The 144,179-nt window shown below is 43.5% G+C and overlaps 1 protein-coding gene and 1 long non-coding RNA gene across 3 annotated transcripts; one reads left to right on the top strand and one right to left on the bottom strand.

The window, feature by feature from the left end:
• Positions 1-49,169: 49,169 nt before the first annotated feature.
• Positions 49,170-59,083, bottom strand: LOC125965655 (uncharacterized). Its single transcript, XR_007479844.1, has 3 exons — positions 58,943-59,083; positions 54,758-54,808; positions 49,170-49,405 (listed from the first exon to the last, which is right to left on the bottom strand). It is a non-coding gene; the product is annotated as an uncharacterized LOC125965655 (long non-coding RNA).
• A 118-nt stretch (positions 59,084-59,201) lies between these two features.
• UCK2 (uridine-cytidine kinase 2) lies at positions 59,202-136,174 on the top strand. Of its 2 annotated transcripts, none has more exons than XM_004269699.4 (7): positions 59,202-59,505; positions 111,626-111,785; positions 112,593-112,689; positions 119,375-119,517; positions 125,456-125,553; positions 128,022-128,070; positions 129,434-136,174. In XM_004269699.4, exons 1-7 carry the CDS (start codon positions 59,407-59,409, stop codon positions 129,571-129,573), a joined length of 786 nt encoding a protein of 261 aa, XP_004269747.1. In that variant the 5' UTR covers positions 59,202-59,406; the 3' UTR covers positions 129,574-136,174. The 2 variants fall into 2 exon arrangements, with proteins under 2 accessions (XP_004269747.1, XP_033283873.2); XM_033427982.2 differs by lacking the exon at positions 59,202-59,505 and adding an exon at positions 59,533-59,790.
• Positions 136,175-144,179: the final 8,005 nt, after the last annotated feature.

Raw genomic sequence — 144,179 nt, 5'->3', positions numbered from 1 at the left:
TAAAAATTGAGCTACCATATGGTCTGGTAGACCCTCTGCTGTGCCTATCACCTGAGAAGACCAGAAACCAAAAGACACAGGCTGGCAATCCTACACTGCGGTGATATTTACCACAGCCAAGACTTGGAAGCAACCAAAATGGCCGTCAACAGATGAATGGACAGAGAAGAAGTGGTCCATGTACACAGTGGAACATGAGCCATGGAAAAGCATGAAACAGTGCTGTTTGCACCACCACAGAAGGACCTAGAGATAATCACACACCTTGAAGTGAGAAAGAAACCGAAAGAAAGACATCCTATGATATCACTTATACGTGTTACCTAAAAAATGATACCCATGAACTTACTTCGAAGAAAAGGACACTCATGGATTAAGAAATCAAGATTATGTTTAACCAAACGGAAAGGTGGGAGGAATGGATAAATTAGGATATGGGGGTGTCAGACCTATACTAATACATATGAAACCTAGAATCACCAAAGACCTATGGAATACCAAGAGAGGTCCACTCAACACTCTGTAATAACGTCCATGGGAAAGGAGGCAAAGATGAATAGATAGATACATAGATATAATGAACCAGATTCTGTACACCTAGAACATACACAACATTTTTATCTAATTTGCTCTGAGGAAAAAGAAAAATTACATTTAAAAAACAAACCAGAAGTAAGGAGGTATAAGCTGTTAGGGGTTTGCCTTGGCACACTCCACTCTAATTTACAGCCTACTAACACGATTTCCAGGAAGCCTCTGTTGCCCAAATGCCCTGAGTTGTAAATGGAGAAATTGTGCCGCCTTGTGGCCGTTTCCCGCAAGAGCGGCTTTAAACCACGGCTGATGGTCACTTTATACTCACAGGGACTCAGGGCTGTAAAGGACACCTGCCCTCACAAAAATGTTCTGAGGTAGGGAGTGGCCAAAAAACTTACAAGAGAGCAAAGTTTTCAAGAAGATCCTATGAGAGGTAAGATTTACACACTCTTTACAAATAAAAAGGGAAATGGATACAAGCTCAACATCAGGAATTATTAGACTCATGCCAATCTAATCCATGAAAAGGTTTCAACACACACCACTCGAATGACCATAAGCAAAAAGTCTACAAACAATCAATGCTGAAGAGGTTTTAGAGAACTGTGTACCCTCTAGCTGCTGTTGAGGTGTAAAGGAGTAAGAGCCAATAATGAGAACACAAAGGAACTGTGTTTCAAAGTAAAACTTGAGGTACCATTCAATCCAGCAGGCCCACCGCTGGGCCTTTCACCCGAGCAGACCAGAGTCGAGAAGACACAGGCTGGCAAAGGTGCACTGCAGCCATATGCACAAAAGCCAAGACATGGAAGCAACCAAAATGGCCATCAGCAGATGAGTGGACAAAGAAGAAGTGGTCCATGTGCACAGTGGAATATTAGCCGTGGAAAACAATGAAACACTGCTCTTTGCAGCACCATAGATGATGCTAGAGATAATCACAGAACATGAGGTAAGTCGGAAAGCAAAACACAAATATCTTAGGATATCACTTCTGGGTGGCATCTAACAACTGATACAAATGAACTTATTTCCACAGAGAAAGACACACACTTAGAAAACAACTATGGTTATCTAAAACGAAAGGTGGGAGCAATGGGCAAATTAAGGTTAGGGCTGCCATACGTACACAAATACATATGAAATACATATATATAAGAGACTCACCATATACGAAGGGAGGTCTACTGAACACTCTGTATTAATTTACATGGGAAGAGGATCTGTACATGAATATACATATGTATGTGTGTGTGTGTGTGTATATGTATCTATCTATCTATCTATATATATTTTAGAAATGAACCAGAGTGTGTACACCTAGAACAAATAATATTCTAATCATTACCCTGATTAAAAAAATTAAATTATAACAATGAAGAAGATGTCCTGAGACATAAACTTATGCGTTTTTTTCCCGGCACATTCCATTCTAATTTACAACCTAGGAACACGAGTTCCAGGAAGGCTCTGCTGCCCTAGTAACAAGGTTTGGGAAAGGAGAAACGCTGCCGCCGTGCGGCCGTTTCCCACAGCAGCAGCATTCAACCCAGTGCTAATGGTCACTCAATATTAACAACGATTGCAAACTTGTAAGTGACACACGCCTTCAAAAAAAATCCTGCAGTCGAAAATCGACCAAAAGTTTCAAAAGAGGGCAAGGTTTCAAGAAGACAATTTCAAGAGGTATATTTTACACGCACTGGTTTTTTTTTTTTTCTTTTTAACAGCAACAACAACAACAAAGTCATGGAAAAATGCTCATGATGAGGAAATGTTAAAGATATGCAAATCCAATCTTCAAAAACGTATCAGCTCACACCGGTCAGAATGACCATCAGCAAAAATTCTGCAAACAGTAAATGCTGAAGGGGCTGTGGAGAAAGGCGTACCCTCATCTCTAAGTGGGACTAAACTGGAAAGAGCCACTAATGAAAACAGAATGGAGCTGCCTTTAACAGATACCCATTGAGGCACCATAGGACTCAGCAGGCACACTCCTGGGCCTATGACCTAAGAAGACACAATTAGAAAGACACAGGCAGGCAAAACTGCACTGCAACAGTATGACAATAGGCAAGACAGGGAAGCTACCAAAAAGTCCATCCAAAGATGAATGGAAAAGAAGAACTGGTACATGTACAGATGGAATAGTAGCCAAGGAAAAAAATGAAACAATGCCGTTTGCAGCACCATAGATGAGTCTGGAGGTAATCACAACATGAAGTAAGTCAGAAAGCGAAGGACACATATCCTATGATATCACTTAATGGTGTTACCTGAAAATTGATACCAATGAAGATTTTTCACAGAGCAAGGCAATCAAAGATTCGATCAACAAACATATGGTTAACCAAATGGAAAGGTTTGAGGACTGGATAAATTAGCCTATTGCGGGAAACAGAGACACACCAACACATGTGAAATATATAAGCACCAAAGACCTATGGAATACCAAGAGAAGACTACTCAACATTGTGTCCTAACCCACATGGGAAATGGATGCGAAGGTGAACAGATAATATGCATATATGTAAAAGAACCACATCTTGCACACCCAGAACAAACAAAACATGGTAATCAAATTTGCTGTGATAACAAATAAAAATTAAATTAAGAAAACCAACAAGAAGTAATGAGACATAAACCCATGGGGGCTTTTCCTGGCCCATTCCATTCTAACTTACAGGTTGGAACATTACACCTAGGAAGGCTCTTTTGCCCTAGTAACCAGATTTGGGAATGGAGACATGCCACAGCCTTGTGACTGTCTCCTGCAGAAGCAGCTTTAAACACAGTGTTCAGGGTCTCTTACTATCCACAAGAATTGCACCTCTGTAAATGACACCTGCCCCCAAAACAATCCTGGGTTCGAATATCGACGAAAATATTCAAAAGAGGGCAATCTTTCAAGAAGACGATTTCAAGAGGCACATTTAACTCACATTCTTTCTCTTTTTCTTTATTTCCGTTTAACAGAAAAGGCCGTGGAAAAAGCTCCACATCAGGAATTACTAAAGACATGCAAATGCAATCTACAAAAACGTTTACGGGACAACAGTCAGAATGATCATCAGCAAAACATCTCTAAACAATAAATGCTCAAGGGGTTTCAGACAACTGTATACCCTCTAGCTGCTGCTGGGATGTCAAATGGTAACAGCCAGTAGTGAGAACAGAAAGGAGGTAAAAATTGAGCTACCATATGATCTGGTCGGCCCACTACTGGCTCTATCACCTGAGAAGACCAGAATCAAAAAGACACAGGCTGACAATCCTACACTGCGGCACTATTTACCCGAGCCAAGACTTGGAACAACCAAAATGTCCATCAACCGATGAATGCACGAAAAAGAAGTGGTGCGTGTACACAACGGAGTATTACTCCGATACAATAAATACAGTCAATATAAAAAACAAACATAACTAAGGAGACATAAGCTTTGTGTGTTTATCCGGGCACATTCCACTCTAATTTACAACCGAGGAACACTACTTCCCAGAAGGTACTGTTTCCCTAGTAACTAGAGTAGTCAATGTAGAAATGCTGCCGCCCTGTGGCCGTTTGCCGCAACAGCAGTTTTACAACCCGTGCTAAAGGTCACTTCGTATCCACAAGGACTGCAGGGCTATAAATGAGACCTGCCAACAAAATGTCTTGAGGGAGGTAATGGCAAAATAAATTCAAACTATGCCGCATACTTCAAGAAACTAGCTGAATAGGTAAGCTGTACTCACTCTTTAAGAAACAATAAAAATGCATGGCTATAAGCTCAACATAAGGAATGATTAGACATACGCAAATCCAGCCACAAAATGGTATCAGCTCACACCAGTCAGAATGACCCTCAGCAAAGAAATACAAACAATACATGCTGAAGAGGTTGTGAGCAAATGCACTCTCACCTTTAAGTGGCTCGTAAACTGGTAAGTGCCACTAATGAAAAGAGAACGGGGGACTTCCCTGGTGGCGCAGTGGTTGGGGGTTCGCCTGCCAACGCACGGGACACGGTTCGAGCTCTGGTCCGGGAGGATCCCACATGCCGTGGAGCAACTAAGCCCATGCGCCACAACTACTGAGCCTGCGGTCTGGGGCCCACGAGCCACAACTACTGAAGCCCTCACACCTAGAGCCCATGCTCTGCAACAAGAGAAGCCACCGCGATGAGAAGCCAGAGCACTGCAACAAAGAGTAGCCCCTGTTCACCACAAATAAAGCCCACGCACAGCAACGAAGACCCAATGCAGCCAAAAATAAATAAATAAAATAAATTTATAAAACAAAAATGAAAAGAGAACGGAGCAGCCTTTAAAAGGTAAACACTGAGATACCATATGATCCCGCAGGCCCACTCCTTGGCCTATAACCTAGGAAGACGGAAATGGAATGACACATTCAGGCAAAACTGCACTGCAGCAGTATTACAATCGCCCAGACATGGAAACAACCAAAAAGTCCATCAAGATACGAATGGACAAAGAAGAACTGGCACGTGTACAGATGGAATATGAGCCATGGAAAAAACATGAAACGAAGCAGTTTGAAGAACCGTAGATGACTCTGGAGGTGATCACACAACTTGAAGTAAGTCACAAAGCGAAAGACACATATCCTATGATATCAATTATAGGTGTGACCTAGAAATGGATACCAACGAAGATATTTCCACAGATAACGGGAATCACAGATTTATTAAACAAACTTATGCTTAACCAATTGGAAAGCTGTAAAGATTGGATATATTAGGATATTGGGGTTGACAGAGGTATACAAACACACGTGAAATATATACTCACCAGAGACCTACAGAATTCCGAGAGAAGACTACTCAACACTGTGTCATAACCTACATGGCAAATGGATTCCAAGATGAATACATATATGTCTCGGTGTAAAAAACAAACACATCTTGCACACCTAGAACAAAGCAAACATTACAATCAAATTTGCTGTCATAAAAGATTATATTAAAAAAATGCACAAGAAATAATGGGGCATAAAATTATGGGCGTTCTTCCTGGCTCATGCCATTCTACCTTCCAACCTTGGAACACAGCTTCCAGGAAGGCTCTGTTGACCTAGTAACCAGATTTGAGAGTGGAGAAATCCTGCAGCATTTTGGCCTTCCTCCAACAGCAGTTTTAAACCCAGTGCAAATGGTCAGTTAAAATTCACCTTAACTGCAGGCCTGTAAATCACACCTGTCCTCAAAAAAACATTCTGGGGTCGAAAATCGACCAAAGACTTCAAAAGAGGCAACCTTTCAAGAAGACAATTTCAAGAGGCAGGCATATTTTACACACATTTTGTCTTTTCTTCTCTTTTCTTTTTCTTTAACCAAAGCAAGGGCATGGAAAAAATGCTTAACGTCAGAAATTAATAAAGACACGCAAATCCAATCTATGAAAACGTTCACCTCACAACAGTCAGAATGATCATCAGCAAAACAGTCCACAACCAATACATGCTGAACGGGTTTTAGAGAACTCTGTGTACCCTGTAGCTGCTGGTGGGCGGTAAACTGGTAACAGCCAGTAGTTAGAACAGAAAGAACATGCGTTTCAAGGTAAAAATTGAGCTACCATATGGTCTGGTAGACCCTCTGCTGTGCCTATCACCTGAGAAGACCAGAAACCAAAAGACACAGGCTGGCAATCCTACACTGCGGTGATATTTACCACAGCCAAGACTTGGAAGCAACCAAAATGGCCGTCAACAGATGAATGGACAGAGAAGAAGTGGTCCATGTACACAGTGGAACATGAGCCATGGAAAAGCATGAAACAGTGCTGTTTGCACCACCACAGAAGGACCTAGAGATAATCACACACCTTGAAGTGAGAAAGAAACCGAAAGAAAGACATCCTATGATATCACTTATACGTGTTACCTAAAAAATGATACCCATGAACTTACTTCGAAGAAAAGGACACTCATGGATTAAGAAATCAAGATTATGTTTAACCAAACGGAAAGGTGGGAGGAATGGATAAATTAGGATATGGGGGTGTCAGACCTATACTAATACATATGAAACCTAGAATCACCAAAGACCTATGGAATACCAAGAGAGGTCCACTCAACACTCTGTAATAACGTCCATGGGAAAGGAGGCAAAGATGAAAAGATAGATACATAGATATAATGAACCAGATTCTGTACACCTAGAACATACACAACATTTTTATCTAATTTGCTCTGAGGAAAAAGAAAAATTACATTTAAAAAACAAACCAGAAGTAAGGAGATATAAGCTGTTAGGGGTTTGCCTTGGCACACTCCACTCTAATTTACAGCCTACTAACACGATTTCCAGGAAGCCTCTGTTGCCCAAATGCCCTGAGTTGTAAATGGAGAAATTGTGCCGCCTTGTGGCCGTTTCCCACAAGAGCGGCTTTAAACCACGGCTGATGGTCACTTCATACTCACAAGGACTCAGGGCTGTAAAGGACACCTGCCCTCACAAAAATGTTCTGAGGTAGGGAGTGGCCAAAAAACTTACAAGAGAGCAAAGTTTTCAAGAAGATCCTATGAGAGGTAAGATTTACACACTCTTTACAAATAAAAAGGGAAATGGATACAAGCTCAACATCAGGAATTATTAGACTCATGCCAATCTAATCTATGAAAAGGTTTCAACACACACCACTCGAAAGACCATAAGCAAAAAGTCTACAAACAATCAATGCTGAAGAGGTTTTAGAGAACTGTGTACCCTCTAGCTGCTGTTGAGGTGTAAAGGAGTAAGAGCCAATAATGAGAACACAAGGGAACTGTGTTTCAAAGTAAAACTTGAGGTACCATTCAATCCAGCAGGCCCACCGCTGGGCCTTTCACCCGAGCAGACCAGAGTCGAGAAGACACAGGCTGGCAAAGGTGCACTGCAGCCATATGCACAAAAGCCAAGACATGGAAGCAACCAAAATGGCCATCAGCAGATGAGTGGACAAAGAAGAAGTGGTCCATGTGCACAGTGGAATATTAGCCGTGGAAAACAATGAAACACTGCTCTTTGCAGCACCATAGATGATGCTAGAGATAATCACAGAACATGAGGTAAGTCGGAAAGCAAAAGACAAATATCTTAGGATATCACTTCTGGGTGGCATCTAACAACTGATACAAATGAACTTATTTCCACAGAGAAAGACACACACTTAGAAAACAACTATGGTTATCTAAAACGAAAGGTGGGAGCAATGGGCAAATTAAGGTTAGGGCTGCCATACATACACAAATACATATGAAATACATATATATGAGAGACTCACCATATACGAAGGGAGGTCTACTGAACACTCTGTATTAATTTACATGGGAAGAGGATCTGTACATGAATATATATATGCGTGTGTGTGTGTGTCTATATATATATATATATATATATATATATATTAGAAATGAACCAGAGTGTGTACAGCTAGAACAAATAATATTCTAATCATTACCCTGATTAAAAAATTAAATTATAACAATGAAGAAGATGTCCTGAGAGATAAACTTATGCGTTTTTTTCCTGGCACATTCCATTCTAATTTACAACCTAGGAACACGAGTTCCAGGAAGGCTCTGCTGCCCTAGTAACAAGGTTTGGGAAAGGAGAAACGCTGCCGCCGTGCGGCCGTTTCCCACAGCAGCAGCATTCAACCCAGTGCTAATGGTCACTCAATATTAACAACGATTGCAAACTTGTAAGTGACACAAGCCTTCAAAAAAAATCCTGCAGTCGAAAATCGACCAAAAGTTTCAAAAGAGGGCAGGGTTTCAAGAAGACAATTTCAAGAGGTATATTTTACACGCACTGGTTTTTTTTTTTCTTTTTAACAGCAACGACAACAACAAAGTCATGGGAAAATGCTCATGATGAGGAAATGTTAAAGATATGCAAATCCAATCTTCAAAAACGTATCAGCTCACACCGGTCAGAATGACCATCAGCAAAAATTCTGCAAACAGTAAATGCTGAAGGGGCTGTGGAGAAAGGCGTACCCTCATCTCTAAGTGGGACTAAACTGGAAAGAGCCACTAATGAAAACAGAATGGAGCTGCCTTTAACAGATACCCATTGAGGCACCATAGGACTCAGCAGGCACACTCCTGGGCCTATGACCTAAGAAGACACAATTAGAAAGACACAGGCAGGCAAAACTGCACTGCAACAGTATGACAATAGGCAAGACAGGGAAGCTACCAAAAAGTCCATCCAAAGATGAATGGAAAAGAAGAACTGGTACACGTACAGATGGAATAGTAGCCAAGGAAAAAAATGAAACAATGCCGTTTGCAGCACCATAGATGAGTCTGGAGGTAATCACAACATGAAGTCAGAAAGCGAAGGACACATATCCTATGATATCACTTAATGGTGTTACCTGAAAATTGATACCAATGAAGATTTTTCACAGAGCAAGGCAATCAAAGATTCGATCAACAAACGTATGGTTAACCAAATGAAAAGGTTTGAGGACTGGAGAAATTAGCATATTGCGGGAAACAGAGACACACCAACACATGTGAAATATATAAGCACCAAAGACCTATGGAATACCAAGAGAAGACTACTCAACATTGTGTCCTAACCCACGTGGGAAATGGATCCGAAGGTGAACAGATAATATGCATATAGGTAAAAGAACCACATCTTGCACACCCAGAACAAACGAAACATGGTAATCAAATTTGCTGTGATAACAAATAAAAATTAAATTAAGAAAACCAACAAGAAGTAATGAGACATAAACCCATGGGGGGTTTTCCTGGCCCATTCCATTCTAACTTACAGGTTGGAACATTACACCTAGGAAGGCTCTTTTGCCCTAGTAACCAGATTTGGGAATGGAGACATGCCACAGCCTTGTGACTGTCTCCTGCAAAAGCAGCTTTAAACACAGTGTTCAGGGTCTCTTACTATCCACAAGAATTGCACCTCTGTAAATGACACCTGCCCTCAAAAAAATCCTGGGTTCGAATATCGATGAAAAAATTCAAAAGAGGGCAATCTTTCAAGAAGACGATTTCAAGAGGCACATTTAACTCACATTCTTTCTTTTTTTCTTTATTTCCGTTTAACAGAAAAGGCCGTGGAAAAAGCTCCACATCAGGAATTACTAAAGACATGCAAATGCAATCTACAAAAACGTTTACGGGACAACAGTCAGAATGATCATCAGCAAAACATCTCTAAACAATAAATGCTCAAGGGGTTTCAGACAACTGTATACCCTCTAGCTGCTGCTGGGATGTCAAATGGTAACAGCCAGTAGTGAGAACAGAAAGGAGGTAAAAATTGAGCTACCATATGATCTGGTCGGCCCACTACTGGCTCTATCACCTGAGAAGACCAGAATCAAAAAGACACAGGCTGACAATCCTACACTGCGGCACTATTTACCCGAGCCAAGACTTGGAACAACCAAAATGTCCATCAACCGATGAATGCACAAAAAAGAAGTGGTGCGTGTACACAACGGAGTATTACTCCGATACAATAAATACAGTCAATATAAAGAACAAACATAACTAAGGAGACATAAGCTTTGTGTGTTTATCCGGGCACATTCCACTCTAATTTACAACCGAGGAACACTACTTCCCAGAAGGTACTGTTTCCCTAGTAACTAGAGTAGTCAATGTAGAAATGCTGCCGCCCTGTGGCCGTTTGCCGCAACAGCAGTTTTACAACCTGTGCTAAAGGTCACTTCGTATCCACAAGGACTGCAGGGCTATAAATGAGACCTGCCAACAAAATGTCTTGAGGGAGGTAATGGCAAAATAAATTCAAACTATGCCGCATACTTCAAGAAACTAGCTGAATAGGTAAGCTGTACTCACTCTTTAAGAAACAATAAAAATGCATGGCTATAAGCTCAATATAGGGAATGATTAGACATACGCAAATCCAGCCACAAAATGGTATCAGCTCACACCAGTCAGAATGACCCTCAGCAAAGAAATACAAACAATACATGCTGAAGAGGTTGTGAGCAAATGCACTCTCACCTTTAAGTGGCTCGTAAACTGGTAAGTGCCACTAATGAAAAGAGAACGGGGGACTTCCCTGGTGGCGCAGTGGTTGGGGGTTCGCCTGCCAACGCACGGGACACGGTTCGAGCTCTGGTCCGGGAGGATCCCACATGCCGTGGAGCAACTAAGCCCATGCGCCACAACTACTGAGCCTGCGGTCTGGGGCCCACGAGCCACAACTACTGAAGCCCTCACACCTAGAGCCCATGCTCTGCAACAAGAGAAGCCACCGCGATGAGAAGCCAGAGCACTGCAACAAAGAGTAGCCCCTGTTCACCACAAATAAAGCCCACGCACAGCAACAAAGACCCAATGCAGCCAAAAATAAATAAATAAAATAAATTTATACAAAAAAAAATGAAAAGAGAACGGAGCAGCCTTTAAAAGGTAAACACTGAGATACCATATGATCCCGCAGGCCCACTCCTTGGCCTATAACCTAGGAAGACGGAAATGGAATGACACATTCAGGCAAAACTGCACTGCAGCAGTATTACAATCGCCCAGACATGGAAACAACCAAAAAGTCCATCAAGATACGAATGGACAAAGAAGAACTGGCACGTGTACAGATGGAATATGAGCCATGGAAAAGACATGAAACGAAGCAGTTTGAAGAACCGTAGATGACTCTGGAGGTGATCACACAACTTGAAGTAAGTCACAAAGCGAAAGACACATATCCTATGATATCAATTATAGGTGTGACCTAGAAATGGATACCAACGAAGATATTTCCACAGATAACGGGAATCACAGATTTATTAAACAAACTTATGCTTAACCAATTGGAAAGCTGTAAAGATTGGATATATTAGGATATTGGGGTTGACAGAGGTATACAAACACACGTGAAATATATACTCACCAGAGACCTACAGAATTCCGAGAGAAGACTACTCAACACTGTGTCATAACCTACATGGCAAATGGATTCCAAGATGAATACATATATGTCTCGGTGTAAAAAACAAACACATCTTGCACACCTAGAACAAAGCAAACATTACAATCAAATTTGCTGTCATAAAAGATTATATTAAAAAAATGCACAAGAAATAATGGGGCATAAAATTATGGGCGTTCTTCCTGGCTCATGCCATTCTACCTTCCAACCTTGGAACACAGCTTCCAGGAAGGCTCTGTTGACCTAGTAACCAGATTTGAGAGTGGAGAAATCCTGCAGCATTTTGGCCTTCCTCCAACAGCAGTTTTAAACCCAGTGCAAATGGTCAGTTAAAATTCACCTTAACTGCAGGCCTGTAAATGACACCTGTCCTCAAAAAAACATTCTGGGGTCGAAAATCGACCAAAGACTTCAAAAGAGGCAACCTTTCAAGAAGACAATTTCAAGAGGCAGGCATATTTTACACACATTTTGTCTTTTCTTCTCTTTTCTTTTTCTTTAACCAAAGCAAGGGCATGGAAAAAATGCTTAACGTCAGAAATTAATAAAGACACGCAAATCCAATCTATGAAAACGTTCACCTCACAACAGTCAGAATGATCATCAGCAAAACAGTCCACAACCAATACATGCTGAACGGGTTTTAGAGAACTCTGTGTACCCTGTAGCTGCTGGTGGGCGGTAAACTGCTAACAGCCAGTAGTTAGAACAGAAAGAATATGCGTTTCAAGGTAAAAATTGAGCTACCATATGGTCTGGTAGACCCACTGCTGTGCCTATCACCTGAGAAGACCAGAAACCAAAAGACACAGGCTGGCAATCCTACACTGCGGTGATATTTACCACAGCCAAGACTTGGAAGCAACCAAAATGGCCGTCAACAGATGAATGGACAGAGAAGAAGTGGCCCATGTACACAGTGGAACAGGAGCCATGGAAAAGCATGAAACAGTGCTGTTTGCACCACCATAGAAGGACCTAGAGATAATCACACACCTTGAAGTGAGAAAGAAACCGAAAGAAAGACATCCTATGATATCACTTATACGTGTTACCTAAAAAATGATACCCATGAACTTACTTCGAAGAAAAGGACACTCATGGATTAAGAAATCAAGATTATGTTTAACCAAACGGAAAGGTGGGAGGAATGGATAAATTAGGATATGGGGGTGTCAGACCTATACTAATACATATGAAACCTAGAATCACCAAAGACCTATGGAATACCAAGAGAGGTCCACTCAACACTCTGTAATAACGTCCATGGGAAAGGAGGCAAAGATGAAAAGATAGATACATAGATATAATGAACCAGATTCTGTACACCTAGAACATACACAACATTTTTATCTAATTTGCTCTGAGGAAAAAGAAAAATTACATTTAAAAAACAAACCAGAAGTAAGGAGATATAAGCTGTTAGGGGTTTGCCTTGGCACACTCCACTCTAATTTACAGCCTACTAACACGATTTCCAGGAAGCCTCTGTTGCCCAAATGCCCTGAGTTGTAAATGGAGAAATTGTGCCGCCTTGTGGCCGTTTCCCGCAAGAGCGGCTTTAAACCACGGCTGATGGTCACTTCATACTCACAAGGACTCAGGGCTGTAAAGGACACCTGCCCTCACAAAAATGTTCTGAGGTAGGGAGTGGCCAAAAAACTTACAAGAGAGCAAAGTTTTCAAGAAGATCCTATGAGAGGTAAGATTTACACACTCTTTACAAATAAAAAGGGAAATGGATACAAGCTCAACATCAGGAATTATTAGACTCATGCCAATCTAATCTATGAAAAGGTTTCAACACACACCACTCGAATGACCATAAGCAAAAAGTCTACAAACAATCAATGCTGAAGAGGTTTTAGAGAACTGTGTACCCTCTAGCTGCTGTTGAGGTGTAAAGGAGTAAGAGCCAATAATGAGAACACAAGGGAACTGTGTTTCAAAGTAAAACTTGAGGTACCATTCAATCCAGCAGGCCCACCGCTGGGCCTTTCACCCGAGCAGACCAGAGTCGAGAAGACACAGGCTGGCAAAGGTGCACTGCAGCCATATGCACAAAAGCCAAGACATGGAAGCAACCAAAATGGCCATCAGCAGATGAGTGGACAAAGAAGAAGTGGTCCATGTGCACAGTGGAATATTAGCCGTGGAAAACAATGAAACACTGCTCTTTGCAGCACCATAGATGATGCTAGAGATAATCACAGAACATGAGGTAAGTCGGAAAGCAAAAGACAAATATCTTAGGATATCACTTCTGGGTGGCATCTAACAACTGATACAAATGAACTTATTTCCACAGAGAAAGACACACACTTAGAAAACAACTATGGTTATCTAAAACGAAAGGTGGGAGCAATGGGCAAATTAAGGTTAGGGCTGCCATACGTACACAAATACATATGAAATACATATATATGAGAGACTCACCATATACGAAGGGAGGTCTACTGAACACTCTGTATTAATTTACATGGGAAGAGGATCTGTACATGAATATATATATGCGTGTGTGTGTGTGTCTATATATATATATATATATATATATATATATATTAGAAATGAACCAGAGTGTGTACAGCTAGAACAAATAATATTCTAATCATTACCCTGATTAAAAAATTAAATTATAACAATGAAGAAGATGTCCTGAGAGATAAACTTATGCGTTTTTTTCCTGGCACATTCCATTCTAATTTACAACCTAGGAACACGAGTTCCAGGAAGGCTCTGCTGCCCTAGTAACAAGGTTTGGGAAAGGAGAAACGCTGCCGCCGTGCGGCCGTTTCCCACAGCAGCAGCATTCAACCCAGTGCTAATGGTCACTAAATATTAACAACGATTGCAAACTTGTAAGTGACACAAGCCTTCAAAAAAAATCCTGCAGTCGAAAATCGACCAAAAGTTTCAAAAGAGGGCAGGGTTTCAAGAAGACAATTTCAAGAGGTATATTTTACACGCACTGGTTTTTTTTTTTCTTTTTAACAGCAACGACAACAACAAAGTCATGGGAAAATGCTCATGATGAGGAAATGTTAAAGATATGCAAATCCAATCTTCAAAAACGTATCAGCTCACACCGGTCAGAATGACCATCAGCAAAAATTCTGCAAACAGTAAATGCTGAAGGGGCTGTGGAGAAAGGCGTACCCTCATCTCTAAGTGGGACTAAACTGGAAAGAGCCACTAATGAAAACAGAATGGAGCTGCCTTTAACAGATACCCATTGAGGCACCATAGGACTCAGCAGGCACACTCCTGGGCCTATGACCTAAGAAGACACAATTAGAAAGACACAGGCAGGCAAAACTGCACTGCAACAGTATGACAATAGGCAAGACAGGGAAGCTACCAAAAAGTCCATCCAAAGATGAATGGAAAAGAAGAACTGGTACACGTACAGATGGAATAGTAGCCAAGGAAAAAAATGAAACAATGCCGTTTGCAGCACCATAGATGAGTCTGGAGGTAATCACAACATGAAGTCAGAAAGCGAAGGACACATATCCTATGATATCACTTAATGGTGTTACCTGAAAATTGATACCAATGAAGATTTTTCACAGAGCAAGGCAATCAAAGATTCGATCAACAAACGTATGGTTAACCAAATGGAAAGGTTTGAGGACTGGAGAAATTAGCATATTGCGGGAAACAGAGACACACCAACACATGTGAAATATATAAGCACCAAAGACCTATGGAATACCAAGAGAAGACTACTCAACATTGTGTCCTAACCCACGTGGGAAATGGATCCGAAGGTGAACAGATAATATGCATATAGGTAAAAGAACCACATCTTGCACACCCAGAACAAACGAAACATGGTAATCAAATTTGCTGTGATAACAAATAAAAATTAAATTAAGAAAACCAACAAGAAGTAATGAGACATAAACCCATGGGGGGTTTTCCTGGCCCATTCCATTCTAACTTACAGGTTGGAACATTACACCTAGGAAGGCTCTTTTGCCCTAGTAACCAGATTTGGGAATGGAGACATGCCACAGCCTTGTGACTGTCTCCTGCAAAAGCAGCTTTAAACACAGTGTTCAGGGTCTCTTACTATCCACAAGAATTGCACCTCTGTAAATGACACCTGCCCTCAAAAAAATCCTGGGTTCGAATATCGATGAAAAAATTCAAAAGAGGGCAATCTTTCAAGAAGACGATTTCAAGAGGCACATTTAACTCACATTCTTTCTTTTTTTCTTTATTTCCGTTTAACAGAAAAGGCCGTGGAAAAAGCTCCACATCAGGAATTACTAAAGACATGCAAATGCAATCTACAAAAACGTTTACGGGACAACAGTCAGAATGATCATCAGCAAAACATCTCTAAACAATAAATGCTCAAGGGGTTTCAGACAACTGTATACCCTCTAGCTGCTGCTGGGATGTCAAATGGTAACAGCCAGTAGTGAGAACAGAAAGGAGGTAAAAATTGAGCTACCATATGATCTGGTCGGCCCACTACTGGCTCTATCACCTGAGAAGACCAGAATCAAAAAGACACAGGCTGACAATCCTACACTGCAGCACTATTTACCCGAGCCAAGACTTGGAACAACCAAAATGTCCATCAACCGATGAATGCACAAAAAAGAAGTGGTGCGTGTACACAACGGAGTATTACTCCGATACAATAAATACAGTCAATATAAAGAACAAACATAACTAAGGAGACATAAGCTTTGTGTGTTTATCCGGGCACATTCCACTCTAATTTACAACCGAGGAACACTACTTCCCAGAAGGTACTGTTTCCCTAGTAACTAGAGTAGTCAATGTAGAAATGCTGCCGCCCTGTGGCCGTTTGCCGCAACAGCAGTTTTACAACCTGTGCTAAAGGTCACTTCGTATCCACAAGGACTGCAGGGCTATAAATGAGACCTGCCAACAAAATGTCTTGAGGGAGGTAATGGCAAAATAAATTCAAACTATGCCGCATACTTCAAGAAACTAGCTGAATAGGTAAGCTGTACTCACTCTTTAAGAAACAATAAAAATGCATGGCTATAAGCTCAATATAAGGAATGATTAGACATACGCAAATCCAGCCACAAAATGGTATCAGCTCACACCAGTCAGAATGACCCTCAGCAAAGAAATACAAACAATACATGCTGAAGAGGTTGTGAGCAAATGCACTCTCACCTTTAAGTGGCTCGTAAACTGGTAAGTGCCACTAATGAAAACAGAATGGTGCAGCCTTTAAAAGGTAAACACTGAGATACCATATGACCCCGCAGGCCCACTTCTTGGCCTATAAACTAGGAAGATGGAAATGGAATGACACATTCAGGCAAAACTGCACTGTACCAGTATTACAATCGCCAAGACATGGAAACAACCGAAAAGTCCATCAAGAGATGAATGGACATGAAGAACTGGCACGTGTACAGATGGAATATGAGCCACGGACAAAACATGAAATAATGCCATTTGCAGCACCATAGATGAGTCTAGTGTTAATCACATAACTTGAAGTAAGTCACAAAGTGAAAGACACATATCCTATGATATCAATTATAGGTGTTACCTAGAAATGGATACCAATGAAGATATTTCCACAGATAACGGGAATCACAGACTTATTAAACAAACTTATGCTTAACCAATTGGAAAGTTGTAAAGATTGGATATATTAGGATATTAGGGTTGACAGAGATATACAAACACACGTGAAATATATAATCACCAAAGACCTACAGAATTCCAGGAGAAGACTTCTCAACAGTGTGTCGTAACCTACATGGCAAATAGATCCCAGGATGAATACATGTATGTCTCGGTGTAAAAAACAAACACATCTTGCACACCTAGAACAGAGCAAACATTTCAATCAAATTTGCTGTCATAAAAGATTATATTAAAAAAATGAACAAGAAATAATGGGGCATAAAATTATGGGCGTTCTTCCTGGCTCATGCCATTCTAACTTCCAACCTTGGAACACAGCTTCCAGGAAGGCTCTGTTGACCTAGTAACCAGATTTGAGAGTGGAGAAATCCTGCAGCATTTTGGCCTTCCTCCAACAACAGTTTTAAACCCAGTGCAAACGGTCAGTTAAAATTCACCTTAATTGCAGGCCTGTAAATGACACCTGTCCTCAAAAAAACATTCTGGGGTCGAAAATCGACCAAAAACTTCAAAAGAGGCAACTTTTCAAGAAGACAATTTCAAGAGGCATATTTTACACACATTTTGTCTTTTCTTCTCTTATTTTTCCTTTAACCAAAGCAAGGGCATGGAAAAATGCTTAACATCAGAAGTTAATAAAGACACGCAAATCCAATCTATGAAAACGTTCACCTCACAACAGTCAGAATGATCATCAGCAAAACAGTTCACAAACAATACATGCTGAACGGGTTTTAAGAGAACTCTGTGTACCCTGTAGCTGCTGGTGGGCGGTAAACTGGTAACAGCCAGTAGTTAGAACAGAAAGAACATGCGTTTCAAGGTAAAAATTGAGCTACCATATGGTCTGGTAGACCCACTGCTGTGCCTATCACGTGAGAAGACCAGAAACCAAAAGACACAGGCTGGCAAACCTACACTGCAGTGATATTTACCACAGCCAAGACTTGGAAGCAACCAAAATGGCCATCAGCAGATGAGTGGACAAAGAAGAAGTGGTCCATGTTCACAGTGGAATATTAGCCGTGGAAAACAAGGAAGCACTGCTCTTTGCAGCACCTTAGATGATCCTAGAGATAATCACAGAACATGAGGTAAGTCGGAAAGCAAAACACAAATATCTTAGGATATCACTTCTGGGTGGCATCTAACAACTGATACAAATGAACTTATTTCCACAGAGAAAGACACACACTTAGAAAACAACTATGGTTATCTAAAACGAAAGGTGGGAGCAATGGGCAAATTAAGGTTAGGGCTGCCATACGTACACAAATACATATGAAATACATATATATGAGAGACTCACCATATACGAAGGGAGGTCTACTGAACACTCTGTATTAATTTACATGGGAACAGGATCTGTACATGATTATATATATGTATGTATATATATATGTATGTATATATATGTATGTATATTATATATATAAAATGTACAAATCAACCAGATTGTGTATACCTAGAACAAATAATATTCTAATCATTACCCTGATTAAAAAAATTAAATTATAACAATGAAGAAGATGTACTTAGACATAAACTTATGCGTTTTTTTCCTGGCACATTCCATTCTAATTTACAACCTAGGAACACGAGTTCCAGGAAAGATTTGCTGCCCTAGTAAGAGTTGGGCATGGAGAAACGCTGCCGCCGTGCGGCCGTTTTCCACAACAGCAGCTTTCAAGCCAGTGCTAATTGTTAGTAAATATTAACAACAATTGCAAACCTGTAAGTGACACAAGCCTTCGAAATAAATCCTCGGGTCGAAAATCGACCAGAAGTTTCAAAAGAGGGCAAGGTTTCAAGAAAACAATTTCAAGAGGTATATTTTACACGCACTGGTTTTTTTCTTTTTAACAACAACAACAACAAAAAGGCATGGAAAAATGCTCATCATAAAATCCTTGGAAGATGGCGGAGGAGTAGGACGCAGAGATCACCTTCCTCCCCACAGATACACCAGAAATTCATCTACACGTGGAGCAACTCCTGCAGAGCACCTACTGAACGCTGGCAGAAGACCTCAAACCTCCCTAAAGGCAAGAAACCCCGCACGTACCTGGGTAGGGCAAAAGAAAAAAGAATAAACAGATAAAAGAATAGGGACGGGACCTGCACCAGTGGGAGGGAGCTGTGAAGGAAAAAAGGTTTCCACACACTAGGAAGTCCCTTCCCAGGTGGAGACTGCGGGTGGCGGAGAGGGAAAGCTTCGGAGCCGCGGAGGAGAGCACAGCAACAGGGGTGCGGGGGAAAAAGCGGAGAGATTCCCGCACAGAGCATCGGTGCTGAGCGGCACTCACCAGCCAGAGAGGCTTGTCTGACCGCCCGCCGGGGCGGGCGGGAGCTGGGAGCCGAGGCTCGGGCTTGGGTCGGATCGCAGGGAGAGGACTGGGGTTGGCGGCGGGAACACAGCCTGCAGGGGGTTAGTGCGCCAAGGCTGGCCGGGAGGGAGTCCGGGGAAAAATCTGGACCTGCGGAGACTTTTTCTTTCCTCTTTGTCTCCTGGTGCGCAAGGAGAGGGGATTAAGAACGTTGTTTAAAGGAGCTCCAGAAACGGGTGCGAGCCGCGGCTAACAGCGTGGACCACAGACACCGGCATGAGACGCTAACACTGCTGCTGCCGCCACCAAGAATCCTGTGTGTGAGCACAGGTCACTATCCACACACTCCTTCCGGGGAGCCTTGCAGCCCGCCCCTGCCAGGGTCCCGGGATCCAGGGACAACTCCCCCGGGAAAACGCATGGCGCGCCTCAGGCTGTTGCAACGTCACACTGTCCTCTGCCGCCCAAGGCCCGCCCCGCAATCCGTGCCCCTCCCTCCGTGCTCCTCCCTCCCCCCCGGCCTGACTGAGCCAGAGTCCCCGAATCAGAGGCTCCTTTAACCCTGTCCTGTCTGAGCAAAGAACAGACGCCCTCCGGCGACCTACATGCAGAGGCGGGGCCAAATCCAACGCTGAGCCCCTGGGAGCTGTGAGAACGAAGAAGAGAAAGGGAAATCTCTCCCAGCAGCCTCAGAAGCAGCGGATTAAAGCTGCTCAATCAACTTGAGGTATCCTGCATCTGTGGAATACATGAATACCATCAATCATCCCAAATTAAGGAGCCGTGTGGATGAAAGGCTTTCGGTGCTGCAGCCAGGAGTCAGTGCTGTGCCTCTGAGGTGGGAGAGCCAACTTCAGGACACTGGTCCACAAGAGACCTCCCAGCTCCACATAATATCAAACGGCGAAAATCTCCCAGAGATCTCCATCTCAACACCAGCACCCAGCTTCACTCAACCACCAGCAAGCTACATTGCTGGACATCCTATGCCAAACAACTAGCAAGACAGGAACACAACTCCACCCATTAGCAGAGAGGCTGCCTAAAATCATAATTAGTCCACAGACACCCCAAAACACACCACCAGACGTGGACCTGCTCACCAGAAAGACAAGATCCAGCCTCATCCACCAGAACACAGGCACTAGTCCCCTCCACCAGGAAGCCTACACAACCCACTGAACCAACCTTAGCCATTGGGGACAGACACCAAAAACAATGGGAACTATGAACCTACAGCCTGCAAAAAGGAGACCCCAAACACAGTAAGATAAGCAAAATAAGACAGAAAAACACACAGCAGATGAAGGAGCAAGATAAAAACTCACCAGACCTAACAAATGAAGAGGAAATAGGCAGTCTACCTGAAAAAGAATTCAGAATGATGATAGTAAAGATGATCCAAAATCTTGGAAATACAATAGACAAAATGCAAGAAACATTTAACAAGGACCTAGAAGAACTAAAGATGAAACAAACAATGATGAACAACACAATAAATGAAATTAAAAATACTCTGGATGGGATCAATAGCAGAATAACTGAGGCAGAAGAATGGATAAGTGACCTGGAAGATAAAATAGTGGAAATAACTACTGCAGAGCAGAATAAAGAAAAAAGAATGAAAAGAACTGAGGACAGTCTCAGAGACCTCTGCGACAACATTAAATGTACCAATATTGGAATTATCGGGGTTCCAGAAGAAGAAGAGAAAAAGAAAGGGACTGAGAAAATATTTGAAGAGATTATAGTTGAAAACTTCCCTAATATGGGAAAGGAAATAGTTAATCAAGTCCAGGAAGCACAGAGAGTCCCATACAGGATAAATCTAAGGAAAAATACGCCAAGACACATATTAATCAAACTGTCAAAAATTAAATACAAAGAAAATATATTAAAAGCAGCAACGGAAAAACAACAAATAACACACAAGGGAATCCCCATAAGGTTAACAGCTGATGTTTCAGCAGAAACTCTGCAAGCCAGAAGGGAGTGGCAGGACATATTTAAAATGATGAAGGAGAAAAACCTGCAACCAAGACTACTCTACCCAGCAAGGATCTCATTCAGATTTGATGGAGAAATTAAAACCTTTACAGACAAGCAAAAGCTGAGAGAGTTCAGCACCACCAAACCAGCTCTACAACAACTGCTAAAGGAACTTCTCTAGGCAGGAAACACAAGAGAAGAAAAAGACCTACAATAAAGAACCCAAAACAATTAAGAAAATGGGAATAGGAACATACATATCGATAATTACCTTAAATGTAAATGGACTAAATGCTCCCACCAAAAGACACAGATTGGCTGAATGGATATAAAAACAAGACCCATGTATTTGCTGTCTACCAGAGACCCACTTCAGACCTAAGGACACATACAGACTGAAAGTAAGGGGATGGAAAAAGAGATTTCATGCAAATGGAAACCAAAAGAAAGCTGGAGTAGCAATTCTCATATCAGACAAAATAGACTTTAAAATAAAGACTATTAGAAGAGACAAGGAAGGACACTACATAATGATCAAGGGATCGATCCAAGAAGAAGATATAACATTGGTAAATATTTATGCACCCAACATAGGAGCACCTCAATACATAAGGCAAATACTAACAGCCATAAAAGGGGAAATCGACAGTAACACATTCATAGTAGGGGACTTAAACACCCCACTTTCACCCATGGACAGATCATCCAAAATGAAAATAAATAAGGAAACACAAGCTTTAAATGATACATTAAACAAGATGGACTTAATTGATATTTATAGGACATTCCATCCAAAAACAACAGAATACACATTTTTCTCAAGTGCTCATGGAACATTTTCCAGGATAGACCATATCTTGGGTCACTAATCAAGCCTTGGGAAATTTAAGAAAGTTGAAATTGTATCAAGTATCTTTTCCGACCACAATGCTATGAGACTAGATATCAATTACAGGAAAAGATCTGTAAAAAATACAAACAGATGGAGGTAAATAATACACTACTTAATAACGAAGTGATCACAGAAGAAATCAAAGAGGAAATCAAAAAATACCTAGAAACAGGGCTTCCCTGGTGGCGCAGTGGTTGAGAGTCCGCCTGCCGATGCAGGGGACAGGGGTTCGTGCCCCGGTCCGGGAAGATCCCACATGCCACCGAGCTGCTGGGCCCATGCGCCATGGCCGCTGATGCTGCACGTGCGGAGCCTGTGCTCCGCAATGGGAGAGGCCACAACAGTGAGCGGCCCCGGTGCCGCAAAAAAAAAAAAATCAAAACAAAACAAAACAAACACCTAGAAACAAATAACAATGGAGACACAACGACCCAAAATCTATGGGATGCAGCAAAAGCAGTTCTAAGAGAGAAGTTTATAGCAATACAATCCTACCTTAAGAAACAGGAAATATCTCAAATAAACAACCTAACCTTGCACCTAAAGCAATTAGAGAAAGAAGAACAAAAAAACCCCAAAGGTAGCAGAAGGAAAGAAATCATAATAATCAGATCAGAAATAAATGAAAAAGAAATGAAGGAAACGATAGCAAAGATCAATAAAACTAAAAGCTGGTTCTTTGAGAAGATAAACAAAATTGATAAACCATTAGCCAGACTCATCATGAAAAAAAGGGAGAAGACTCAAATCAATAGAATTAGAAATGAAAAAGGAGAAGTAACAACTGACACTGCAGAAATACAAAAGATCATAAGAGATTACTACAAGCAACTCTATGCCAATAAAATGGACAACCTGGAAGAAATGGACAAATTCTTAGAAATGCACAACCTGCCAAGACTGAATCAGGAAGAAATAGAAAATATGAACAGACCAATCACAAGCACTGAAATTGAAACTGTGATTAAAAATCTTCCAACAAACAAAAGCCCAGGACCAGATGGCTTCACAGGTGAATTCTATCAAATATTTAGAGAAGAGCTAACACCTATTCTTCTCAAACTCTTCCAAAATATAGCAGAGGGAGGAACACTCCCAAACTCATTCTACGAGGCCACCATCACCCTGATACCAAAACCAGACAAGTATGTCACAAAGAAAGAAAACTACAGGCCAATATCACTGATGAACATAGATGCAAAAATCCTCAACAAAATACTAGCAAACAGAATCCAACAGCACATTAAAAGGATCATACACCATGATCAAGTGGGGTTTATTCCAGGAATGCAAGGATTCTTCAATATATGCAAATCAAACAACGTGATACACCATATTAACAAATCGAAGGAGAAAAACCATATGATCACCTCAATAGCTGCAGAGAAAGCTTTCGACAAACTTCAACACCCATTTATGATAAAAACCCTGCAGAAAGTAGGCATAGAGGGAACTTTCCTCAACATAATAAAGGCCATATATGACTAACTCACAGCCAACATTGTCCTCAATGGTGAAAAGCTGAAAGCATTTCCACTAAGATTAGGAACAAGACAAGGTTGCCCATTCTCACCACTCTTATTCAATATAGTTTTGGAAGTTTTAGCCACAGCAATCAGAGAAGAAAAGGAAATAAAAGGAATCCAAATTGGAAAAGAAGAAGTAAAACTGTCACTGTTTGCAGATGACATGATACTATACATAGAGAATCCTAAAGATGCTACCAGAAAACTACTAGAGCTAATCAATGAATTTGGTAAAGTAGCAGGATACAAAATTAATGCACAGAAATCTCTTGCATTCCAAAAACTAATGATGAAGAATCTGAAACTGAAATCAAGAAAACAGTCCCATTTACCATTGCAACAAAAAGAATAAAATATCTAGGAATAAACCTACCTAAGGAGACAAAAGACGTGTATGCAGAAAATAATAAGACACTGATGAAAGAAATTAAACATGATACAAATAGATGGAGAGATATACCATGTTCTTGGATTGGAGGAATCAACATTGTGAAAATGACTCTACTACCCAAAGCAATCTACAGATTCAATGCAATCCATATCAAACTACCAGTGACATTTTTCACAGAACTAGAACAAAAAATTTCACAATTTGTATGGAAACACAAAAGACCCCGAATAGCCAAAGCAATCTTGAGAACAAAAAAAGGAGCTGGAGGAATCAGGCTCCCTGACTTCAGATTATACTAAAAAGCTACAGTAATCAAGAAAGTATGGTATTGGCACAAAAACAGAAAGATAGATCAATGGAACAGGATAGAAAGCCCAGACATAAACCCACGCACATATGGTCAACTTATCTTTGATAAAGGAGGCAGGAATGTACAGTGGAGAAAGGACAGACTCTTCAATAAGTGGTGCTGGGAAAACTGGACAGGTACATGTAAAAGTATGAGATTAGATCATTCCCTCACACCATACACAAAAATAAACTCAAAATGGATTCAAGACCTAAATGTAAGGCCAGAAACTATCAAACTCTTAGAGGAAAACATAGGCAGAACACTCTATGACATAAATCAGAGCAAGATCCTTTTTCACCCACCTCCTAGAGAAATGGAAATAAAAACAAAAATAAACAAATGGGACCTAATGAAACTTCAAAGCTTTTGCACAGCAAAGGAAACCATAAACAAGACAAAAAGACAACCCTCAGAGTGGGAGAAAATATTTGCAAATGAAGCAACTGTCAAAGGATTAATCTCCAAAATTTATAAACAGCTCATGCAGCTTAATAACAAAAAAAAATCCAATCTAAAAATGGGCAGAAGACGTAAATAGACATTTCTCCAAAGAAGATATACAGACTGCCAACAAACACATGAAAGAATGCTCAACATCACTAATCATTAGAGAAATGCAAATCAAAACTACAATGAGATATCATCTCACACCAGTCAGAATGGCCATCATCAAAATACCTAGAAACAATAAATGCTGGAGAGGGTGTGGAGAAAAGGGAACCCTCTTGCACTGTTGGGGGAATGTAAATTGATACAGCCACTATGGAGAACAGTATGGAGGTGCCTTAAAAAACTACAAATAGAACTACCATATGACCCAGCAATCCCACTACTGGGCATATACCCTGAGAAAACCAAAATTCAAAAAGAGTCATGTACCAAAATGTTCACTGCAGCTCTATTTACAACAGCCCAGAGATGGAAACAACCTAAGTGTCCATCATCGGATGAATGGATAAAGAAGATGTGGCACATATATACAATGGAATATTACTCAGCCCTAAAAAGAAACGAAATTGAGCTATTTGTAATGAGGTGGATAGACCCAGAGTCTGTCATACAGAGTGAAGTAAGTCAGAAAGAGAGAGACAAATACCATATGCTAACACATATATATGGAATTTAAGAAAAAAAAACTGTCATGAAGAACCTAGGGGTAAGACAGGAATAAAGACACAGACCTACTGGAGTTGGACTTGAGGATATGGGGAGGCAGAAGGGTAAGGTGTGACAAAGCGAGAGAGGCATGGACATATATACACTACCAAACGTAAGGTAGACAGCTAGTGGGAAGCAGCCGCGTAGCACAGGGAGATCAGCTCGGTGCTTTGTGACCACTTGTAGGGGTGGGATAGAGAGGGTGGGAGGGAGGGCGACACAAGAGGGAAGAGATATGGGAATATATGTGTATGTATAACTGATTCACTTTTTTATAGAGCACAAACTAACACACCAAAAAAAAGCAATTGTACTCCAATAAAGATGTTAAAAATAATAATAATAATATTTTTTAAAAAACCTTACCACTAAAAAGAAGAGAAAAAGAAAAATGCTCATCATGAGGAAACGTTAAAGATATGCAAATCCAATCTTCAAAAACGTATCAGCTCACACCGGTCAGAATGACCATCAGCAAAAATTCTGCAAACAATAAATGCTGAAGGGGCTGTGGAGAAAGGCGTACCCTCATCTCTAAGTGGGACTAAACTGGAAAGAGCCACTAATGAAAACAGAATGGAGCTGCCTTTAACAGATACCCATTGAGGCACCATAGGATTCAGCAGGCACACTCCTGGGCCTATGACCTAAGAAGACACAATTAGAAAGACACAGGCAGGCAAAACTGCCCTGCAACAGTATGACAATAGGCAAGACAGGGAAGCTACCAAAAAGTCCATCCAAAGATGAATGGAAAAGAAGAACTGGTACATGTACAGATGGAACAGTAGCCAAGGAAAAAAATGAAACAATGCCGTTTGCAGCACCATAGATGAGTCTGGAGGTAATCACAACATGAAGTAAGTAGAAAGCGAAGGACACATATCCTATGATATCATTTAATGGTGTTACCTGAAAATTGATACCAATGAAGATTTTTCACAGAGCAAGGCAATCAAAGATTCGATCAACAAACGTATGGTTAACCAAATGGAAAGGTGTGAGGTTTGGATAAATTAGCGTATTGCAGGAAACAGAGATATACCAACACATGTGAAATATATGAGCACCAAAGACCTTTGGAATACCAAGCGAAGACTACTCAACATTGTGTCCTAAACCACATGGGAAATGGATAAGAAGGTGAACAGATAATATGTATATTTGTGTCATAACCTACATGGGAAATGGGTCCTAACATAAAGAGATATATGTATATGTTTAAAAGGACCACATCTTGCACACTTAGAAGAAACAAAACATTGTAATGAAATTTGCTGTGATAACAAATAAAATTTAATTAAGAATACCAACAAGAAATAATGAGACATAAATGTATGGGGTTTTTCCTGGCCCATTCCATTCTAACTTACAAGTTGGAACATTACACCCAGGAAGGTTCTTTTGCCCTAGTAACCAGATTTGGGAATGGAGAAATGCTGCAGCCTTGTGACCATCTCCTGCGAAAGCAGCTTTAAGCACAGTGCTAAGGGTCACTTAATATTCACAAGAATTGCAGCTCTCTAAAGGACACCTGCCCTCAAAAAAATCCTGGATTCGAATATAGTTAAAAAAATTGAAAAGAGGGCAACCCTGCAAAACGAAAATTTCAAGAGGCACATTTAACTCATATTTTTCCTTTTCCTTCTTTTTTTTCAATTCAAAATGAGCCATGGAAAAAGCTCAACCTCAAGAATTACTAAAGACAAGCAAATCCAATCTACAAAAACTTGTACCTGAAAACAGTCAGAATGATCATCAGCAAAATATCTCTAAACAATATATGCTCAAGGGGTTTTAGAGAACTGTGTACCCTCTAGCTGCTGGTGGGATGTCAAATGGTAACAGCCAGTAGTGAGAACAGAAAGGAGGTAAAAATTGAGCTACCATATGATCTGGTCGGCCCACTACTGGCTCTAACACCTGAGAAGACCAGAATCAAAAAGACACAGGCTGACAATCCTCCACTGCAGCACTGTTTACCCTAGCCAAGACTTGGAACAACCAAAATGTCCATCAAGAGATGAATGGACTGAGAAGAACTGGTATGTGTAGAGATGAAATATTAGCCACGGAAAAAAAAATGAAATAATGCAGTTTCCAGAACCATAGATAACTCTGGAGGTAATCACAGAACTTGAAGTAAGTAAGAAAGTGAAAGATATATATCCTATGATATCAATTATAGGTGTTACCTAAAAACTGATACCAATGAAGATATTTCCATAGAGAAAGGCAATCACAGATTTAGTAAACAAACTTATGGTTAACCAATTGGAAAGTTGTGAAGATTGCATACATTAGGATATTGGGGTTAACAGGTATATACAAACACGTGAAATATATAATCACCAAAGACCTACGAAATTCCAACAAAAGACTACTCAACACTGTGTCATAACCTACATGGATAAAGGATCCCAAGATGAATACATATATGTATAGGTGTAAAACAAACACATCTTGCACACCTAGAACAAAGGAAACATTACAATCAAATTTGCTGTGATAAAAAATAAAAATTAGGGCTTCCCTGGTGGCGCAGTGGTTGAGAGTCTGCCTGCCGATGCAGGGGACACGGGTATGAGCCCTGCTCCAGGAAGATCCCACATGCCGCGGAGCGGCTGGGCCCGTGAGCCATGGCCATTGAGCCTGCGCATCCAGAGCCTGTGCTCCGCAACAGGAGAGGCCACAACAGTGAGAGGCCCGCGTACTGCAAACAAACAAACAAATAAATAAATTTTGAAAAATAAAAGTTATATTAAAAAAACGAACAAGAAGTAATGAGGCATAAAATTATACGGGTTCTTCCTGGACTTTTCCATTCTAACTTACAAGCTTGGAACAGAGCTTCCCAGAGCTCTGTGACGTAGTAACCAGATTTGAGAATGAAGAAATCGTGCAGAATTTTGGCCTTCCTCCAACAGCAGTTTTAAACCCAGTGCTAATGATCAGTGAAAATTCACCTTAATTGCAGACCTGTAAATGACACCTGGCCTCAAAAAAATGTTCTGAGATTGGGAATGGCCAAAGAACTCAAAAGAGAGCAAATTTTTCAAGAAGATCCTATGAGAGGTAAGATTTACACACTCTTTACAGAAAATAAAGGAAAATGGATAAAAGCTCAAACTCAGGAATTATTAGACTCATGCAAATCTAATCTATGAAAACGTTTCAACACACATCACTCGAATGACCATAAGCAAAAAGTCTACAAACAATCAATGCTGAAGAGGTTTTAGAGAACTGTGTACCCTCTAGCTGCTGTTGAGGTGTAAAGGAGTAAGAGCCAATAATGAGAACACAAAGGAACTGTGTTTCAAAGTAAAAATTGAGGTACCATTCAATCCAGCAGGCCCACCGCTGGGCCTTTCACCCGAGCAGACCAGAGTCGAGAAGACACAGGCTGGCAAAGGTGCACTGCAGCCATATGCACAAAAGCCAAGACATGGAAGCAACCAAAATGGCCATCAACAGATGAGTGGACAAAGAAGTGGTCCATGTGCACAGTGGAATATTAGCCGTGGAAAACTAGGAAACACTGCTCTTTGCAGCACCATGGATGATCCTAGAGATAATCACAGAACATGAGGTAAGTCGGAAAGCAAAAGACAAATATCTTATGATACCACTTCTAGGCATTATCTAACAACAGACACAAATGAACTTATTTCCTCAGAGAAAGACACTCACGGACTTAGAAAACAGCTATGGGAAAACAGCTAAAGGGAAAATTGGGAGCAATGGACAAATTAAGATTAGGGTTGCCATAGGTATAGCAATACATATTAAATACATATATCAAAGAGACCGACCATATACGAAGGGAGGTCTACTGAACACTCTGTATTCATTTACATGGGAAAAGTATCTGTACATGAATATATATATGTATGTGTGTGTGTGTGTATATATATATATATATAATGTACAAATGAATCAGATTGTGTACACCTAGAACAAATAATATTCTAATCATTACCTTGATTAAAAAATTTAAATTATAACAATAAATAAGATGTACTGAGACATAAAGTTATGGGGTTTTTTACTGGCACATTCCATTCTAATTTACAACCTAGGAACACGACTTCCACGAAAGCTCTGTTATCCTAGTAACTAGATTTGGGAATGGAGAAACGCTGCCGCTGTTTGGCTTTTTCCCACAACAACAGTTTTAAACCCAGTGCTAAACATCACTAAATATTAAAACAATTGCAAGATGGTAAGTAATACACGCCCTCCAAAAAAATCCTGGGGTTGAAAATCGACCAAAAAATTCAGAAGAGGACAACCTTTCAAGAAGATAATTTCAAGAGGTATATTTTCCTCGCACTTTTTTTTTAAACAACAACAGAAAAAAGGGATGAAAAATGCTCATAATTAGGAATTATTAAAGACATGCAAATCCAGTCTACAAAACTGTATCAGCTCACACCTGTCAGGATGACCATCAGCAAAAACTCTTCAAACAAAAAATGCTGAAGGTGCTGTGGAGAAATGCGTACCCTCATCTCTAAGTGGCACTAAACTGGTAATAGCCACTAATGAAAACAGAATAGAGGTGGCTTGAACAGGTACAAATTGAGCTACCATATGATTCAGCAGGCACACTCCTGGGCCTATGACCTAAGAAGACACAATTAGAAAGACACAGGCAGGCAAAACTGCACTGCAACAGTATGACAATAGGCAAGACATGGAAGCTACCAAAAAGTCCATCCAAAGATGAATGGAAAAGAACTGGTACATGTACAGATGGAATATTAGCCAAGGAAAAAATAAAACAATGCTGTATGCAGCACCACAGTTGAGTCTAGATGTAATCATAAGTTGAAATAACTTAGAAAGCAAAGGACACATATCCTATGATTTCACTTACTGGTGTTACCTAAAAATTTATACCAATGAAGATTTTTCACAGAGCAAGGCAATGAAAGATTCAATCAACAAACATATGGTTAACCAAAATGAAAGGTGTGTGGATTGGATAAATTAGGATATTGGGGTAAACAGAGATATACCAACACATGTGAAATATATAAGCACCAAAGACCTATGGAATACCAAGAGAAGACTACTCAACATTGTGTCCTAACCCACATGGGAAATGGATGCGAAGGTGAACAGATAATATGCATATATGTAAAAGAACCACATCTTGCACACCCAGAACAAACAAAACATTGTAATCAAATTTGCTGTGATAACAAATAAAAATCAAATTAAGAAAACCAACAAGAAGTAATGAGACATAAACTCATGGGGGTTTTTCCTGGCACATTCCACTCTAATTTACAACCAAGGAACACTACTTATAGAAAGGTACTGTTTCCCTAGGAACCAGAGTTGGGAATGTAGAAGTGGTGCACCCTGGGGCCATTTGAGGCAACATCAGCTGTAAAACCTGTGCTAAAGGTCACTTCATATTCTCAAGGACTGCAGGGCTATAAATGAGACCTGCCAAGAAAATGTGTTGAGGGACATAATGGCCAAAATAATTCAAAATAAGGCACATACGTCAAGAAACCATTTGAATACGTAAGCTGTACTCACTCTTTAAAAAAAAAAAGAAGAAAAGAAAATGGCTAAAAGCTCAATATAAGGACTTATTAGACATATGCAAATCTAACCATGAAAAGGTATCAGCTCACACCAGTCAGAATGACCATCAGCAAAAAATACAAACAATAAATCCAGAAGAGGTTTTAGAGAACTGTGTACCCTGTAGCTGCTGGTGAGATGTAAAGTGGTAAGAGCTAATAATGAGAACAGATAGGAACTGCGTTTCAAAGTAAAAATTGAGGTACCATTCAATCCAGCAGGCTCACTGCTGGGATTTTCACATACGAAGACCAGAGTCAAGAAGACACAGGCTGGCAAAGCTGCACTGCAGCAATATGCACAAAAGCCAAGACATGGAAGCAACCAAAATGGCCATCAACAGATGAGTGGACAAAGAAGAAGTGGTCCATGTGCACAGTGGAATATTAGCCGTGGAAAACAAGGAAACACTGCTCTTTGCAGCACCATAGATGATCCTAGAGATAATCACAGAACATGAGGTAAGTCGGAAAGCAAAAGACAAATATCTTATGATATCACTTATAGGTGTTATATAACAACTGACACAAATGAACTTATTTCCACAGAGAAGACACTCACAGACTTAGAAAACAAACTGTGGTTATCTAAAATGAAAGGTGGTAGGATGGATAAATTAAGATTAGGGTTACCATAGCTATACCTATACATATTAAATACATATATCAAAAAGAGCGACCATATATGAAGGCAGGGCTACTGAACACTCTGTATTAATTTACATGAGAAGAGGATATGTACATGAATAGATATATATAATGTACAAATGAAGCAGATTTTGTACACTTAGAACAAATGATATTCTAATCATTACCCTGATTAGAAAAGATAAATTAAAAGAACATACAAGAAGTACTGAGACATAAACTTACGGGGGTTCTTCCTGGCACATTCCATTCTAATTTACAGCCTAGAAACACTACTTTGAGGAAAGGTCTACTGCCCTAGTAACAAGATTTGGAAATGGAGAAATGCTGCCACTTTGCGGTCGTTTCCCACAATAGCAGTTTAACCCAGTGCTACTGGTCACTTAATATTAACAATATTTGCAGGCCTGTAAATGACACCTGCACTCAAAAAAATCCTGGGGTTTAAAATCGACCGAAAAATTCAAAAGAGGGAAACCTTTCAGAATTCAGAACAATGATAGTGACAATGATCCAGGGCCTTGGAAAAAGAATGAGGGCAAAGATCGAGATGATGCAAGAAATGTTTAACAAACACCTAGAAGGATTAGAAAAGGAACACCTAGAAGAATTAAAGAACAAGCAAACAGAGATGAACAATACAATAAGTGAAATGAAAAATACACTAGATGGAATCAATAGCAGAATAACTGAGGCAGAAGAATGGATAAGTGACCTGGAGACAGAATGGTGGAATTCACTCCCATGGAACAGAAAAAAGAAAATAGAATGAAAAGAAATGAAGACAGCCTAAGAGACCTCTGGACTACATTAAACACAACAACATTCACATTATAGGGGTCCCAGAAAGAGAAGAGAGAGAAAGGAACAGAGGAAATATTTGAAGAGATTATTTTCGAAAACTTCTGTAACATGGGAAAGGAAATAGCCACCAATGTCCAGGAAGCACAGAGAGACCCAGGCATGATAAGCCCAAGGAGAAACATGCTGAGACACATAATAATCAAATTGACAGGGATTCCCTGGTGGCGCAGTGGTTGAGAGTCCGCCTGCTGATGCAGAGGACGTGGGTTTGTGCCCCGATCCGGGAAGATCCCACATGCCGCGGAGCGGCTGGGCCCGTGAGCCATGGCCGCTGAGCCTGAGCCTGTGCGTCCGGAGCCTGTGCTCCGCAATGGGGGAGGCCACAACAGTGAGGGGCCCGCGTACAGAAAAAAAAAAAAAATCAAATTGACAAAGTTTAAAGGCAATGAAAAATTATTGAAAGCAACAAGGGAAAAACGACAAATAAAAGACAAGGGAACAGCTGATTTCTCAGCAGAAACTCTACAAGCCAGTAGGGAGTGGCATGATATATTTAAAGTGATGAAAGGGAAGAACCTACACCAAGAGTACTCTACCCAGCAAGGATCTCATTCAGATTTGATGGAGAAATCAAAAGCTTTACAGACAAGCAAAAGCTAAGAGAGTTCAGCACCACCAAACCAGCTCTACAACAAATGCTAAAAGAACTTCTCTAAGTGGGAAACATAAGAGTGGAAAAGGACCTACAAAAACAAACCCATAACAATTAAGAAAATGGTAATAGGAACATACATATAGATATTACCTTAAACGTGAATGGATTACATACTCCAAACAAAAGACACAGGCTTGCTGAATGGACACAAAAACAAGACCCATATATATGCTGTCTACAAGAAATCTACTTCAGACGTAGGGACACATACAGACTGAAAGTGAGGGGATGGAAAAAGATATTCCATGCAAATTGAAATCAAAAGAAAGCTGGTGTAGCAATACCCATATCAGATAAAATACTTAAAAATAAAGAATGTTACAATACACAAGGAAGGACACTACATAATGATCAAGGGATCAATCCAAGAAGATCTAACAATTATAAGTATATATGCACCCAACATAGGAGCACCTCAATACATAAGGCAACTGCTAACAGCTATAAAAGAAGAAATAGTCAGTAACACAATAATAGAGGGGGAATTTAACACCTCACTTACACCAATGGACAGATCATCCAAAATGAAAATAAATAAGGAAACAGAAGCTTTAAAAGACACAACAGACCAGATAGAGTTAATTGATATTTATAGGACATTCCATCCAAAAATAGCAGATTACATTACTTCTCATGTGTGCATAGAACATTCTCCAGTTTAGATCACATCTTGGCTCACAAATGAAGCCTCAGTAAATTTAAGAAAATTGAAAACATATCAAGCATCTTTTCTGAAAACAACGCTATGATATTAGAAATTAATTACAGGGAAAAAAGTAAAAAACACAAACACATGGAGGCTAAACAATAGGTTACTAAATAACCAAGAGATCACTGAAGAAATCAAAGAGGAAATCAAAAAATACCTAGAGACAAATGACAATGAAAACATGACGATCCAAAACCTATGGGATGCAGCAAAAGCAGTTCTAAGAGGGAAGTTTATAGCTCTACAAGCCTACCTCAAGAAACAACAAAAATCTCAAATAAACAGTCTAACCTTACACCTAAAGGAACTAGAGAAAAAAGAAGAAAAAAAAACCCCAAAGTTAGGAGAAGGAAAGAAATCATAAAAATCAGAGCAGAAATAAATGAAATAGAAACAAAGAAAACAATAGCAAAGGTCAATAAAACTAAAAGCTACTTCTTTGAGAAGATAAACAAAATTGATAAACCATTAGCCAGACTCATCAAGAAAAAGAGTGAGAGGACTCAAATCAATAAAGTTAAAAATGAAAAAGGAGAAGTTACAACAGACAACACAGAAATACAAATCATCCTAAGAAACTACTACAAGCAACTCTATGCCAATCAAATGGACAACCTGGAAGAAATGGACAAATTCCTAGAAAGGTATAACCTTCCAAGACTGAACCAGGAAGAAATAGAAAATATGAACAGACCAATCACAAGTAATGAAATGGAAACTGTGATTAAAAATATTCCAACAAACAAAAGTCCTGGACCAGATGGCTTCACAGGTGAATTCTATCAAACATTTAGAGAAGAGCTAACACCCATCCTTCTCAAACTCTTCCAAACAAGTGCAGAGGAAGGAACACTCCCAAACTCATTCTGTGAGGCCACCATCACCCTGATACCAAAACCAGACAAAGATACTACAAAAAAAGAAAATTACGGACCATATCACTCATGAATATAGATGCAAAAATCCTCAACAAAATACTAGCAAACAGAATCCGACAACACATTAAAAGGATCATACACCATGATCAAGTGGGATTTACCCCAGGGATGCAAGGATTCTTCAATATACGCAAATCATTCAGTGTGCTACACCAAATTAAAAAATTGAAGAAGAAAAACCAGAAGATCATCTCAATAGATGCAGAAAAAGCTTTTGACAAAATTCAACACCCATTTATGATAAAAACTCTCCAGAAAGTGGACATAGAGGGAACCTACCTCAACATAATAAAGGCCATATACGACAAACCCACAGTCAACATCATTCTCAATGATGAAAAACTGAAAGCATTTCCTCTAAGATTAGGAACAAGACAAGAATGTCCACTCTCACCTCTATTATTCAAGATAGTTTTGGAAGTCCTAGCTGTGGCAATCAGAGAAGAAAAAGAAATACAAACTGGAAAAGAAGAAGTAAAACTGTCACTGTTTGCAGATGACATGATACTATACATAGAGAATCCTAAAGATGCTACCAGAAAACTACTAGAGCTAATCAATGAATTTGGTAAAGTTGCAGGATACAAAATTAATGCACAGAAATCTATTGTATTCCTATATACTAATGATAAAAAATCTGAAAGAGAAATTAAGGAAACACTCCCATTTACCACTGCAACAAAAAGAATAAAATACCTTGGAATAAACCTACCTAGGGAGACAAAAGACCTGTATGCAGAAAACTATACGACACTGATGAAAGAAATTAAAGATGGTACAAACAGATGGAGAGATATACCATGTTCTTGGATTGGAAGAATCAACATTGTGAAAATGACTATACTACCCAAAGCAAGCTACAGATTCAATGTAATCCCTATCAAATTACCAATGGCATTTTTTACAGAACTAGAACAAAAAATCTTAAAATTTGTATGGAGACACAAAAGACCCCAAATAACCAAAGCAGTCTTGGGGGGAAAAAGCAGAGCTGGAGGAATCAGACTCCCTGACTTCAGAGTATACTACAAAGCTACAGTAATCAAGACAATATGGTACTGGCACAAAAACAGAAATATAGATCAATGGAACAAGATAGAAAGCCCAGAGATAAACCCATGCACCTATGGTCAGCTAATCTATGATAAAAGAGGCAAGGATATACAATGGAGAAAAGACAGTCTCTTCAATAAGTGGTGCTGGGAAAACTGGACAGCTACATGTAAAAGAATGAAATTAGAACACTTCCTAACACCATACACAAAAATAAACTCAAAATGGATTCGAGACCTAAATGTAAGATGGGGCACTATAAAACTCTTAGAGGAAAACATAGGAAGAACACTCTTTGACATAAATCACAGCAAGATATTTTTTGATCCACCTCCTAGAGTAATGGAAATAAAAACAAAAATAAACAAATGGGACCTAATGAAACTTAAAAGCTTTTGCACAGCAAAGGAAAAGATAAACAAGATGAAAAGGCAACCCTCAGAATGGGAGAAAATATTTGCAAATGAATCAATGGACAAAGGATTAATCTCCAAAATATATAAACAGCTCATGCAGCTTAGTATTAAAAAAAATAAAAACCCAATCCAAAAATGGGCAGAAGACCTTAATAGACATTTCTCCAAAGAAGACATACAGATGGCCAAGAAGCACATGAAAAGCTGCTCAACATCATTAATTATTAGAGAAATGCAAATCAAAACTACAATGAGGGGCTTCCCTGGTGGCGCAGTGGTTGGGAATCCGCCTGCCAATGCAGGGGACACGGGTTCGAGCCCTGGTCCGGGAAGATCCCACATGCCACGGAGCACCTAAGCCCGTGTGCCATAACTACTGACTCTGTGCTCTAGAGCCCTCAAGCCACAACTACTGAAGCCCGTGCGCCTAGAGCCCAGGCTCCGCAACAAGAGAAGCCATCGCAATGGGAAGGCCGCGCACCACAACAAAGAGTAGCCCCCACTCGCCACAACTAGAGAAAGGCCCGCGCACAGCAACGAAGACCCAATGTAGCCAAAAACAATAAATTAAATAAAATAAATTTATTTTTAAAAAAAAAACTACAATGAGGTATCACCTCACACCAGTTAGAATGGGCATCACCAGAAAATCTACAAACAACAAATGCTGGAGAGGGTGTGGAGAAAAGGGAACCCTCTTGCACTGTTGTTGGGAATGTAAAGTGATACATTCACTATGAAGAACAGTATGGAGGTTCCTTAAAAAACTAAAAATAGAATTACCATATGACCCAGCAATCCCGCATATACCCAGAGAACACTGTAATTCAAAAAGACACATTCACCACAATATTCATTGCAGCACTATTCACAGTAGCCAGGTCATGGAAGTAACCTAAATGCCCATCGACAGACGAATGGATAAAGAAGTTGTGGTACATATATACAATAGAATATTACTCAGCCATAAAAACGAGCAAAATTGGGTCATTTGTAGAGATGTGTATGGATCTAGAGACTGTCATACAGAGTGAAGTAATTCAGAAAGAGAAAAACAAATATCACATATTAACGCATGTGTGTGGAACCTAGAAAAATGGTGCAGATGAACAGGTTTACAGGGCAGAAACAGAGACACAGATGTAGAGAAAAAACGTATGGACACCAAGGGGGGAAAGTGGCTGAGGGGGGTGGGATGAACTGAGAGCCTGGGATTAACATATATACATTAATATGTATAAAAGATAACTAATAAGAAACTGCTGTATAAAAAAATAAATAATATAAAAAAAATTTAAAAAAAGAAAAAGTTCTTCCCTTCCCATAGACGTATTTATATGAATGAATTATTTCTATGCTTATGTCTACAAATACAAAAAAAAAAGGAATAAAACCTACCTTGAGGGCTTCCCCTGTGGCACAGTGGTTGAGAGTCCGCCTGCTGATGCAGGGGTCACGGGTTTGTGCACCGGTCCGGGAAGATCCCACATGCTGCGGAGTGGCTGGGCCCGTGAGCCATGGCCGCTGAGCCTGCGCGTCCGGAGCCTGTGCTCCGCAACGGGAGAGGCCACGACAGTGAGAGGCCTGCGTACCGCAAAAAAAAAAAAAAAAAAACAATAAAAAAACTTACCTTGAAACAAAAAAAGAAAAAAAAACACAGAACCCACCAGTTACACAGAGAAAAACCCTATCAGGGCACTTGCTCCAGTGGTAAACAATTCTGAAGTTGGTCAGTGGTGGGGAATCGTCTCCCATTCAGCCAGCAGCCCCCACACCACAAGCGTCCTCATTGCAAAGCTGGGGCACCGTGCCGAGGCATCTGTGAGTAAACGTGAGCTGAGCCCCAGGCCAGTTGCTGCTGAACTGTTCCCACCCTTCCCAGGTAAAACACCTGAATATATACAAGGACTTGAAAGCCTAGAGGAAGGACCATGGAGCCACACCAGCGACAGCATGCCGGCCGACTTGGTGCCTGCAGGCCAGCCAGGATGGTCCTGGCCCTGGGCGCACTTCTGGAAGCTTTCCATTTCCCTGCCTGAGATACCCCTCCTGTCCCGGCCCCCACTGGTTTTTTCATTCCTCACCTCTGCCCGGGGAGAAATTCCAACAGCAGGTATGGATGACACATAGTCTTCTTTAGCAGGTAGCAGACTGGCAACTCCTGCAGAAAGTCCAGCAGAGCCCCACTCACACCGGGCCACCCACAAAGCCGTTGGCCCTACTCCCTCCCACCAGCCCAGCCCCGAGACTGCTGACGGGGCAGAGAAAATGGCGTCAGGCACAGCTGCAGGGGCTTTTGCTGCCTGGAGCGGTGTTTATATAGACCTCAACCCAGGCACACCTGGGGAGGGCTGGCCGGCCGGGTCAGGCTGCCCAGGTCAGCCAATCCTCGCCCCTCAGGGGCTCACAGTTGCAGAAAATGGGCCTTGCTGCACCGGCCAGGTCCAAGGAACAGGTGTGGGCTCCTGAGAGTCAGGATAGACAAGGGGCTGCAGCTTTGGCTTGTTTTCTAATCATTTTATCTGGCCCATGAGTGGGAGACAACTTCAAGAAAACCCTCTCCTAATGAGAGGAACCCAGGAGTCAGGGAGAGGAGGGGTGGGTGGTGGTTGGAGACAGAGGCCTGGTGCCCTGGGTGCAGTGGAAGTCTCTGGAAGACCAGGTGGAGGGAGGCCACACAGAGTGATGCCCAGGGTCACAGACCTGTCGGAGCTGCTGTTTGTTAGTTCAAGTCCTGCTCTGAGGTGCTCTGGGTCAGCTCTGACCAACAGGTGAGCTGGCGGTGCTCTGCAATGAGGGCTATGTGCACGGTTCCTGTGTGCCCAGCCCTGCCGGGGTACCTGCCCAGGTGAGCTCCGTATCGTGGGAGGGGCCTGCCCATGAGAGCCCCGTGGGCTGCTGGGTACCTGGTAAAGGGTGTCAGGACAGTCAGTGAAGCCACCAAGGATATACATCCAGTATTTCCTAATTCCTACACAAAGCTCGTCATTCTACTATCAACCAGCACCTGGTATTCTGTATTAGACTTAAAAGATGCCTTCTTCTGTATTCCATTAGTCCCAGAGTCACAAGAAACTTTAGCTTTTGACTGGCAGGACTCAACATACAACAGAAAGAATCCTGCTGGGCCGTCCTACCACAAGGGTTCAAAAATTCCCCCACCATCTTTGTGGAAACTTTAGCTAAAGACCTAAAAGATCTACCTCTGGAGAAGTGAACCCTCCTTCAATATGCAGACGACATTCTGATCGCCAGCCCTACTAAGGAGGTCTCTGAACTACCCAGCCAATAAAGGATAGAAGGTGTCCAAGACAAACGCTCAAATATCACAGACTAAGGTGACCTGCCTGGGCTTCATTCTCACAGAAGGTCGGAGAAGCCCATCCCAGGAAAGGGAAGAAGCCATTTGCAGCCTTACCCCTTTCTAAAACTAGAAGACAGCTTAGGGGTTCCTGGGGAGGCCAGGGTTTGCTGCTTCTGGATCCCTAACTACAGTCTACTAGCTGGGCCTCTATATGAAACATTGAGAGGAAAAGATGATGATCCTTTTGAATAGAATCCAGAAGTGGCCTTTCAAGAATGGAAAGAGAAGTTAATTCAGGCCCTGGCCCTGGAACTCCCTAATTTAGCTAAACACTTTGACCTTTACATTCCCAGTAGAAGGTGAATCGCCCTTGGAGTATTAGTGCAAAAACTGGGACCACTTGAACTGGAACAATTCAAGTATGCCGTCCAGGTAGGAGAAGCTACAGTCACCAAGGGCTTGGCCCGCTGCCAGGATACTGGCGGTATCTAAAAACCTGTATATCAGCAGCCCGCAAGGCCAGCTCCCTCCTAAGGGAAAAGGACCCCACGTGGTGATCCTAACCACCAACCATGCCCTGAAGTTGCAGGGTTCGCTCCGTGGGCACACCGACCTCGAGTGAGGAGGCCTTCCAACTCCAACCTCCCGAGAGACAACCGGGGGCAACGGGCCCCCGTGACGACTCGTGTGACCATCACTTGACCTGGAGCTTCTCTCAGAAAACAACAATAGTGTGTCCCAAAAGAGTAGACTACTGCTTGCAGGACTTACTGCACCCAGAGGGGAGCTAATAATCTTGGCGGGGGAACTGTATATCACACTGTCACCATAGAAAAGCCTACAGACACCGTGATGATGGTGGCCAATAAGACCGACTGGACTCCTGTTTACTTCAAAAGGCTGTTGACTCAGTGGCCATCATGGTCCTTGATCACCACTGACCCTGGACTGTCTGGGAGTTGAGCGGGCAGGGCTCTGACACCTGGTGCTGTTTGTACGTTAATTCAGGGGCCTAATTGAAGAAAGCACAGACTACTGGTCAGAGCATCTAGGCTGGCAGAAACGGTCAGCCTAAGGTGGCCGAACAAATGTGGGGCGGGGTGAAACCGGCCCCCACAGCGTCTCTGCACATCTCTTTCCTGGACCCTTAAAGGTCATTAGAATCTATAACACTTCCAATGCTGGCGCTCAGGCGGACGAGCAGTGAGGCAGGAGGCCTAGGGACAATCAACCTCACCTGGAGGCTGCTGGGGAGAAGTTCTGCCCCTCCCCACCGGGTATGAGGACTCCCAACTTAGCACGAAGCATTTACAGAAGAGGGGTCTGCACCCTCAGCGCCCCAAGAATGAGGAACGGGACAAAAGGCAGAGGAGGGTTTTGTCACCGGCAAAGCCCATTAAAAATTCCTGGGAGATAAAAATAGAATCTGGGCAATAAAATAAAGTCTAACCTTTTTTTCCTTTGTGCTTTGTCTAATTTCACTTGCTCCTAGGCTTCCTCAGGCAGAGGCCTCACACCCGGCACTGCAGACCCGATTTCCTAGTGCAAAATGGCTGGGCCGACACCTCAGCTTGCGGGGCCCCGTTCACACTCCGCGACATAGAGCCTGAGCTCCAGCCAACCCGGCCCTCGAGAGCTCCGCCCCCTCCCACCTGCTGACGCTGACGGGATCCCTTCACAGCAGCCCGGCCCACAGCCCGCGGGGGAGCGCTCGCTCTCACCTCTCCATTCTCTGATCAAAATATAAAGTTTCCTTTTCTTCTGAACCAAACTCAATCTCGATCTGTTGGCCCCAATGACACTGGGCAGGGGGACCCTTGTTGGGGCCCACTCTGGAGGATCAGTAACGGAAATTGAGAACATTGTAACTTCAATGAACAGATATGTGAGCCAAACTGTAATTAACATAGAGCAGTGTATAAGGCTCGGGTAAAATGTTTCTAACACTTCCCTTGGATATTTCCATCACTTTATTATAAGCAAGTTCAGTGAAAAGGTTTGTCTTATTTGTCAGGTCAATATTAGCGAAATGAAGTGATTTCTTTCCAAGGATGTACGTCTAATAATCTTGGCTGAAGCTTCAATCTTGTTTTGAATGCTTTTCCATTGAAAATGATACCTCTTTCAGCTCCCCCATTTCTGAGTATAAAATCTTATAACTTATTATTACCAAAGGGGAAACGCGGGAGGAGGGATAAATTAAGAGTTTGGGATTAACACATACACACTGCTATGTATAAAATACATCATCAACAAGGAACTACTGTATAACACAAGGAATTACACTCAATATTTTGTAATAACCTATAAGGGGAAATAATCTGAAAAAGAATAGATATTTTTATCGACATCATCTATCAACGACAGATAAAATGTAACCTAAGGGAAGCCGATGGTGAGCGCTTCTGACCCTGAAGACTTCAATCATCTAAAGTTTGGACTCTGCCTACTTCCCAAGGCCCTTAATGAACAAACATGTACCCGTAGCTTAAAAATTTCCCAGTGTGGGGTTCGGGGAGACACTGATTTGGAAAAATCCCTGGTGTTCTCCTTACATGCAGGGAACTCTTCCTACAGCTAAAACATGCCTGTGACACCCAGAAGATAGTACACCCTTTGATCGGAAAGAGTTTGGAAAAGACACGTCAATTCCTCATATCCTGGTAGTCGGGTTCACCCCTCCAGCCTCTTTCCTAACAAGCTCCCCACTTGGAGAATCAGCACCTGTAACCTCCTGTTTTGTACAGTTTGCAATTTTTCCGAGGATGGACGGGAAGAGGGGGAACCAATGAGAGACAAGCTCTAGGTGTTTGGACAGGCACATGTCACTCTAATTTCCAATCAGGAATAATTAACCAAAGGCTCAGCTTGTTCCCCGGAACCAGAATAGGGCCTGAAGCAATCCTGCTGTTTTGCGGCCAGCTCCCAAAAAAGCGAGTTGAAAAATGGAGCTGAGGGGCACTGCAATTCACAAACCTGCAGAGTTATAAATGATAACTATCGTCCAAAAATATATTGAGGTAAGGCAACGAAAAGGATTTGAAAGCAAGGCAGAGTTGCAGGAAACAGTTTTCAAGAGATACATTGGACTCGCCTTTATAGCACATGAAAAGCGGCAGAACTTCACCAATGATGCAGTTGGCCAAAAAGGGAGTATGTGTTTTTCCTGAATACAATAGTATATATATATATATATATATATATATATATATATATATATATATACTATTTTACAATTATTTTACCATTTCTAAAACCTAAAATAAATGGTAAGCAGGAGGACTGGAATGAGGTGGGAATATTCCTAAATTACCAAATTCAGGTTAGAAAAGTATTTAAATATGTGTTTGTTTCATGTATATATAGAAGCATGTAACAGTTCAAAAATATTTTTTCTAGGTCTTCATCTACCTGAAGGTTTACATATTGGGCATTTCAAGTTGTCCTAAGGGTTACAGATACATAAAAATTGGATAGGATTGAACAGTTATACTTTTTATTTTTTAAAATGATTTCCACATTCTTCATCATATAATTTGTCTTTTCTGATAGAAACTTGTACCTCTGGCCACACTAAATTTTGTTTCTGTGGCTTTTTTTCCATCGTGGGTTTTACTGTGCTGTTGCACACATAACCTAGAAATATGCTAAAATATCACAGATTAAATGCTCTGTATATGATTCCTTCCTAAAGCATAGCAGACTTTGTCAGTGCCCTACCTAACCTCAGGTCTGACTGTTGTACTTACTCCACCAACGTCCAGCTGCCTGAGGTCTTCTGGCATCAGGAGCTTCTGCTTCTCTAGTGAGGTCATTGGAACCTAAATTAGTTTAAATTTTAAAAGCAATTTAGTAGGATGCATCAAAGGCCTTAAAAACGTGCATACCCTTTGATCCAACAAGAGGAAATAATCAGATAGATGGGTCAAGAAGCATATTTAAGGATGTTTTCACATTCTTACCTAATTAAAAAAGCAGAATATCTAAATGTTAAAAAAGAGGACCATTAAACAAATTATAACAAATTTATGCAATGGAATACTGTTCAGTACTTAAAATGATATAAATGTATATTGATGGCGTTGAAAGTTCACAATATATCATGTGACTATATATTGGTTCATTGGTAAATATATGTTAGGACAATCTTTGCTTTTTAGTGCAATCTCTTAACTGTGGGTACTTGGCTAATGAGATCTTGGCTAAAAAGGACCACTTTTTAAAAAGTTACATATATATATGCACACACACATACCACATAGGAAAACATCTAGAATATTGACAATAACTTGTAATTTATTGTCAGTATTCTAGATCTTGCATAGGGTGGTAAATGTTTATTAGCTTATTAATAAATAATAAAGAGGGTCAATGATGAGAATGTGTTACAAAGTAAGGGTTATGATTATTTCAAATTTGTGCAGTTGAAGTCCATTAAAGAAAGGAAAGAAAGGAAAGAGGAAAAAACATCTAGGAGGTTATACTTTAAACTGTTCATGGGAGTTATATCTGACTAGAACTTCAAGGGTGATTGTTTTCTTTTTTACTCATTTACGAGTTTCTAATATGACTATAGTTCTATATTATGTATATAATGGAGAAATAATAAAAGTCAAAACCATTAAATTTAAGATTAAAAATATTCAACAATAACAACAACAGTGAAGCTTTACTCTCTTAAATACATGAAAGACTATTGTGTGTGTTGGCCAATTATGTTCCTTTGTAGCAAATGCATTACACTGATTTGTGGGGCATCCCATGTAGAATACAGACAAAATATTTCTGTAAACAATGGATAAAGTATATTGGATTTGATTCATTTCACCTATGTCAGGCCACTTTTCCACAATACTTGCAGAAAATGCCGGGTTGTTTATCAACTAACACATAAAAGAAAAGAAGCTACTCGGAAATATAAAGCCATTTGGAAAACACTCCCCTGGGTTGTAAGGTGTTATTGATATGGAGGTGCCTGAATGTAGCTACTTTTTTAGGGAAAGGAGAATTTCTAAATGTTACTACTTAAGTTACCTTATCTTAAATAAAGGAGAACTGCAGATGTAATTTATTCATACATTCATAGTTTCAAATAGTGAAGTCATTTTAAAAAACTGAGGTTGCTTTGGGACTTGGTTATATGTCTCTGCTAAATATTCCCTAGTACTTTCCCTAGGATTACATTTTATTGTCTTGGAGTGTTCAAGTACCTGTCTTTCTATATTGTAAGCGCAATAAGAATAGGAATGATATCTGTCTTACTGGCACATTAATAGGAACTTAATATTTTTTAAAAAATGAAAGAATGTATAAGTGAATGAGTGGATAGAGTTGTGAATTTTAAAAAAAATTTATTGGAGTATAGTTGATTTACACTGTTGTGTTAGTTTCTGCTGTACAGCAAAGTGAATCAGTTATACATTACATATACAGTTATACATTACATCCACTCTTTTTTAGATTCTTTTCCCATATAGGTCATTACAGAGTATTGAGTAGAGTTCCCTGTGCTATACAGTAGGTCCTTATTAGTTATCTATTTTATATATAGTAATGTGTATATGTCAATCCCAATCTCTCAGTTTATTCCCCCCCCCTTTTCCCCTTGGTAACCATGTTTGTTTTTTATATCTGTGACTCTATTTCTGTTTTGTAAATAAGTTCATTTGTACCATATTTTCTAGATTCCACATATAAGCGATATCAGATATTTGCCTTTCTCTGTGTGACTTACTTCACTCAGCATAACAATCTCTATGTCCATCCATGTCGCTGCAAAAGGCATTATTTCATTCTTTTTTATGCCTGAGTAATATTCCATTGTATGTATGTACCACATCTTCTTTATCCATTCCTCTGTTGATGGACATTTAGATTGCTTCCATGTTCTGGCTATTGTAAATAGTGCTGCAATGAACATTGGGGTGTATGTATCTTTTTGAATTATGGTTTTCTCCAGATATATGCCCAGGAGTGGGATTGCTGGATCATATGGTAGCTCTATTTTTAGTTTTTCAAGGAACCTCCATTCTGTTCTCCATAGTGGCTGTACCAATTACATTCCCACCAACAGTGTAGCAGGGTTTTCTTTTCTCCCACCCTCTCCAGCATTTATTGTTTGTAGATTTTTTTGACGATGGCCATTAGGGTTGTAATTTACAGCTAGGAAATAAAGGGTTGGGGTTTTAAAAAGCACAATGGAGATGGTTACTTACACACTGATGGAGAAGTGTATGTTACATTAAGATTTGAGATTTTAAGGTAAAATATTTACATCTGTAGTTGACACTAACCAACTGCAGTAAATGAAATGCCAAGATAGAAATATAGCGCTAAAAGTTCCTATGAGGTGTAAGAATGTAGAGAAAAATGGTAGATAAGCTACAATAGCATAATTACATAAATTCAGAGCTGGGAGGGAACTTAAGCCACCTAAAAGTCAATCCTTTCATTTAGTACATGAATAAATTAAATAACTTACAAGGTCACATAGCTCATTATTGATAATACTAGACCGTGGGCAAGGACTCCTGACTTGCTGTTTCCACCAAACCTAAAGAAGGATTGACTATCATCTAAACCAAGGAAAGGGGGGTGGTCAGAGACAATCATCTTGTTCATTGAACATGCTGGTCCAGACTGGTTCTTCAGCCTCAAAGAGCAGCAAAAATGTGGGGTCATTAGGAATGGCATTGTAGAGGAAACAGAAGAGTTCACATTCAGAATACAGTATGCAGTTCTGTGTCCACACTGGAGGAAAGATACATTAAAGCTGGAGAAAGAACCACAGGAGGAAATGAAACTGATCTGAGAGTTGGAAGAATAGTATATAAACACTCTGACATTTCAGCCTGAGCCGTTAAAAGAAAATAATTGTTGGAACTGGACCTGAAACGTTTGAAGTCAGCATAGAGGAAAATGAGACGCTTCCACAAAATAGCCCTGGACACCATTGTCAGATGTTGTCATGAATTAAATGACCCATAAGACTGATCCAGTATGATAATTACTATGGCCTTGTTTACAAAACCCTTTTTCTTGTCATTTCAATTCCCACTTGATCCCTAGAAACGCCACCAATGGAAAGGGGACAATGAATGCCTAGTTGTTTCCCTTGGTGACAGTGGTGCTTCAGGTGTCAACAGGATGACACTTACTTGGAGTCCCTCCTCTGTTGACCTTCATTTCATTCCAAATCCTGGATTATTGTGAATGAGAGACACCTCCTCCCCATCAATCATAACTGTCAACTACTGATGTCTTTTATCCATTTTCTCTTGTTGGCGTAAATAGTAATTTCATGCCTGTGAATATTTTCCTGTGTAAGTATGCCTTGATTTGTAATAGCCATAGTGAAAACTGTTTTTTATGAAACTGTCAGAGCATTCAAAAGGTAAGTGTTTTGTGTATCCAGAAATAAATAAATTATCCCTTAGTTTCCCATCTTTGGTGTGTTCCATTTCTTGCTTCAAGTTAATCAGATGTCACAGTCAACGTCTTTCTTTTCCTAGGGTTTTTTCCTTCTTTTATCTTCCCTTTTGTATTTAACTTTTAATGTTCATCTTTTGCGTATATTTTTTTAAACTCTGATATTTTCATATTTATTTGAAAGCTTAGAGGTTTTAATGGTATTAATGTGTGCATTTTCATTAGATAGCAAAAACTGACCAAATCCTCTGCTAGTGAGCAATTATTGTAAAAAACTTTGCAAAAAATATGAATTTTAAATACTGAATAATAACACTAAACTGCTAATAATGATAATCTCTAAAGGAGGGGATTAAGGAGAACTTTAACATTCTATATAAAACTTTTCTGCGTTGCTTGATTTTTATACACTAAACATCTATAACTTAAGTGAGAAAACAATTATAATAAATTATTAATAACTGAATATTGAACATGAGATATTGAGCTAATAGAAAGCTGAAGTCAATAAATATCTTTCTCAATGTAAATAGGTCTCTTAGGACCTCTTCCAAGCTAGCAAAATACTGTTTAGTTCCTGGTAGGAGATAATTTGCTGTATGGACCCTTGGTTACTATAGACAAGCATTTCTTAGGGTGAGCTCCACAAAATACTAGCTCTGCCCCTTAGTAATAGGCATACAGGAAAAAAAAGGATTCTGTGCTTTGGTAACTTTGGTAAAACACTGGTTTAAACAAACATAAATAAGTTTCTTCACTGCAGTATTTCTCAGGGTGTTTAATATGCTACTGCACAAGTGGGAACAGAGGGTATTACACAGGTTTTTCCAAACTTATTTGTTCCCAATACCTTTGTTCCTCCCAGAACTACTGTTCCAAGGCACATATTTTGGGAAACACTGCTGTAGGGTGTTCAAGAAAGAGTTCATTTCATAGTGATAGGTAATGAAGGACCCTACCCCTTCTTATTTATCACAGGATTTATCCATATATAAAGACACCCTTACTGAATGAAGTAAGTCAGACAGAGAAAGACAAATATCATATGATATGGCTTACATGTAGAATCTAAAAAAATGGTACAAGTGAACTTATTTACAAAACAGAAATAGAGTCACAGATGTAGAAAACTAACTTATGGTTATCAAGGGAGAAAGGGGGTGGGAGGGATAAATTGGGAGATTGGGACTGACATATACAAACTACTATATATAAAATAAACAACTAATAAGAACCTACTGTATAGCACAGGGAACTCTACTCAATACTCTGTAATGACTTATATGGGAAAAGAATCTAAAAAAGAGTAGACATAGGTATATGTATAACTGATTCACTTGGCTGTACAGAAGAAACTAACACAATGTTGTAAATTAACTATACTCCAACAAAAATTATTTAAAAAAAATAAAGTTACCCTGTTTGTTGCATGTCATTTTTGAGCCAGATATAGAATATTGAAGGTATAGATTTTTCCAATATTAAACTAATACATTTTTTTAACTAAACAAAACTTGTTTGTGACGGATTGTCCTTTTTATGTATTGATGGATTTAAAATTGTGGTTTACGTTCAGGATTTTTACATATTACGCTTATAAGAGAGACTAACCTTTAATCTTCCATTCTTGTAACGTGTTGTCAGGTTTCGGTGTTAAAGTTCTGCTGGTCTCATAAAATGAGTTGCTTAGTGTTCCATTGTTTTTCTTCTCTCTGGTAGAGCCTGTGAAATCTTGGTATTAACTCTCCTTTGAATGTTTGGTATAACTCACTAATGAAAGTATCAGAGCCTGGAAATTTACTTGCTGTGTTTTATTTCACTCGATAGTTTTCAGTTTTGCAAGAGAATCTCACTTCTGCAAGAGGAGTCAGGCGCCATTCAGTGTAGTGGCCACAGTCCCACAGCCTTGCCAGCAATAAGCAGTGGACTTAGTTGGGCACAAGGGAAATGCTTCAAGCAGCTCTGCCAGCTTCAAGATGACGTTCAGGTTCAGAGCAAGTGGTGAAGCAGCCAGAAATTTAACAGGGTAATTCTGGAAATGAGACACGCATAGAATAGCTGAGATAAGCTCCTCATACATCCTTGGCTGACTGAGACACTACACATGGTTAGAGAAGATCCAAGAGACCTTGGAGAGACCAGCAAAACGTAAAAGATGAGGGACACTTAAGCACAGGCTGAAACTTTGAATGCATTCCCCAGTCCACACACATATCAGTCAGCAGAGGGTAGGAGCCTAATTGGCTCAAGATGTTTGAGTACAACCTCTGCCCCAAGCATTGACTGACCAGTAAGCTATGCAGTCACAGAGGAAATCACTAGGGAGCCAGTTTAAGCAAACATAACAAATTAACAAACAAAAATAAAACAGCAGAGGCATCAGTGGCTGCACATCAGGGAGATAGATTCTGCAGTTTAAATCTAGGCATGTTATTAAACAAAAAAACCAAAACTCCAACAACTCTCAAAAATATAAAATGAAACTCAGAGTAGCTACAATATATTATCTAAAATGTCCATTTTTTTTAATCAAAAACTACTAGATACGCAAAAAAACCCAGAAAAGTTCTACCCATATAGAGAGAAAAAAGCAGTTAGAAGAAACTATGAGTGGGCCCAGCTTTTAGCTTTAGCAGGGAAACACTCCAAAGCAGCTATTATAAATATGTTCAAATAATTTTAGAAATGCTAACAATGAATCAACACAAATCAAATCTCAATAAGGAAACAGTATAAAAAGGAACAGAATGGAAATTCTAGATTTGAAAAGTATAATAACTCAAATGAAAAATTCACTAGATGGTCCCAGCAGCAGATTTGAGATGACAGAAGAAATAATCAGTGAATCTGAGGATAGACTAATAGAAATTATCCACTCCAAAGAACAGAGAAAAAAGAGGATTGAAGAAAAATAAGCAGGGTCTTAGAAACCTTGGAGTCAAGCATTCCAACTTAAATGTAATGGGAGTCCCAAAATGGGGAGAGAGAAAGGAGTAGAAAAAATATTCCAAGAAATAATGGCTGAAAACGTCCCAAATTTAATGAAAAACTTTAACTTACACATCCAAAAGCTCAATGAAATTTGAATAGGATAAACTAAAAGAAAACCACACCTAGACATATGAGGCAAATTTCTGAAAGCCAGGGACACAGAGAAAAATCTTGAAAGCAGTGAGAGAAAATGACTCATCATATATAGGGGGAAAACAATTAACTAACTAACTTCTAACTTCTCACTAGAAATACTGAAGGCCAGAAAGACAGTGGAATGACTTATTAAAAGGGCTGGGGAAGACGTAGAGAACGGACTTGAGGATACGGGGAGGAGGAAGGGTAAACTGGGACGAAGTGAGAGAGTGGCATAGACATATGTACACTATCAAACGTAAAATAGCTAGCTAGTGGGAAGCAGCCGCATAGCACAGGGAGATCAGCTCGGTGCTTTGTGACCACCTGGAGGGGTGGGATAGGGAGGGAGGGAGGGACACACAAGAGGGTAGAGATATGGGGACATAAGTATATGTATAACTGATTCACTTTGTTATAAAGCAGAAACTAACACACCATTGAAAAGCAATTATACTCCAATAAAGATGTTAAAAAAAAAAAAGGGCTGGGGAAAAAATACCATCCTCTTAACCAAGAATTCTATATCCAGTAAAACCATTCTTTGAAAAAGAAACTGAAATAAAGATATTACCAGACAAGCAAAAACTGAGAGAAGATGTTACTAGCAGACTTATTATATTATACTGTTAGATCTACTACAGATTGTCAGGCTATATAAAGAAGCAAGATCCAACTATATACTGTTCACAAGACACACACTTTAGATTCACAGACACAAAGAAGTTAAAACTAAAAGATGGAAAATGATATACCATGCAAACAGTGATCATAAGAGAGCTGGAGTGGCTTATTAATGTCAGACAAAACAGGCTTTAGGGCATAGAATATTCCTAGAGATAAATAGGGACATTTCATAATGGAAAAGGATATGTATATCCTTTATATATATCTATATATATATGACCACTCATAAATTTACATGTACTTAACAAAAGAGCCCCAACATACATGTAGCAAAAAGGGATATAACTGAAAGGAAAAATAGATAATTCAACAATTTTAGTTAGAGATTTCAACACTTCACTCTCCATATGTGGTGGCCGGGAGAAATGCCTCAAAGAACTCCACCCACAAGGAACAGACCTGACCAAGAGCCTGAGCTACTGTGCTGCATTTGCTCCCTGACTGTGCTTCCCACAGGCTACGGCCAGCCAGTTGGAATACTCCATGTCACTGGAATACTAAGGCAGGTCCATTCCTAGGAGAAATGAGGCTCTTCTTATTGTTAACTTTAACTTGAGGACTCCCAGCAGCTTGGCTGAATCTTTCTTAGTCTGCACAGTAGTCTAGCGTGCTTCTGCCCAATCTTCCTTACCCCTCTCCTTCACTCAGAGCCAGGTCTGTATTGCAGTCTGGGGTCTCTTCCAAGTTTTTCCAGCCCCCTCTTTCCTCTCAGTCATTACCCCTAATCTTCATGTGTTTAATCCCATCTTGGCATCTGCTTTTTAGAGGACCCAGATTAGCACCACTGGTACCAAGAGTGGTCCAAGAAAATAGGTGGTCAGACAGAGATTTGGAATGGCTCACTTACTGCCCAGCAGAGGAAGAAGATGCTGTCCTGGTTGGGGAATGGGACGTGGCACAAGATGGTGCCTCAGTTGCTAAAGGTTTCACTGGTGGTGGCCTGTGAAAATGCCCTGGTGGCGGAGAAAGCCGTGGCAGGAGCAATGTTTCAGGCCTTTCAGAAAATATGGGGGACCAGTGCCTACAAAGACCGGAGTTGGCTGGTTGCTGCTAAGTTGTGACATGCTATTGTTAGCAAGCAGTTAATGGTTAAGTGTGAGAGTCAGAGAACCTCTGGTAGCTTACAAAGAGGTCCTGATTGTAAGGTCGGATCTTAACAGACGGCACCGCGAAACAGAGGAAAGCTTCAAGTGAGCTTTATTAGGGAGCGCTCCCGGGCCAGGTTCACTGGTCCGAGAGAAAGGGGCCAGAGAAGTCGCACCCGGGCGAGGGTTGGGCAAGATTTTATAGGGGAGGAAGGGAAAGGGGTGTGGTGAATCTGGGAGGGCGCAGGGTATTCCTTATTTGGTGGCCTCTTCGGGTATCCTGGGGGACCGTTAGTCCCGCCCCTCGAAAGGCGGTAAGGCTGGGCTGGGTTCGAAGTCCCCAGGTCAGTTTCTGGAACTGGGTGGTCCGGAATGTCTCCAGGGCAGTTTCTGGAACTGGGTGGTCCGGAGAGTTTCGGTCTGATGCAACCTGTGAATCGGATTGTGTTCCCCTACCTCGGTCCAGTTGGCCTTACACTGATCTTTTGCAGTAGAAGTGCAGGCACATTTGAGCAGCAGGCTGAAGACCTAGTTGTTAGAGGCTCAGAGCTCAGTAGCTGTTTACACTGGTCAGCCAAGGCAGGACCGGTAGGAAAATGTCAGGGCCTTGGTGATAAAAACCTAGGATCCTAAAATATGGGTGGGGACATCTGGATGGGTGCCTTTGAGGATATTGCCTTGGCAACCACCATGCCCCCCAGGGCCCTCTGTGCGCGCAGAGATGGCCCATATTCCTTAAAAAGAGATTAACACTTCCATTGTGCTGGCAATAGGTGCTCTCCTCAGAAGCTGTCCTCACCCCCACCACCTCCCCTGGCCACCAGGATGAAAACTGGGGCTATGTCAGGCCTGAGTAAATTATACGCAAAATTCTACTTGTGTGTGTATGTGTGTGTGTTCCTGGGGAATCGCCTCCTTTTTTTAGCTTTCTCAGTCTGTGACTAAAAATATTTCTGAAACACTAGGTTCCATCACTCAAAGCCTTAGGCCTCTTTGCCACCAGAAACAGCTGTAATTTCATTATGAAGCAGATTTGAACTAATTTTCTCTCCTAATGATCTGGGGAGAGGTTGCTTCGGGATACCAAAGTAACTTTTCAGCAACATACCATTTGAACTCTGAGCAAAAACTAACCTGCTAAATCTGCAATCTCATTTAGCCTCCAACACCAATTAGCACCTCAGTCCATCACCCTGAGGAGAGTCAAACCTGCCATCCTTGGCCACCAGTCTAAATACAAGCCAAGCCACCAGACTAAATGTAGCTACTGCTCTGAGGTTGATGCCATTAGCTGTACTGTCCTCTGCTTCTGTTGACAATTACCAGGGCTGGGACTGGGGTGAGGCAAGGAAGGCATCTAGAGCAAACACGTAAAGAAGACTTCTTTTTAAGTTCCACCCTACGCTAGCACTTCCTCCATCCAAGAGTCAGAGCCTCCTTACATTTTGCACCCTAGGGGGTCTCCCTTGTGTCATGCTAATCCCCAGCACTGTACGTCACCAACCAGGAGGCATCCATTATGGTGTAATGGACAGAGCATCAGCCCCAGGGTGGAGGGGGGAGGGGTAGAAGTAGAAGTAGATTAATTACAGAGAAAGTGACCTTGTAGCTAATTGAGGAAGGTGAAGGAAGTCATTGTAGAAAAGTGGGATGGGCAGGGTGGTAATCTGGTGATAGGAAAAGAAGCAAAGGGTCAGATGCAGGTCTGGGATAAGACCTGGGAACAAAATGAAGCTAAATGGCTAAGAACAAGGAGAGTGAACAAAATAGTGATGCTGGGAGCTGGCTGGGCAAGACAACTGAACTCCTTATTTTATTTAAAGTCTTATTTTCGTAGAATCACACTAGAAAATCCTGTTATAAGGTAGGGAGAGAAAATCAGAAAATCCCTATAGAACTAAAATCTATATGTTAATGTTTTCAAAGTCTGGGAAGACTTCTGTGGGCATGTGGGATTTCTGAAGTTGGCTAAAATTTAAGAGCCCTTGTATGACTATTCTTTTTCTGAGGAAGGGGACGAGCACATGGGCAAAAATCAATATACTGAATTTAACAAAATTAACAACTTGCATTTGGGTACTGTTTTGTAGGTTACAAAGTCCTCTGACCATGTCTTTTTAGTTCTCAAGTCTTTTTTCTGTGCCTTTGCCATTTCTGTTCCCAATTCTGAAAAATCTCTTACCCCTCCTAGACTGCAGGTTGAGACTTAATTTCTGAAACTGCTCTGAGATATAATTTACATACCATACAATTCACCAACTTAGTGATTCAATGAGGTTCTTAGGCAAAAGTTGTGCAACCATCATGACAATTAATTTTAGAACATTTCCATTACCCTAAGAAAGATATCCTGGACCCATTGGTCGCCACTCCCTATTTATCCCCCAACTTCTCTAGCTGTAGGCAAGCTCTACCTGTAGTTACCTATTCTGGACGTTATATTTCATTTTTAGTTTAAAGTGTCCTTGGGGATTAGGAGTCCTTACCTTTGGAATTCCTAATCTCTAAATGGTATGACTCTTGCAATAATCAGGGACCTGTGACAGAAATAGGAGGGAAAGAGAAATGATATTTAACAACCACTATATGCATATCGATATAGATTCATTATTTTCACAACCATCCTATGAGCCAGGTACCATTTAACAGCTGAAGAAACCAAGGATTATAGAAAGTAAGTAACTTGCCAAAGGTTACAAAGTTAGTAACAAAGCAAGGATGTAAAGCTTGCTTTTCTGACTAGAGCTCACACTGTCTTTGTTCCACTAAATCAGTAGTTCTCAAACTTCGGTGGGCACTAGAGTCAAGTGGAGGGTTTATGAAAGACAAATTGCTTGGCCCCTCCCACAGACTTTCAGGTTTATTACCTCTGGGGTGGGGCCCATGGACTTGCCTTCAGAGGCTGCTGAAGCTGCTCTTTCTGGGACTGTGCTATATCCTGCTGCTTAACAGTATCTGAGAACAGGATTGATTAAGATCACAGAGCCAGATGCTGAAGTAGCTTTCATATCATCTGGTCATCTTTCCAGAACAGTACTTATGACCTGTCAAAGCAATTGCTGATTGATAAAAGGCAGGAGGTAGTTGGAAAGGCAAAACAGGGAGCTAACATGCTGCAGAAGACATACTGAAGTGTGAGAACATTTTTTTCTGGTTGGGAAATGTGATAAGCAATTAGCGAGTTAGCTATGGTGCATGAAGCACCTAGAGGTAGCATTTGTCAGCTGGATGCAAAATGTAAGGTTGCTTGTCTAGTTCAGAACTATAGCTGCTTTAAGGAGAAAAGGCAGGCAGATAGAGGACTGTCAACAGCAAGGTCTTTTCTCCTTCTTTGGCTACAGCTATAGTTGCACACTCATGCTGACTTCATTCCCAAATGTTAACTAGGCCAGAGCTTGATCAGACTGAAATCTGAATTTATATTAAAAACATTCTCACAGATAGTGAGAAAATGTGTTCCCTTGAATCTGTTCTAGCTCTGGATTTTATTGAAAATGTTTGCTTTTTTTTTTTCTTAGTGGGAGGGGAAAGAGGGCATCTGGAAATCACTTAATCCAGAATCTGCAGTGTAATTGCTAGAGGAGGCTCAAACATGATTTGAACATCCCTAGCTGTGGGATTTGGTGACCAGGCTCCCAAGAGAGGATGACACAGCACAGGGAATAGCACAGACAGCCTGCCTTGCTTTTTAGAGAGCAAAGATGCAAAAGTCCTTGCTCAGGTCACCAGTGCTGAGAATACTCTTAATAATTTAAATGGACAAGGGGAACTTCCTTATGTGTAGGTGAGCCTGCCCTAGAGACAGAATAGAGAAAAAACAGCAAAGTGAAAACAGGGAGTGCAGAGTGCAGCTGGATTAGGCCTTTATATAGATAGCTTTTGTTTTTTTTCAGAGCACTTTTTTTTTAAGTTATTTATGTATTTATTTTTGGCTGTGTTGGGTCTTCGTTGTTGCGCGTGGGCTTTCCCTAGTGGTGAGCAGGGGCTACTCTTTGTTGTGGCGTGCAGTGGCTTCTCTTGTTGCAGAGCACGGGCTCTAGGCACACGGGCTTAAAGTGGTTGTGGCACGCGGGCTCAGTAGTTGTGGCTTGCAGGCTCTAGACCTCAGGCTCTGTAGCTGTGGCGCACAGGCTTAGCTGCTCCGCGGCATGTGGGATCTTCCCGGACCAGGGATGGAACCTGTGTTCCCTGCATTGGCAGGCAGATTCTTAACCACTGTGCCACCAGGAAAGTCCCCAGAGCACTTTTATGTATATTAACTCATGTCAAATATTATTATTATTAAACAGGGTGCAGATAAGTGTAATGAGTAGCTCAGTTAATGAGTTAGCTTAACTAGTTAATAGATGCACGTACTAGGATTAGAGGTAGACAGTTACTTGGAATGCCAGGAAAACAAAATATTTAGAAATAATAGTAACCACATAAATGCAATCTAGGGAAAACCACATTTCCTTCCAAAGTGGTGGAAGTGAAGTTTACTTGTTGGTATTTTCTTACCTCTTTCATATTTGTTCATTCATTCATCCATCCATTCATTCAACAAACATGTATTGAGCGCTTCCTATTTCCAATTATTTTGCTCTGTGGGCCTTGGGAATGTAGAAATGAGATATGGTGTCCATTCATTCAACAAATATTTATGAAGGTCCTACTGTGTCTCAGAAATTGTTTTAGGTGCTAGGGATATAGTAGTTAAAAACAGACAAACAGGGGCTTCCCTGGTGGCACAGTGGTTAAGAATCCACCTGCCAATGCAGGGGACATGGGTTCGAGCCCTGGTTGGGGAAGATCCCACATGCCGCAGAGCAACTAAGCCCGTGCACCACAACTACAGAGCCTGCGCTCTAGAGCCCGCGAACCACAACTAATGAAGCCCTCGTGCCTAGAGCCCGTGCTCTGCAGCAAGAGAAGACACCACAGTGAGAAGCCCGCGCACCGAAGCGAAGAGTGGGCCCCGCTCAGCAACAAAGACCCGACACAGCCAAAAATAAATTAATTAATTAAATAAATTAAAAAAGAAAAGATTAAAAAAAAACTAGACAGACAAAGCAAGAAATGTATAAACCAGTTTGTTGTAACAAAGGGAAACAAGCTATAATAAAAATAATAAAAATGTGATAGAGGATAGGTAGACAACTAGTGTGATGAAACAAGTATAGTACAATGTTAACAGCAGAATCTAGGTGGTGGCTATATCAGTGTTTACTGTAAAATCTTTCAACTGTATGTCTGAAAATTCTTATGATAAAATATTGTAGAAGAAAGTTATAGGAATGATAAAAAAAAGGCAGAGATTTGGGGAAAGTTCATGGAGGACATGGCAGTGTTTTATCCTCTTCTTCCTCTCAGCTACCTAATATCCCCTTAGCTATGAGTCCATCAACTTCCAAATTCCAATAGGCCTTGTCTTGGGCTGTGAAGAGCTCTGCAAAAGTCCTTGAAGATCTTATCTTTTTAGTGGAGAAAAACTTGGAGGAGGAGAAGCAGACACATGAATCAGCTAAAACTCACCCACCCCACAGGCATTTGATAAGGCACCCTTCTAGCTAACCTCCCCCAAATGCCTGCCTCTGGGTACCAGGTAGCTGCGTTCCCCAGCTTAGTTTCCTGTCTGAGCTTCTGTGGAGTTTGGTTTTGGATGGTTACCTGAAATATATAAAAAGTGAAGCGAACATTTGTTTTTTCTAATACTCAATTTTCTTTAGTAATTTTTTTTCAAAATAATTCTGAATTTTAGGTAACACTAAGTTTTGAAAGAGAATGCTATAGACTTAACTTCTCCTTTAGACTGTAGGACCCCCATCAGCTCATATATACCAGTCCCAGGTTCACAGGGGCAGCGGCTGTGACTAGTCTAGTCCTCCCTCTCTCCCCTGTGCCCAAACGAAGCTTCCCTTTCCAGTTTCAGCCCTTTAGGGGCTTTTCCTCATAGATCATTTATATAGGGTCTTGTACCTGTGCAGGGTACCACGTTAAGTACTTTAAATACAATAGTTCATTTAATATAATAATCTTAGCATGTAACTGCCATTATTATTCCCATTTAACAGATGAGAACATTGAGCAAGGGAGATTAAGTAACTTGCTCAGGGAACTGCAAGTCAATGCAGAAATCTGGCTCCAGAGGTGGCGCTGTTCTGAGTCATCAGCAGCGACTGCCTTTGTAACCAAGTGCCTAATTCCCCATCTCTGAGAAACCAGTTCACTTAAAGGTATTAATAAGTCAACGTGACATTAAGCATCATTTATCGTTTCCACAGCCCTAACTCCACAGGAACCTCAGTGTTTGGGATTTCAAACTACGGTTAGAAAGGGCGTTGATGTTAGGAGGGAGGGCTTCCCTCAGATGAGCTCCTCAAATTACCTTTCTCTAGGAAGGACTCCAGAGAGTCGCCGTTTAAGGAGGATGGTGTTTGGGGGTTTCCAAGAGAGGAAATATTTAAAGCCAGAGGCTGACATATTATTTTGGCAAACGGGATGGGAAAAAGAAATCTCATTTTCGCAACACAAGTTTTTAGTCTGGATAATGGGTAAATGACATTAACTCTTTGTTTCATCTTAACCTTCCAAGCTTGTTCTAATTTTGCTTCTCAAACCTGAGGCATCTCCTCCATTATTTGATCTGTCCTTTTAGCTTTTTATCCCTTTTGAAATAGGTGGGAGCATACCCAATTAAAACGCAGAAGGCTCCTTTCTTTTCCCTTGGTCCCGCCGCAGGTCGTCGTCGCGGAAAGGGTTAACCAGGCGGGTTGGGAGAAGGGTCGGGCTCATACCTTTCCCAGAGACCCCAGGCGGCGGCGGCGGGGCCCGGGAGGGGCGGAGGCTGGGGCAGACGCCTCGCCGCCGCTGCCTCGGCGAATAGCAGTGCGCTGTCCGCCCGGATTGGAGCAGCAGCATCACGCTGACCTCTGCCTGGGATGTAAACCGGGGCGGCCACAGCGGGCAGAGGAAGGCTCTCGGCTCCTTCGGGAAAGCCAGCTCCAGCACCGGGATCCGAGCGGTGCGCAGGGAGCCGCGTCAGCCTCGACCTGGGCAGCGCCCAGCGGAGGCTGCGGGAAGCGGAGGGAGCCCGGCGCGGGCGGGGAGCGTGCGTCCGTTCGCACAGGCAGCGGGAGGAGGGGCGGCGCGAGCCATGGCTGGGGACAGCGAGCAGACCCTGCAGAACCACCAGCAGCCCAACGGCGGCGAGCCCTTCCTGATCGGCGTTAGCGGGGGCACGGCCAGCGGCAAGGTACGGCGGGGCCCCGGGGCCGCTCTCTCTTCTCCTCCCCACCTCTCCCCACCCCGGCCGGGGCCCGGCGGCGCCGCATGTGGCCGGCGGCCGCGGGCCATGTCAGTTCCTGCAGCCACCGCGTGGCCCGCGCGCCTCCGCTGCTGGCCGCGCTCCAGCGCAGAGTCTTCCCCGCGCAGACTCCGGGCGCCGCGGCAGCGGATGGGCGGCCGGGGACTCGGGCCATCTGAGGTTCCAGGGGTACTCCGGCCACCGATCACAGGGCTGGCACGCTCCCCGGCGGCGGTAATTCGTGGCCGGGGTCCTATGGGGGAGGGGCAGAGAAAGCGGATGCTTATTGTTTTGCAAGTCCGTCGTGGGGGAGAGGGCTTTAAGCGGGGTCCTCTACGAATCCCCGGTACACCCGTCTTCCCTCGGCCTGGCGTTGATGTGCTCGCCCGGCGACGCAACCCCGGTGCCGGGTCGGAGCGAGCCGGGTAGCCCGACCGGGAGGGCTGCGAGAACGTGACGCGGCGTCCCGGGGAAGGGGAGCCCCACTTGGGCTGGACGCCGGTGCCGGGCACTGCAGAGGTTTTCGGGTAAAATCCCGAGAGCCAAATAGGCGAGGTGACATCAGTGAAATGATCATAGTCGGGGCTTCTCTTTTTGGGGGGTTTTAAGAGGAAATGCGGTCGGCTTCAATGAGAAAGTTGTGCTGGCCCCATGCTCTTAGATGTCTGGGGCCGTACGCGTCTTGCATCCGCGGAAGGAGGTCGTTCTCTGGCTGTCTGACTCCTCTAGGAGCCTGCTTTCTTTGTTTTTTCAGCAAGGCAAGGAGAGACTAGGGATATGCTTTCTTAGCTTTGCCCGCGGCTTTTTCTGCAGGTGGAGAAGGGTAGAGTCCTCTCAGATAGTTTTCTTTGCTCCCCTGCCTTTAAGATGTGGCTACTTGTTTACCCTACTGTTACCCTACTGTTTAACAAGTTCATTTGGTGCCCGGGCTCCTCAAGGGGAGCTTGCGAGAAATAGGTGCTGCGCGCTGGGTTTGGCGAGGTGGGATGATGCCTCCTAGGGTCAGGGAGAGCGGAGCAGGAAGGCTGGTTGGCGCCATGAGAAGCGAGCCACGAGGTTTTTGCTCCGGAGCAGACTCTGCCGTAGCCCCTCCTCCATTTTGGTTTTACATTTTTCCCTCCAGGTCTGGACTACTTTGGCGCCCGGGGCCCAGGCACGGCAGCTCGCGCTATGGAACTTCTTTATTGATTAGTTAATCTCGACTGTAGCCCCCAGGGCTTGGGATCTGCCTGCTTTATGTCCCAGAAGTTTATGTTGAATTTGCCCCTGGTTGAATGCCTTTTTTAATTTTTAAGAATTTTACATGTTTTTTATTGGTACTATTACTAGTAAGTCAAAGCCAAACCAGGATGCCAGCTCTTTTAGGAAATGTACCTGTTATATTAGAATTTTCTCAGTCCCCCTCCGCACCCCCCCCCGCCCTTTCCATAGTATATTCGTGTTATGTGGGACCTTTTTTGTTGTTGATGGCCGTATTCCCAGCGCTCCTAGCACGATGCCTGGCACATAGTTGGACCCAAATATTAACCTGAGATCCAGCCCTTCTAGGGGGGAGGAGACCGAAACTGGCAGATGAGTGTAGCATTTAGAAACAAAATGACCTTGGTAATCATCTAAATAATTTAGTCACTACAGAGGCGGAAACTAAGATCCTAAAAGGTGAACTAACTCGCTTCTTATTATTGTGCGTTCCTCAATCATCACCTTTTCTCAGTGGATAATCAGTATAAATGTGTTATTTCTGTAACGTGTCAAGTAGGAGCTAGGAATGAGCCATTAAGGGAACTCTTAACTCTGCTGTCCCTATTTCTCATCAAGGAGGAAGATACTCCTAAGAAAGGGTCTATTTTCATGCAGTTTTTAAAGCATGTTGTATCTTTTGGGCATTAACAAATACTTTGTCATTGTAAGATTTTATAATTTTTTTGTTATTAAGAAAAAGTCCAAAGGAGCATTGGATTTCAAAAATTCTTTACTGCAGTCAGTTTGCTGCAATTATGTCTTGATTCTTTAGTCCAGTCCTTAGTGCCTTTTCTCCAAGGAATTTGAAGTTTTTGTTTTTGTTTTTGTTTTTTTTTAAAGGATGGTCAGCATTAACAAACTGGACCTCCTTTGGAAGTCTGAACATTGTGGTACAGGAGGGCCTGGAAGCAAAGTCGATACTCTACCCCCTGCATATTTGCTCTGTGCCTGTTAAAGGAATTTGGGAGAAGGCAAAGGGCCCAAGGACATCAACAAAAAAGGACAGTTTTAGAGCTAGAAGGAACCTCGGAGGCCCTGGAGTCCAACACTTCATCTCATCACTTACGGATGAGAAAAATAATGAATTCAGATCATATATTTGTCCCAGCTATTGGCCTTGTTTAAGAAGAATTGACTAAGGCATGCCCGGAGAACACAAGTTTACACTTTCAACCTGGAAAGGGGCTACTTGGAAATGGCTACAGAATGGTTTCAGAGGTACTTGACCCAAAAGGAAATGGAAATGCAGATTGCTTTGTACTCAGTGGCCTGGCAATATAGATCTTGATTGCTTTCTCCCCTCCTTTATAAGAGAAAACAACTCCCTGTTCAGCTTCTCTTGAGAGCTCTAATTTTTCTCAATGTTGTTGTTGCCCTGAGTTAACAAGTATTTTATCTTAGCCTAAATTAGTTTGGTTGTAGAAGGCAAAAAATAGCGATTGTGGTCCATATATTACATTTTTGTTTGTTTGTTTTGGCCATGCCACACAGCATGTGGGATCTTAGTTCCCCCACCAGGGATCGAACGCGCACCCCCTGCATTGGAAGCGTAGGGTCTTAACCACTGGACCGCCAGGGAAGTCCCATACATCACATTAAAGTTTGTTTTATACATGAAGATTAATTAGGACTCTAGAGTAAGCTTTGCTAGGCTGACATGGCAAATCATTCTTAAAAACTCACCTTAAAATTGTGGTGGGGGCTTCCCTGGTGGCGCAGTGGTTGAGAGTCCGCCTGCAGATGCAGGGGACACGGGTTCGTGCCCCGGTCCGGGAGGATCCCACATGCCGCAGAGCGGCTGGGCCCGTGAGCCATGGCCGCTGAGCCTGCGCGTCCAGAGCCTGTGCTCCGCAACGGGAGAGGCCACAACAGTGAGAGGCCCGCGTACCGCAAAAAAAAAAAAAAAAAAAATCACATTCTCGTATTTCCTCCTAAAGGACAAGTCTAAGAGAGCAAGAAGTAACACTGGATGGGGAAAAAAAACAGTTTAAACTTCTTTACCTGAATATATATCCATGACTTTAGGTGCCATTCCCTCTCCTCTTTATTTTTGCTGTTTACTGCGCTGTGACTTCTTCGCCAATTAAAATAGCTTCTCAGTCTGCACTGCCATCAGAGCGGTCTTCCTTAGTGTAGCTCTGACTGTGCCACTCTCCTTTTTGGAAACCTTGGATGCCTCTTCACTGCCCAGGCTATAGGTCAGATATTTCAGCACAGTGCACATCCCCCTGGCCCCCAAATGTGGTCCCAGACTATTTATTTATTAAAAAAAATTTTTTTAAATAAATTTATTTATTTATCTATGGCTGTGTTGGGTCTTCCTTGCTGTGCGTTCAGGCTTTCTCTAGTTGCAAGTGAGCGGGGGCTACTCTTTGTTGCAGTGTGTCGGCTTCTCATCGTGGTGGCTTCTCTTGTTGTGGAGCACAGGCTGTAGGCGCGCAGGCTTCAGTAGTTGTGGCTTGCGGGCTGATAGAGCACAGGCTCAGTAGTTGTGACGCATGGGTTTAGTTGCTCCTCGGCATGTGGGATCTTCCCGGACCAGGGCTCAAATTCTGTGTCCCCTGCATTGGCAGGCAGATTTCTAACCACTGTGCCACCAGGGAAGTCCCACCAGACTATTTTTCCACTCTTTGTCCCGCTTCCCCACACCCAAATGCACACACACACATCTGTGGAACTTCTTTCATTTATACTTTTGCTCCTGGTCTTCTCTCTGGAATGGCCTCTAATCCTTTCAAGGTTTCAGTTTTGTTAATACTTCCCCCAGGGAACTTTGTTATCCATTTTCTTAATCAGAATTATTTTTTGTCTCTAATGCTTCCATAGTTTCACCACATTTTGCCTAGTGCTGGGGTTATTTGTTGACTGCTTCCCCCGCTATAGTAAAAGTTCTATAAGAGCGTCTCATTTATTTCTGCCTTAATGACCATTACAGTGTTTGATACAGTGTTTGTTGAACTGAGTTAGGCAGACCATCATTTGTAATTATCCTTTTATTCTTTTAATTCATAAGACTATTTGAATTAGGCTTTGAAGCCACAGTTGAAACCATGTTTAACTGTGCTATTCGTGTTGCAGTGACTAGACAGTAAAAAACCCCGCTGAACCCTAATACTGTACATTGGTATTGCTTATTCAGAGCCTAGCATTTAATTAGTATGTACTAAATGAACATTTGTTGAATGTCATTGTGAAGAATACTGTATTATGAGGAAGTCAGGTCATAAGGAAATATGAGAGAAAGTCTGTCAGTATTTTATAGTTGCAAGCTGCTTAAACAGCTCATCAAGCCAATTTATCATTAAAGCATTTCCTTATCTCTTCCTTTTGAAGTGGGGCAGGTGTCTTCCCCACTGATGGATAACATGGGAAGGTGTTAGGAGAATTTTTGACTTGCCTGAGGTCATGTAGCTAGTAAGTGATAGAACTTGGATTGGAATCCAGGTTTTTCCTTTACTAAAGCTATGCCTGTTTTGAACTTTCTCCACAAGCAGGGACCAGCCCTCGGACGTATTTTGAGGGAGGTCAGTAGGACAGTGTATGAATAATACAGACCAAGAGAGGACATTGCAGTCCCCTCAGAGGTGGGGGCTGTCACCTCAGCTCTGCCTGACCATGAGTCAGCATCTGCTTTTGGAGCGCTCTGGAATGCTCCCTGGACCTCCGGCTCCGACTCCCATTGCTGGGTTCCTGGAACCTCGGCAGCCATCCCCATCCGGCCAGATCACTCATTCCGCACCCTCCCTCCATCAGGTGCTCCCAGAACCATGGGACTGCTTTGGTTCTTTTGCTGTTTTTCTCGGAGCTGGCATTGTCTGCTTTGTACCGCCTCAAGCTGCTGCCTGGGAGGTCTGACGGGATCTGGCCCTGCTGACCTCCTGCCACTCTCCCCTTTGCTCTCGATTCCAGCCACATCCCCAGCTTGGCCCATCATGTTTCCCCCTGCCCAGGGCTCTTCACACTTGCTGTTTGCTCTGCCTGAAATTCCCCTCTTGTTCATTGTGCCAGTGCCTAGCACATGCCTGCCAGAATGAAGCCCAAGCAGCAGGTCTTGCTGCTGCTGCCTTTCCTCAGCTGCTGCCTCATTTCTTGTTGGAAAGTCTTTGAAGTGTGTTTCTGATGCACACTGTCTGTGGTCACCTAACTCCAGCTCACTGTACCTGTAGCATTTGCTTAGGTCTTCTGCCTGATATTATTTCTTTCTTATTTTTTTTAAACATTCCCACCAACAGTGTAGGAGGGTTCCCTTTTCTCCAGCATTTGTTGTTTGTAGACTTTTTGATGATGGCCATTCGGACCAATGTGAGGTGTGATACCTCATTGTAGTTTTGATGTACATTTCTCTAATAATTAGTGATATTGAGCATCTTTTCATGTGCCTGTTGGCTATCTGTATGTCTTCTTTGGAGAAATGTCTATTTAGGTTTTCTGCCCATTTTTTGATTTTTTTTTTTATGTTGAGCTGTATGAGCTGTTTATATAATTTTAGAAATTAATCCCTTGTCAGTTGCATCATTTGCAAATATTTTCTCCCATTCTGTAAGTTGTCTTTTCTTTTTTCTTTTTTTTAAAATTATCTTTTGAGTTATGTTGCTTTATATATATATATATATTTATTTATTTTAAGATTTCATTTTATTTATTTTTGGCTGCGTTGGGTCTTCATTGCTGCGCGCGGGCTTTCTCTAGGTGTGGTGAGCAGGGGCTACTCTTGGTTGCGGTGAGCAGGCTTCTCATTGCGGTGGCTTCTCTTGTTGCGGAGCACGGGCTCTAGGCATGCGGGCTTCAGTAGTTGTGGCTCGCGGGCTTTAGGGTGCAGGCTCAGCAGTTGTGACACATGGGCTTAGTTGCTCCACGGCATGTGGGATCTTCCTGGACCAGGGCTCGAACCTGTGTCCCCTGCATTGGCAGGGGGATTCTTATCCACTGCACCACCAGGGAAGTCCTGTAGGTTGTCTTTTCATTGATATTATTTCTTTGTTGAGTCTTGCTCTCATGAGGTCCTGTGATGGAGACAGGTTGTGTTTGGGAATTTCATGGCTGAAGACCTGGCCTTTTTTGCTAGTGGGATCTGAGATGGTGCTGTTGGAATTGCTTAAGATCTCTAAGGTCTTTTAGACGTGTGTCTCAATTTTTTAAATCAATAAAAACGTTTGAATGTATATTCTGTGTGTGTGTGTGTGTGTGTGTGTGTGTGTGTGTGTGTTTATGTGCTTTCTTGTCCATTAAACTTTTTATCATTAAACCAATTTATCATTAAAGCATTTGATCATCTTGTTATTGTAATGTGTCATGTATCTGAATATGCAAATTATGTAAGTATAATCAATGTAATTAAAAACAAAAATAGGGATAATGAAAAGATAAGAAAAATGAGATAAACTTAAAATTGTGGTTTCTTTAGCAGTATAAAGACTTTTGGTTCTTACTGAATGTTTTATTTTTAAAAATCTTATTTCAAATGTGGTGATTCATGAATCTTGGATGATCTTGGTGATATTACTCTTAGTGATAATATAAGGCTGAAAGTTTGGTTCTAAGTTAAGTATCATGAATCTTGATTTCATGACTGTATTTTAAAAAGTTATTCCCCAAAATGATCCAAGTACAGGAAACTCATCCTTTGCAGTATTTATAAAATCATGAGAGTCCCATCCCCCAATTATGCAGCTAGAAAATTTTCATCGTCCTTGTTGTCCATCAGCTGTTTTTGCAAACCAAGATGCTCCATTTAATGTTTTCTTTCTTTTTTTTTATACAGCAGGTTCTTATTAGTTATCCATTTTATACATATTAGTGTATATATGTCAATCCCAGTCTCCCAGTTCATCCCACCACCACCATCCCGTGTGATCACACATTTCATTTTGGTGGAGCATTCATTTTCACAATAATAGTGACAGAAGATTCTACCACTTGCTTTTTGTATGACTTGTGGCACATTACTGTAGAGCTTTGGTAAGGTAAGAATTTTGCCTGGTACATACATGGTAGAAGCATAAGAATTTTGTGTGTGTGTTGTTGAAGTTGAGTTGTGCTTCTTTATTGCTTTAATGAGGCTGGAAGTATGCTGTCTGGTCTGATATCCATACCTCCCTTCCCCTCAGCTGAAGAGCTGTTTTGTCATATCTCAGCAAACATCCTCTGTTTGTTTGCCTGTCCTGTAGGCAGTCCGGAGTTCTGCAGTTGTCTGTAGGATTGCCTCCTCCCGCATGGTGGAGGGTGAGCTCTGTCTCTGTGCAGGTTGGTAGTCTCTCTCAGGCTCTACACAGAGCTTGTAGTAGAATGGGATGCTAAGAGTGCTGACCTGTGATTTTGGACTATGGTCTTTAAACATGTTTGCATCCATTTCTGCTAAGAGAATTTTGGAGAATTCTTTATCCCTGTCACATGGTTTTGACATCAGTTTCTTTTATCACATGAGTAAAGAGTAGCAAAATATGTAATTTCTGATATAGTGTAAATGTTGACGTTTTAAAATAATTGTTTCCTTCTCTTAAATGTGCTCTAAATACTGTAATAATTTGACCTATTACCATCCATTTAAGAAATACATGAATAAGCTCTTCATTGAATCAGAAATGTTAATTTTTCATTTTTTTCTCCTTGAAATCTTATTTCAATTCCACTTCCTCCACAAAATGTTAATTTGTTTTTGTGCTTGAAAATTTTTTATCGATCACTCTGTCATCCTTCTGCAACAGAAATATGTATGTACATTGGAATGATCTTTATTTCCTGTTCTCATAAGTCTCTTCAGTGTTAATTTCCTTTGGATTGCATCAGTATGGTTATTAGCATAAATTAATCAGATCAAGTAGATATACATTTTGGTAAGTAATTAGACACAAAAGGTAGAATTATGTTGGAAAGCAACTTGATGAGACAGGTGGAGCTCCCCCACCCAATTACTTCATGTATTGGGGGATGATTACTACTTAATGCTAGAATAAGATGTTTTGCTTGTTTAGATGTAAACTTTGAGAAACCTTGTTGACGTAAGTAGATGGGAATGGAAGAACTTTTGTTATATCAAGGTCACCCAGTTTTCATCTTTCTATTTATATGTCAGAACCTGATGTGTATTTATGAATCAGCCAGCTTGCCACCCACCTCCCTTTAATTTTATCGAAAGCAGAAAACTGGAAACCTCCAGAATTGTAAAAGCATTTGTTACCCACTCGTTGGGTCATTCACTTTTTAGTAACGGCACTAGTATCTCAAATCAGTGTATGGCCACTAATTTAGGAAATTTGCATTCCGGTCCAACTTTGCCAGTTACTTATTAGGTATATTCATCTATAGAAGAGGGTCCTTTCAGCTCTTAGCGTTTCACAATTCCACAGCTTGCCTTGAGTATCCTATAATTGTTTTCTCACTACCGGTCACACAGATCAAGTACTTTTCAAATCTTCACCTCCGAACCTCTATGACGCGGTTGGCATTTGTCATCTTTTGGTGGGGTTCTGAGGCACTGTCATCTCTTGGCCCTTGCCAACATCCACCTGAACTGGATTTCTCGTAGGTCCTGGGGCCCTGTGTTCTTCCTCTCACAGATAGATGTTGCTTCTTTTCCGTAGAGTTCCTTCCTCCCTGCATCCTCCTTCCTTTTCCTTACCCGGATAGCCCCTGCTCATCTTTCCGTTGGTGTCTCTGTCTCCTAGGCAGTCCTCCTAAGCTGGCATGATTGAGTGTCCCTCTGCTGTGCTGCTGAAGTGTCCTACCAGACCTCCGTTGTAGAATTCTCCCCCACCCAGGGCGGTCCTTGTCTTCGTCTCTAGACGGAGCTCTCAGCATCAGGGACTATGTTTACCACACTGTTGCCTGAGTGAGGCTCACACGTGGGCTAACAACAGTCTGTGTGAGTTCTCAGTAAGTGTTTGTTAAATAACCAAACATTAAGGACTCATCTGTAACTCCCTGACATCTTCACTTAGATGTATAACAGGAATCTCAATACGTCCAATATTTAAGTCCTTGCGCTTCCCTCAAATGTGCTCAACCTGCAGCCTTCCCCATCTTAGTTGACATTTTCAGCCTTCTAGTTGCTCAGGCCTAAGACTTTGGAGCCATTCTTGACTCCTCTTATGTTCACTTGTATCCAGTCCGTTAAGGAATCTTGTTGACCCTACCTCCTTACCTACATGTCCACAATCTGACCACTTTTCATCTCCACTGCTTCCACTCTGATCCAAGCCACCAGCATCTCTCAGCTGGGTCACTGCAGTAGAATCCTGACTCATCTCCCTGATCTACTCTTGTCTTCCGTCTATACTCTATTCTTATCGTAGCAGCCAGAGTGATTCTGTTAAAATGAAGGAAGGTTGGGCTTCCCTAGTGGTGCAGTGGTTGAGAGTCCGCCTGCCGATGCTGGGGACACGGGTTCGTGCCCCGGTCCAGGAAGATCCCACATGCCGCGGAGCGGCTGGGCCCGTGAGCCATGGCTGCTGAGCCTGCGTGTCCGGAGCCTGTGCTCCGCAACAGGAGAGGCCACAGCAGTGAGAGGCCCGTGTACCGCAAAAAAAAAAAAAAAATGAAGGAAGGTTGGTTAGCAGTTTCCCTGCTTCTGCTCACAACCTTGCAGTAGCTTCCCATTTTACTCTCAATAAAAGCCAAAGTCCTTACAAAGATCCACAGGGTCCTACAAATGGGCCTTTGCATTGGCTGTTCATTCTGTGGGGACAGCAGTTCCTTCAGACATCGGAATAGTTAACTCTCTCACCTCCTTGGTCACCTTATTTAGAATTGCACCCAGTAGACACTCAAATATTTGTTGAATCAATGGATGAAGAGTGCGTTATTTCCTTGCTCAGTTATCCCTTCTAATACTAGTTTTCAGCACTTAAACCCAGTTGCTTTGGCTGTTGCTGGGAGATCACTGTCCCTTTGCTGGTCACATTTGTACTTCCTCTTGGACATCACTTTACCAGGATAGGATTGTGGGCACATTGCCAACCACAGAGCTCGGCGTCAGCGTACATTCTAGATGGCTTCGGTGCCTGTTTAATGGCGCATTTAAAAAATATATAATGAACGTTAATATCTCGCTGTCAAATTCATATTAGGGATGCCACCTAATTTTGTTTAATGAAATGCTTGTTGATATGAACTAGATTTTTACTTTAACTCAAGAAATGCTAGAAGAGTAGATCTTTTAAACCAAAACGATTATCTTCTCTATCTTAGAGGAAGGTAGATGCATCATCTTTTGAGAAAAACTCTCTCTGCTTTGGGCAGCTTGCATTCCTCTGAATATAGGCCTTTCATAGCATGGATTGGAGTTGCAGAAGTGCTGAGCAGAGCCATAGGGTGGGAAAACATGGTAGCTTTTTAGGTTCTTTTGAGTTTAGAGTGGCTTGTAGGCAACAGAGTATGTCCTTACTGAATCAGAGAGATTCGACATGACAGACACTGTCCAAAGCTATGTGTGTAATTTTGTATTGTCCCATTGGGGTTATTAGTGTTCTTCCTTTCATCAACACAGATGAGACATAATTATATGTATTACAAACTTTAGTTTCTGCTGTAAAACAGCAGTGTTAAGATCTGAGATGCTACTATTTAAAATGTTTTCTCTTTTTCGACAAAAGAAATGCAGATACTTTGTAAACTGAAACAGTTGAGGTCTTCACTGCTCTAGTAAATTTATGATAGGACTGATAATAAGTAGTTCTGCGCAGGAATAGAACTTGGAACCCGGGGCAAATACCCAGGAGCCACGGGTAGCCTGCCGCATCTGTGCAGCTCATGAGTTAGCACCTCTACCAACAGGTGCATTGGAATCACCCTGGCATTTATCAAAGCAGCTGTGGTATGACTGCCCTTTGTCTCAGTGGAAGGTTTCTTTTCTTTTCTTTTTTTTTAATTTTTATTTTTTTGGCTGTGTTGGGTCTTCATTGCTGCGCGGGGTCTTTCTCTAGTTGCGGCGGGTGGGGGCTATTCTTCCTTGTAGTGCGTGGGCTTCTCATTGCGGTGGCTTCTCTTGTTGCGGAGCACGGGCTCCAGGCGCACGGGCTTCACTAGTTGCAGCACATAGGTTCAGTAGTTGCAGCATGTGTGCTCTAGAGCGCAGGCTCAGTAGTTGCGGCGCACGGGCTTAGTTGCTCCGCGGCATGTGGGATCTTCCCGGACCAGGGATCAAACCCGTGTCCCCTGCATTGGCAGGCAGATTCTTAACCACTGCACCAGCAGGGAAGTCCCAGTGGAGGGTTTCTGAGGACCTGTTTCTGTTGTATGGTGTATTGGTTGTCCGCGCAAACTTTCTCCAGAATTTCTCCAGTAGTTGAGTTTGGTGAGGAGATTGGTTAAGAGCCCTACTGTTTCAGGGGGGCTGCATTTCCTGGGGACCTGTTGATTTTTCTAATGAGCTAAAACATGCATTAAAAGTTTATTTTATTTTATTTTATTGAAGTACAGTTGATTCACAATGTTGTGTTAATTTCTGCTGTACAGCAAAGTGATTCATTTATACATATATTTATATATTCTTTTTCATATTGTTTTTCATTATGGTTTGTCACAGGATATTGAATAGAGTTCCCTGTGCTATACAGTCAGACCTTGTTGTTTATTCATTCTATATATAATAGTTTGCATCTGTTGATCTCAAATTCCCAATCTTTCCTCCCCCCCACCCCCCCTTGGCAACCACAGGTCTATTCTCTGTGTCTTTGAGTCTGTTTCTGTTTCATAGATAAGTTCATTTGTGTCATATTTTAGATTCCACATGTAAATGATATCATATGGTATTTGTCTTTGTCTGACTTCACTTAGCATGATAACTCTAGGTCCATCCATGTTGCTGCAAATGACATTATTTCATTCTTTTTTATGGATGAGTAGTATTCCATTGTATATTCGTACCACATCTTTATTCATTCATATGTCGATAGATGTTTAGGTTGTAAAACATGCTATTTTAATTAGTCAGTGGCTTCATTTTCCTCTACCCCCTTGTAGAGAAAGTAAAAATTTTTTTTAATATTATTAATTAATTTATTTTGGTTGTGCTGGGTCTTAGTTGCGGTGTGCGGGCTCCTTAGTTGCCACACATGGACTCCTTAGCTGTGGCATGCATGTGGGATCTAGTTCCCTGACCAGGACCGGGCCCCCTGCATTGGGAGCATGGAGTCTTAACCACTGAACCACCAGGGAAGTCCTGAGAAAGTAAACCTCTGAAAGCATAAGTAGCAGACGACGGAGTGACACATAGCAATTGAATAAGGGGCAGTGAGTATTCTTCTGAAGGCATTGCAGGCAGAGCCCTCCTTGTGTGACTCTGGAGGACACAAGCTAGAGGCTGTGCTGGATTGACCATTTGGGTTCTGGAGGGACACGATCACGGGACGTCATGCTGGAAGTGGAAAAGCTTGTGTTTTGTACATCTGAGAAGAGCTAATCCCCAGCCTGCCATGAGGCTCCTTTTGCAGGTCTTTGTGGGGTTCAAGGTCTTGGTGTGGTAGAATCAAAGCTTTATGATGTCTCTCCTTGCAGCAGGGATTGCAGTAGATCTCCAGTAGGTCCAGACAGCTCGATGGGCTTTGGAGTCAGCGTGCTTGTGTTAACGTCCCAGTTCCACCGCTCTTCATCTGTTTCTTCTGAACCCCTTTCTCCATCTGTGAAAAGGAGATCATGTCTCGTTTGGAGAGTTGCTAGGATTCCATGGGAAGGAGCAGAAGTACATACATCGCAGGGAGTCTTCAGGGGACCTGTTCGCCTGCACCGTGGTTCCTGCTCTGCAGCAGCCGTGCTGTGACTGCAGGCTCTTTGGCCATCCTGCTGACACTTCTGACCAGCACGGCTCCCTGAGCACATGAGCCTGGTGCAGTCCAGGCGTTGCGGTGTTGATAGTGATGAGGACCCATTTGGGCATTGTGATTCCTACCTGCTAACCGTGGTGCTGTCTCCTTGAGGCCATGGCCTGTCCTCTTTGCTGATAAGGCCATGACTAGTCAGATGTTGACTTCTCAGTGTTCTTTTTCTCATCCCCAACTTGCTGGAGGCCTTAGCGATCCTGTTCTGTAGCTGTTAAGATGGACTTGTTTTATAAAGTGTAGTTATGGGGGAAAAAAAAGCAATTAATTAACATACCTTTTTTTTTTTGGCTGTGCAACGTGGCTTGTGGGAACTTAGTTCCCTGACCAGGGATCAAACCTGCGCCCCCTGAAATAGAAGCATGGAGTCCTAACTGCTGGACCGCCCGCCAGGGAATTCCCTAACGTTACTTTCTTTTATTTCTTTTGCGGTACGCGGGCCTCTCACTGTTGCGGCCTCTCCCATTGCGGAGCACAGGCTCCGGACGCGCAGGCTCAGCGGCCATGGCTCACGGGCCCAGCCGCTCCGCGGCATGTGGGATCTTCCTGGACCGGGGCATGAACCCGTGTCCCCAGCATCGGCAGGCGGACTCTCAACCACTGCGCCACCAGGGAAGCCCCTAACATTACTTTCTTAAAAAAAAAAAAGAAAAAACCCTTTTAATTAAAAATACAACATACAGGAATGGGTGTAAATTACAAGTGTGTGGTTCAGTGAATTAATCACAAAGTGACTGCACCTGTGTAGGTACTCGCCCAAGTTAAAAATATATTGTGACCAGCATCACTGCAAGTCCCTTGCCATCACTACCCTCCTGTCAATTGTCTCTTGATTGTCTGCTAGATGCGAGGCAGTGTTTCATAGCTGTAGAGTTACCATGTATGACTTGTGGGACTCTAGGAACTTGGTCTAGTATAGGAGATACATGCATATGAAAATAAAGCCACTGAAGCTTTCACCCTTGTCTGCCTCTGAGAGAAAAGGTCGTGTCTTCCATTCATTGGTTCATTCTGTAAATATTTATTGATTTCTGACAAAGGGCCAGGCACACTGTTAAGTACTGGGACCACAACAGTGATTAGATAAAGCCCTTGACCTCGTGGGGCTCACATGTCTAGGTCTGACTCACGGGTGCTAACCTACTCCCCAACCACGTGGTAGGTGTTTAATAAATGTCTTCCAAACTCAACTAAATATAATCCCTTTACTCTTCTCCTATGGCATTTACCCTTTTGTAGTACTGTGCTCAGCTGTTAGACCTCTGACTTTTTTCCCCCCGTATTTTAAAGCATTTTTATTTATTTATTTTTGAGATATAGTTGACTTATAGTATTATATTAGATCAGGTGTACAATATAGCAATTCAAAATTTTTGTAGACTATACTCCATTTATAGTTACTGTAAAATATTGGCTATAATCCCTGTGCTGTACAACATATCCTCGAAGCTTATTTATTCTATTCATAGCAGTTGGTACCTCTTAATACTCTACCCCTGTCTTATCGCTCCCCGCTTCCCTCTCCCCACTGGTAACCACTAGTTTGTTCTCTCTATCTGTGAGTCTGTGGGGTGTTTTCTGTTGTATTCACTAGTTTGTCTTATTTTTTAGATTCCACACATAAGTGATAACATACGGTATTGGTCTTTCTGTAACTTATTTCACTAAGCATGATACCCTCCAGGTCCATCCAAGACCTCTGACTTCCAGATTCCAGGATCCTGGAATGCAGGTTGTCCATCTTTGTATTCCTAGTCTCTTGCATAGAAAGGACTTCGGTCTGATTATTGAAGGTGTGACAAGTGCCGAATAAATGGTACAGTCAGCAAGTGTTGTCAGAAGTTAAGAGGAGTTGGAGAATGTTAATGGCTATGGTAAAGCTTTTCTTGCTAAAGTCACCAATAATCACCTAGTCCCTAAGGCCCGTTAAAGCTGTTGATTCCTTAGTTTACTCTTCTGTAACAATTGACAATGACCAATTCCTCTGACGAAAGTTTCTTTCTTTAATTAATTTCTTTTTTTACTTTGGGCTGCGTTGGGTCTTTGTTGCTGCACGCGGGCTTTCTCTCTAGTTGCCGCGAGCGGGGGCTGCTCTTGGTTGCGGTGAGCAGGCTTATCATTGATCGAGGTGGCTTGTCTCGTTGCAGAGCACGGGCTCTAGGTGTGCGAGCTCAGTAGTTGTGGCACGTGGGCTCAGTAGTCGTGGCACGTGGGCTCAGTAGTCATGGCTCGCGGGCTCTAGAGCGCAGGCTCAGTAGTCGTGGCACGTGGGCTTAGTTGCTCTGAGGCATGTGGGATCTTCGCAGACCAGGGCATGAACCCGTGTCCCCTGCATTGGCAGGCGGATTCTTAACCACTGCGCCACCAAGGAAGTCCCTGGGGAAAGTTTTTAGATTTTACCACTCTAGGCTGACTTTCTTCCTGTCTCGTGGTTCTTCCATTTCTGAGGGTTTTTTCTGCCTGTGAATGTGTCATGCCTCAGAACCCCCTCCTTAGCTCACTGGTTTGTACCCTCTGCATACTCTGTATCCTCCATTTGTTGGTGACTCCCAGGTGATTTCTTGCCCTGAGCCTGTTCCTGGGTTCCTTTCCCACTTATCCAGCTGTCTCCTGGGCATTGCCCTTTGATGTTCATGAACTAAGTTTATTCAGGACTAGACACCTAGTCACTAGTACCCAGTCTCAACTGCTTCCAGCCACAGATGCTGCACTACCCGTATTTTTCCTCCGCAGAAATGCATGGGAAAGAAACCTCAAGTCATTTCTCTCCAGCGCTCCTCCATCCTCCTACACCCTTCCTGGCTCCTGGGGTCCCACCAGTTCTACTTGCTGAATTTCCCTTGGAATTATCCCCACCCTCCCTCGCCTGCATCCATCATTTCTTGCCTGGATAACTCTCCAGTGGTTGACTTCCCAGCTGCCAATCTGGACTTCTTTCAAGACATTCTCCACACTGTTGCTAGAGTGATCATGCCTGTCACTCCCCAAAAATGCTTTAGTGGCTCTTCTTTGCCTTCAGTCTTGCTGTCAGCATTGCCTCCCACCTAAGCAATGGTTTAGTCTCTCCAGGCTTACTTCCTGTTTCTCCCCATACATACACCATGCCTGTCCTTTCCAACCCAGATGTCAGCTTCCAGTTCCCAGATCTTGGACGGCTCACCTCCACACCTCTGGACATGTGGCTGCTTCTTCTTCACATGTTGTCCCCTCCCCTTTTGTCCGGTCCCTTCAAAGCCCTGGGAGGTGTTCTCTGGCCGTCCACTGTGCTCTGAATTGAGGTTCCCATCCTGTGTTCTCCTCCCTCTAGCATGCTGTTCGCTGTTTGCTTATTTTTCTTCCCAGCAGACTGAGTTTTAAGAGCAATGTCTTTCATCTCTACTATACCTAGAATATCATAGGTATGAGGGTTTTCTTTGTTTTTGTTAGTTTTGTTTTTTGCTTTGCTACGAGTGTAGGGTTGAGTTATGTATGGGTTCACCTGGATAATTTTTTTTTTCATTCTAACATCAGAATTTGAGATCTGAAAAGTTAATCTCACATATATATAGTTCTTGGTTGGTGTGGCACAGATGTTCATGGCAGTTGCTCTCTGCAGAGCTGAACATTAAACTAGTGTTGGTAGGAAGTATACTAGCAGGAGGCACACTTGTTGTTTTTTTTTTTAATAATTTATAGGCAGGGCCTTTTTTAAAAAAAAATTAATTTTTTGCTGCATTGGGTCTTCAATGCTGCGTGCGGGCTTTCTCTAGTTGCGGTGAGCTGGGGGCTACTCTTCGTTGGGGTGTGTGAGCTTCTCATCGCGGTGGCTTCTCTTGTTGCGGAGCACGGGCTCTAGGCATGTGGGCTCAGTAGTTGTGGCTCACAGGCTCTAGAGCACAGGCTCAGTAGTTGTGGTGCACGGCCTTAGTCACTCTGCGGCATGTGGGATCTTCCCAGACCAGTTATCGAACCCGTGTCCCCTGTATTGCCAGGTGGATTCTTAACCACTGCACCACCTGGGAAGTCCCACACTTGTTGATGTTGCATCTGGTTTAACCTCTGCCGTGCCTGTCATGTGTGTGTAGGTGTGTGAAAGGAGAGCAGGCATGGGGATGGCAGATGGACTGGGCACTGATGTTTTAGAACATGGGACTAGTGCAGAAAACTTTGTCAAAAGTTATTATAGGGCTTCCCTGGTGGCGCAGTGTTTGAGAGTCCGCCTGCCGATGCAGGGGACACGGGTTCGTGACCCGATCCGGGAAGATCCCACATGCTGCGGAGCGGCTGGGCCCTTGAGCCATGGCCGCTGAGCCTGCGCGTCCGGAGCCTGTGCTCCGCAACGGGAGAGGCCGCGACAGTGAGAGGCCCGCGTACCACAAAAAAAAAAAAAAAAGTTATTATACATGAGTGTGAAAAAAAGTCAGCTTTAAATGAACCCTGTATTTATAGGAAAAACCATTGCTTTTCTATTGAGTTCCTAGGTAGATATTTCAATTTCAAGAAGTTGTTGGGTCACTGGTGTTTTGAGGGGTGGCACAGTCTTTTTTAAAATTATTTTATTTTATTTTTAAATTTTATTTTATTATTATTTCCAGCCACAGCCCACGGCTTGCAGCATCTTAGTTCCCCGACCAGGGGTCAAACCCATGCCCCCTGCAATAAAAGCATGGAGTCCTAATCACTGGACTGCCAGGGAATTCCCTGACCACCAGGGAATTCCCAGGCACAGTCTTTTAATTTATTAGAAAGTACAACTTTTATCATCTTTTGCCACTTCTTTTTTTTCTTAATCAGAAGTAACACATGCTCTTGTGAAACATCAGCATGACATGTTGGAGTGCCTGCAGTCACTCTATTCCACTGCCTTATTTTATTTTACTTGCATCGCTTTCTGAAATTATTTGTACATATGTTGATTTTCTATTTCTTTTCAAAATACTTTTAAAAATAATAGCTAATATTTTTCTGAGCACTGACTGTGTACTGTTCCAAGTGTTATATATTTCTTAACTCCTTAAATCCTTCTAAGAACCCCGAGAGATACGTTACTGTAATTATCCCCGATTTCCAGATGAGGAGATTGTAGTACAGAGACGTTAAGTAACTGTCTCAAGTCCGTAAGCACTATGTGGTAGCAATGGAATTTAAATCCAAGCAGTTTGGCTCCAGAGTCCAAGACCCCACTGTCTTCTGCTGAGTCTCAGTGTAAGCTGGATAGGACAGGTGCCTGGCTTCCTGCAGCTCCCAGTGTGGTGCTCTGCACTAGCTGTGTGGAATGAACATGAAATATACCAAGCAAAAAGTGGAAATGAAGTCCTCTTTCAGCACCCTTCTGCAGTACAATTTGGTTGGTTTCCTCAAAAAGCTTTTTTCAATTACAAGCATACACTTATTCACAGATAGAGTCCTTTTACATAAATGTTAACCCTCTTGGGAAACATTTCTTTTCCTCCATGACTCCTTGGGGACATGTCCCTTAAGCTATGACATTATCTTAGCTGTGCAACAATGAACGGCCCTGAAATTGTTTTATGTTACCTAAATGTCAGTCTTCTTGAGATTTGGGGAACATTTTAGCTTCATCAGCAATATCCTGGGGAGAGTGGTGCTCGTCCAGATGGCTGCTGCCATCTATATTCTGTTGATTCTTACTAGAAGATGTCATCCCTGTAAAGAAAGTTAATGTTGCTAAACTCTAAGGATATACCTTATTTGGAGGTTTGAGCATCCTGGTTACTGACTGTGGTCTTTTCCTAGTTCCTGTAATTGTGCTGATGAGAAAAAAAAGACTGCGTAAAATTTTCTTTGTGTAATAACAACCTTTTATAATAACATTTGGGAAGTGGTTAAGTCACGTCTTTCCTTCTCTTCCCCTCCAGTGGGAGCGGAGGCTTTCCCTGAAGGGCAGGGGCTCTTAGGTTAGCCTGGGGCCCTAGGATGGTGTTCCAGAAGGGCCATCAATTTCTTAAACTATGTAGAATCTTGTTAAGTGTGCGCATTTTGCTGGAGGAGCTTTCCATCCCAGAATGGAGCATGAGGACACAAAGAGCCCTTTTTGATACGGGTATTAACACACTCTCATTCTCAGGCTACAGCGGTTCTGGAGGCTGACTTGATTTAGAGATTGGAAATACTTTTTTCTAGTTTGAGGAAATGAGGTGGGTGCCCTCTAGAGAGGGCAGTTTGGACGTTTCCTCATTAGGGCACAGAGGTTCTCACTAATTGAGGAGAATGTGTGGGCTCAGCCTGTATACAGGGGGCACCTGTTCAGATGAAATAAACATTTTGGTGTGACACTACTGTCATGCCCACTTTCGTCCCCATCTGAGCCTTTTATCATGTAGTTTGGAAATAGCTCACACCCTCATATTTAACTGGCTGTTTGTTTTTGTTTTGTTTTTGTTTTGTTTTTGTTTTTTGCGGTATGCGGGCCTCTCACTGTTGTGGCCTCTCCCGTTGCGGAGCACAGCCTCCAGACATGCAGGCTCAGGGGCCATGGCTCACGGGCCTAGCTGCCCTTCGGCATGTGGGATCCTCCCGGACTGGGGCAGGAACCCGTGTCCCCTACATCGGCAGGCGGACTCTCAACCACTGCGCCACCAGGGAAGCCTTAACTGGCTGTTTTTATTCCAAATGCTGCTGCTTTTGTGCAGGTACCTGATTAAAAATTTAACCTGTATGTTATTACTTGGTAAAAGTTTAAAAAATGTATTTGGTATAAAAAGACAAATAGTTCTGCCTTTGCTCTGCTACTGCCTAGTGCAGTGGGCTTGAGGAAAGTTGCTTGCTGTGCCTCATTTTCCTCATCTGTAAAATGGGTACCAAAATGTACCTCTCAAAAGAGGTGAAATAATATAGAGATGGCAGTTGAAACGTTACCTGGTATACATATAGCAAATAGCTTTTAGGAAGATGATGATGACAGTAAGGATAACTACCTCTGCAGAAAGGCTTATAACCCTAAATAAGGAGTCCTTTCTCCTACGCTCCATCCCATTTCCCAGAGACAAACACTTTCAATTCTTTTGATTATTTCACTATTTCTGAATTTCAAAAAATCACATTTTCACTGCTATTTTCTGATTTTTCCTCTCCCAATATTAAACATTCTTTATTGACTCCCTGTTGTAGATGATGAGGTTTTAACTAACACCTCTTCCCCTACGTCTCTTGTTCTAATATAATTATATCAAGTTTCAGTTAGAGCGACATATTTATTTATTTCTTGTTAAAAAAATAAATTTTCTTTTTTTAAAAATTTTTATTGATTGATTGATTTTTGGCTGCATTGGGTCTTCGTTGCTGTGCGTGGGCTTTCTTATTTGCGGCGAGCAGGGGCAACGCTTCGTTGCGGTGCATGGGCTTCTTATTGCTGTGGTTTCTCTAGTTGCGGAGCACGGGCTCTAGGCACCGCAGGCTTCAGTAATTGCAGCACATGGGCTCAGTAGTTATGGCTCACGGGCTCTAGAGCGCAGGCTCGGTATTTGTGGCACACAGGCTTAGCTGCTCCGCGGCATGTGGGATCTTCCTGGACCAGGGATCGAGCCCATGTCCCCTGCCTTGGCAGGCGGATTCTTAAGCACTGTGCCACCAGGGAAGTCCCATAAATTTTCTTTTTTATTAATTAATTTTTATTGGAGTATAGTTGAATTACAGTGTTGTGTTAGTTTCTGCTGTACAACAAAGTGAACCAGTTTTGGTTTCTTTTTTACATCTTTATTAGAGTATAATTGCTTTACAATGTTGTGTTAGTTTCTGCTGTATCAGTGAATCAGCTATATGTACACATATATCCCCATATCCCCTCCCTCTTGAGCCTCTCTCCCACCCTCCCTATCCCACCCCTCTAGGTGGTCACAAAGCACCGAGCTGATTCCCTGTGCTATGCAGCTGCTTCCCACTAGCTATCTGTTTTTCATTTGGTAGTGTATATATGCAGAGCGACATTTAGTGTTTTACATTATTATGATCATATAAACTTTGTTCATAGCTGAGTTGTGGGATAGTGTTGGGTGTTACTGAATATTTCAACTGCTATTTTGAATTGAAAAAAAATGAAGGGGGTATTGTTGATTTGCTCTCAGTTATGAAGTTAAAGGTTGTCATGCGGTTGCTAACTGCTTAGATGTATTTTGTGACCCGCTTAGTTTTCTCCTCGGCTGTTCAGTTTTACCTCATTCGTTCATATAACCGTACAGGAATCTTAGAATTGGTAGAGGTTGAATTTCTAGAAGAAACATTGGGCTTTCGATAGACTGGGAGTTTGGAGCAGACATGGATGTCTGTGAGTCTGTTAGCTTTTGGTACTAGCTGCCCTTCAGGTCCTTATCCTTAGGCTTCAGAACATATGCCAGGTTTCAGGGAAGCACAAGGTGGGACTGCCTAGGTGGGTGTGGAACGAAATGAGCCCAATGTGGGAAAAGGCAAACTGCTAATATGATTATGAAAAGGAAATACGAATGACAGTAGGGAAGAGCAGAGTCTTCAAAGTGCACTCAACAGAAGGACTAGGCAGATTTTCACAGATGGAAAGTCAGTGTTGATTTACTTCTATAATACTTGGTACAGTTTACCCAGCCTGGGGGGAGGGGCGGAGATAAGGACAAAGGAGGAGTTGTGGTTTTGTGGGTCTCAAGTGTTTACCAACGAACCAGACAGGAGGTCAGGTGGTGCGGTGCCACTGCTCTGAGAATCCTAACTGGAGACAAAACATTGCCTTTGTGTAGTTCATGGTGAAAGTGTGGGCTCTGGATTTGGGACAGGGGTTGGGGAAAACCAGACCCAAAGCAGAATTTCTCTCTGGAGCTGCAGTTAATGAAGTAGTCCTGAAGGGATCCTGGTCTGGGGCTTGCTGGCCTCAGAGATGTAGCGGGAAAGGGGCAGGGCAGGGCCGGAGTGGGGGGAGGGTGGGGAGAGAGGAGGAAGCCAGTGCTCAGGTACTAATGATTGCTTTATACAGAATGATCAGGTGCAGCATTGAGAGATAAACACAAGATTAATTCCTGCTTAAGACAAAGTTCCTTTTCTCATCTTTGGCTCTAACCTTTTTTTTTTTTTTTTTTTTTTTTGCAGTATAATTGCTTTACGATCTTGTGTTAGTTTCTGCTGTACGACAAAGAGAATCAGCTATCTATACATATATCGCCTCCCTCTTGGCTCTTTTTGTGTTGGGGGTTAGTGACCAGTTTTGTAGGGTAATTGTCGTGAGGGTTTATACACACTGGAAAAGCTGGTTTTAGCTGGGAAAGCATGTCTCTTGGAGTGAGTAACAGAGGGTTTTCTTGTTCACAGTAGTTCTTCCCTTTCTGTTCTTGGTGTGGTACCTTCCTCCACATTTTTCATTCAGCCTTTACCAGGTTTTGTTGAATAGTTAACAGTAAGTCATAAACCTCTGTAACTTGGTCATTTTCTGTATCAAGAAGGTGTAATTACTAACACTCATTACTCAGAGAGATGGACTGGATTAACAGGTAAGAGGTTTGACTGGGGTGACCCAGAAATGGTAAGGAATAGTCAGGAAAAGAACCCAAGCTTGCTCCATATGCCGGAACAGACACCTTCTTTAGGTCCACGTTGAGGGGAACTGGATTAGACAGCCTTGAAATTCCCTTCCAGGTCACATAGTCTGAATCTTGGGGAAGGTAAACACAAGATTCTTTTCCCTCTGTGATCTGTGTCTCATCTTTGGAGCTGACCCGGCACACCTGGGTATCTCTGAGATCCGGTTGTGGCCGTCAACCCCCAGGGGAAACATTGTGAAAGGTGCATTGTGGTGGTGGTTTTTCTCTCTGGTTTATTCTTTTGTCTTCTGGCTTCATCCATAAGCACACAGATTCTCAGGCTCTTTCCTTTGTCTTAGTTTCCTTTTGAATGTTTGGAAGGAAGCTTTCATTTTGTGCCCCAGTTTTTTTTTTTTTTTTTTTTTAACTGGGTCTGGGTGAGGTTCTTAGGGGTGACCTCAGTGCCCAGCCTGGATACCTGGTACCATCTGGCTTAACTGGGACATTCTGAAAAGTCCTCGTATACAGTGATGAGAATCAATCTCAAGCCAGTACAGCTCTTGCTGTGGCTTTGAGTCAAACCTCTCTCAAGTATCAAAGCAAGGTCTCCCTCGTCAAGGCTCTTGTTCCCCAGGCTGTGCCCCTCTCAGGGCCCTGGCTCTGTTTCTTTTCTTCTAACTTGTCCCTTTCGTTGTGAGTTACGTGTCATGTGGATATCAGGGTTCCAGCCTGGCGTCTGTGAGCTCTGAAGGGCCACCTTCCCACAGAATTTTGCAGAACCACGTGAATCATAGAGAACAGACTTTAAAGCTATGGATTGCCATCAGGCTTTCGGATTAGCGCCTGGAGGCACCAGAAAGAGCCCAACCTACTGACAGTTTTTCTCTCCTGGATCTGGCCAGAGATTGGAGGGCAGGATGGGAAAATTTGGGTGCTGGGGAGCAACTCAGTGTAGAGCAGACCATCTCAGTGATTTTAATGCCCATCTGTTTTTGCAAAGTCAAAGGAGAAGGATATTCCCTTATTGCATCTCCAACACTGAACTTGTCAGGCATATTTATGAGATTTTTTTTGTCTCCATGAAAAATAAACCAGCATGCCAGTATACCAAATAATTATATCTTTTTTTTTGTGTGTGTGGTACGTGGGCCTCTCACTGCTGTGGCCTCTCCCGCTGCGGAGCACAGGCCCTGGACACGCAGGTTCAGCGGCCATGGCTCACGGGCCCAGCCGTTCGGCGGCATGTGGGATCTTCCTGGCCCAGGGCACGAACCCACATCCCCTGCATTGGCAAGCGGACTCTCAACCACTGCGCCACCAGGGAAGCCCCAAATAGTTATATCTTTTAAAGAACGCTAAGTATCATGTCTGCCTGCTAAATCCAGTGGGTTCTCTTTCCGTCTCTCCCCTACCCAGCTGGGAGTTTGCAGAAAGGGTCTTTATCCAAAAAGGAATCACCTCCCTCCGTGAATGTCATCCTCTGTCAGAATGCATTTCACAGAGAGCTTTTCTTCTCTACTCCCTCCTCTGTTTGGTGCTTATAACCTGTGAAGATAATGGAAAGTATTTATTTTGGGCCCCTGGTGACACAAGGTTAAGGTAGTAGTGATATTCTGGAAATTTTCATTTCCATCTCCACGCCCTAGTTGTGTCTCCCTTCATGAGTATTTCACAACTGGGGACAAGTGAGTTACCTCCTTGGGAGTTCTTAACTTGCACAAACACAAGACTCTGGAAAAGCCATCAGAGCTCTTGGAATGTCCGTTTATGGGAGCACTTGTATGTAGTTATTCGAATGTAAAGATCTCATCTTTCAAACTTTCTTCCTTAGCAGCTTTAGATAGAATCTTGGGTACAGCTTTTTCAGCAGCCTTCTCAACTAGAGCCGAGCTGTCAGAATCCCCTGCTCTCAGGGAAGTTTGAAGACTGGGGGAGGTGGGGTCCCATTTGTATCTCCCTTCATTTGGGGGTTCCAGTGGTGAGGCAGAATGCCTGCTGAGATTTCCTGAGGGAGCGGTAGGAAGCAGTCAAGCAGTGGATTCTGGAATGGCTTTCCCCCAAGGCACCATGGAGTGTGGTGGCAGGCCAGAGAATGTGTACACCATCCCACACAAAAAGAAGGGGCTTAGCTTCTGAAACCACCCATGCCACAGGGAGGGATGGGGAACAAGGGGCTCTGGTCCTAGGATATTAGTTAATAACTTCATTCAGGTGATTACCACGCATCCCATGGGAAAGTAAATTTTGGTTCCTCTGGTTTCCCTCCAGGACTTGATCACTCGAATAATGCAGAGAACTGCTGGGTAGTGTAAGGCCCATGACCAACCCAACCAGTGTAGCTGTGTAGCTGCATGCCAGTGGCCTTTTCAGTGACCTGTGTCCCCTCTCCCAGACCCGCCTCTTAGAGTTAGACTGTACATTGCTAACTCAGCCTCCTTTAAAAAAAAAAAAATGTATCTTTTGAATCTTTATAGATTAAAGAAAGAAATTTGTATTTTCCTCTCTTGATGTTCTGATTTTTGTTCAGCTCTTCACTCTAAATCAGCCCCCCACACCATAACTCTTCCTTCACCATACCTTTTCTTTTAAGTTAATTTTTTAAAATCATTTCTTTATTCATTTTTGGCTGCGCCGGGTCTTCGTTGCGGTGCGCGGCCTTCTCTAGCTGTGGCACGTGGGCTCAGCAGTTGCGGCACGCGGGCTTTGTTGTGGTATGTGGGATCTTAGTTCCCTGACCAGGGATGGAACCCAGGCTTGCTGCATTGGGAGTGTGGAGTCTTAACCACTGGACCACCAGGGAAGTCCCGACCATATCTTTTCTTTTCTCTCTTTTTTATTTGGCCGCACCGTATCTTTTTGAGTCCATAAATAATACCTTACTTTCTTTATTTCAGTCCCCGAACTCTTTCCTTTATACTTCTGTTTTTCCTACAGATCCCCAACACTTATTGGACCCTACTTTAGAAGGACATAGTTGAAAAGATTTTAACTGGTTTTGAAAAGTTAGGTAAGTCCCTTCTGAAGGTGTAATTAATAGTTTGCTAGGTACCTTGCACACAGGGACAATGAAAAGAGAAGGGACAGAATAAAGTATCTTGCTGGAGAAAATGATGATCGCCACTTTTTCACCCTGTGTGAAATGCTTGTCAACCTGTATTTTTTTCTGCCTGTTCTGAACTGTTTTACCTTGGAGAGTTGGACACTTGTAAAACAAAGGAAAAGGACATTCTTCATCTCTGGAATGATATAGATTGTAATTGGCAGGGTCCAACTAGCTCTCTTCAGGACCTCTTTCCCCATGTTGTAGGCCTTAGTGTGTGAAGGTTAGTTCCAAGGAGTCAGGCTTTCTGAATTCATTCCTATAAATGCCTATTCCTGGTCTCTGAATCTCCATGTACTTTGCAGTAAAGATGTCCCCCAGTAAGTCACTTATATATAGCAACAGATCCTACTTCCTTGCATCTTGTTTCAGAACCGCTCACAGTTGAACACATTTCAGTTGGCACACAGTCCACCACGGTAGGAAGTAAAACTGTTTTCACATGTGGGTTCAGTCACTTCCCAGTTTTTGCATTTTCTCTCACAAGCTCCTTCTGTCTTGTCTAACTGGGACCCACGTGATCTCTGCACCTGCGCATCCCAAGGTTTTCGTAGTTGTCTGAACACAGGTTGGGTGGTGGAACACGTGCTGTTTGGTTGAACCTTGCTTTGGGTGATGCGCTGGAGTCGCCATGTCTGAGGCTGTGGCACGTGGAGACAGGGCTACCTGTGATGTAGAACGTGGGGGCAGAGGTGAAGAGAGGGGCCAGCCTGGCCCTGGGAGACTTGGAGCTCTGTTTCCCTTCCCTGGCCAGCATGGCCCCCGGGAAAAGCCGCAGAGTAGAGAAGTCAAAATACTCTGAATCTGCGCTCTGCTCGGCCTCTGGGTGTGTCCTGGTGCAGGTCGACTAACTTCCAAGATGTTTGATCATCTCTATAAAGTAGAAAGGAATTTGCCCTATCTGTGGCACTCAGGTGTTACAAGAATAAAAGGTGAAAATAGGTATGAAAATGTTTTTAGACCCTAAAGAACTCTCCGTGATAAGGCGATGTGCATTTTCCAGGGTAGAAGGTATTATGTATTATGTGTTCTAAGCGGTATGTTACATTTTATATAAAGTAGATACGCCATCCCACTTACTATAGATGATAGAACTAAGGCTCAGAAATGTGTCTTCCCCAAGCTCATACAACTAGTGAGTGGCACAGCCAGCACTTGAATCTTCTTTTTGAAACCTGGTTTTTACTAAGCTAATCAAGGTCCATCAAAGCAGTAGGCAACTTACAGTACTAGGTACCATCTGATGGGTTAATTTCTTCGGCAAACATTAAGTGACTGCTGTAGGCCTAATACCTGGCATTTTAGGTGTTAAGTGAGTTTTGTTTGTTGTCATTTCAGTTTTTTCCTCTAAGTAACTTGTAATGATCTTTAAAAGCGTTGGGCTTAAAATTTTTTTTCCTCTTTTTAACTACTCCAACCTTGGTTCTCAGTCTTGATTTCTTTTTTCTTTTCTTTTCTTTTTTTTTTTTTTTGGCAGTACGCGGGCCTCTCCCGTTGCGGAGCACAGGCTCTGGACGTGCAGGCTCAGTGGCCATGGCTCACGGGCCCAGCCGCTCCGCGGCATGTGGGATCTTTCCGGACCGGGGCACAAACCCGTGTCCCCTGCATCGGCAGGCGGACTCTCAACCCCTGTGCCACTAGGGAAGCCCTCAGTCTTAATTTCTTAGTTGACATTCCTGTGTGTATATACCCTGCAACTGGCCAGAGGCGTGTCTCCTAGGAAGAGAAACTCGGCATGACTTCAGTAAGTGAACTAGGAGTTGTGACATGTGATTGTGTCAGCTTTGCTTGTGTTTAGTTGGCCAGGTGGTGATTTAACTGTTAACCTTCCTAACTCTTCAGCTTTGGGCTCACCTAGGGGGAGCTGGAAAGCTTTGGTAGATAAATTAATTGGAAAACACTTCCAGAGTCAAATGTCAGTCCTTTGGCAGTTTCAGATGTCACCTGGGACGAGCATTTAGAGCCTGAGGATGAAGGATATGCGTCAAACGCAACCTTCATGAGCTCCGGGGCTTTCTTTTTAACATTGGGCAACCTGTCTACAGAGATGAGACCGAGAAGGCCTCCTACAGGTAATGTGGCTTCATTCTCTGCGGAGAGAACATTTTTCAGGGGCTCGGGAAAGCATTTGCCTCAACAGTTCCCAGAGTTCTCTTCTACCTGCTTTCTCGAGATCCTGAGGTCAATCACAGTCATGGAAGGTGGGCGGTATTATTCATCCCTCCTTTTAATACATGAAAAACTGAGGTTCAGAAATGAGTGTCTCCCCAAATGTCTTCCCCGGTCACATACAGCTAGCAGATGGTGGAGCTGGTACTTGAACCCTCATCTCGCTGAATCCTGGTTTCCACTAAGCTGATGAGGCTCCATCAGAGCAGGAGGCAGGCTATGGTACTGAATACCACCCGAGTCATCAATTTATTCAGCCAACGTTAAGTGCCTGTTGAGTCCCTAGTACCTGGCATACAAAGACGAGTAATGCAATAGGAGAGGACAGAGATAATGGATACAAGCGATGGCCGTGCAGTTGGGTAGGTGACATGATGTGGGAACACCAGAGGGAGATGTCATCGCAGGGGTGGGGAGTTGGAGAAGGCGGAGACGGTGACTGAGCTGCAGTAGGAAAGATGAGCAGAAGTTTGCCAGATTGGAAAGGTGGGTGGGGATACTCGCAGGGTGGCGTTCCAGACAGAACGGGAGCAGCCAGTAGAGGCCAGCTTGGCAGCTCCGTGTGCCAAGCCGGAGGCATTTGAATGATGTCCCGTTGCCACCATACCCCACATGTCCTTTATGTGCTGCTCTGGCTGTCATCTGACTGTCATTCTGGCCACCCTCCCTCCCCTTCCTTTCTCCTTTTTTTTTTTTTTAACCCCTCCCAAGGCTGTCAGTGTCAGCCTCACACATTAAAGGGTTACAGGCTCTCACCAGGCCAGGTGTGTCCTCTCGGAGTGATTTCCCTATGTTGTTTCCCCGTATCTGTGTCTGCTGGAGGGATGGAGAGAGTGGTACAGGAGGAGTTCTGAGGATCTTGGATCTTGGCCTCTAGGATCAGCGCTCTGAGAAAGTGAGGGAGGGGAATGGTAGGAGGACTAGAGAAAGGTTTGTTTCCAGACCATTCCAAAAAATCTCAAGTTAGGGTACATGAGGTATGTGCATGAGGTTGGTTTGTGAGACCACAAGCGTTATTGAGTGTTCTAGCCACTGTGCAGGGTGCACCTAAAGATAGAAAGCTGCTCATTTACTTCTGTCCTGAGGTGAGGTTCTGGTCCTCTGTTTCAGGGGAGGGAGTGGAGACTCAGAGAGGTTAAGTAACCTGCCCAAGCTTGCTCAGCCAATAAGGGATGGACCCGGGGATTCACACGTGTGTCTGTCCAGCTCTTCCTGCTTGCCCTGTGCCTGCTGCAGGTGTCAGTGGGTCTGGTGGTGCTGCCCTGGGTGCCATGCAGAAAGTGGCTGTGGTTCCCTGTCTGCCCCCTTGGCAGCCTTGCCTACGTTAGCTCGATTTTTGCTGACAGATGAGCAAGCCAGCAGCGGCTGCTCTGATAGGCCTGGGAACTTGTCCCTGAAGGGAAAGGCTGAGTCCAGGAAAGTTATACCAGGCCTTGCAGCAGAAGTGTCTGGACATGTCACAGAATCTACTGAACTAGTAGCTGTCCCGTTTCAAATCCCATTCTACAGATTTACAGGTGATGCTGGCCCTGACTCCCTGACGTTTGATTTGAAGACTGAGAAAGATAAGACAGTTCACTGGGTGGTGACATTTATGACACAGGGAATGGAAGACTGTAATAAAATCCATATAAATTTATGTATACAAACCTTCCCCTGCATTTCAGACCCAAACAGCACCCTGTTAGCAGGTTCAACTGGAATGAAGAGAAAGTCCCTTCCCAAACTCGAATCCTGGGGGAGGGTCCCTCACCCTCTCTGGTGAACACTCCACCCTCCCTGCCCACCTTGCCTCCCCTTGACAGTAGCCCTTCCATCCCACTGCAGTGCCCTCCCCCTTTCCCCAGCCTCCTTGTAGGTTGCTGTGTGCTGGAGCTGTCTGTGTTCATTGCTCCCAGCTTTGAATCAGCTCACATCACCATCGCATTTGCAGTAGGACAGACCCCTCCCGTCCCATGGGAGCTCTGGACTTTCATCTGTACCTTTCATCTGAAACCCATCTGTACCTTAACTCCAAGCATGCCTGGTGCGCTGCTGTTTTCAGTGTTAACCACCTGCCTTTCAGGATCCACTTCTTCTTTTCTAAACTGTTTTTTTTTTTTTTAATTAATTAATTTTTGGCTGTGTTGGTCTTTGTGGCTGTGCACGGGCTTTCTCTAGTTGTGGCTAGCAGGGGCTACTCTTCGTTGCGGTGCGCGGGCTGTAGGCGCATGGGCTTCAGTAGTTGTGGCACGTGGGCTCAGTAGTTGTGGCTCGGGGGCTCTAGAGCACAGGCTCAGTAGTCGTGGCTCACGGGCTCTAGAGCGCAGGCTCAGTAGTTCTGGCGCATCGGCCTGGTTGCTTTGCGGCATGTGAGATCTTCTCGGACCAGGGCTCGAACCCGTGTCCCCTGCATTGGCAAGCGGATTCTTAACCACTGCGCCACCAAGGAAGTCCAGGATCCACTTCTTTTCCCCCACCTTTGTCCCCCTCCTTCCTTGAAGTCGTTGCTAAGGCTGCAACACCACCATCATTGAGCTGCCTTTTTCTCTGTTGAAGTCTTTTCACTATTGTTAAAAAGAGAGAGTACTATGACCACAGGACTCTAGCTCACCTCCCTGCAATTATGCGTGACGTTTATACAGAGTAAATTCTTCATCTTATCGAATATCTAATCTAATATCCCTTGTTTGTTAGTATCCTTGGGATTGTGATGATAAAGTCCAAGAGAGCAGGGATTAAGTCTACACGATTTTCCATAAATGCCCCATACTTTACCAGGCATAAGTAAGTGCTTGAAACTGCTTTTTGTTTTGAAAAAGAAAAGAAAGCAACTTGTCAACTATAATTTGTGTCTTAGCACCAGTAAAACGAATTAGCTCTGGTTTATTGAATGCTTGTGCATTCCTATAAGATAGGTGTCCCCTACCTGGCCATCTTGTGGTTGAAGAAACTGAGGCTAAAGGAGATGAATCAAAGGTCACCCGTCCACATCCGATTCAAGCACAGATCTGTGTAACACAAGCCTGTTTTGTCTTCACTGTGCTCTTCTGCCTTCAGGGGAATATAAGCCAATTTCATGAAGCCACTTTTAAATTTCAGTAAATTATATTATCATTTTCAGTAAACCGATTGATAATTATTGGGTGACCCTCGGGAGAGAGGAGTTCTGATAGGAGACCCTCATCATTTTTTATTACTCTTTAATGATTCCCACTTGGAAGTCCTTGCTTATTGAAAAGAAAGCCATCGGTCCTCTTATGAGCCTTGGTAGAAATCCTTACTAAATACCTGACTGAAAACATTCAAGTCCCCAGGTATGTGCTCTCATCAGTCTCTTTATGCCTACGCACAGTCTCATTTTTGATTTTCCCTTCCTTTTGAGTGGTCTCAGATGGTACTATTCTCGGAAGCTAATCCTGTCACCTGTGCTCTGAAGTGTCTCTTCCTGCTGCTTCAAAAACACTCAGGGAAGCGTGAGGTTGCCCTTGCTAAGGCAGCCAGGGCCAGGACAGGGCCGCATCCACATCAGAAAGCATCCGTAGGGTGGTAGTCTGGCCACATCTCTGCTGCTCAGGGAATGGCAACCTGAGATGCCTGGAAGCGTGAGGTGCTGGGGAGTAAAAAACCCCAACCCGCCCCCGGAACCTCGAGGGTGGCACATTTCAGAGAGCCCTGTTTAAGTACCAACACTTGGGAAAACTTAATTTTAGGGAGAAGTGATCGAAAAACATCCCAAGCGCCCCCTTGTTTCCGCAGGGGGAAATGGAGCTGCCGCAGTCTGAGACTTGTGTCGGCTTTTTTTTTTTTTCTTTTTCTTACCATAATAGTGCACTCAGCCTGTTGCTGGCTACCGACTCCTGGCATTGACTGCTTCCAGGGACTTCAGATCCACCAGGTGGGGTCTAGTTTCAGGTCACAGTTCCGATGTCATTGCTGAGTGGCCTTGACAAGACACTTAGACCCTTAAATGAGAATAAAATAGTGCCACACAGAGGCACTCAACAATTACTGTTAATTTCTGTCCCTTTGACTGGAAATCTGGAAGGGAAGCTTCTTAGATTTGCGGGCAAAAATAAAGAGGAACCTAAAATTGAGGATCTCCCTGTGTAGAAAAAGTAGAGATTTATCTAAATCAGGGACCTTGCTAGGCATTTGGCTACTTAGTGATAATTTTACTGTCTGGTTCTCAACTGCCCCCAGCCAGATCTGGAACTTAGGAAACATGTAATTATGTGTGAGCCTTTGGGCCCCAAGACAACAGATGCACAGCTATTGTGACCTCCATTTAGAGGCTGCTGCCTTCTCCTCTGCCTGGTTCCCAGCTGTGCTAAAGATGTGCTTTGCATGTTGACCCTAAGGGGGGTTTATGCGCTTGAGGGCTCGTCTCTGGAGACACACAGAAAACTAGTGAGGCCAAGAGGTTTGGAGTAGAGACCTCCGGAGAGATGGTGGACAGGTTGTGTGTTGAAGAACCAGCCATGCTGGCCATTTTCTGTGAGTAGCATGAAGAAATTAAGCTTAAGAAGCATAGGTCTGTGTCCTCAAGCACCAGCATTTACTCAGTTGTACTGGTGTTCTTCTCTACTTAAATTTTAGAAATGCAGCAGTATTGCTTTCTCTTGTTTTGTAGACTGTTCGTCGGTATGGGTTAAATGACATTAGAAGCTATGCTGGGAACCTAATCCTCACTCATTTACGTGGAAAAATGTGTTCCATTTTTGCACAGCCAGTGAACTTTTGGGTGGCAGTGTGTTTGTAAGTTGGGGACTGCTTGTAGGGTATTTTGTAAAGAAGGAAACATTCTTTTCAAGTCAGGACCTTCTGTGGGTTAAAGGGGAGTCACTGGAACCAGATGCTAAAAAAGCATGCTCGAAATGAGTTTTGGATTTGACTGCAGTATGGTTGAGCCTGAATAACTTCCAACAGGGTGTTTAGAAATTCAGAATATTAGTAGTGGAGTCATAGAGATGATCTAGTGCTTCCTGATTGCTGGGTTTCAAACTGGTTTGTCTGTAATAAAGAATTAAGTTGTCGGCAATGTCTATAGAAAGCACATATGGTATATATCAATTACATTATGTATTTGTGAAATACGGCAATCACCTTACATGTATTATAAAAAGTCATGTCATTTATCTTTTAATAGTTCCCCCCTTATTTTTCCAACAACTAGGTAAGCGACCCTTCATATCAGGGTCCTGGATCTGCCACCTGTTTTTGTGCATTCTTTGTTCTTTTGTAATGGTCAGACTCAGGGTGCCAAATGAGAATAGGAAACCACAGAATTTTTTCCGTCTCTACCTGTTCTAATGATAATGGGCTGTAAACCTTACCAGGGTGCACAGCTTTTCCTCTTAGCGGTCTTTTTAAAATAAATAGACTGATTTTTAAAAATAACATTTCAGAAACAAATGTCATTTTTATTATTTTTATGAGTAGCAGCATGTTGTGTATGGGGTTTTGGATTGGACCTCTTTCTGTTTGAACGTTATCATTTGGTGTGAAAAAATAAGCAAAATAGTGTAAGGAGGAAGAAAAATGATTTATACTTGATTCACCCAGACCTAACCATTGTTAAAACTATGAAATTTCTTTCTGAACCGTAATATATATACATCCATGGACCTTATTTTGTTTTCGGACAAAACTGAGAAAAACATAGCTTTTGAAAACTTAATATATCCCGAGCAGTTTCCCATATTACCCAAATTGTTTTGCAAACATGGCCTGGTACCTGTGTTATATTTTATGTGCAACGTACAAGAATTTACTTAACAAACCCACTCCCCTCATTGTTGACTAAGTAGGTTGTCATTAACGTTTTTGCATTGATGAACATCTTCATAAATTTTTGGTTCCTTTTTAATTATTTCCGTACAATAAATTCCTAGAAGTCTAATTATAGGTTAAAAGGATGAACGTTTTTCCTGCTTTTGCCAAGCCGGGAACAAAATCCTCGGTGCATGCCATTGGCAGCATTGTGAGTAGTTTCCCAGGACAGCTGGGCCCCAGATGCAGTGTGTCGCCGCCGGGGCGGCAGTGCAGTAAGGGTCTCCCCCGCCCCCTGCCGCAGGCATGGTGAGCGCAGCAGCGCGAGCCGTAGAAGAAAAAAAAACCGAGAAAACCGGTTGTAACTAGCATTTTTTGCTCTTGCTTCTTTTGGGGGTGGGGCGGGGTGAGTTCCTTCTCGAAAACTCAGCCCTATTTATATATTCCTTATTTTTTCATGTAAAAAGAGAGACCTATATTATATTGCCTTTATCTATTTATTTATTTAATATACATGTATCTATTCTTTCTTGAATTCTTTACCCATTTAGGTTGTTAGAGAATATTGAGCAGAGTTCCCTGTGCTATACAGTAGGTCCTTGTTGGTTACCTATTTTAAATGTAGCAGGATTATCATACTAAGTGAAGTCAAGCCAGACAGACAAAAGACAAATATCATATGATACGGCTCTAATGTGGAATCTTAAAAAAATGATAAAAATGAACTTATTTGCAAAACAGAAACAGACTCACAGACTTAGAGAAAGAACTTAAGGTTATGGCGGGGGGGAGGGATAGATTGGGAGTTTGGGATTGACATGTACACACTAGATTGTCTTTCTTTTTTTTTAAACCCTCTCTCGTACACGAAAAAGCGAGGCACTGACTGTTCATTCCATTTCAGAGTGTCCACCATGAGAAGACAGTAGAGGTGATCTGAAAGGAGCAGACCTCCCATCATAGCCGAGGACCCCATGAGAGAGCTTGGAAAAGCCAGGGGGGGGTTAACTAGGGTGACCACAGCTGTGATAACTAATCACAGAACACGCGTGTCGTCAGACTTGACTTCCACCAGTGATGGCAGGACTCACGTCAGGATTCTTGCTTCCGTGTAGGTGTGAGACCAAGCCTGATCTAATTCTCTTTTCACTAACCTGGGCTTTCTTCTTAGCAGTTAGTTGGTGTGTGGCTGGGAATGGAAGAAGGGCTATAGAAAACTGAGTGGTTGGCCAGTGTGGGGAGTAGGGAGAAGAAGAAAAGGAGGATGAGGGGGGAGCAAAGATACTTTCAAGGAGCAATCTTTTAAGTCTTCTTGGAAGAGGACGTTAACTCTGGGAGATTAGAGTATATGCTGTGTTTTTGGCATATACCAGGAAGCAAGCACCTTTTAAGAGCTTGGCTTGAAGTTGATAACTAGTAATGCAAACTATTGATTTTTAAATTTTTTTGGTTAAGTATTGTTAATGAGAGAATTGATTTCTATAACTGAGAAAAGGGTTATAAGACATGGTGTGTGTCTCGCCCCTCCCCACAAATCATGGCTTCAGGGGCTGCTTTTCAGTACTCTGAACCTGAAGCTGGAAGGCATCTTGGTTTTAGACTCTACATGAGAAATGTGACTGGCTCAATATACTTTTATTGAGGGCTTGGCACTGGGATAAGTGTACAAAGATGAATGAGATCAGACCCTTGCCCGTCATTTGGTGATACAAGGTTAGTAATATAAATAATAGATAAGTTTTAATTGTGGCATAATATACATAACATAAAATTTACCATTTGAACCATTTTAAAGTGTACAGTTCTGTGGCATTAAATTGTTGTGAATGTATTTACCATCATTCATTTCCAGAAATTTTCCGTCTTCTCCAACTTAAAACTCTGTATTTGTTAAACAATGACTCCTCATTTCCCTCTCCCCACAGCCCCTGGAAACCACCATTCTACTTTCTGTGAATTTGATTATTCTAGGTACCTCATAAGCAAATCATACAGTATTTATCCTTTTGTGATTGGCTTATTTCATTTGGCTTAATTCTTCCAGGAATTAAGTTTCATCCATGTTGTAGCGTGTGTCAGAATTTGCTTCCTTTTTAAGGGTGAATAGATATTCCATTGTATGGTTATATACCACATTTTGTTTATCCATTCCTACATCAATAGATACTTGGGTTGCTTCCATCTTTGGCTATTGTGAATAATGCTGCTTTGAACATGGGTGTACAGATATCTGTTCCTTGCTTTTAGTTCTTTTGGATATGTATCTAGAACTGGAATTGTTGGAGCTTATGGTAATTCTATCTTTAGTGTTTTGAGGAATCACTGTACTGTCTTCCACAGTGGTTGCACCATTTTACAGTCCCACCAGCAGTGCACAGGGTTCCAGTTTCTCTACATCCTTGCCATCACTTGTTACTTTCTTCTGCTAATAGCCATCCTAATGGATGTGAAGAGGAATCTCACTGTGGTATTGGTTTTCGTTTCCCTGATGATTAGTGATGTTGAACATCTTTTCATGTGCTTATCGGCCACTCATATATTCTTAGGAGAAGTGTCTGTTCAAGTCTTGATCAGTTTTTAATCCGTTTTTTTGTTGTTGTTGTTGTAAGAGTTCTTTGTGTATTCTGGGTACCAATCCCTCATCAGATACGTGATTTGCAAATATTTTCTCCCATTCCTTAGGTTGCTTTTTTACTCTGTTGATAGTGTCCTTTGATGGTCAAAAGGTTTTACTTTTGATGAAGTCCATCTTATTTTTTTCTCTTGTTGCCTGTGCCTTTGGTTTCATATCCAAACAAAAGTCATTTTCAAATCCAACATCATGATGCTTTCCTCCTGTATTTTCTTCTAAGAGTTTTGTGGTTTCAAATCTTGCGTTTAGGCCTTTGGTCCATTTAGAGTTAATTTTTGTATATTGTATAAGGTACGGTTCCAGTTCTTTTTTTCCCTTCCCTCCCTCCTTCCCTCACTCTTCCTTCCTTCCTTCCTTCCTTCCCTCCCTCCCTCCCTCCCTCTTCCTCCCTCCCTTCCTTCCTTCCTCCCTCCCTCCCTCCCTCCGTCCCTCTTCCTTCCTTCCTGCCTCCCTCCCTTCCTTCCTGTGGATATTCAGTTTTCCTAATACAATATGTTGAAAGACAACTTTAATATATGAAAGAAGATGCTTAGCTGCAAGCGACTCACAGGAGTTATTGAGCCACAGTCTCTGGCAAGAGGGTTCTGTTTGAATGATATAGGAGGAAGAGATTCAAGCCTCTCACTGCATTATGGAGAGACAGCACACTGCAGGAAGCTTCCCTGTGGGTACTTCCTGTGCAACACAAGTCTGGGAATTCCCACAACACACGTCTGGGAATCTGCAGGAGCCATTTCAAGTGAGAAGGGGGGAAAGAGAAGGACATTATCAAGGTAAGATGAGAAACACATGGTATATAATGTGCTTCTTAATCTGTTATCTTTAGTTATATATGTATTCTTTATAGGAGGCTTGTTTGGAATAGGAATTATAGGAATTATAGGAATTCCTCGTTAGTCTTTAGTTTGTGGGGGGTTTTTCAGTGGGGATGTGTGCGCTTACTTTAGCTATTTGTCATGGTAGAGAAGAAACAGGGTTTCGTGTTGGTGGGAAGATATTACCTTGTTTGAAAGAAAGATAACTTTGCACATGGCCTTCATCTGTGATGGACTCTAAACCTGCTGCAGATTTCTCCCCTAAAAGTGGTGCCACAACACAAGCCTGATCTCAACATGTGTGCAGCTGTGGACCAGAGGGTTGAAAGCAGATCCTGTGTCTCTTTCCGGATGAATTCCAGGGGGACACAGCTGCAGGTTTTTCTGTAACTCTTTGCATGTGCACAGGAAGTTCCTTACAACCCACTCCTTTAGATCTCATTTCCTTTCAGTTTTTTGCCCTCAGTGCTCCCTGGGTGTCTGGCCTGTAGGTTCAGGGTTCAGAGAGCCTCTGGATTGGGGCCCTCTTGTGGTCCTCCTTTGATCTGGTTGGGATCTTGGGAGTTGAAGGCCAAGAAAGGGTCCCTAAGAAGAAGAAAACTTGGGGGAATTGATTATAAATTTCTGCATGAGGAAGTCTTTTTAAAATATAACATGATAGGGCTTCCCTGGTGGTGCAGTGGTTGAGAGTCCGCCTGCCGATGCAGGGGACGCGGGTTCCTGCCCCCGTCCGGGACGATCCCACGTGCCGCAGAGCGGCTGGGCCCGTGAGCCATGGCCGCTGAGCCTGCGCGTCCGGAGCCTGTGCTCCGCAAAGGGAGAGGCCGCAACAGTGAGAGGCCCGCGTACCGCAAAAAAATAAATAAATAAAAATAAATAAATAAAAGCAAGGGCAAGAGGACAATCTATGGTTAGGGTAAGACTTTAAAAATATATATATATATATATATATATAACATGATAAAAGCATTACGAAGTTAATCAATTTAACTACACAAATAAAATTTTTCTTCAGGAAACATCCCTTTTTTAAGGGTAAAAGACAGTTCACTGGAAAGGATATTTGTAATACAAATGAGAAATGCTCAGTTTTCTTAATGGATATCAGGAGCTTTTCAATAAAGAAAAGATCAGTAACTCAACAGAGAAGTGAGGATAGGATATCAACAGACTGGTTTCAGAAAAAGAAAAACAAAGGTTTTTAGCCTCACTTAAAATAGAAACGTAAGTTAAATAGGTAGATAGCATTACGTTAGATACTAAGAGTATGAGGAAATCGATGTATGTAAATCACTGATGCTGGGGGATATCTGGGCTTATGTATGGAAATTTTAAAAAATAGAGATTCTTTGCCCTAGCAGATCTACTACTAGAAATTTATCTGACAGGTGTACACATTTGCCCATACATGATGCTTGTTTTAGAAAAAGTTGGGCATGATTAAAATGTTTATCAGTGGAAGACTAGCTGTGGTTCCATTCATACAATGGAATGTATGCACTTGTAAAGGAAGAGGTCTTAAATGTGCTGATGAGAAAATCTTCAAAATATATGAGTGAACGAAGGTACAGCATTGTGTTAGTGTTTGTTTGAAAAGTTTGTACACACGCTTCTGTTTTTTATATGCAGTGACCGCCTCTCAAATGATGTACATGAAAACCGAAAACAGCACCTGCAAGAAAGTCAGAAAGGTGGTTGGGATGTGGGGTGGGAAGAAGGCAGACTTCACACTTTGTGCTGTTTCATACCTTTTAGATTTTGTACCATGTTTCAGATATTGCCTCTTAAAAAGCTAACTGCCTTGAAAAGGGTAATAGAGATAAGTAAGTAGAAAAACCAAGATAAAAACTAAAAAAAAAAAAAAACAGAAAAACCAAAAACACCCCCCAAAACCCAACAACAACCTAGAATTTCAGCTCAGGTTTTAGATCACCAAGGTTTAACAATGAAGCGGGGACAAATGACAGAATTCTGAGCTAGAGAGAGAACGTAGTCCTGTACGGTTTCATAGATGTGAAGAAAATAAAACGAATGGGCATGAATCAGGATGAAGTCTTCAACTGAGTTACAAAATAAAAAGTTTCCCAATAGACTGTTTCCAGGAAATATTTGTATAAATGAAAATTTAAGGGGTTTTAGAGACAAGAATAATTTTTATTGAGCCATGTATTTTGTGTTAGCCACTGTCTGATATATATTGACCTGTTAACACTTAGAGACCATTTGTGGAATGGCTGTCATTCCTACCATTTGCAACAAGGACAGTTAATGGTCTGAGAGGTTGAGTTGTCTGATAACTGGTGTGGGTGTGGTAAAGTCAGGAATCAAGCCAGGTCCCGTGTGCCCAGCCTGATTCAAAAGGACCCATTTTTCACCTTTTAGACTTTGTGGTAAGTGGGTAGTTTTTGTCCATCTCGGCCTCTTTTTTTTTTTTTTTTTTTTTTGATCTATCTTGCTTAGAAGCTTAGGGCATTTCTATCACGATACAAAATGGCACTTTTTACACATCTGCAGCCTAATAATTGGTACTCATTTTGAAGACCCTGAAGCACCTTGCTGGATCTAAAAGCAACTTCTTAGTTACCAAGGAAACAGTAGATTTAGCCTAGTGCTCAGTCTAGTTTCTTTTAAGTGTAGTTGAGATCTTTAAAAATTGGTTGAGTCTGTTTAGCTTGTATGATAATTATTAACCAGGATATTTGATGAAGTAGACACTCCTATATGCCAGCTAGTAATAGTCTACACTTAGAGCAAACGGAAGACATCAGGAAAAATTCTGCAGGAAAAGATTATAGAATGAAATGATACATATCCTATGGCATATATCCTCTGGAAGAAGAAAAAAAAAATTGTGTCCAAGAGTAGACATTAATAGAAGTTGAAGAACGTGCTCATATTCTCTGTGATTTAAAAAAGAGAGAAATTGAACCCAGCCATTGAAAAATGACAGGTGTATTAGCTTTCTAGGGCTGCAGTAACAAATTATCACAAACTTGGTGGCTTAAAACAACAGAAATTTATCCTCTTACATTTCTGGAGGCAAGAAGTCCAAACTATAGATGTTCGGCGGCATTGGTTTCTTCCGAAGGCTCTGAAGGAGAATCTGTTCTGTGCTCCTCTCCTAGCTTCTGGTGAAGTTCCTTGGCTTATAGATACATCACTCCAATCTCTGCCTTCATCTTCACGTGGTGTTGCCTCATGTCTCTGTGTTTCCTCCTTTTCTGTTTCCTACAAGGACACTTGTCATTGGGTTTAGGGCCCATCCATTGCAAGGATGGTCTCATCTCGAGATCCTCAACCTTAGTAACATTTGCAAAGACCTTTATGCCAAATAAGGTCACATTCTGAGGTTCCAGAGTTTAGGGCATGGTCATATCTTTTTGGGGGGCCACAGTTCAACCCACGACAAGTTGAATCACAAAAGATGGATGGTCATTGATCTTTTTTTCAGATAAACTTTTTTGGGAGATAATTGTAGATTCACATACAGTTGTAAGAAATAAAGCAGAGAGATCCCATGTACCCTTTACTCAGTTTACCCAGTGGTAATATCTTACAGGGCACTGGCCTCAATAAAGTGAAGATATAGCACATTTCATCACCACAGGATCCCTCCTTCATGTTGCCCTTTATTAGCCACCCCTGCCTTCTTCCACCACTGCGATCCCCCATCGTCCCTCATCTCTGTCAACCTCTTCTGCATTTCCATCATTTTGTCATTGCTAGGTTACATAAATGGAATCATACATTACCCCCACCCCCCCACCCCGCGCGCCTTTAGCATAACTCTCTGGAGATTCCTGCAGGTAGGTTAGGAGTTCATTCGTTTTCATTGCTCACTGGTGCTCCATGATGTGTGTCACCAGTTTGTTTAAGCATTCACCCACTGGAGAACTTCTGGGTGATTTCCAGTTTTTGCCTATTATGACTAAAGCTTCTGTGAACATATGGGTACAAGCCTCTGTGTGAACATGTTTTCATTTCTCTGGGCTATATAAATGCCCAGGAAGGAGTACAATTGCAGGATCATATCGTAGTTGCGTGTTTAGTTTTGAAAGTGCCGAATTGTTTTCCTGAGGATGTGAGCCATTTACATGTCTCCCAGCAGTGTATGAGTGATAGCTTTCCTTCCCGTCACCAACATTTGGTGTGGTCACTATTTTTTATTTTAGCTGTGCTGTAGGTATGTAGTGAAATGTCATCCTGGTTTAAATTTACATTTCCCTAACGGCTAAATGATATTGATCATCTTTTCATGTGCGTATTTGCCATCTCTATACCCTCTTGGGTGAAATGCTCCTTCACGTCTTTTGCCTATGTTCTAGTAGGAGTGTTTGTATTTTACTGTTGAATTTTGAGAATTTTTTATATAAGATACTTCGTTTGACATGTGCTTTGGGAGTATTTTCTCCCAGTCTGTAGCTTGTCTTTTCATCCTCTTAAGAGAGGTTTCACAGAGCAAGGTTTACTTTTGACAAAATTCAGTTTATCAGCTTTCCCTTTTATGGGTCATGCTTATGGTGTCAAGTCTAAGAAATCTTTGCCAAGCACTAGATCCTGAAGACTTTCTTTTCTTTTTGGCCGCACCACCTGGCTTGCAGGATCTTAGTGCCCCCACCAGAGATGGAACCCGGGCCCTGGCAGTGAAAGCGCCAAGTCTTAACCACTGTACCATCAGGGAATTACCCCTAATAAGTTTTCTGTTTTCCATAAGCCCGTTATCCATTTTGAGTTAATTTGTATATAAGGTATGAGGTTTAGGTCAAGGTTCATTTTTTTTGCCAATGAATGTCCAGTTGGTCCAGCACTATTTCTGGAAAAGACTGTCCTTCCTCTGTCAAGCAGGTGGAGTTATTTATGTGAGTCTAAAACAAAAGTTTGGCCTGTGTCTACTGATAGTTGCTTCAGTTTCACAAATTAATAAAAGAAAATCATTCTCTGCAAAGGATACGTGCTTTAGTGCCTCTTATCTGCCAACAGTAGATTAGCCGTGATGATTTATGATGATTTACATTGTGGTAAACTCACCATACTTTATAGAGTAACATGGTGTGTAGCTTTGGGAATTCTTTTATTTATTTATTTTTGGATTCCAGAGGAGTTTGGGGGGCCAAGGAGGTAGTTGATGAATGGTGAATCCATCAAAATCTGGAAGGGATAACTTGAGGCCATTGAATCTCTTAATAGAGGATTTGAACCCCTTTCTTCAGATGCTGTGAGGAATAAATGGGAAGTTGGGTTTTCAAGGACAGTGAAAGAGACTTTCCAAAAGGACGGGGAAGTGGGTGCGTGGCACACGCTTTAGGTTTCCTCTCCCTGCTGTGCTGCAGTTAGACTCAGGTGCTAGAGGAACCCTGAAGAGAAAATTAAAAAAAAAAAAATCTTTTGACCGCCAGATAGTCTAACTTCTGGTTTTCCACGATTTGGATAAGGATTACTGGAAAGGAAGAGTTAACTCAAATATGCTTTGTACAACAAAGCAGTCTTGTGCTGTTAAGTCCACGTTAAACGTTTACCCGTGTGTGGCCTTCAGTTTGCAAAGATTTAGCCAAGGATCCAACCACACATTGTGCTCGCCTTTTTATCCATTCATTTTTTAAAAACAGGGGGGAGTCAGCTTTCCTTTTTGTGCCTCTCTCCAGAGGGACTTCAAGTCCTGGGCCATAATTTCTGTAATAGGCATATTATCCTTGCTTCGTAAGCCAAACTGTACGAAGTGGGTGGGTTTTGGCACCCCTTGTCCAAAGACGTGCTCATCTTTTCCTCGGAGAGGGGGCTCGGTTGGCTGAGTCTTACCATCTCAGCTTGCCTCCTGCCCCTCAAGTAAAAGGGGAAGAAAAGAGATCCAGCCTCACTTGCACCCATGAGGCAGTGAGAATTGACCCTCCGGCATGCCTCCTCTTGCTTCTGCCTCTTGCAGAGGGCTTCATAAGGAGCACATTCATCAAAGCTAGCAATAAGCCTAGGTGCATTCCATTTTTTTAGGAGTGAGGAGAGCGGTGGTGGTGCCTTTTGTGTTTGTCCTGTGGGGAGTACAAAGAAGTGTCCACAGATTCCATATTCAGGCTCAGAATCAGCAAGAGGGGCTGAAATCAATCACTGTTTTTATACTGAATAATTGTAACCCGGTGGTGAGGCCCGCATCACCCCTTGAGCACAAGCACAGTCCTATCTTGCTGGATGTTTTGCCTGAGTGTGGTGGCAGGTGTTAACCAGGCTGTGGCTGAGACTGGAACTCGGCTTCACATAAGGAGCATGGGCACCCCCCCCCCATTTTTTAACTGAAGTATAGTTATTTTACAGTGTTGTGTTAGTTTCAAGTATACAGCAAAGTAGGGGGATCAGAAGTGACTTGTGTTGCTCTTTTCCTAGTAAAATATTTCTCAGGAAAACTAACTTCTAAGGAAGTCCAGCAAGCCTGTGCTTTGGAGCCCAAGGGGAGGAAATTACAGAGCTGTGCTGAGAGTGTTCTGTTCCTGGCAGCTCCTGTATTATTTGTTGTGGGTCACTGTGTTGTAGGGTCACTGTGGCTCTCGGGAAGAGAATAGGTTTCTGTCCCCTTCTGATGCAGTGGCAAGGCAGGCAGTGTGTGTGGTTGTTAAGAGCCGGCGTCCTGAAGCCAGCCTGCCTGGTTGTGAAGACCGGCGCAGCTGCTCTCTCGCTGTGTGATCTTGGGCCAAGTCACTTAATCTACCTCTGTAGCTCCATTTCCTGTATGTAAGATGGGCACAGTAAGACCACGCACCTCACAGAGTTGATTTGAGGAGTAAATAACATAGTAAATGTGAAGTCCTTAGAACAGTTCCTGGCGTCTGTGTGTTAGCTATTGTTCATCATTCCTCGGTTGATTCTAAACAAGTTTAATTTCATGAGCGAGTGTTCTTTGAGGGCGTTTCTCTGCAGGGGCTCGTGACTCCAAAGAGAACAGAGCCAACTAGGTAATTTTACAAACCCAGAAGTGAATTATTTTAAATGTCTTTGCTAGGAATAGAGCTTAGATGGACAGTTCACTGAAAAGTCCTGGGAATATGTTTAATGTTGGTGACTGTTGATCAACTAGAATTTTTCTCAGCTGCAGGCTCATACCTGGGATTTTCTAGGCTGGACTACCTTTGCAGTACCAACACGGATCAGGAATTAAAACTGTGCTCTGTGATGACCTAGATGGGTGCGATGTGGCGGGGGAAGGAGGTCCAAGAGGGAGACGATATATGTATACATATAGCTGATTCATTTCGTTGTACAGCAGAAACTAATACAACATCGTAAAGCAATTATACTCCAATTTAAACACACACACACACACACACATACAACTGAGAGCTTCCATTGTGGGGCGTTTTCATCTAGTGCTGTTTATAATCTGGTTTCCCCCTCCCAGCTGTAGCTTCCTCTATGGAGTGCTTGGCTTGCAGCACAAGTAATGTGCTAAAAGATGGGGAGGATGTTTAACTCCACTCTGACACATCAAGGTAAATACAGAGAGAGAGGCTGGCAGGTGGCACAGAGGTACCCAGTGGTCTGGGGACATTGGCCCAGGCAAAATGTTCCTCACCTCACCTTTTAAAACTCAAAGAAATTGCTCCGGTGAGGGGATGCTTGTGGCGCCTGTGATGAATAAGGCAGCCTCTTGGCCCAGGACAGGAGAATTATTGCAGCTTTCAACAGGACATTTACACTAAGGTATACTGGGTATGTGGGTGTTGACGTTAGGATTATTTAAGTTGAAAGAGACAGAAAACTTCAAACAACAGGGTTTAAACAAGATAATTTACCTCATTCCTATCTTAGTTCTATGATGCTTTGAGTCTGTGGCTCCTTTATTTAGCGGCTTCACTACCCTTAGTTAGCATGATATCAATCCTACAGTGTGGCTGCCTGAGCTCCAGCCATCAAGTTTTCATTCCAGCCAACAGGAGAGAGTCAAAAGGGGACCCTTATTCTTTTAGGAGATTCTAGAAGCTTCCATTTCACAATTGGTCTAATTGGTCAGAACTTAGTACAATCACAAGCTGTAAGGGAGGCTGGGAAATGTAGTCATGTGCGCAGCTAAAACTCGGAGGCTGAGATTTGGGTACACAGCTAGTTGTCTCTACCTGAGTATGTGATATGCTTTAGGATGGAATCGAGGCTGATGCTAAGGATGAGCAGGACAGACTATATTTTTGAAATTCCAGGTCTGAAGGAAAAAGAAAACTGTTGGGCCATCAATTCAGACATTTCCTGTGGTCATCCATTTAACCACATTTGAGTGAGCCCCCCAGGTGCCAAGCCTGCCAGGCCCTGGGAAGAAAAGCTGAGCTGAGTCATAACTGGTTCCTGTGTTCCAGGAACTCTTAGTTATTGTAAGGTAGCTATGCTCACCAACGCCTGTTAGTGATTGGATTGATCTGTGGCTACCTCTTGATGTCTAAGACCTTTTTTATCACATAACAACTTAGTGAGTTTCTGATTTAGATCTTACTTATTTGTGTGTGTGTGTGTATGTGGTGGTGGTATTGTAGTTGTAGCTAGGAGAACCTGTTTAGCAGTGCATGGGTTCTGGGGTCATCTATGGACCCAAGGCTGGTTGGCCTTAGAGATATTCCCGGGGAAGCATTGAGTGACACCTCCCTATTGCTTCCATATAGTTGGCTTGACCGGGAATTGAGTCAGCAGATTTGAGCTCTCTTCTGTCTCAGGGCAAATTACTGGGGCTTTGGTTTTCTCATACTTGTAAATTAGAGTTTCTGAGCTGCATGGGGAGCAACCCCAGCCCCCAAAGGTGTGATGTAATGTCTGGGGGCTGTGCTGAGCACCATATAAGGTAGTGGTGTGTTTCTTTTTTCTTTCTCTCTCTTTTTTTTTAAATTAATTAATTTATTTTGGGCTGTGTTGGGTCTGCGTTGCAGTGTGCAGACTTCTCATTGCGGTGGCTTCTCGTTACAGAGCACGGGCTCTAGGCGCGCAGGCTTCAGTAGTTGTGGCGCACGGGCTTAGTTGCTCCACGGCATGTGGGATCTTCCCGGACCCCAGGGCTTGAACCCATGTCCCCTGCATTGGCAGGCGGATTCTTAACCACTGCGCCACCAGGGAAGTTCCAGTGGTGTGTTTCTTACTCGATGATAGTGACAGGGAAAGCTACTTTTAAGAGTTATCGAGGTGACTTGTACACAGTCCCAGAGTGACGGAGTTAGATGGGGTCTTCCTGCCTGAGGAGGCTAAGCATCTGGCCTTCTTACACTCTTAGCTGCTGGGTGGTGCCTTCAGGGAAGGTGTTAACTGATGCCCACAACCCATTCTGAAGGGTGGGGTGGGGAGGGAGTGATGAGTCAGGTGCCTCACCTGGAGCTGGCTGACTATTTTAAGCTGCGGGCTGTGTGGTTGCTAGGTTTTCCTCCATCTCAGCAGCGCTCCCTCTGATAATGAAGCAGCTCACTCTGAGCAGGACAGACAGCTTGATGCGATTCTTGCATGTTGGGCAGCATAGCCCTCAGCCTGTACTCTTCTGTAAGGTTGCGCATGAGAGATGCCAACCCCGTCCCCTGGGGACACACCCAGCCTGAGGCCCTCTGTAGGGCTGAGCTATGTTGCTCTGAGCTGACCAGCTTGGGCTCCATCCAGGTTATGTGTTGGGGTGGTTGGTGGTTCACCCAACAAAGAGGCCACCAGAGCTCATTTGCTCTGTTTGTTTCGTTTGTTTTCCTCATTTGGCAATATTGGGATTGGACAAGAGGATCTTAAGGAAGATCTTGGAAGACACACACACACTAGAAATGGCACACTAAGATGGTGTCTAGGCTGTCTGAGCCACCTCCTATGTGAGAATCAATTTAGAGAATTGCTGTACTTCCTAAAGCAATGGGAAGTGTCCCCGAGAAGGGAGTCTGCCATATTGGTTAGCACATCTGGTGGACTGGCCTAATTATGAAGTCCAGTGTTGGCATGTTCTCGGAATTACAATGTGGGAAGGAATCTTAAAGTCATTGTGAGTTGTTCTCCATCACTGTAGTTGTTTGTGAGATTTAGTCCTGCAGATTTTTCTTCAGAGAATTTTCTGGGCCCTCCAAATTTCTGGCTCCAAACAGCTGAATTCGTTGAGCATAATCCAAATTTAGGTTCCAGATACCTTGAGTGTGTGTGTGTGTGTGTGTGTGTGTGTGTGTGTGTGTACTTTTAGCTTCTTTTTGATATACAAATCACTTGCCTGCCTTGAGTCACATGAAATTCTATGAAAGTTGACTTTAATGATACAGTGGGACAAAACAGTATTACGTTTCTAACCAGTTCCCTCCCTGCTCTCTGGAAATGGAGTAAATTTATAGAGAGTAGTGGGGCTGATGCCAGAGCTGCTTCAGTTTGGAATTGTGAAAAGAATTGTCCCTTTGCAGTTAGAAGATCTGTGGCTTGAGATTGGGCTCCATGACCTTGAGCAAGCCATTCAGCTTGAATGAAATCTCTAAGCTTCAGTTTTCTCATTAAGGAAAAAAAAAGATAAAATAGTATCTTGTAAAAGAATTGAGATAATATCTTCAAAATGGCACAGGAGTGAAGAAATTGTAAATGACCTTCCCTGAGTCTTCCATATGATTTCTTTTTTTCCTTTTCTAAAGCTAACCTCATTGATCTTAACTTTGTATTCAGACAGCAACCCTAGCTGGCTTGTTGCTGTGTGTCCTGTCCCCCACCCCCTCTTCTTTTAAAATAGTGTAGTAGAAGTGGCAGGGACAGAAGACATTCTGGATACATCGCGCTACATGTGGAGATACGATGCAAAACTGAGTTTATCTCCAGCCCCACGGGTGGTACCAGTTTGCCTGGGAGGTGCAGCTGGAAGGAGGGTGGGCTCTGGGGTTGGACTCCTCGCGTTGGAATCCTGGCTCCACTGCCACTTGACTTGGGCAAGTCACTTCACCTCAGGCTTCACCGTAAGTAGAGTGGGTATAATAATAATGGCCAGCATACAAGGTTGTAATAAGTAAATGGGATGATTTAAAAATGTTGAGCCCAGTATCAGCACATAGCAAGAAACTGCCCCTTAAATGTGGACTCTTCTTATAATAATAATTATTATTTTTAATTGTGGTAAAATATACATAACATAAAATTTACCATCTTAAACCATGTTTAAGTGTACGTTTCAGTAGTGTTAAGTATATTCACATTGTTGGACACCCAATCTCCAGAACTTTTTCATCAGGTAACACTGAAACTATATCCGTAACACGGCTCCCCACTACCCTGCCTCCCCCAGCCCCTGGCAACCTCCATTCTACCTTCTGTTTCTATGAGTTTGACTACTCTACATACCTCCTGAGTGGGATCATATGGTACTTGTGGTTTTGTGACTATAATTATTTAATAAGTCTTAGCTCACCACAGCAATTGTGCTCTCTCCCATTTTTAGCATTCTACAAGCTCAGGATTGCCTGCCTTCTCCTCAAACCCTAGTCATTAGTGACTTACTTCCTTTCTTGAGGGAACAAGACACCTTGCACCTCCATTTCATCCTTTTGAAAAGGGTAGGGTTAGAGAAAAGGGAAATTAAAGTGAAGGAGACATAAAAGGAGGGCCTTCAGTAAGGAAAAAACCATTCACTCATTGCAGACGTCCTCCGTAGGACTTCTTCCTTCTGATTGTGTGAAGATTCAAACCTAAGCACCAGTAGAGGCAATGAACCCCTCCCCAAGTATCTGTCGCCCCGATTTAACAGTTTTAACAAGTTCCAGAAAGAAGAAAATACTAGAAAAATCTAAATTAACCTAGAGGCAAGTGTTTGTTTGTTCATGCAGTGGTGTTTATCTCCTGAGTGATAAAAGGGTTTCTTCGGCTTGGAACTTCTGACTACCTTTTTTTTTTTTTTTCTTTTCTTTTGAAGCATAGTTGACTTACAGTGTCGTGTTAGTTCCAGGTGTGCAGCAAAGTGATTCACTTATACATATATCTATATCTATTTTTCAGATTCTTTTCCATTATAGGTATTACAAGATATTGAATATATATAGTTGCTTGTGCTATACAGTAAATCCTTGTCATTTGTCTATTTTATATGTAGTAGTGTATATATGTAAACCCCAAATTTATCCCACCCCCCACTTCTGACTACTTTTTTTAAAAAATAAATTTATTTATTTTATTTATATTTGTTTTGGGCTGCATTGGGTCTTTGTTGTTGCGCGTAGGCTTTCTCTAGTTGTGGCGAGTGGGAACTACTCTTCATTGTGCATGCGGGCTTCTCATTGTGGTGGCTTTTCTTGTTGCAGAGCATGGGCTTTAGGCACACGGGCTTCAGTAGTTGTGGCATGCGGGCTCAGTAGTTGTGGCTCGCAGGTTCTAGAGCGCAGGCTCAGTAGTTGTGGCTCATGGGCTTAGTTGCTCCACGGCATGTGGGATCTTCCCGGACCAGGGATCAAACCCGTGTCCCCTGCATTGGCAGGCGGATTCTTAACCACTGCACCACGAGGGAAGTCCCTGACTACTTTTAAGTTGAAGAGGAAAGGAACCAGGATTGTATGACTGTAGCCAAGTCCTTTAATTTGGTGTCCACATCTGTGAAGGGTAACACTTGTGACTTCTGGGGGTAGCTGTAACGGAGCACTTGGCCTAGGGCCTGACACCTAACCAATAATCAGTTAAAATGTTAGCAGTTGGTGGTGGTGGTATGTTTGTGGAAAGAACGATCACCAGCTCAGTCCTTGAAAACATAGAGCTGAGACAAGCAGCTGTGGACCAACAAAACAGCCATCTTTACCCTCTTTTTGTTTGTTTGTTTGCTTTGTTTTGGCCACGCCACGTGGCTTTCAGGATCTTAGTTCCCCGACCAGGGATCGAACCCAGGCCCCGGCAGTGAAAGCGCTGAGTCCTAACTACTGGACCACCAGGAAATTCCCCAGCCATCCTTACTCTGGTTAAAGAGGGTGATGAGCACTAACGTTCTAGAATTGTACCTATTGTATGTTCATTAACCAATTTTATTGGCCATTGGATAGGTTCTGTCCTAGGTTGTGCCTGGGTTAAGGGAAATGATGGTTTATCTGTGAAATTAAGTAGTGTAACTTCCTTATATGCTTTTCTGGCAGTGGTGGGATTACTATTCTTCTTAAAAAAACACACATTTAATGTGTTTTAGCTACAAATAAAAAAATACCATTATTTGAATAACCTGATAGATTATATATATCTGGCTTCATGAATCACTCTTTTCATTTTTGTTCTTTGGACTTCTGGAAGGAGTTCTATCTACTAGTGAAGGCTGCAGGTATAAAAGTTGCCCTCTCATAGCCTTGAGCTAGGAAAAGGAAATTATGGGCCTATACATGTTTAAAAACTTAAAGAGGTTTTGATTGCATAGAACCTTTGATTCTGTTGTAGCATTTTCATTTTTGAATGTAGTTTAAGTCATGTGCAAGCTTTATACCTTCCTGTGATTCCTTTTTTTTCTTTCTTTTGGCACATCTGTAGTTCCAAAAATCCTAAGTAGTTTTAAATGCTTTTTTGTGTGTTAATATGCAAAAGTGTCATAAAAGTAAAATAATTTTCTAATAATTAACAGTTGAGTCAAAATATTTTTCCCCGGTCTTCCCTGATGGCGCAGTGGTTGAGAGTCTGCCTGCCGATGCAGGGGACACGGGTTCGTGCCCCGGTCCGGGAAGATCCCACATGCCACGGAGCAGCTAGGCCCGTGAGCCATGGCCGCTGAGCCTGCGCGTCCGGAGCCTGTGCTCCACAACGGGAGAGGCCACAACAGTGAGAGGCCCGCGTACCGCAAAAAAAAAAAAAAAAAAAAAAAAAAATTCCCCCACAGATCCTTATAATATGGCAGTGTGTTTCACCACGTGTACAACAGGACATATTGTGCAAAATAGTTCTTTTTTTTAACAACTTTATTGGAGTATAATTCAAAATAGTTTTAGTTTGCACTGGCTAGTACAACAGGAATGACCAGTTTTCCTTATGCTTGGACAAATCAAATACATTCTTCATAAGAACTTTTAAAAGTTTCCTGGTTTTTCCCTGTAAAATCAGTTGGTAAAATAAGTTCAATAGTAAGACTTCTAAGGCTGAGCCCAAGAAACCTCTAACTGCTCATTGTTTCATCGCTTGTAATTAGGTCAACCAGTTCCATAGGGGGCTTGAGTTACAGCTTCTAGAGGTTTTGTAATGTAGACATTCTTATTTTTCAATTAATCTTTGGATCAAATGAAAAAAAAAGAAAAGAGTTATTTGGTAAATACAATCTTTCACTATCTCATTCTTTGGAATGCGCTTGCTTTTATACTTTTCCTTTTACAAAGAGCGTATGTTATTGGAGAGAAAAGGAGTCAGATATGTGTATCACTAGCAACACAATGAAGCATGTAGGTTTGAGTTCATCTGGAACTGGCGTCCCTAGTCTTAGTTGGGATACCCCTAGGTTGTTTCAGGTATTGGTGATGTTTATGTCTCCAGCTCTAAAAGCGGGGGCACACATCTGTGACAAGGCTGTCTGGGGTACTATGAGGGCGATGATGTCCACGGCTCTGGACCAGAGCAAAAGAAACCAACAGAAGTAGGATGGAAACCATGACCTTGGCCTTACTGCCAACCAGCCAGGCTCTCTGCTATGAGATTCCTTTGACATAAAGAGATGTGTAGGGGCTGTGAGATGTCTAGCAAATGCCCAGGCACTTCATGACCCAGAGGCCCTTGGGCCCATCAGCACAGCCTCAATGTGCCCTTTCCCCACTTTCTGCTGTCTTTTTTGTGTATCTATACCAGGGTGCAAGCAACGAAGAATAAAATAGTGTCACCTTTTATTAGTAGCTTTGGGGAAGGCTTTATGGAAGAGGAGTTAGAGATTACGGCCCTCCTTCCCCTGCCTTCACTGTGGATACCTGAGTGTAGTAAATTGTGTTAAGGAAAGGGAGGAAGAGACTTTTGGGGCCCCCGACTTCCTTCTCAGCGGACGTTTCCTCCCTTCCCCTAATGCATCATCCAAGATATGGTAGCCTTTGGGTTCTTCTTTCCAAAGGCCCCCTTGCTCAGGGCGCACACATCAGCTCAGTGACTGGACCTCCCTTATTCCGTGGTGTTCCCTTCTTTCCTTACAGTCTTCCGTTTGTGCTAAGATTGTGCAGCTCCTGGGACAGAATGAGGTGGATTATCGCCAGAAGCAGGTGGTCATCCTGAGCCAGGATAGCTTCTACCGTGTCCTCACTTCAGAGCAGAAGGCCAAAGCCTTGAAGGGCCAGTTCAATTTTGATCACCCGGGTGAGTCGGGGCATTGAAGGGACGTGTGGGGGGGATCGGTTGAAGAAGTTACTTAACCTCTCTGTTTCCCATCCATAAAATGGAGGACTGTTAGGTACCTTGCGGGGTTGCGGTGGGGCTTATAGGAAAGAAGCGCTTTGCAACGCATCCTCTGGTGCTTGGCGCCTTAAAAACTGATCGAATCTGTGTCTGAACAAGGGCGACTCTTGGAGAAGCCTATTCCTCAGGGTGGGCCAGACACAGGCTAGCGCACACACAGCTGGTTCTCCCGCCTCCTGCTCTGCAGCAGCCTGTGTCACACCCTCCCGCCAGCACCCAGCACGTGCGTGTACATGGCTCGTGTGTTAAACTCACCGACTGGCAGAGAGTGGGGTGGAGGGTCCAGGATGGCTGCCTGAATGTCTTTGGCCCTGACAGTCCCAGATGAGCACACTGCCCCTTCAGCTGGTTTGGAGTTCTTATAACTGTGAGAGTCAAAACTTGGTGTGATGCCTGCTGCAGTGCCCTAGTTGTGAGTATGCTTTCCAGGTTATCATATGCTGCCGGATTTAGAGGGAGGACAGAGATGTCTGAGGCCAGAGACGGAATGGCAAGCCAAAAAAAAAAAGAATCCACTTTTCAGAACTCATTTATACACTTTGGTTTGAGATGCAGGGAATTGGCATTCTGCTTTAGGTAGAAATCTGGCTTTTTTGTGGGTGTGATACACGTATGTGAAATAATAGGTTTCTAGGGATGCCCTGTTCATCACTATAGGAGAAATCATTTTACAATTAAGAAACATCTTAATAGTTTGATTTCCTTCAGATGCCTTTGACAATGAACTCATCTTCAAGACACTCAAAGAAATCACCGAAGGGAAAACAGTCCAGATTCCTGTGTATGACTTTGTCTCCCATTCCCGGTAAGTGAGCTGCTCTGGGCTGGGGATTGTTACCTGTTGCTCCCCAGAGGGTCCCCAGAAGTTCCAGGCTTCTTCACGCCCCCGCCCCCATGTGTCTGGTGCCCAGTACAGCCTGTCAGTGACAGGGCGGTGGCGTCAGCATACCTGTAGGTGCACGGGGTCAGGAATTCATCCAGGTGCTTCCTGGAACAGTCCCATCGTGATCATCATGCTTTGTTAACTCTGAAGGGTTAGATTTGTGAATTTGGACTCAGGTGAGGGACTGCACATTCGTCCTCATCCACATGCCCAAGCTGTTGTTCCTGGAACAAATGCAAGGGGGTGTGGTAGAGGAAAAACAGGAAGAAGAAGAAAAGAAGCTGTTCTTTCTGCTCTCCTGGATTACTTGGGATCGAGCTGTGTGGGGAGGTGTGAGGGCACTGGGGTCACCAAAGACTAGACCCACCAGAGAGCTTCTCAATCACGTCAGACCTGTCCTTTCCATTTGTCGATTCTCATGCTCCTAATAGAATAGCAGAGTGGCTTGACCTCCATCACAGCCTCCTTCCCTCTTGAGTGGTGGGAAGGGGCTTCTGGAGGACTTCCCTCCTGCTAGCCAGACCCCAAGCTCTTACAGAGCTACACAGAGCTCTTTGCTCACTTTGTCTCCTTCGGGGGACCTCCCAGGCACATTCGACACTCGTAAATGTTGTGTCACATCACGTGTAGCTCCTTAGTAGTGGCTCAGTAAGTGTTGTTTTCAGCTCTGGGATCTTTTGAAAGTTTCTCTCTCCCACTTTTCATTTTCCTTCTTGGTTTCTTTATCCCACTCTACCTTGAGTTGATTTTTTAAAAATGGGAAATTAGATTTCATACCAAATATTTCTATAATTAAAAACAAATGTTTCTATCATTAAAATGTTTCTACTACCAAATGTTTACTACCAAATGTTTCTATCATTAAAAGCCCAATCTTCATCTCCCTGTGTGTTCCTTTAGGACACATCTCAGCCTTTAATGCAGTTAGCTCACATGTTCTGTGCTCTTCTCATGAACTTTCTCAGAACTTGAGGGTGTGGCAAAGATTGGGTTGGAGGAGGAGGAAAGTGCACATTGTGATGGAAAGCCGGGCTGCTTTGGTTCTCACCTTCATCCCTCACCAGTAGGTCTTGAAGTACTTCCTACTATGGACCCGATTCTGCTGTGCAGGACATTCAGAGAACAAGATATGCCTCCTATATCAAACCTCTCCAGGCTATGCAGGAATAAAGGGGCGCTTAGAATAGGGAACTGGAGCTAACATGAATAACGAGGGGGCTGGGAGAGCAAAGATCTGGGAGGCCGCAGCCGGAGAATCAGAGAAATTCGTCCCCAATGATGGCAGCCTGAGCTGCCATCTGGAGAAGATGCTAGGTTCATGCAAAGTCCAAGAATCCGCTGCATCCATCCGGGCCCACAGCCTCTGAATGGGAACTTATGGAGTGTCTGCAGTTTCCTTGTCTAGCTATTATGGTCTCCTAAAAATTACAGCTTTTGTTTCACTTTCATCTTCTTTTTTAATTTAATTTTAAACCTTTATTTTATTCAAGTATAGTTGATTTACAGTGTTGTGGTAATCACTTTCATCTTCTGAGTTTCCCATTGGTAAAGTAGCTGGGACCATGTAGGGAAAGGGATTCTGGGAATTGTAGTTTCTAGCCTTGGGGGAGTGGTGGTGATGTCAAGTTGACAAGAGACAGTCTAGCCCACCACCTCTCAGGTCCTGGGCAGGGTACTGCTACAGAATTACAGTGCAGCCTGACGACTGAGGCAGGGGGATGTGGAGCAGTAGGAGGGAGGAAGGGCTGGAGTATTTAGTGCAGGTTGTGTAAAGGAGATGATATTTAAGCTGTGCATTGGAAAGCATGAGAAGCTGTTGGGAAAGGGATTTCCAAGGTGATGGGTAGGTAGGCATTTCAGGGGCCAGCTTGGTGGGGGATTGCAGTAGGTTAGGTGTGGAGGGATGGGGGTCAGTGTGTGGGAGGAGCGGCGGGAGGTGGGGAGGCTGGGAGGCAGGCAGGCCTCAGATCAGGAAGGACCATGGATGGACCCCAGGGCCAGAGGATAAACGTGTTGGCAGTAGGGAGCCATAGATGGCAGTTATGTAGGAATGGAGAGGTCAGTCTTGTGGCAGGAACGAGGATTCACAATGCTGTTTAGGAAGCCGTTGGAGTGGCCCAGGTGAGAGACTGATACAGGCCCAATGGAAGGGAGTGCAGTGAGGGCAGTTGGCAGGAGTCAGGGCCTGACCAGTGTAGTTGGGGGGCAGGGAGTGAAGATGAGTACCTTGTGCAGCACGAGCTCCATCAAGTTCACGTATTAACAAAAAAAAAACCCTGCAGAGTTGCCCGTCCAGATGTGTTTGACTTTTTTCTCCAGATTCCCCTCTCATACCTTTTATTTTAAAATCCTGTTCTTTAGTGGCCCAGAGCCCATCTCTTGCATGAAGCTTTGTGACCACCTAAGACCACAGCAGTCCCCCCCAACTCTTAAGAGCCACTTGTGAGGGACCCAGCTGTCCAGGGTTAACTGATCCCATCCCAGCCATGGGTCTTTCTTGGTGACCACAAACAAATGTTGGGCTACAACTGAGAAGTCACCTATTCTCTGTAAATACCTTTCTCTGATCTTCCCCTTCTTTATCGTAAGGAATGATTGTCAAATGATTGGGCTAGGCTGGGCTAGGTAATCCCAAATTTGGTAATCCCAAATGCTCTAATACTCCAGGTTTATGTGAACCTCCCAGCCCATCTCTAAACTCCTAAACAGAATATTGCACCATAGGTTCCTGGTGCATCCTGGGCTAGTAGGTGCTCAATAAATGTTGTTTTTAGCTCTAGGCTATTTGTAAATGTTCTCCCACCTAGACCTACATGTGGACTTGGGGAGTGATTGATTTCAACTTTTGGGGGCACCACCCACAGAGCAGGCAGTTTGGTTCTCCTTACTGTCCCAGGATTGAAGAGGCATGACTGTTGAGTTGGAAAACCACCTGTTCCTTTTTAGTGTTTATCAGTTAGGCAAGCTGATCAGCACTGCCAGACAGTGTCAGTCTGGGTAAATTAGCACGGTCATTGCACTCACTCTGTGTATTCCAGATGGAACCCTAGGAATCCCACACACGTTTTGTTTCACGGCAGAGCCTTTCTGCCCTCTTCTTGGCCCAGGGCAGCTGCCTAGAGTGACTCATTATTTCACTCACTCATTGATCCTTTTTTCTATCCGTCTTGCTTCTGAACTCTGCCCAGTTTGGTTCCTTATCCTAAACCACAATGAGCACCCTGTTTTCCAGTACCTGACATTCTTCTAGGGTTGGCATGTCTCAACCCTGGCTGCACAGTAGACATACCTGGGAGCTTTTTTAAAAAAGGGCTGAAATCTTGTCATTTGCGACAACGTGGGTGGACTTAGAGGGTATTATGCTAAGTGAAATCAGTCAGACAGAGAAAGACAAATACTGTATGATTTCATGTATTATGTGGAATCTAAAACCAAATGAACAAACAAGAAAACAGAAACAGCGTCATAGATACAGAGAACAAACGGGTGGTTGCCAGAGGGGAAGGGGGGGGTAAGGGAAGAAGAAATGGTGAGGGAGATTAGGAGGTACAGACTTCCAGCTACGAAATAAATGAATCACAGGTATGAAGTGTACGGTGTGGGGAATATACTCAATAATAATAATGTAATATCTTTGTGTGGTGACAGATGACAACTAGACTTAGCATGGTAATGATTTGGAAATGTATAGAAATATGAAATCACTGTGTTGTGTACCAGCAACTAACGTAGTATTGTATGTCAATTATACTTCAAAAAACAAATTCATAGAAAAAGAGATCAAACTTATTGATACCAGTGTGGGGAGTTTGAGGAGGTGGGGAAATGGGGAGATGGGCTTGCAGGGGGAGGGAGAACTAGATAATCAAAAGGTACATACTCTAGTTATAAGATAAATAAGTACTAGGGATGTAACGTACAACATGATAAAGATAATCACTGTTGTACGTTATATATGAAAGTTAAGAGACTAAATCCTGAGTTCCTTCACAAAAAAGTTTTCTATTTCTTTAATATTTCTTTTAATGTTTCTTTAAATATTTCATTTATATGAGATGACAGATGTTCACTGAACATTATTACCATTATTGTGGTAATCATTTCATGATGTATGTAAGTCAAATCATTATGTTATACACCTTAAACTTACACAGTGCTTTATGTCAATTATATCTCAATGAAACTGGGAGAAGAAAATGTAAATTTTTAAAAAAAAGAAAAAATTAAAAATAATGTATCAAATATGGAAAAAGAACAAACATTGCTTCTAGAAACGGAAAACACAACGGCACATTTTTAAAACTCAGTAGACGTATTTAGCAGCAAAATGGACCTAAAAAAACCCAATTCAAACACTAGGGGATTGATCTGAAGAAATCATTCATTAATGCATTAAGGAAAGAAGAAGACAGAAAAAAACCAGAAAAGAGATTAAGAGACATAAAAGACAGTGAAAAGACCTGAAAAGTATTTAATCAGGAGGAAAGGAAAGAGAATAAAGGCAATATCTGAAGAGACAGTAGCTTAATTTTCCCCAGAACTAATGAAACTCACTAAATCCATAGATTCAAGAAACGCAACAAATTCCCAAGCAGGATAAATAAAAATAAATACACAAGTGAGTTCTACTCTTTGGAATTGGTTAATATTCCATTGTGACCTAACAGTTAATTTTTGTGCCTGCTGCAGTTGTATTTCAAAGTTTTGTACAAAGTTGTGTGCACGCACAAACACATACATGATTGCTAATTGTGTTATTCATACTTTCCATTTCCTTCTTTATTGCTATTTCATCTGTCAGTCTCTAAAATACAGAAGTTAGGCGTCTCTCCAATACCAACGTGGATGCAGTTTCTCCTGGTATTTTTATCCGCTCAATATACTTCGAACCTCTGCTGTTAAGTAAATAAAGTTTCATGACTTAAAAAAAAAAAGAAAAGAAAAGAAGTACCTGGGGAGCTTTTAAAAAATATCGATGCTCTAGCTCCACCCCAGACTAATGAAGTCAGAGCCCCAGGGGAGTCGGGTCCAGGTATAAATATTTTTAAAAGCTCCCCAGATGATTCTGTGTGCATCCAGAGTTAATACCGCCGTCCTAGATGTCTCCTAATTGCACTAACCTGGTGCTTTTCTGCTGTCTTTCATGCTCCATATTCTGCCACCTTGGTAGTTGCTCCAACAATGCTGCCTTAGAATTTAGACAGGAACCCAGGGGACTGAAATAAAGAATCAAAGCATGTTTATGGGAGGGAAGTCCCTACTTAGTGGCCAGCTGCTGCTGACTTCACTGTGTTTGCACAGATAAAACCTATAATCTTAAGGAACTTTTGAAATAACTGTGTGGTTTTCTTCACAAACGTCTGCTAGTTAGGGTGAGTGGTAAACCTTGCAGTGGCGTCATTACTTCCCTTTTCGTGAATTTTGAGGTGAAGTGCAAGGTGGTTTTCCGACAGAAGCGAAAGACAAGATTGCAGTGAAAGTTGAGACAGGGCGGAGCTGGACCCCCAGTTATCCATTTGGTTTCACTTCCCTGGCTTTTGAAAAGTTGTGTTTACAGTAGTATCTGCCTTGGGCTTCCCAATCCTGTGGGGAGATGGATGAGGTAATGTATGTCCCTGCTTTATTTATTTATTTTTATTTATTTATTTATTTTGCGATACGCGGGCCTCTCACTGCCGTGTTCCCTCCCGTTGCGGAGCACAGGCTCCGGACGCGCAGGCTCAGCGGCCATGGCTCACGGGCCCAGCTGCTCCGCGGCATGTGGGATCTTCCTGGACCGGGCCACGAACCCGTGTCCCCTGCATCGGCAGGCAGACTCTCAACCACTGCGCCACCAGGGAAGCCCGTCCCTGCTTTATTGATAAGGAAGACAGTTGTAGGAGCTGGGCAGAGCCAACCCTGGCAGGACTGGGACTCTTTCCTTTCACAGAAATCCTTTCCCCTTCCCACCCTCTTACCTAAAGTTTTCTTTTCCCCTCCCTCCATCTGCCCCTTCCTTCTTCCTCTCATTTGCCTCAGCACTGGGGGAGGGGGTGGACTTGTTGGGAGAAAACTGTGAGTTTCTGTTTTTGAAAGTTCAGAGTGTTAGGTTCCATAAATGCCAGGACTGAGAGCATTCCTGGAGACGCCTTCGGAGGGGGAAAAAAAAAAGTGATCACATCTTCTTTTGTCTGTCTTTATTCTTCATTCAACAGCAGGTTTTTTTTGTTTTTTTGACTGCGCTGTGTGGCATGTGGGATCTTAGTTCCCCACCCAGGGACCGAACCTGCGTGTCCTGCATTGGAAGCGCAGAGTCTTAACCGCTGGACCGCCAGGGAGGTCCCAACAGCAGGTTTTTTATTCCAAGGAGAAGGATGTCTACCCATTTGCTTTATGGCGGAAGCTCAGAAGAACTGGTCACAGGAGACCTTTGCTGCAGCCGTCCTGGCCCTCATTCTTGGGTCTTCCGTGGTGGTCTGAGGGCTCTGTAAGGTTGTGTTAGCTAAACCCTCTCAGTGCCCTTTCAGTCAAGGGGCTAGGACCCCAGACTCCCAGACAGCTTCTCTTGTTTCCTCCTCCCGGGCTCCCCCTACCTGGCTCGGCCCATCATCTGCTCTGTGCTTTGCAGGAAGGAGGAGACGGTTACTGTCTACCCCGCAGATGTGGTGCTCTTCGAAGGGATCCTGGCCTTCTACTCCCAGGAAGTGCGAGACCTGTTCCAGATGAAGCTTTTCGTGGACACAGATGCGGACACCCGGCTCTCCCGCAGAGGTGCGTTCCAAAAGCCTCAGATGGCCCTGTCGGTGGCCTGTGACAGGCCCCTGCCCTCCCCGATTCTGGACCTCATGCCTTCCCCGAGGCAGCCTGCCTCGTGGCTGCATGGCCCAGCCCAACTGAGTCAGTCTAGCCCCAGGGATGTCCTGTTGCCCAAATATTTGGTGACATTTGAGAAGGGATTAGTCACTGTTTCAGATAACGAAAAGCTTGTGAGGTCACAGAGATGACATAAGAAGTTCACGTTTTGGTTTTGCTGGGGAAAAGTTTGGTTAAGTGCTCAGTTCCTTTATGATTTACCCACAGGTGTCATAATCAAGATGGGAACTCACTGTAGGACATCTGGGGGGTGGGCAGGAACACCCTCTGCCTGCAACTCTGGGCAGCTGGTCCCACCTGCCTGCTTCTTTCGCCCTTTGCTTTCCGGAAAGTTCTGTGGAGGTTTGGTCACTCTGTCCACCCAGCTCGGGAGCCAAGTCAGTTGTTCTCTCTGCAGGCCTTCCTTCCACGAGTGCTGAAGACACCAAACTGCTTGCTGGTGGGAGAGTGGAGCCTGTGAATTCCCCTCTGCGGGATGCGAAGCAGAGGGCTTGCTTCTACCAGAGAGCTTGGCAGGCTTTGTGGGGGAAGTGGGTTCTGGACTTGGATGGGGCGGGGTGATGGCCTAGGCAGCCCAGGAAGGCATATACCTCAAACAGAGATACCATGGCTCGTTAGGACTGTCCTGCTGATCTGGACAACAGGTAGGGCTGTCGCCCGTGGGTGGTGTGAGGGGGAATGGAGAGTTGGGGAGAGATGAGAAAGGTTCCTAGCAGAGTTAGAGCTGACCGGACCCCAGCCAAGGCAACGGGGTGTGGGTGACTGAGGAGAGGGATGAAAGCTGACTTAAGGTTTGAGTCCCCATCGTGCGGAAGAGGAGTGACACAGGAAACGCCAGGGTTAGCTCCTAGTCGCAGAGCAAGTCATTGGCAGAGTCAGATTTCATAAGCTGCAGCCCAGAGCCTTCTGACCTCAAAGTCTGTGAAGTTTCCTCTTTTCCGGTTCATGAAACAGATTTTTAGTTTATCCAGTTCAGTACTCTTGTCACAAGAACTATAAGTGGAAATGGCAGCATCTAGAGAAATGACTCCCTGGGTTTTACCCTCCTAAGAAGTAATAGGAGTCACACTCTTTTAAGTCAGGGGAGCTGTACTTCCCCTCCCCGGTGGTGTCGGGCAGTGGGAGTAACCTGATAGAGAAAAGGAGAATTCTAGTCCCAGCAGAGCCCCTTGCTAGCTTTGTGACTTTGGGGCCTCTTGTGACCTCCCAGGCATGGGTTTTTTTAATTTAAATGGGTAATATGAAGGAGACAGACCTGTTTTTTAGGGTTACGCAGGCCAGGTAAGAATTGCATGATCTTTTTTGACAGATAATTGAGGCTTGAGCCTGACAATTGCTTATGCATCTGCCCCAGGGTCTGGTTTATCACCTTCATCCACAAACCCAGGTCCTACCTAGGCTGATCTGCTCGGATGTCCATATTAGCTTGCCAAATTTGGGAGGCATCACTGGGGGGAAAATTGGAGTCAGATGAACTGGACATTATTTAAATCCTGGTTTCACCGTTGAGTAGATGTGTGACCTTGGGCAGATTATGGGGGTTTTTTCGTTTTTTTTTTTACATCTTTATTGGAGTATAATTGCTTTACAATGGTGTGTTAGTTTCTGCTGTATAACAAAGTGAATCAGTTATACATATACATATGTTCCCATATCTCTTCCCCAGATTATGTTTTAATCTCTTTGTACCTTATTTTCCTATTGGTTGATCATGTAAGGATTAGTTAGTACTCCTGGGATAGTTGTGCCGATCAGAGGTAATGCAGGTAAAATGCCTGGTGGTGGCATTAGTCGATAAATATCAATGTGGCAGGTCAGAAACCTGCTTCACCTGAGATGATGATGTTATGTTTTCCAAGTGTTCTCTCAGGACTTGTCAGAACCTCTTGAGTAGTCACGTCCTCAGGAGCTGGTGACACCTGGGCTGGTAGCATCATTAGTCCAGCAGGTGGTACTAAAATCCCAGGGGATGGAGTGATGCCTGAGGGTGGAGCGAGTGCAAGAAATTGCATAGGAAATTAGAACCGCGTTTTGTGGAGGGGCCACATCCTTGGACTCTGATTCATTCAAACAAGTAATCCTAGGGTAGATTAAACAGAAACTTCTCCCTCCTTTTCTTGTGCTGAGATCCTTATGTGAAATGGGGGAGAGACCTGAGGTGATGGTGGCCTTCTCTGGGGATTTCTTAGGGTCAGTTCTCTTCACCCCCTGCCTTCCCTGATGCCCCCGGGGCAGGTCGCTGCCTTCTTTCCGTTCCGCTGTCTTGTCATGTCACCCACTGCTTAGTCACTCTCAGCAAAAGTTGTTTCTACAAATTCACTCTCTGTCCAAATACATGCCTGGCATGTGCTTTGTGGGTAAGGGAGAGGGAGAGAGGGTTAGTCGGGAGCTGTGGGGCAAAAGAACATTCCTGGAGACTTGAGTGAGCGCTACGATTTCACCTGTCTGTGGGTTACATCCTCCTGGGCACATTCCAGGTTGACCCTCATGTGGGAGGGAGGTCTGCATCAAGTCTCATAGCCTTGGAAGGACTTCCTTCCTTCCCAGGGACCCCCTTGTATTCCTAGGGAATTGGTTTCCTCCCAGCAAAGCTTGCCTTTGCCTTCCCTCTCTATATGCATTTAACCAACCCTTGAATTAGGGACAGGGGAGACGAGAGGCGGGGGCCCTGAGACTGCTGACCCCTCGTCTCTCCCGCCGTGGCTCTCTGTGCCCAGTTTACACGGAGTTAGGGCTGCAGTGAGCCTTGGCATAGTCAGTGTGTTCTTTTACTAGAGTAACACGTCTCCTCAACGAATTTTTAAAGTGACTTGACAGCCATGGAGGAATTGTGTTTATTCTGGGTCCTTCTACGTGTGGTTCTCAGCTTTGGCTAATGGGAAGCAGCGTTAGCTGATTTGGAAGGGCTGAGTGGAGGCCAAGCAGGGAAGGGGAGACCTGTCGTTTCCTGCCCTTTACCCTGCAAGGCCCCTCTGAGAGGGCCTGTCTCAGCCCAGCAAATGTGCCAGGGCCAGAGTGATGACAAGGAAGCTGGGTTTAAGTCCCTGGAGTGTCCGGTTTGTGCCAAGACCTTGTTCTGCCTTAGTTGTCGGCTTCGCCCCGTTTCCTGACTGAGGAGGAGGGCGTTTCAGTGCGGTGAACTGGCTGGCCCCGAGCTGTCCTTGGCTTAAGGAGGGGGGCCCGTCTGTTTAAGGTAATAATTCGATGGAAGGCTCTTGGGAGCGGAGGTGGGCGAAGCCTTATGGTTTTGCGTGTTCCCAGCATCTGGGCAACGTGCCGACCCACTGCCATCTCCTTTTCCAGGGTGGAAGCTGGAGGATGCCCCCTGCCTGTCTTCCTGTTTCTCCCTCTCCATCCTGTCTTTCCACGTGTCCGCCCTCCACCTCCTGCACTGCAGCCCCCCCCGGCCCCCCCCACACCTTCCCAGCTGCTCTGAGGGACTCCCACCCCCACTGGGTCCAGCCTGCTCACCTGAGTTCACAGTTCCCATCCTTCCGATACGACAGTCTGCTGTCTCAGGGAGCCATCCCCCTCCCGGAGCTTCCTCAGTTCCTGTTGTCTTCATAGAAATTTAGGCTTATTGAATACACACCATGTGCCAGCCACGGTGCTGAAGCGTTTTATAGATATCTCCCTGTCTTCCTAAGTGACCGCTTTGTGAGAAAGTTGCTATTATGGGCTCTGCTTTACAGTCAAGGAAAATGAGCTCCAAAGATGTTAAGTAACTTGTCTAAGGCCACAGAGGTAGTAGTTAATGGGGTCAGGATTCAAACTGGGTCAGTTTTGTCCCCATCGCTGTAGCTGATGGGGCAAGAAGTGGCTTCGGGCTTCAGCGGTCGCAGGTGTGACTCACCTGCGTCTACTGCTTTCTCCCTGGTACGTTCCTGTCTCCCGTGACATGACAGGTGATGCTCTCGGGTCTGCAAGACACAAGAGAGCTGCAGGCCTGGGCCGAGGGCAGTGGCAGAGCGATGTGAAAGGGGAGTGAGTGTGTGTGTGTGTGTGTGTGTGTGTGTGTGTGTGTGTGTTCTGGGGGAAGGACAGAGGTTCCCACAGTGCTGAAGCTGTCAGCAGTTGTGTGAAATGCACGTCTTGTGAAACAAACCCGGCATCAGGCATTTATTTGCAGGGCTTTTGAGTCAAAGCTGCTTAATAAGTGCGGGCGTGTGTTTGCTTTTTTCCCTCCAGCTCTGACAACCTTTTGGTCTGGCTTCCTTTTCTCTTTGGACCTTATCTGGAGACGTGTGAAGAGCTGGAGGCCGCATGGGCTGTGTGTTTTGGTGAGCTCGGCCCGTTGGCCTGAGTGCCCAAGCTCTTGGAGGCCTGTGGGGCTGAGCCACGTGGCACCTGTTGGAGCTCCTACTTGGCCAAGCGTCCCTGGCAGAGCAGTGGCGGTGGCAGCTGGAGCGGGGCCCTGTGTCCAAATGCCTGAGAAGACCATTTCCTGGCTGGGCTGGGTGCACAGGCGGCAGGGTTTGTGAGGCAAATCCTGACGATTTAGCGACCAACCAACCATTTTATTGCCAGGGCTCATGCGGGGGGAAGACTCCTTGTGATTTGAGGAGCTGGTAGAGAAGTCAATGGTGACAGCAGTATATTTGTTACCCGGGTTTCTGGAATGGGGTCTTCCTGACAGTTTTCTAGCCATCTGATCATGCAGACTTCATGCCAGCCTGGACCAAAACCACAGGCTCTCCCTGTTACCTGCCCTTCCCCACGTGCGTGCGTTCCTGTGCGCATGCCTGCGCGTAAACACAGAATTATTTACAGACGTGGCTTTCCAGAAATTCACTTACAAGGATTCCCTATGTTTGTTCAGAGTTTCATCCCACACTGAAACGATTACCTGAGAAATGATTGAGGGGAGCTGAGAGCCCATTGCAAGTGACTGTAGATGGATTCGATACCCTTTTGGGGTAGGAGGGAAAGAGTTAATAGCCAAGATTGAAAACATTTGTAGGGAGGGGCTGTTTTTGATTATGGGACTCAAACTCACTTGCTGAGTTTGGGAGAAACTCAGGCCCAGGGAGGTTAGTGTACAGTGGCGGAACGAGGATTCTGGACGCTTTTCCGTGTTTTGATGAAAGACTGTATTAAAAGCAGTGTTTGTTGCAAGTCCCCGAATAACAGCACCCCCAGGAGGAAGAAGGTAGAAGATGGTGAGTTTGGGTCCATCTGGACAGCTTCACAGCTCCAGGCCGTGGTTTCTTACACCATGGTTTTCTCATCTTTCACTAAGAGGTCTTCCCTTTGCAGACCTCTGTGCTTGAGGTGGGCAGGAGTGGCTGACCACAGCTGGGCCCTCTGCCCCACTTCTACCCCCTGTAGAGGCTCAAGTGTGGGTGGGAGCCGGGCAGGTGGAGGTGGCACATCAGCAGAGGGTTGCCGCCCTGAACACAGGTAAGTGTAAGGGCACGGGATCAGGGTGGGCAAAGGAGAAGTCTCCGGGCAACCCGCACCCTTTTCCAGGAAGCCCCACCACCTCTCTGGGCCCGGTCCACTTCCTATTATGAGTTTGTCCTGCCTTTTTCTGGGGTTCTCAGTGAAGTTTTATTTGGGTCAAATGTTGCTTGAAACCAGAAGACTATTGGCCTTTCCTGGAAAACCTCTTGCTTTGGAGAGCATAGCTGGATTTGACTGTAGCAAGATGTGAAAATGCAACTTGTTTTTCCCAAAGCGGCTGCTGACTGGCTCTCGGTCAAGTCTCTTAGAATCCGGCTTGTGAATCATCCAGAGTCATTGTGAAGCCTGTGTGATCCTGGTCGGCCTCGTGAAAGGCGGACATGTATTGACTCATGCACTCTTTTCTTGATTCTTGTTTTTCCTTCTCTTCTAGTATTAAGGGACATCAGCGAAAGAGGGAGGGACCTTGAGCAGATTTTATCTCAGTACATTACATTCGTCAAGCCTGCCTTTGAGGAATTCTGCTTGCCAGTGAGTTGTGTTCTTGTTTTTCATTGAATTTAGTCTTTAAAATGTAATCAAACAAATAAAGGTCTGTAAGTTGAGCTCCCTGGCTGGGATTTCACTCATTCCCTCCTCTATCCTCAAGTCCCAAGAAAGGACAGCCTTTGGTGCTTTGTTTCCTATCACTGTGTTCTCCAAGAGCTCTGTCCTGCCACTCTTTTTCTGGGGTACCCCTTCAGGATCCTGCTGTCTGATTCCAGCAAGCTGTACACTTCTTGCTTGGTAGGCTCATGGTGTGAGACCCTTTATCGAGGGTGCATCGGTATCCCAGGATAGACTCAGCCACTTGGGTCTTCAGAAGGTCTGTGATGGTTGGAGTACTGGTGTAGGAGGCCTCAGCTACAAGGTATTCCCTTCTGAATCTCTTCTGCCACTACATCTGAGCCCCGTTTCGAGCTTGTCGTTGGTCCCCGTGTAAGTTCCCATTTGGGAGGTTCGCCATATTGGAACAGGCTTCTGTACTTCTGCCCTAGCACGGGCTCTGTCAGGCCTGCGCACGGCAGCTGGGAACACTCTAGTGAGGTGGCTTTCAGAGAAGGAAGGGTGAGGACGGGGGAATTCTCAGCTTTTAGCGAATCAGCCCTCAGCCTAGGAAACACCCCAGCTTCTTCATGAAAGATCTGCGAACGTTGAGGGAAGACCTCAGGGACATGAGGTTTGGAGTGGTGGGGTTAAGTTCTGAGAGAAAGTGAGAGAGGTTGGGTCTTCGTCTTGTCTTGGGTGATGCCTTCAGGGAGATGAGAGGTGTAGAGTGTGGCCGAGTGTGGGGATTTCTCTGCTTCGCCTAATAATTAACTTCTTTTTTCCTCCCATGGAAAAATATGATCCCAAACCATCTTTCTTTCTTTTTTCATTTTTATTGGAGTATAATTGCCTTACAATGTTGTGTTAGTTTCTGCTGTACAATGAAGTGAATCAGCTATACGTGTACCTATATCCCCTCCCTCTTAGATCCCTGCCATCCCTCCCATCTAGGTCACCACCTAGAGCAGCGAGCTGAGCTCCCTGTGCTATGCAGCAGCTTCCCACTAGCTCTCTATTTTACACATGGTAGTGTATATATGTCAGTCCCAATCTCCCAATTCATCCACCGCACCCTACCCCTGCCCATCCCCCCCACCCCGGGGGGCCTCTTTGTTTCTTTAAGTCTGTTAGTAGGTTTTGCATCAAAACAGACTTGACATTTGTTTCAGCCTGGAACCAGCCAGACTTTGAGTCAGCCTGAGTAACGCTGATGCCCTGTTCATTCCCCTGGAGAGGATTGGGTCACAGGATTAGGTTTCTGGGAAGAGGGCAGAAGTGGCTGTGGAGCTGTGAAATTCTATCCATCCATCTGAGGACCTCTCCTGCTCTTTTTAACTTAATAATAAGAATACAGGGCTTCCCTGGTGGCGCAGTGGTTGAGGGTCCGTCTGCCGATGCAGGGGACGCGGCGCGGGTTCGTGCCCCAGTCTGGGAAGATCCCACATGCTGTGGAGCGGCTGGGCCCGTGAGCCATGGCCGCTGAGCCTGCGCGTCCGGAGCCTGTGCTCCGCAACGGGAGAGGCCACAACAGTGAGAGGCCCACGTACCGCAAAAAAAAAAAAAAAAAGAATACAAAGTAAACTGATTACTGAACATACATTAGAGTTTACTGCCAACTTCCTGCTGTTTAACTTATTTGTAATGGAGCTCAGAATTTTACGTAAATATTTTCTAGGTTGTTCTACCTGTTCCTCCTGTCCAGCCACTCAGCTCAGGGAAAAGCAGCTCATTCCCACGTCAACCAGGAACTTGGGCCTGATAAATTGTCGGCCTGGTTCAAGTTGGGCATCAGTCGCAATTCAACAGTTGTAGCTTGGAAGCTGCACAGAGTACAGATGCCCATGTCCTAAGGCATCATTTATGTGGTCTCACCAAGACACAAGTTATTTGTAAAATGGTCCACAAAATGTCAGTAAACTTTACAAACAAAAACAGAGTCTGTGGGCTTTTTTTTCTTTTTTTCTTTCTTTTTTTTAAGGCTGTGTCATAACAGAGCCAGGGAAAGTGGTCATCAATGGCGATTACTTCTTTTTGGGTTTACCCTCGTGCTAGATAAACTGTGTATAGAAATCCAAGGTGAATTACTCCCCTTTAAGTTTGGTCTTACTAACTGTTGGTTTTCCATCAGTGAAGAGGCAGTTATATATTTGGTTTCAAAGACCACGTTCTCTGTGCAGATTGTAAGCTGAAACAATGTTAACTGCTAATGAGAACTCAGGGAAAAGCCGACTTATTATAAATTAGATAACGTGGATAAAATGTATTCTGTTTAAAGCCACAAGCTGCTGCTCTCTGGGATTGGTAGAAGGCTGGCCCTTTCCCCACATTCCCTTAGAAGAGGGGCTTGGTCCAGCTTCTCTCTTTAATGCGTTGTAATGCATTTAACGCATTGTAAATATCTTTCTCCACAGACAAAGAAATACGCTGATGTGATCATTCCTAGAGGTGCAGATAATCTAGGTGAGTCCTTATGGAGTGCCATCCCGTGGGGCATAACTTCTACCCTTTGTCAGTTATACTTTGGAGTAGGATGTGGTAACCAGACAAGGCTCTATAGATGTGGTTGAGCCACTGGCTGCTGCTGTGAGCCAGAAAGGTATTTATACCTATGCATCTGGCCTCGGGGACAGGCCCCTGTGAATATGCATGTACATAAATGGGGACAGGCGTGAACTTGTGCTTCTCTGGCAACAATCAGAGGGCAATAGATTACCTTCTACTGTCATTCCCAGTGATGATACCTGGCTGCCTTGTATCTGAGGCCATTTTTTAGCAAAAGTAGATTTCCTTCTTAATCTAATTTAGAATGACCTGCACTAAGGTAGCCTTTCCTAAAGGGAAAGGGATTTCTACCACTAGTGCATTTATGCGTTAGCTTTGACTTGTCTAGAAAGTAGGACTATCCCTGGACTTAGGCATAATGGGGCAGAGTTGAATTGTGAGAATACCCCGTCTTCTCATTCTCTTTATCATTTCTTTCAATTTTCCTCTGTTTAAAAAGTAAAATTTTTGCCGAGGCTTTTGGGAGTTAGTCAGAGCAGTGAAAATTTCACTGTATATTTCTTAAGGACAAGGCCATTTTCATTTACATTGCCACAGTGCGCTCATCACATCCAGGACAATTAACATTGACTTAATCTCCTTTAACTTTCCTCAGCGTTTCTTTGTTTTTTATGACACTGGCATTTTTGAGGAGCACAGGCCCATTGTTTTGTAGAATGGCACTCAGCGTGGGTTTGCTTTTGTGTCCTCAGGATTAGCTTCAGTTTATATAGTCTGGAGAATACCCTGGGGGAGGGTTGTTCTTGGGGCATCACCTCAGAGAGCACTTGATGTTTATCCCATTTGGGGGGATGTTAACATTGATCATTTGCTTGAATCATATGATTTCTTTCCAAGGCTAAGGAAAGAGAGTCCCATTTGACCTTTGGAGGAGAGGGCCTTCTGTAGGGTCCCTGTCCTTGGGATGGGGAGCTGCACGGGATGGGGACCCAGTGGAAGGGTCTCACAGCTAATGGATGGTGTCAGAGCGAAGGCCAGACCTCATGTCTACAGAATTTGGGTCGATTGCTTTCATCCAGTCCGTGCCTCTGATCGTGTTCTACGTTGTCCTACTCCGAGAATGCCCCTGCGGGGGTCATATTAGCCCTGATGGAGGCTTGGGGAGGTGGCGTGACCTGCTGGCAAGCAGCAGAGCCAGCTTCCTGGAACAGTTTTTAGCCTTTGGTTCCTGAGTGCCGTCCACCCAAACAGACACACAGCCCCACAGACGTGCTCCCACCCTCCCCGTGTCCCTAACACTTTTCTGGTCTCTTCCCCACAGTGGCCATCAACCTCATCGTGCAGCACATCCAGGACATCCTGAATGGAGGGCTCTCCAAACGGCAGACCAACGGCTATCTCAATGGCTATACCCCTTCACGCAAGAGGCAGGCCTCGGAGTCCAGCAGCCGGCCGCACTGACCCCCGTCTCCTCAGACCCTGGCCCCGATCTCCAAGGGACAGGAGGAGGGGGCAGAGGCACTGTGCATCTATACATATGGTTTCCTATGACATTGCTGTATTTAAGAAAACACCATGGAGATGAAATGCCTTTTTTTTTTTTTTTTTTTTTTTTTCTTTGGTACTTCGGAGCAGAGAAATGAAACAGAACTTGACCCTGAGCTTAAATGACAAACTGTGCCAACTACTACTGGTGATGCCTAATTATGACTTCAACGTGTAACCAGTTATAAATACATACATATATATATATAGAAAAGGATCTATTTTTGTGTAAATGTACAAATACTGTACAGCTGTTTGCCGTAAGTATTCTGCAGGAGGGCCTGTACTTGAGTGTGTTTTGGGGGCTGGAGCTGGAGTTTCACCAAAGGGAAGTTGCCTGGTGGGTTCCAGGTGGGGCAGGCTCAGGCGTCTGGGAGGGAGGCTCACGGCTCGCGGCTCTCGGTGTCCGTGGGTCTCGTTGGAAGTGGAGTTTGGAACTTTTGATTGCTTCCCCTGCCAGATGCCACCTTCCTGGTGCTGGAGCTTCAGGATAATGTTAATGAGAGATCCTCTTTTCTTTTTTTTTTTTTTTTTTTTGAGTTGAAATTAGGCAAGACCTCAACTCAAAACCCAAACTCAGGGAAGGGGCCCACTGAGGGGAACGAGTCTTCTGCGTTTTCTTCTTGCCCCTGCCCACCTCTGGCTGCTTGGGTAGCTCCACACTTCCTTCCTTACTCACCCGCTTCTCAGTCTCTCGGAAAGCCAGAGCTGCCTTGCTCTCCTTCCCTGGTGGGGATGTGACGGGGTCGCTTCCTGACTGAGTGGGGAAGGAGGGAGTGGGACTCTCTGCCTGTCGTATAGTCTGAGATGCTGGTGCCTCCCAGGGAAGTCACCCATGAGATTCCTTGGGCTGTCCCCCAAGCTGTGGAGTGCACAGTGGACCCTTGCAGTCTGGGCTTCGGTTGAGGGCCTCTGCCGGCAGCCTGACCCTCACAGGGTGGCAAGAGAGCTCTGCCGTGTAGGGAGCCTGTAGCTTTTGTTCCCCGAGGCGTGGGGATTTGCAGCGAGGTGAGGATAACGGGGACCGTCACTGGCAGCATCACAGCCACATTGATTGACTTATTTACCATGCTGCCGCGTCACGTGGCAGCTGCCGGAAACGAGGGGTGGGGAAGGGGAGTGGCGTGTTTTTTTTGTTTGTTTTTGTCTTTTTGCAGTACGCGAGCCTCTCACTGTTGTGGGCTCTCCTGTGCTCCGGACGTGCAGGCTCAGCGGCCATGGCTCACGGGCCCAGGCGCTCCACGGCATGTGGGATCTTCCCGGACCGGGGCACGAACCCGTGTCCCCCGCATTGCAGGCGGACTCTCAACCACTGCGCCACCAGGGAAGCCTGGGAGTGGTGTTTTTAAGTCACAAGTTGGAGTCTTGGGCTGAAAACATTTGGGGTGGAGAATTCCAGCTTTTCCGAGGGCTCCCTCTTGGTGAAAACTTCCTTCTTTGCAAGAAGTACGGATTCCTGAAGATTCCTGGTGGGGAGGGGTGGAGGAAGCAGGGGACCAAGCGAGAAGGAGGAGGTGTAATTATAGAGGCCTGAAGCGTCACCTTTTAACTGCAGAAGAGGCAGAAGCTTTTCACCTCAGTGTGTTCCATCTCAGTGCTCGGTAGGCTATGCCCTTAGTTATTCCCTTGTGACTGCCACAGCCTGAAACATTTTGGGGAACGCTTCTCCTTCCATTGCTTTCATAGCCCCTTGAGCCATTCAGATAAACTGATGCCGTTAACTCTAGTCACACGGGAGCAAGCGGCCATGCAGTTTGCCTCCCCTTTTCTGGACTCCACTTGACTCTAACTCCGTTGGGCTGTGTCAAAAAGTCAAACCTAATCCCCAGCAGGGCTTTGCCACCCCTGAGACCTTCAGGAGACTGTGCTGCAGGCCCTGAGGGAGCCCCCCAAGGGCAGCAGCTGCCTGGTTGGAGAAGGGGAGGGTCCCGAGGTGCCTGCTCTGAAGACCGGTACCTGGCGGGATGGCCAAGTTCTGGAGTGCGTGTTTCCGAGTCAGTATTGATTATCTTTCCGGTCATGCCTTGTGCGGTTCTGAGATGAAGGGTAGATGGCAGGATCCTGAGGACCCAGGGGTCTCCTGCCTTGCTGGGTGGGGCCTGTCTGTGCTCAGGGGAAGCCCGTCCCTGTCTGGGAGAGCCTCGGCCCTTCGGTGGTAGCACGGTCAACTTTACTTGAAGCTCCCAGGTGCCAAACCATTCAGTGCCTTGGCTGTCTATCCCACTGCCTTGGAAGATGGATTCTTCTCATCTCTGAGCCTTGAGTTACTTAGCCGCTTCCTCATCTACTCCTGGTGTTGGGACCAAGCCTCCAGTGTCTCCGAATAGCCCTGTCCTCGCTGGAAGCAGCTCTAGGGCTGCCCTGCCTCTGGGTAAAACCGTCACCAATTCTTGGTGTCTCGGTTGGGGACTCACTGGGCCGTGCTGGCGACTCCTCTGGTTCTGTGACATAGTACGTCTGGGGCCAGGAGGGGACGGGAAGCTCTGCCTTGGTGTGGTGACCCCAGCGTTTAGCCAACTGAGTATCTGAATTTGAGCTTTCTATGTGGCCAATCCCGGACTTGGTATTTTAAGAGTCACTGGATCTCTGATTCCATTGGAGAGTCAGGTAGAGCCATTAGGCCAGACATCATGACATGAGTCACCTGGGTACCCTTTGCTGTCCAGGGAGGCGACACGGATGAGCAGAGTGGGGCGATGTTGGTCGTGTGTACATGGGAGTCTCTTGTCTTCAGAGATACCCTGTGGTGCTTGCTTCTCCCAGCTGTGCAGGTATTGTCCAAGGACCATGTGTTTAGGGAACAGGCATTGTGTCGTGGGAAGGCCTGGTCCCAAGCTCCTTCACCCCAGTGGAGCTTCTGCTCCCTGGGTTTCTTGTTCTTGGGCAGCCTGAGACCAATAGGGGCAGAGAGCTGGCAGTGTGTATACGGAAGATGCAGTGTTGTGACTTCAGGTGTCCTTTGATTTGGAATGGATAGGGTAGGCCCTCAAAGAGGCAGCGGTCTCTGAAGAACAGGCTGGGGAGGGTGGCAGGGAAAGGTCCCCGGTTCACCCTTCAGAACCTGTTGTCTCTGCAGCAACCCACTGTGGTCTTGGCTGCTGGGCAGTCAAAGACACTGGCTTCTTGCCTCTCCTGGGCTGGCTTGGACACTTGTCTCTGTGTCCAGGGTGGGTTGCCAGTCTCATGAGGCCACTAGGTCAGGCTAAGGCTTGTGTGCGGGAGGGACTGGAGCCCAGCTCGTTTGTGTATCACCTCCTTTGCTGTCCTTGTGAGGTTTCCCTGATTTGACATCCTTGACCAGCACTAGGGCCCAAGGCTATTGGAGGGAAGTAGTAGCCTCTTGCAGGGAAGTGTTTTCCTCTGCCCTGGAGTCTCCCACCTGCCTGTCCACAACCGTGTGGGTGAGGCGGGCTAGGGAGATTCTGGGTCCCAGGGCTGGGCTTCTGAGAAGGGCTGACTGGACCTCTCTGCCACTCCTCTCCTTCACCCTGACCTCAGGGTGGAGTGGGGAAAGTCTCGGTGTCCGAGCAAACGAGAGGGAGAGCAGGCTGAGGAAACCGTCAGGGTGAGCCTGGAGCTGAGTCCCCTTTGATCTTGGTCTCTGGGCCTTCTTCGGCCCTCCTGGGGCAGGGGGCTGGCTACAGGTCAGCATCCGGCCACCCTTAGAGGCAGTGAGTGCCTAGCCAGTCCTGCCTTAGGAACAGAGTGAGTGGTAAATAAAGATGTAGGCTTTTTTTGTGTGTCTTAGATGCTTGCGCTTCCCCCTTTTCTTTCTACTGCCCTGCCTTTACTCTTAGCAGTTACATAAATGACCACATACTCTGTACTTTGCTATAAATAAAGACTGAACAGAAAAGAACCCACTCTTGCCTTCTTTGTGGTGCTTGGGCCAGAGGAACAGTGGCTGAGGCCAGCGAGCTGAAGGGAAAGTAGCGCCTCCAGGCCTTGCTGTGTGGATACGGGCACCAGCCTGCTGTCACTATGCCTCCCCTCCTGGGCTGCACCCAGGCCACCATGTGTGCACTTGTGTGTTTCTGCTCTGCTTCTGAAGCCAGGTCGAGATCCCTGGGAGGCTTCTCTTCTCCGGCTCTGGCCGGCTCTGCTCCCTCTGAGGTCATCCGGTTTGTGCAGTCTCCTCCCTTCCTGTCTTCCCTTCCCCATCCCTTCCTCAACTTTCACAATAAAAGCCAGAACAAAACCTTCTAAATAAAGAAAACTTTATTGGGGTTGGGTGGAGGAAAGTTGACATTAGGACAATGTGAACAACTTCAGGTTGAATTCACATACATACATGTGTGTGTGATTACCCTGATGACTATATCCTTTTAGTGTATAGTCATACATCAATCAAATGCAGATGATCATCATCTCTTGTTACTGAAAGATCTAGGTCACCCACCACCGAGGATTCGAAAATAATTAAAGTAATTGGCTTTTGTGCTCCTTGTAGCACCCCGACTCTTCCCCCCGGCCCTGCCTTTTCTCAGCTTCCCTTTCATCCCTTCACCTGCTGCCTCCCAGGCACCCAATGACCCTCATTGATGTGCGGAGTTGCCCTGCTATTTCCAGCCACTTGTTCCAAGGACAGAGGCAAACCCTTCAAGGAATTCAGATCCAAAAGAACTTGGATTTAAGAGGAATCCATCCTCAGAAGGCCGCTGTGTTTTCACATAACACTTAGGTGTGTGTTATCAAGCTCGATTATTACCTGCAGGCAGATGAAGACGTGAGTCGTGGTTGTGCAAGCCGCTTTAGCTGCGATCCAGTTTGCTCTGTGCGTTGCTCTCACATTTCCCCTATCTGTGGACCACGTCTGGAGTCCAAGCTTTGCTTGGGACTCTGTTCATTTCTCAGAATTCAGTTCTGCTTCCTTGTTGTAATTTGAGGCACAGTTGTGCAGGCCAGTGAAGCCCTTGAGCGATTTGCTCTGCCTCCCACCCGCCTGTCGCAGCATCCTTTGAGCCACTTTCCGCTCTGCATCCTGGACTCACCCTTTTGACGGGTGAGTGCTGCTTGAATCAAACCACGTCGGCTCAGACTGAAGGAAACCTGTTAGGACCTGCATAAGAGTTTTAAAGACAAGAGGTGGAGAAGGAGACCTAGGATGTGGGAAAGCTTTGAGAGGATGGGACCATAGGGATTGATTTCTTTCATCATCTGGTGCTGGGGGCTGTTTAGATTTCTATTTTAAAACAGTTTAAACACATTTGCTAAAACCCAGAATGAAGTTAACCTTCCTGCTAAATCTTGGGCTGTACCTGCATATATGCTTATGTATCTTTTCAATTACACCATGAACTAAAATAACAAACTAGCCAACTGAATCAATTTGAAGCTAGGACTAAAGATTTATCTAGACATGTCTCCTCAGATGAACGGATGGAGCTTACGGGTGGGAGAACATGAAACTGTGCCTTACGCAAACTCATTTTTCGCACAGTCCAATCCATGCTTGGCATCCCCTTTTACAATGAGGATTTGCTGGGACTAGGTCAGTGGCGCCCGTGATGCAGGGGATGAAAATGGCCTGGGGTTCACCATGGTGTTAAGTGCTGACTGCCCTGGGCCAGGGGAAGCCAGCCTGGCCTCTGCCTTACAAGCTCATGTGCTTCATGGGGTTTTATCTGACAAGCCCAGGATGCTCTCACTAAGGGAATTAGAGTTGAGGATATTTCCAGATTCCTCTTTATCAGTGAGCACCATGTGCACCATGTACTTTCTTTTCAGTTCTTGAAATTTCCCAGTTTTCATGATAACACTCACGTCAGACTTTTCCAGCCTTCAAACAGTCCTGCAAAGTATGTTAGGAATGCGGTCCTGCTCCAGTTCTACCGAGGAAGCTAGGAAGTAGGACTGTGCTGTAGGAGGCGGCTGCCTGGTGCGTGTCTGCCATCTAGTGGTGGAACTCAGTTCTCAACGGGGGTTGCGGGTTGCCTTGGGTTGTGGGACTAATACTATTTGCTTGGCTATCACGGTTTCTAAGAGAATGGTCAGAGGGCCTAGAAGTCTAACTACTTCTGATGTGATTCTTTTTTTTCTTTTTTTTTCCCGGAAGATCTTTATTAAAGCCTTCACTAAGGCAGGTAGGAGCATCAGCTCCTACTTCTTAGTTTCTCTGTTGCTGCAGTCTACTCTAGTGGTTCCCCAAGCTGGCCATCATCATCACTGGGGCTTGATAAAGACACTACTGTGATCCATTCCTGAGAATTTTGATTCTGTAGGTCTAGGGAGAGGGTCTTTTATAGCAAACTACAGGTGAGTCAGATGAATAGGCAGAGTTGGAAACCCAGGACCTTGTGTGTTTAATCGTGTAGACTGTTTAAATCTGTGATGTTCACAGCACTGGAGAGCCCATTTCTCCTGAAAATGTCATCTGTGCTGTTTAAAGCCCTTCACTGCCTGCATGGGGACTGGAAAGGGGCATTAAACGCTGCTCAGAAGCTCATTCAAGTCCAGCACTGCCTCTTAGGTTGTAAGACACCCTCCACCCCCCCAGCCCCCCCAAAAACCCGGCACCAGGAGACACTAAACTACGGCTGCATGTCTGCCCTGGGAAAGTTCCTAGGATGTCCTGGGAGCAGGGCAAGCTTTTAGAAGTCATCTAGTCCACTGCCTTCAAGCATGCTTTTAGTCATGGAGCCCTTCGTGAAGTCTTCCTTGAAGTCTCAATGTGAAAAGCAGCTTCTCCCTTGAGAATTCTCAGGGTTTTCTTTGAAGCCATTGAAGTCAAAGCCCTTCATTTTACAGATGAGGAACCTAGGGCCCAGAGGCAAAACGACTGGGTCCGGATCCTACTACCGACTGGGCTGTAGGTCTGCAGTGGACTTGATTTCAGGGTTGGAAACAAAAGTCCCTCCTCCTGTAGTCCTTTAGAGCTTCTCCAGGGCAGGCACTGGTGGCAGAAGTTGGGGTGGACCACTGCCATTGGACTGATTCTTTTTTTTTGCGGTACGCGGGCCTCTCACTGCTGTGGCCTCTCCCGTTGCGGAGCACAGGCTCCGGACGCGCAGGCTCAGCGGCCATGGCTCACGGGTCCAGCCGCTCCGCGGCATGTGGGATCCTCCCGGACCGGGGCACGAACCCGTGTCCCCTGCATTGGCAGGCGGACTCTCAACCACTGCGCCACCAGGGAAGCCCTGGACTGACTCTTTTGGGCAGCTACAGGAAGAAGGACCTGGGTGGGTGGAAGGCAGGAGAATGAAGAGAGAGAATCGAACTTCTTTTAAAAATTATGTTTGGTTAGTTGGGGGTCAGCTCAGTTCTGTAAAAGGGATTCCACCTTCTGCTGAATGATTTCACTGCTGTCTGGCTTCAAGTCAAAGGGAGACTTCAAGCCTGTTGGGGGAAATCACTGTGGAGTTGACAGATCTAGTTTCAATGTTGACTCTTTCACGTAATGGCTGTGTGGTCTTGTGCAGCCTGTACTCTAGGGATAAGGACCCCTGCTTTGCTCAGTGTTGAATGAGAGCTTGTACACAGGCAGGACGGCCTGGGTGTAAAGTGTCCAGGGAGTGGCGGCTGTCTTTATACTCTTAGTAATTGGGCTGCAGTGGGTGAGACTGAGTTCCTAGAAGGCTTTTTCTTAGTAGCTCAGGGCATCTGGGAGAGGCTGGCTGGCTTGGGGAATAATTCCTAAACCAGATTTCTCTGTAGCTACTGCTGGAGCCCTGCCCCAGGGCTAATCTCAGAGTTGCCAGAGGAGGGTTTAGCAAAAGCACAATAGGATATTTTGACGCAAAGACCAACCCAATAGGTTCAGAGCTTTAGCCCGCCCCCAGGGCTATGAGCCTCCCAGGCTGAAACCCACCCATTTCTGGCCCTCTTGTTGACCCTGACACCTCCCACGGGTGTGAGGCTCAGAGATGGGAGTTGGATTCAGGGGTGGAATAAGGAAGGATATCTGTTGTACGTATCATTTAGGTATTTAAAATGGATCCAAATACTTGATGGTGTGATTTTTAGGACCTCAAAATGTTGACTATCCAGAAGCCTTGGCACCAAAACAAAGGGGTCAGATATTACGTTCTCTTGTTCTGTAGCTGAAGAGTCTGTCTGTGAGGCAAACAAGCTGAGGGGCGGCACTGGGCATCTCCAGTGGGACAGCCTACGTTGTCCTGGCAGCCCCTTCAGGGTTAGGGGTCTCCCCTGGTACTCCAGCCGATGAAAGTGCCTTGTCTTTCTTGATTAGGGTTTTCAGTCTTTTTTTGTGCCATGGACCCCTCTAGCAGTCTAAGGACACCTGTCAGAATAATGTTTTTACATCTATGAAATAACATCCAAAGAAATTTAAGAAAATAAATTATACTGAAACACAGTTACCAAAATATAAAAACAAATCTGTGATACGTGTGCTTCTTTATCAACACATCAAATAGCAAGATTCAGTGGCCGGTCTAATAGCTACTACATGGTATCATAGTGATGAAACTAAATCGTATTTTGAAATTCTGCGGCAACTGTAAGGTGTTAGGAACATAACTCTGATTTCTATTGCTGACAAACAAGTCCAAGTACAACTAACATTCATTCCTGTGGTTTGTTTCCTACATTCATAACGGAAGGAAAGGCTAAAATGTCAAGTAGAGGCCAGTGAAAATAAAGATGTAAATTTTAAAGATCATAGACCACCTGAATTCTGCCCAAGGCTTCTGTCCTTAATCCTCAGATTAAGAAACACTGGTCTAGATCCAAATCTTCCGGGTCACCTGGTGACTAAGGTAGACGAATTTGTCTCCTTTTACTATGTGTCTTGAGTGAGTCAGGACCCAGCCATGGCACTGGGCTTCTTGTGTGACAGCTGTCTGGGTGCTGGCCAGTGGACACACAACAAGCAACCCCAATGTAATTGAAAATGTTCTTGAAACCACACTTAAAAGAGTAAAAAGAAGGTGAAATTAATTTTAACATTATATTTTATTTAACCTAGTATATCCAAAATACCATTATTTCAACATGTAATCTATGTAAAAATTACTCATATCTTGCATTTTCTTTTTTTTGTACAAAGTCTTCGTTATCTAGTGTCTATCGCACACTCACAGCACATCTTGATTTGGACTGGGCACATTTCAAGGGCTCAATGGCTACATGGCTAGTGGCTGCCTTATTGGACAGCGCAGGTCAGTACAGTTAGAATTATATTGTGTTTGGGTCAGGCAAGGGCTCCCGTTAAATACTATTTTTTACCAAAGTGGGTACTGGGGTCCAGAGAGAGGAAGTGACCTGCCCAAGGTCATGGCTGGTTAACTAGAGAGCCAGGCCTTGGTTAGGCCTTTGTCTAGTAGGGCTTCTGCCCTCATGTTACCCTTCAGGAAAGATTACATTTTTCCAGCCCTGGGTTCCAAAGGCCTTGAGTTTTTCAGGAGTGGCCTAAGTGTTGGAAGTGCCCCCTCTGAAAGCCCGTGAAGAGGGCTAGGAAAACAGCCAAAGAGAGAAAACCCTGGAGGAGTGAAGGGCTCAAGGGGAATTCGGTGATGACAGAAGTGAAGGGTGACCTCACAGCAGGAAGAACATATGTTGGTTCAGCAATGGATGAGGGTGAAATAACCAATTCAGAGTGGAGGGAAATAAAAAGAAAACTGTTGAAAAAGAATATAAGGCAAAATCTTTGAGATGATATTGAATAGATGGGGAACACAAAAAATCCATTTATCACACAGAGGTCCAAAGGAGATGATTATGAAATGGAAGGCAGAAATGACTGGTAATGAAAGGAGAAAAGGGGGAAATCCCAGAATCTTCTGGTGTTTTCCTAAATACAGATAAGGGAAGACACCAGGGAATTGTCTTCACCGCAGCTCAGTCACTAGGTAGAGATGCTGCATGCTTGTCCACGGTACTGTCTGCGTGTGTAAAAAGTTGTCTTTCCTGCATGGGGAGCTCCTTGAGAGCATAGAGCATGTCTGGCTACTCTTAGTATCCCCACCCAATGCTTGGCATGGCTTAGTTCTGCCACAGAGCAGGTGTTTGACAAACTTTTGAAAAACAAAGGGGAATAAATGAATGAGGGAGGAGAGCTCTGCATGCAGTGCAAGATGGGCACAGAGTCAGGGAGCCTCATCTGGTCTGAGCTTCCACTCTTTCCTTGGGATGTTGGCAAGTCACATCACCTCTCCTGCCAGGCCTCTCCATCTGAGAAATGAGAGACTCCTCTCTGCCCTCCTCAACTTAATGGTTTAGTAGATCATGTGAAAGAACAGCTATAACATGAATTAGAGCAATAAAAGCTGTCATACAAACATAAAATGTGTTATTTATTTTCAGTGGAAAATGTGACTAGGCCAAAGTGGTATTAAGAAATGATCAAGTTGGACTCAGACAAATGTGTGGGTGAGGAAAATAAGATGTCTGTACATAGCCAGAAAGGAGGTGAGAGCAGATGAAAACAGCAAAGTGGATTAATGGAGTGAAAGCCTGTGTCAGCCACTCGGAGAGCCTGGCTTTGGGACAGTGTCCGTGAACCTGCGGGAAGCATGAAGACAATGTTTGTTTCTTTACCTCTGGTCAAAGTGTCAACCTGTCACAGGATCTAACCTTCCCAAAGTCTGAGAAGTGGCTCTACCATACCAAGCATCATTGAAAGAGGCTCTGTCAGTTAGGATTAGGTTCAGGTGCATATAACAACAAAACAAACTAACGAAGCGCCCCAAATAATTGGCTTTAAGCAAGGTAGTTTATTTTTCTCACAAAAGAAGTCTAGGGACTGGAGGTTCAAGGCAAATATGGTGGTTTCATCATGTTGTCAGGGACTCAGGCCTCTGTTTCTATCATCAGCACTTGGTTTATATTTTCAAGATTACTTTGTGTTCCAAAGAGGCTGCTAGAGCTCCAGTCAACAGGTTTGCATTCCATACAGAAGGAGGAAAAGAAAGACATGGCTTATTCTTGTTAAGAAAGACTTTTCAGAAGTACCACACACTTCTGCTGATATCTCATTGGCCAGAACTTAGCCTACGTCCGTATCTGCGTGTAGGGAGATAGAGAAATGTGGTCTTTTAGCTGAGTCATTCCTACTCTGCTTAAAATAGAAATATGCAAAGATAATATAAGCAAAAAAATCAATCAAACATGACAAGTTCTCAATAAATGATAGCGGTTAATGTAATTTTTTGTTTTGTTTTTTAAAAAGGAGTTATGAAGGTATAAGTGACATAAACTGCACATACTTAAAGTTTACAGTTAGATGAAATTTGACATGTATATATTCATGAAACCATCATCACAATCAAGATAGTAAATATAGCCATCATTCCCTGAAGTTTCCTCATAAGCCTCCTTCCTCCTCTTCCCCCAAGTAACTATTGCTTGGCTTTCTCACTATAGACTATTTCGTATTTTCTAGAATTTTATATAAGTGGAGTCATACACTATGTACTCCTTTTTTTTGGTCTGACTTTCTCACTCAGCATAATTTTGATATGGATCCATGTTGTGTACATCAAGTTTTTGCCCTTTCTGTTTGTTTTCCTATTGAATTTTGAGAGTTCTTTATATATTTTGAATACACATCCTTTTTAAATATGTGCTTTGCAAGTACAGTTGACCCTTGAACAACATGGGTTTGAACTGTGCGGGTCCACTTATCCATGGATTTTTTCCCCCGTAAATACATATTAAAGTATTACAAGATTCCCCAGTTGGTTTAATCCACAGATACAGAACACTGTATGTGGAGGGCTGACTATAAGGTAATACATGGATTTTTGACTGCGTGGAGGGTTGGTGCCCCTAACCCCTGTGTTATTCAAGGTCAATTGTATTTTCTCCTATTCTGTGGTTTGTCTGTTCTATGACAGTGTCATTTCAAGAGCTAATGTTTATAAATTTGATGGTCTGATTTATCAAAAACTTTTTACTGATCGCACTTTTGGAGTCATATCTAAGAAATTTTTGCGTAATCCAATGTCACAAAATTTTTCTCCTGGGTTGTCTTCTAGAAATTTTACAGTTTTAGGTTTTACATTTAAGTCTGTGATCCATTTTGAGTTAATTTTTGTTTATGGTGTGAGGTATAGATGGAAGTTCATTATTTTGCATGAGACATCCATTTTTCAACAGCACCACTGTTGAAGACTCTCCTCCATTGAATTGTCTTTGTACCTTTGCAAAAACTCAGCTGTTCATATTTGTGTGTGTGTTTCTGGACTCTACCCCACTGATCTATTTGTCTATTTGATGTCAATACCACATTGTCTTGATTACTGTAGCTTTATAATAAGTCTTGAAATCAGGTAGTATAAGCCCTTCAATTTTGTTCTTTTTCAAAATTGTTTTGGCTATTCTAGGTCCTTTGCATTTCTATATGAATTTTAGAGTCAGCTTGTCAATTTCCACAAAATGTCCCGCTGGGACATTAATTGGGATGGTGTTGGAGACTTAGATTAGTCTGGGGAGAACTGACATCTTAACAATGTTGTGTTTTTTGACTGTCAACTCAAGTAATCAATAAACAATCTATGATAGGAATAGAAAAGAGTTTTATATGAGCCAAGCTGAGGACTATAGCCTGGAAGACACAGAATCAAGAAGCACTTGAATTGTATTCTGTGGACTACAAAATGCGGGAGGCTTATACAGGCAAAAAACCACAGTTATATAAATTGTTTGTCAAGACTTAGGATTGGAGCTGGTAAGAAGTAAGGGTGCTTATTAAGCAAGGATTGATTGGGATCCGAAATGGTCACATTGTTACGAGATTGCAGCTGGAAGTTGCTAGCAAATACTATTTTGAAAACAACTGGTGGCGTCCTTGAGTTTGATAGAGTTCAGAAAATTTAAGTTCTCAGTGATGCAGGAACATGTCTGAAACCACATCCACAGTGGCCATCTGGCTCCATTTTGAATGCTTGAACCAGAGTTACTCCATTTTGATTTTTAAATGATCTTCGATATATAATCATGACCTATGAACAAGGTATATCTCTCCACTTATTTTGCTCTTTGATTTCTCTCAGCAATACTTTGTAGTTTTCAGTTTACAGATTTTGTACATTTTTTATCAGATTTTTTCCTATGTATTTCATAATTTTTGGTGCTATTGTAAATAGTATTTTTAAAAATTCTAATTTCCAATTGCCTGTTGCTAGCATATAGAAATACTATGGATTTTTGTATACTGGTTTTTTATCTTGCAACCTTGCTAAAATTACTTATTAATGTTAATACTATGTTTAGAGTAGTTTCAGGAGTGAGCAGAGATATAACAGTGGTTTAATCTACCATATTTAATGAAAAGTTCTTGAGATTTCTGTGTTCATTTTCATCATCTCTACAGGTTTGGAAATTACACATATTTTTCTTCCTTTGGTGATTATCTTTTAAAATTGACAGGCGTATTTGACTTGAAAAAAATCTCTAATCTCCTACCTAACAATATGAGCTTTAAAAGTTTTAACTCTGATCACGCAGTCCAGCTTACATGTCAGCATTACTGAGTTTTATTTCTACCTCGCTTTTTAATTTTTATTGAAAAATTAAATTTTTTTTACTTTTAATATTCATGTATTCATTTTACTGAAGTATAGTTGAGTTATAGTGTTTCAGGTGTACAGCAAAGTGATTCAGATATATATATATTCTTTTTCAGATTCTTTTCCATTATATTCACCTTGCTTTTATATCCCCTAAGTTAGTTATCATTCATTGTTTTTAAAAAATCTGTATTGTTTTATGCTGTCAGTGCTTGTTTTATATTTACCCAGAGTTTTATAATGCCTTTGTTCACTATTTCATTTTGCACTGTTCTTCTTAGTTCCAGATTCATTTTTTTCTCTAAAGTACACTCTTTAATGACACTTTTACAAAGGGTGTTAGTGGTATGCTCTTTGTTGGAAACTGTCTATTTTACTTTCACTTTTGAAAGATAATTTAGCTGTATATTTCCTCTCAACATTTGGAACATATTTTTCTACTGTCTTTTTTTTTCAAAAAGACTTCTCTTTGTCTTTGATGTTCTGCAATTTGCCTTGAAGTGTTGAGACGTGGATCTATTTTTATTTATCCTTCTTGTGCTTCCTGACTGGCAAGAGCTACGTGTGTCATATATTCTGGAAAGTTCATAGCTATTATCTTTTCTAATGTGCCTCCTCACCTTTAACCCTCTGGATCTGTAGTTACATGTATTAGGACACTTTATTCTTTTTTTTTTTTTTTTTTTTTTTGCGGTACGTGGGCCTCTCACTGTTGTGGCCTCTCCTGTTGCGGAGCACAGGCTTTGGACGCGCAGGCTCAGTGGCCATGGCTCACAGGCCTAGCCGCTCCGCGGCATGTGGGATCTTCCCAGACCGGGGCACAAACCTGTGTCCCCTGCATCGGCAGGCGGACTCTCAACCACTGCGCCACCAGGGAAGCCCAGGACTCTTTATTCTTTTCTCTAAGTCTCTTACTCTCATTCTATTTTTTCCTTTTTTAACTACTTTTGCAAAGTTTCTCAGATCTATTTCCAATTCACTTATTGTCTCTTTAGCCATGTTCAGTCTGTTGTCTAAAACTTATCCACTGAGTTTTTAATTTCATTGACTATA

The sequence above is a fragment of the Orcinus orca genome, chromosome 1, assembly GCF_937001465.1.
Source record: "Orcinus orca chromosome 1, mOrcOrc1.1, whole genome shotgun sequence".
Taxonomy (NCBI): Eukaryota; Metazoa; Chordata; class Mammalia; order Artiodactyla; family Delphinidae; genus Orcinus; species Orcinus orca.
The sequence above is the reverse complement of the archived record's forward strand: the minus strand, read 5'-3'. Positions and strand labels throughout refer to the sequence as shown.

Bases quoted from the DNA above. Each gene is read 5' to 3' on its own strand.
- UCK2 (XM_033427982.2), top strand. From the start codon at position 59,605: ATGTCAGTTCCTGCAGCCACCGCGTGGCCCGCGCGCCTCCGCTGCTGG. The intron at 112,690-119,374 runs GTAAGTGAGCTG...TGTGCTTTGCAG, and splicing joins GACTTTGTCTCCCATTCCCG to GAAGGAGGAGACGGTTACTG. The intron at 119,518-125,455 runs GTGCGTTCCAAA...CTTCTCTTCTAG, and splicing joins CACCCGGCTCTCCCGCAGAG to TATTAAGGGACATCAGCGAA.